Genomic DNA, 144,179 nt, shown 5'->3' on the forward strand with positions numbered 1-144,179 from the left:
GTACACAAGGAGACCATCTTTTAAAAAAAAAAAAAAAGGAGAAAAGAAAAAATATATGCTGGCAGGGGACTCTTAGACACTGTTGGTAGGAATGTCAACTACGTTAGTGTGGAGGTTCCTCAAAAACTTTAAAGTAGATATTCCATGTGACCCAGCTGCCTGAACCACTCTAAGGAAACATCACAGAGACAGTTGCTTATAGGTGTTTACTGCAGTACTGTTCACAGTAGCTGAGTCGTTTAAACCAATCTAGGTGTCCAACTACAGAGGAATGGATAAAGAAAATGTAGCACATACACATTTTGTCCCAGCCACAGACAGCGTCGTCATTTGCAAGAAAATGAATATAACTATTAAGAGAATTAAGTCAGCCTTAGATAAATATTAGATGTTTCTCCTCATTTATGGATCCTAGAGTTTATGTTGGTACATAAAACTGTATGTTTATATGACATCTGTCCAAGGTAATAAAGGGACGAATGGAAGAGGGAGGAAAAGATGGGAAGGCTGAGAGTATAGGGAGGTAATACACTTGACATACCTTCTAGACTTGCATTAAAATGTTCTTATGAAACTCACTATTATGTAAAATGAACATAGACCAATTAAAATATGATTTAAAATCCATATTCTAAATTGTAAAATCCACTTAAGAGTCATAAACATTTTCACCATGTAGTTTTTATTTTTGACGAACATTATTGTAAAAAAAAGTTCACCTGGATAAAATTCATTTTTAAAAAACAACATCAGTATCAGTACAGTTAATGAACTGACTTTAGACGAGCACATGGTAGGCCCATACTATCCACAGGAGCTTTCCACCGTAAGCCGCTGACGCAAAATAAAATATGTGTAAGTACACAAGGTGAAGTCTATGAAGAAACTCCACGGCCCCCATGGTGGGGCATGACATCAGACAATTCATGGCATTTTGCATTAGAGGGACTGCAGTGTCAGCTGCAGGCAGTCAAGACAACCCCATCTGTAAGGCCACAGGAATGAACCGCCACTACGTTCACTTTGGGAAAGGAAAAGAGTACAAAGATAAAACATTGAGTTCTGTTAGTTCTTGGCATATGGCACATACTTCAAGATACAAAGTAAAATCTGGAAAATCCTTAAAACAAATGCTTGCTGATCCCCATTTCTGTCCTCAGTCATTTTAGATTCTTTCTAATCTACACACATTCACAACTTTTATTAGTGTATCCTGACCTGCTATGTCCTTCTGAATCACGGGACTTCATTCTCAGACAGTCCTCTCTGCCACTGGATGTGATGAGAATGATAAAGGGGGGGTTTTGTTTAGCTGTCCTTAGGTCTACAAAATGGAATTGTAGAAAATTTGAAAATTTTAAAACCATAAAGATGAAATGTGATTTTAAAATTCTAGGCTTAGAATCTCATTTTTAAAGATTAAGAACTATATTTCTAAAAGAATCTAAGTCATAAGCTTGAAAAGAAAGTCTGCCTAATTTGTCCTTTTACTGCTAATAGGAAGACACTTTATAAGCCACAATACAGATTTCTCAGCATTGGAACTTGAAAAATGCAGTTATGATTTCTTACTTGTAAACTGCAGAACAACCCATGTATATTGCACAGTTAAATTCATTGATGGATGGACAGGAAAGTAATATTTTGGTATGCTACTGGGTATTGACATACATGCTTTATTCCAAAGTATTTCTCTTTCCCTCCAGTTAAAACAAGACAAAACAAACCAAAACATGCAGCCTAAATTTGTTTGATGCTTAGAGGCTGGCTCACTGCTGTCTACTGGTTATTAGAATATTAGCTAAATGAGGTATAATTAAAAAAAAATAGTCCTTCAAAGTAAAGAGCATAGTCTTCAGGAAATTTATAACAAAGACTGCATAAAATGTCCACATGAACAGTAGATGGCCTGTGGCAGCAACTGATGCACAGGTAGACCACTTTGTTGTCATCTGCCTGAAGCACAGAGGCAGATGTACAAGTTCCCAGTGGAACAGTTCACAATCAACTGATTCACATGCTACTTATATACAGTACATTTTACTGTCTGATACCCTCAGGCTCTAGTTGAAAAATTGAGTCCAATCATTAAAAATTAGCACAATAATAAAGTGCAGCCACTGAACCACTAATACTGCTGCAAGAATCTCTATGCACCCCATCCAGAAGACCACAGAAATGAGCACATTTCTCCCTCTCCCCCCCCCTCTCTCACACACACACACACACACACACACACACACACACCTAGATATCTTCAGTCTCAGCAGGGAACAGACAATTATCTGTCACTAAATTCATCTACAAATAGAAAAAATAATGCACCATATGTACATTATTAAGCAAAGTAGACTATTTGTTGGGTTGTTTCTACCATGCAGAAAGGGAATTTCCTATGGTCTGAGTTCAAATGATATACAATTTAGCAAAGTTAAATGTAAGAAAATAGCAAGAACAACGTATTTCTATATAACAAGGATATACTCCCGATTGCTGCTGCTTCAAAGAGCACTTTAGTCTCACCTACATTTATAGGCTCTTTCAAAGTTCATGGAGACGATTAGCCCACGGAAGACACGAAAAGAGTGAAGATATCAAAAGCAAAGCATTCTGTTTTTGTTTTGTTTGTTTGTTTGTTTGTTTTTAAAACAAGAAGAAAAGGCTGACCACAGCGCATGTCAGTTTTGGTTTGCAGACAACCCCTGAGATAGAAACCGAAGTGTTAAGACACCAAACAGTCAGAGGTAAATGCTAAGAGAATTACATTCGTATGTTGTGGTGTCACGACCTGTGCTTTTTGCAAAGTACTTTGTGACCAATGTAACTACTTGAACTTTTTTTCCAGAAAAGCAGTAATAAGACATTTATAAGAAAATACTGGTTCTTTTCAAAATGTATTTAATTTCATGATGTTAGACTTGCACTCAGTTCTCAGTGAGTGAACTGCTTGCACAAGGGCAGTAATGTGTGGTTTACGCCAATAGGTAACTAGGAAAAAAGAAGAAAAGGCTGAAGTTTGTCAACAGTAAAGTCAGCATATCCACCAAAAACAACTCTGGTCTACTTGCAGCCATTGGGATGCTTCTGAGCTTTTCAGCAGATGGAAGGCCTGACTGTCCAAGCACTGGCAGCACAGCCTTAATCTGAGACAGAACTGTCCATGTGATCAGACACCCATGTCCACAGCCGCCTGAAGTACAGCGCAAGAGAGGGAGTGACTGCTGCTGTCAGAACACTAAACACTAAATACCCTCCCCGTCCCAGTGTGCTCATTTCATCCACAAAACCATCAGAACCAGCTTTTGGTGAGAAAGGCAGTGAAGCCTTTGGTGGGTGAAGGCTTTGGCCTGGATGGTCACACCGCTTCTCTAACGACAAACCTAAACACACAGAGCTGGGTCTTAGACACCCAACAATGGCTCTTTGAAAGCTGACACCTGAACCTATGTGCTCTATTGAAAAGACAAGCTTTCTGGAGAATGTGCTAGGTCTAAATTACTGTTTTTAAAACCCCAGATAGAACAACAACAACAACAACAAATCATTACTTTCAGCATTACCAACAGCTAGCTGTATGTTAGTTATATCAACATGTTTGATCTCTCTCCATATATGTATGTTTTATGCAAATTAAAATCTAAACTTAACCTTTGTTAACTCTTACAGATAGGGATTATGGTTAGGAACTGGGTAATATAAGCTAATGGGTGAAACTCAGAAAGAATATCTCCATATTCTAATGTGACAAGACCACAGGTGGATGTGGAAAGGAAGCCATGATGGCCACGTCTCTACCTATGTGAGATGGCAGCTCGTGACGCTCACAGGCAGACAACAGTGTTGCATATGCTATGGGTTTTAGAGAAGCAAACAATGACAGCAAGTCACACCCTCCAGTAGTGAGGCTGCAATGCTTTCCAGAGGCTGTTTCCACAGACGAGGCAGGGCAGCCAACTTCAAAAGGGACAGAGCTACTCAGGGGTGAACCCAGCTGATCACCCCCTGAAAAGATGACAATACCATGGCCTCTGGATAGATGGGCACTTTTATAAGTTTTAAAGAGTTACCAAATTTAATGAGTTTTAGGAATACTACAAATCAAAGCCCTTCAATAAATGCTACCAACAGAAGAACTTCTGGCCATGTGACCCAGGCTAACCATCCTTTAATTTTAGCAGGTCAACCTCTATTTAATGCTCTGCCATCTTTAAACATCCCCAAATATAGAAGTCTAGAACTTCATGCCACTAAAGTGCTCAGTTAAGAGTCTAAGATTATGCTGTACCAGGGAAAGGCTGACACTCAAGTGCAAAGAAAGACAGCAGCTTCCAAGACAGGCAGTAAAACAAGGAAAAGCCAGTTAGGTTCTACGTGTGTCTCCACATCATTGCTTCCATTTTTAAGGAAAGGAGCCTGCTCTTTTGCTAGGCCACAGGGATGGAATCCACTTGGTGGTCTGTGTTGAGAGGTCAGAGTTCTGGGGTACTCTCCGCAGCAGCCGGGCAAGGTGACTCTGAGGCTGGATAGCCTGTGCTCTCAGAGAGGCAGGGAAGGGCCCTCTAGGCATTCTGCAGTCTCTCAGAAGGAAGGGGTTCATCAAAGCAGAGAACAGCGGAAGAAACTGGTCTTCTTAGACCGGTTTTCTGTTATCTTCACCGGCCCACCTGCTCCTGATGAACTGCTGTCATTCTGAAAAACAGAGTATGAAGTTGCTAAGGAAACAAGGATTTCATGGTTTGTACTTTGTGGGGAACACAAGCTGCAACTCTCATCTGTGCTCACTGTGTCCTCAGTGCAAAGTTCTACCAGAAGGGAAATTAGTTAAGTCTCAGCACAATCGTCTTCTTTGGGTGTAGCGAATTAAAAAGAGAAAGACATTCATAGACTCGTTAGCACTTCTGTTTTAATCAGGGGTTAGGTAGGATGTTCTATATCTAGTTCAAAGCAATTTCAGCCATGGCCTGAAGGGTATCAAAGATAAAGATAGGGATAACACAGTAGACAATCCACTTAGAAGAAGAAGAATTGTTAATAGAAGGAAGATAATTTTAATCAGGACCCATGTTAAAATGAATCTTAAAAAACAACACAAACAAAAAACTGTAAGTAGTACAAACCATTTTTCTGTTGAGTTTTGTCATTATATCCCGTGCAAGTGTAAAAAATGCCTAGAGGTAAAACAAAAAATATTATTAATAGTTATATTTAAAATAGAAATATAGAATTTTTATTATTTGACAATATGCCCCTCAGGATTTTTAGTTGGAATGAAGGTATAACTAAAATCTCAGCATTCCCAAGCTGTGTGCTTTTTCAGGTCCATCATTTATTTTCTGTTGTTACACTGTCATACATCCATCAGATATTTTATGCAAGTAGGTCTGCCACAACTTTCTAATATGAGTAGCTTCCTCAGTAAACCAAGAACAGGACAGGGGCTCTGTTCCCATAGGGAAAGGATTTGGCCTCTGGCCCAGATATTTGTCTTATTAAGGTTACTATTGCTGTAATGAAACACCATGACCAAAGAAACTTGGGGAGGAAAGAGTTCATGAAGCTTACACTCCCATGTCACAGTTCATCAGCAAAGGGAGTCAGGACAGGAACTCAAGCATGGCAGGAACCTGGAGGCAGGAGCTGATGCAGTGGCCATGGAGAAGTGCTGCTTACAGATTTGTTCCCCATGGCTTGCTCAGCCTATTTTCCTATAAAAAAACAAGACTACCAACCCAGGAATGGCACCATCCACAGTGGGCTGTGTTAGCATTCCTTCTAGGCTCCACCCAACAGTTACCTGGCAAAAGCTAGGTAGGCCTGGCCTGCTATAAAAGGGACTATTTGGCCTTTCTCTCTCTGACCCATTTCTCCCTCTCCCCTCCTTGCCTCTCTCCATGTGTTCCCGGGCAGCCTCTTTTCTCCCCCCCCCTTTTCTGCCTCTACTCCCTTTCCATACCCCCAAATAAACTCTATCCTATGATAGGTATGGCTGGTACCTAGGGATGGGGGTGTGTCTGAGCATGGACTCACGAGGTACCTGCTCCCATTGAATCATACCATGCTCTATAAAACATAACCTTGGTCTATAAAACACATCCCCATCAATCTCTAGTTAACAAAATGCTTTACAGGCTTGCCTATAATCTGATTTTATGGAGGCATTTATTAATTGAGGTCTCCTGTTCTCATGACTTTCAGCTTGTCAAGATGACATAAAAATAACATTCAGCAGCACATTGCTTGACTCTATTTAATAAGTGAATGAACAATTATGTAGTAAACTATAGCTCTACCATCTACTTCATGAAAACCTCTACCTTTTCTTTCTAACCCCTTCTGAGGAATAGCTAAGTATGCCTTAATACTTCAAAACTGCTGGTTCTTAGAACCCAGCTAAACCCTACCCCCAATGCCCCCACCCCTGTGGAAATCAGTTTAAAGGAAGCCAAGAAAACCCAAATCACTCTTTTTTTTAAAATCTGTCATTATTTTTACTTTGTTTCCACAGAGGTATGAATTTCATTTTGTGGCCATGACGGGTGTGAAGGGGCAGGCATAAAAAAACACCTGTCTTTTGGTGCAAGGAATGCTTCCATAGCAGAAGGAAACCTGCTTTTCTTTTCTTTTTTGTTTTCATTATATCTATGCCTATGGAAATAAATCAGTGGTAGTTATTCTGTTTCTCAACACTCAGGAGCCAATTTAGAACATGAGTGCTGGGTATTTTAAGGAAAGAAAATCTGTGGCAGTTTCCAGTGACTACTAAGGCCATTTAGTCTTGGTAAGGAGAAAAGAGTGAAGAGTCTAAGATCTAGAAGCTTAGCTTGAACACCGTCCGGATCATTAGCTTGGTTAGAACACCGTCCGGATCATCAGGTACAGTCCCAACTCCTACTACATGTTAAGAAAACAGATCATCTAGAGTTTTCTATGCCAGGTTTTCTTTACAAAGTAGAAATATCGATGATATTCTGTGTATTTTTTAAATTAATCATAAACTATAGTTTGTATCTTCTCTTTAAAAACCTTCAATGATCTTTAAAAATTATTACACCTTATTTCCTTATTATGTTTGTGTATATGGGTATTTTTTCCATAGCAAAAACATAGTAGTCAGAGGACTGGGATCCTAGAACTCAAGCTCAGGGTCCCTGGCAAGCTCTTTCACCCTCTGAGCCATCTTGCCAGCACCGCCCTCCCAATCTGACTTTAATAACTAATGTAATGAAAATCTATTATGACTAATCTATGAAAATCAGTGTTTTTTATATCTACTAAAAGCATTGCAGTATTTTGCACAATCTACTTCAAATGTGTACACACAGGGACAACATTCAAGACACAGCAATTTGCTTCAAGTGATTCAGCTTGTCTGCTACAGGGTGATGACAAATGACAGAGGACACTGGAGTCTGTGTTCCCAACCTCCCAAAGGGCTTCTCTGAACTTAAGATGAACTTGTATCTCTTCTCTCCCGAGAACCTTAATTGAGCAATTTTGACATAACCCATGTGGAGGCTGCCCACGTAAAAGCCCAAGGCACAAAAGGACACCGGAGGTTTCCTAGTACCCCCATTCCTTACCTCTTCTACATTTGTACTCGACTTAGCACTTGTCTCCAAAAATTTAATCCCATAGTCAATTGCTAACTGAAAGACAAACAAAAATCAAATTTAGCGAAAATGGCTTGGATGTACAAAGCACTTACTAGATTTTACATTTTTCAATCGTCTATGCCAGAACTCCTATGGTTTTCAATTTTTTGTTTTCTTGTACTATGTTTTACATTTTACAGTTTAACCTGGTCTAAAAATGACACAGCATCGACTTAAAATATTATGTTAGAAATTTGTGCTGTTGTACTTGTGGGTTTCTAAAACACACAAGAAAACCCACCAGATGGAGTTTCACCCTTAGCACCAGCTCAGGATTCCTGAGTCTCTGAGAGCAGAGCTCTCCATGTAACCATCCATTCTCCTCTCTGAATGAACCCCAGGACGAGACTGAGGTGCTTATTTTACATATCAAAGCAGATGTGGCCTCCAGGTTCTCCCAGCATCCCTTAGTTCCTACCTGGTACCCAGCTCCCTGACTGAATTCTCCAGCTCAGGGGCTGCCTGCCCTTCTCCCAGAGACTCTTCCCTACATAATCCAAACATCACTCTCTCCCCATCCCTCTCCCCCACCCTTCTCTCCTTCTCTTCTGTGTACACCCTTTCTCTCTTTCTCTTACCACTCCATCCCACCCCAACCCCTCAGCTGGTCTACTCCTGGCAACTCCCCTGGCCTCAAGCCTTGAGGCTAGTGAACTCACCTGAGAGCAGCTTCTCAATAAACCTGCCATTAATATAAGCTAATCTAGCTTGGATTGGCTGGTTTCACTGGTGGAGAAATAGCCTATCAGTAACAACAAATGTGAACTCTTTTTAATTTCCATCTCTTCTCAGAGTCCCCATCCATCTAACAATACTCAAATTAAATTAGATTTTTAAGAGAAAGTTGATAGTCAGACTGAAAAACAAAACATGTTTTGCACCTATCACTGGAGAAAAGTTCCAGACTTAAAACAGAAAACCTTCTCAAGAACTGAGAAAATACCACAGGAATATGTATGTATAATTGTTTGCTCTAAAGACTTAAGGCAGACAGGCCTGTAAATGTCACCCTTATGAGCAGCAGCTAACCTGTACTAAACTTTTAGAAAAACAATGCACTGGAAAGTGATTGTGGTTGAAATTTCACCTACCTTAGTATATTTTTTCAAAAACTGAATTATCTTAACTTCAAAGCTGAGCTTTTCACACAGATCTAAAAAAAAAGAGCCTGAACTCAAAGCTGCAGGGCTCTTAAGAAAGGCCAATGTGTATCCCTGCCGATTCTTTAGAGGTGAGTCATGACTGGTTGGTATAAACGGGGGGGGGGGGTGTGTGTGTGTGTGTGTGTGTGTGTGTGTGTGATACCAATTCCCACTGTTCAAGTACAGATGACTTCTCACTGCTGTTTGATAGTCAGGTATTTACTAAGAAAACAAATGGGAGTGGGCCTCATTCTTTACCCACCGGCTCAGCTCACCTTCTCCCCTCTTCCTTTCTTACCTTCTCCCCTCTTCCTTTCTTACCTTCTCCCCTCTTTCTTTCGACACTTGTCTTTTGTCGTTCATGTCACATTTGTTCCCCAGGATCATCCTTTCAACGTCCGAAGAGGCATGCTGCAGGGTAAGAACAGTGCCTATGAAAACTAGAAAAACAGCCTGAGAAAGTCCATAACAACTCAGTGGGAGAATCCCAGCCTGTCAGAAATGTGTGTTCAATGACAAGACCACCCTTCACTCAGCATATGGCCCAGTCAGAGAGAAGTTTAAAGATAGAAGGAAGAATGACTTTAGCTCAGAGCCTCCACAGCACCCATGCAAACATTTCCTCCAAAGGCTCGCACCATTCTCATAACTCATACAATAAATAGATCTTATGGCTAAGTAACAGTCAAACTTATCAAACAATAAGCCTAGTCAAAGACAAAAACAAAAAACAAAAACAAAACAAAACAAAAAACCATATAAGTACCGAGTCATCCAGCAGAGAAAGTGGTCTGGGTTCTGAACGATTTGGAAAGATCCACTATGGATGGGCTCACTCAAACGTGTTATCTCCTAGTCAGTGTTAGCAAATAGACATTTCTCCTAGGCTCTGCCCAACAGTTACCTAGCAACAACCAGGTAACAGCCTGGCTTGCTATAAAAGGACTGTTTGGCCTCTCAAGCTCTCTCTGACCTCTCTTTCTGGCCTTCCCTGCCAATCCCCCTGCCCCCCAGCTTGTTTTAGGCCAGCCTCTTCTTTCTCTCCTCTCTCTCTCTCTCTCTCTCTCTCTCTCTCTCTCTCTCTCTCTCTCTCTCTCTCTCTCTCTCTGTCTTCTCTGTCCCCTCTCTTTCTCTGTCTCTATTCCCTTCTCAACCCCCCTTCACATGCCTCCAAATAAACTTCATTTTATACTAGACCTGTTGGGGGGATGCCTCAGCGTGGGCCCTCTAAGGCAACCCTCCTACCACATCATATGTTTTACAAAGCATATCAGTTTTTTCTGAAATGCTGTGGAGGTTTTAAAGAAAACAATACCAACTATCCTAGAACTAACCCAATTTTCAAATATCTAAGGAGGATTAAATGTTAGAAAGGCAAGAAAGTTGCAGAAGTACCCTCACTGCTGCTGGTGAAGCGAGGACTCAGACATCTTAGCTGTGGCTCTGTCTCAAGTCACTTTTTCCTTGCCTGTTTCCTCGGTGCAGAACAGGGGCCTGAGTTATGTTGTATCTAAGCTCTGACCTGCGTTTAAATGTAGAAACGTTCCTCGGTCCACTGTCTATAGACAGCAGTCTCCCGGCACCACTGGGGATCTAGGTGCTCCCCTTTCCCTCAGTGGACAGGGTGGCCTCTCTTGCTCATTCTGTTCCTCAGTAGCTCCGTCACCTCTCAGAGAAAGCAACAGCCTGCCACATGTCCCCAGCAGGCTTCTGAAAGCATTGCCCCTTTCCTTCTATACACACCTCTTCAATGTTTCTTATCCAATTTTTAATATTGTCAAAGGATTTTTCATTGGTGATGTCATAGACCAGCATAATTCCCTGTGGGAGGAAAAAAGGCTTCATGTCATACTTCATATACTAACAGCTCTCAATGCAGGGCATGCCTACCTGTCTCTCTTTTGTCTGTTTTGGTCTTTAAAGAGGAATTCAGAATAAGTTTGAAAAACACAGAGGCACAACCAAATGACTTTCACTCTGGTGATACTGTGTGTCTAACTGTTAGCGTGTTCATGGTTGATTTAGTGGACTAGCAGCAGTGGGAATGTGAACCGCTCTTTCTGCCTGACCTCAGGGGATGATGGTCGGCACCACCTGGCTGAGACAGTCAGTCAGTTACTGCTCAGAGGAAGTGCATTTCCAGGACACACTTGCTCATTACAAATGGAAATTATTGTTCTTACTCCCCCTACGGACACAGAGACCATACTTTTTTTTAAAGATATTTTTTATTCCAGTACAGGCTAATCATAATGTTACCATTTGTTTAACACTAATAATCATGAAAATATAATGCATTTAGTACTTGCGTTAACTAAAGGCATTGCCATCATGTTTTTAAAGATTACCTCTATGTTAAGTATCCAAACAGTACCACGAGAACTGATTATGGATGCTCTTACAGAAAAAAGACTGAAGAGGTTAAGGATGAAAACAGGAAGACAGCTGAAGACCAGGGCAACGGTTCCAGGAAAGCAAATTGAGGAGAATCTAATAAGCTAGTGCATGAGAAGAGGTCAGGCTCTGAAAACACTGAGTCATGGCATCTCTAGGACATTCTTCACTACTAAGTATCAATCCATTCGGTAATGTGTGGTGGGCTGGTGGTCCAGGGGTACAGTGCTTGCCTAGCATGGGCAAGGACTCCAGGCTTGCTCTCCAGCATTGTAAGAGAGTAGATAGATACACAGAGATACTGACTCTAAGGCTGTGTACATGTTTGAAATAGTAATACTCAGGAAGCAGATTTCAGGCCAGCCTGGGCTACACAGTAAAACTTTATTTAAGATATCTACACATACACAGACCCCACTTTAAAAAACCTACAAACTCCCAAGAATTTGTTAAGTATCTACTATGTGCCAAACACTATACTTAAGTAGGTTATGTAGTGAACAGGAAAACCAAGATCCCTTCTTTTCTTTAACAACAACAACAACAACAACAAAGCAAAGAAAACAGACCAATATACAATTAACTATGCAATTGCTACAAAGAAGCATGGGGAACTTTGAACAAAAAACACCTGGGACATCATCTTATCTGGTGACATGATTCAAGCAGTGAGGGACAGTTTCTCTGGGAAAACAATTACAGCCAAGGCATGAGGACCTAATAGAGTTAATCTGACAAAGGGGATAGGGCTGGTGACAAAAGAGCCCATGGTACCTGTCACATAGCAAAATGAATGGATGGGGGCTGCAGGGGAGAGGATGAATAGCTTTCTGTCATTAAAGGTCCAGGATACACTCAACTGACTCAAGGAAAGCTTAGCAAGATACACAGATAGATCTACTGGGGAGAGAGACAAGATGGGTTCAAACAGGCAAACAGGGCCAGACAGTCTTTAGTGAACAGGGTCTAGATAGCAGCTGTTAGGGATCCCTATAGTCACCACAGATTCTCATAAGTGAAGTAGGGTGTACGTTCATCCCAGTCTTCTGCTTTTCCTGCACTGCCTTGTTGTAAAGGCCATAAAACCAGGCAGCCGCGCCAACTCCTGGGTGTTTCCTTCCTAGCCAGTCCCCAGGTCCTGGAGATGCCATGACTCTTTCCATGCACTAGCTTATTAGATTCGCCTTGGTTAGCTTTCCTGGAGCTGCTGAGCCAGCCTTCCTGCTTTCATTCCGAACCTCTAGCCTCTTCTCTGTGAACACAGTCATCAGTCAATGTTCAAACATTTGCAGTACCCTCACTGTCCTCAGAATTAAATTCCACAGCAAAGTCCTACACAAACTTCCTTCCAACTCTCCAAATATATACAAGTCACATAAAACACAGACAAAAAAGCCAGGAAGTAAAAAACATTAAGTTATCTCTCAGCTGGGCGGTGGTGGTGGACATTTTTAATCCCAACACTGGAAGGCAGAGGCAGCCAGATCTGAGTTTGAGGCCAGACTGGTCTACTGAATGAGTTCCAGAGCAGCCAGAGCTACACAGAGAAACCTTCTCTCAACAAAACAAAACAAAAACAATAATAACAAGACAAAAAATTATCTCATATTAGTAGGATTTAGGGTGATTTCTTGACATTTTTAAAGATGTGTGTGTGTGTGTGTGTGTGTATCACTTAAATTCACTTTTTAACATCCAGGGAGAAAATATTTATTTATTTGTTTGTTTGTTTGTTTGTTTGTTTGGACTGAGTCTCACTATGTAGCCTTGGCTGACCTGAGCTTCCTATATATAGAAGGCTGGCCTCCAACTCACAGAGACCTGCGTATGTATGCCTCATGAGTTCTGGAAGCAAAGGCGTACTGTTGTTAGAATGACAAGCAAGATTCTCCTTTGCCCCACCCCTCCTCGCCTCAAATGCACATTTTACTTTAGCTATGTACTGTAAAAAAAATAAAATGAAAAGGTTCACATTTTAAAATAAAAAAGTATTTAAGTTTTATGCTACCTATAATTTACCACAATAAAAGAATAATAATTATTGTGGTATTTATCTACAGTTAAAATTAATCAAGTAATCTCTGTAGTGTTATTATCCTTTGGGTTAACTAATCAAGCTCTATCATATGTCCTGTCTGCCTCAAATGTCCCTTTCCTTGGTAGCACAGGGTGGTGTGAGAGTCAGAGGCTCATAGCTCAGGTGCTACTGTGTAACTAGGGAGAGTCTGGAGGGCAGTGTTTTAGCCTTCTCCATCTCTAACATGAGCTGCTCTGGGGAGCTACTGAGACGCCATTTCTAAAGCGCTGATCCCAGAGCCTAGGACTCAACAAACAGCCTCTATTTATTACCAGCTCACCTCCTTGATTTCAATGGCAAAAGCCTTTTCTCTATTTCCTGTGTTTGGAAAATCAATATGGATCTGCTAGAAATAAAAATTAAGTACACCAGTTAAAGTTTATGGATCTAGAATACTCTACAGTGAGAACTGTTGCCTAAGAATTCAGAAAAGGCTGTTGGTCTATGAGAAAAAACAATGATGTAATAATATGGCCCTCTTTCCCTTGCAGCCTAATTGTTCAATCAAGGTTTGTTGTGAAGGCAGCAGGAACTTGAGAAAGCCTGTAAAGTTGCTGACATGTTTAAAACAAAACCAAGACATCTACATAGTGACAGACTCCAGAAGAACATCACACGTCTGATCCGACAGGGAACAGCATACTCAAGAGCAAACACAAGAGCCCTACAGCTCACTGACACATACAGCTTGAGAGACCCAAGACTTCAACAGAAGAGCATTTCCTCGAGAGGCTTCCACTGATCCACACTGTCAGCACCTATGTACTGAGTATCTACATGTCAGGAACTAACACTGTACACAGCAAAACAAAAAGGGAAAGTAAAACATGATCCCTCCTTTAGAATGGAAAAGCTGATACTGTCCCGCATAGCAGTGATCGTAACCGTATGAAGAGACAGGAAGGAAGATGAGGCCAAAGGAACATGAGGAAGCCAGATAATCCTTGAGTCTAAACTAAGTAACACATCCCACAGACCTATTTCTTCACACCATGAACTAGATAGAGCTAAACAGCCAAGGGAGACACCTGCTTCACAGGTAGTGTTCCTGCCTGCTCTCAAGGGAGAAGGAATGTGGGAACAGCATGACCAGCTAGCCCCCAAATAGAAAACACTGGTCAACAGAAACACTCCTGTGTCTAAGATACTTCTAATCCAAGTTACCTGTGTACTATACCAAACTTTACCTGTTAAAATGTTCTTTTTCATCTTCCCTGAGAGAAACAAACATCAACAAATATATCCCTGAACCCCACAGGAGTCCCTTCCCTCAGATTCCAATCTAAGCAAAATAAGAGAGCAGCAACCACTGTCGTTATAATGAAAACTCTACAATCTTAAAGTTATCTGTTCTGGCAAGTTTGTTTTAAGTTTGGTGTTTTGTTTTTGTTTTTGTTTTTTTTTTTTCCAAGTTGATATATGCTAGATTCATCTGAGAGGAGGGAATCTCAATTGAAGATTCTCTTGCTGGGAATTGAACTCAGAACCTCTAGAAGAGCAGTCAGTGCTCTTAACTGCTGACCCATCTCTCCAGCCTCCTAAGAATCTCTGTAAGATCAGCCTATACAGAAAGCCTGCTGAGCATTTTCTTAATGAGGGTTGATGTGGGAGGGTTCAGCCCACTGGGAGATGGGGAGGTGGTCCTGAGGTGCATAAGAAAGCAAATTGAGCATGTCATGAGGACCAAGCAAGTGAACATAACTTCTCCATCTCGATGGCCCTGAGTTCCAGCCCAGCCTCCCTGGATGATAGAACTACAAGTTATAAGGGAAAATAAATGCCTTCTTTCCCAAGTTGACTTTGGTCACCATGCTTTAACACAGCCATAGAAACCCTGAGATAGTACCACCAGGCCGAGTGGAAGAGCACATTAAATGGGCAGTGGTATGCTGTAGTGTTAAAAGGGATCTTCAATCTTACGTGGAAGGAATAAGTTACTGATACTCAGATAATGGTGGACAAGGGGAATTGAGGGGTGACAGTACGATGGTGGAAGGACCTGTGGACCTCGGTCACATCTTTCTGGACACAAAGGATAGCCACATACCCTTCAACTCTAATTCTCTTGACTACCAGAGTCACAATGGCTGTGCCCTACAACCTGCCAAGGGCCCCATGAGCTTAATGGTTTAGCTTTCAGAGTCTGTTGGGCCAGGTTTCATCAAAATTCAAGGCTCAAACTTGGGCTTGGCTTATGCCTACTTAACTTATTTGGTTTTTGGTGCTAGAGATCTAACACCAAGAATGTTAAACACAAATTCTACCACTGAGCTACATCCCCAGACTCGGACCTAAAAGCTAGCGCTGAAAGCTCTAATGTGGGCCTGACAGCCCAGCATAGCTCACACACCCGTGATTCTGAGTTGCTTTTCCACCACTGTGCTCCCAGCAGCAATAAGTCCTGCCAGGACCAACGGGCATTGTGTATGCATTTGAGAAGCATGTGAGGACAAAAGACAGTATGTAATGGAGCCATGACAAGAAGGGCATGGCCAGGAGTAGCCAAGAAGGGCCTTGGCAGCCAAGTCCTCTACAGTTATAAGTCACTCAGCCATTTCTAGTCAGTGGGTGAGACTCCAGAGACATGAGCGGCATGTAAGGCCGGGTGGCGGGGCTGGAGAGGATGCAGGGTGACTTGGCTACAGTGCTGAGGGACACAGGGAACAGGAAATGAACACCTAGTCTCAGGGGCTAGGGCCTTCTGAGACTGCTCTCAAGTGATCTTAATAGCAATGAGCAAGCCTTCCCCAGGTCAGGCCCAAGGACCTGGCAAAGCCTTTCTCCGGTCTGTGTGTGAACGCTGCGTGTCCAGGATGGAGACCACAGATTCCTCGTTCAGATGTTTACTGCTCACTGAACTGCTCCCATAATGAGACCTCCCACTGAGACAAGCTAGCCCCACTCCTCTGTCCATAATCAACGCTCTTGTAAGTGCTGCTCCAGCAAAGAGAGGAAGGGCCACAGCTCCCGGCTTCTCTGTACCCCTCGTTTGCCCCATCAGGCTTCTAGGACCACGCCAGCCATGGTGAATGCAGTGGTTCTAGGCTCTAGCTTCATAATCATAGTCAATGAATACCTGTGTTTTATTTTCCCCTGAAGGGTTAGAACCCCCAAAACACACTCACCATGGCTCCTCTATAGTATGCTGTTGTAATTGTTCGGAATCGTTCCTGGCCCGCTGTGTCCCTAAAATTTGAAACAAAGAAAGGCAAGGTTTTAAGTTACCAGCCACACACGTCCCAGCAGATAAAATTTTGATCTGCCTGCAGTGCAGTGTAGCAGGGAAAAGAAGAACACACACAAAGACGGCACATTGTGCTTGAGAGCTGGAGGCAGCAGTGGCCACAGAACTCACCAAGACCCAGATGGAAAACTCGGACTTGTTGGTAAAAGCAACAATGAGAAAATACAAAGGTTCCACTAGGAACTGGGATGTGGGAGGAGACGGAGAATAGCTCTAAATTCTTGGACTCCCAGAGACAGCAATAACCTGTCTGTAAGTGCTACATGATGGGGCATTTTGCTTTCTTGACGAATGTGTGATTTCTGCACAGAGCAAACAAGTGAAAGACGACATGCATTCTGCTCAGCAGAGAAGAACAAAACATGCCTTTTCCAGAACATTCTCAGAGCACAGCCTGCAGTTAATTACACAGGAACCTGGAGTCCAACATCATTCTCCAAGTCTCTAAAGATGAAACACAAACATCTCAACATGACACAAGCTCTCAGCTATTCCTCCTTTCGAGCTGACAGCATGCTGCTGAAACACGCGCTCTGGGAAGGGAGCATGGCTCGACAGGAGGGCACCTGCCTAGCAAAGGGCTGTGTGAGGGGAGCATGGGTGGGCTTCACACGGACACACTCAAGAAATATGGACATTTCTAATTAAATCCACAGCTTCCATCCCACAGAAGCCAAATTTCCTTGATAATTGGGGGAAAGTCACTAGCTTTAAATTTACCATTTATAGCCGGAACTAATTCACTTCCTGTGATACTAAGATAAACTAAATTGTCCAATTTAATTGCAAGGAACAGAGAGATTTGTGGAAATATATTAAAAATCTAATATATAGTAAGCCCCACCAAGAGATAAAGGTTCAAAGGAAATACAACCAATTAGCAGCAAATATCTTAATATTTATATCTACTTTATAAAATACTTCTGAGCATGATGCCCCCACAGCCCAGAGTGAAGTGGATGATACATCATCTTTATGCTGCTTAGGAGAACGATGGCCTCGTCTCTGCCACTAAACAGCTCTCAGCCTTGGATGAGACTTAAGCAGCTGTTGAGACTCATACCAAACCCATATCTTGTTATTCTCTTCCTTATCGGCATTAGAAATGTGAGGAACTTATTTTGCGCTCAGCAACAAAGAAGAACAGAGAAACAGAAGTACCTTTGAGTGGATTAATCATTTTTCCTTGACTCAAATACATTACTGATATAGAAACAGCATACACACTCGAACATACACACACACACACACACACACACACACACACACACACAATGAAAAAAAAAACTAAGACTGAGTGTGTTTCCCTGGGTCCCATGATGGAACAAGGGGCGTGAGTAACAGTCGGTAATAGGTGACATTGTACGTAAGTAACAGTCAGTAACAGGTGACATTGTACTGCTTGCCAGTAGCGTCTGCAGTACACAGCAGTCTGTGGGACTGTGCCCTCGGCCTGTGATAGCAAATGTCTCCAGGTGGACAGTGCCAGAGGTGAGTTAAGTTACAGAACACCCATGTAGTATCTTTGGAGAGCTGCTTGAGGTCAGCATGGAGAGGAACCCCATATATATTTGGTATCAAAATGTTTAAATGTTTTTTTTTTTAATTTATGGTACCTATTTTCCCTTATTCTCCATTAATAAGCCCTACTTGATAAATTGTAAAGTATCAGAGATATAGAGGACCTCCAGTCTCATCAATCCAACTGATTTATTAATGAAAACAAAAGAAGAGCCTGAGAAGGTGTGATGGTTTGGAGAAGTTTCTCTTGAAGGCCACATCTAAAAGGCTTGGTGAATCTCTGGGGTCTGGGCCTGAAGGGAAGTCCTTAGGTCACTGGGAGCATGTCCTTCAAGTGGATTGTAGGGCCCTGGGCCCTTCCCTGTGCTCTGCCAAGCATTCATTCCCTGCCACTGCCATCCAGCCCCTCGTCAGAGACCCAAACCAATGGTCCCACCTAATCTAGGTCCAAATGTGAGCCAAAACAAAGCATCTCTCTTTATAAATGCAGTGTCCCATGTGTTCTGGGTTAGTGATGGACAGAGAGCAAGCCATTTCCCCAGAGTGGGAATGCTGTGGCTAGAAGCCAGGCCTAACTCTCAGTCCAGGGTCTGAGTCACAGCTGCAACTACAATGAAGAAGTGTGTGCCTTTGAGAGTCCGTTCTTCTTGTCCAGAGCTTAGACGAGGCAGGCTCTGGACCTCCTCCCCTCTGGTTTTCTGAAGAAAAGCTCTGAGGGACTGAAGAAAATCTCTAACGTCTTTAGTCACATTTTAACCCACTTCCAATCACAGCAGAAATTCCATGTGCCTTCATTTTTCTAACTTACCATATCTGAAGTTTAATTTTCTTTCCATCGAGTTCTATCGTTCTGATTTTAAAATCAATTCCTGCCAGAAAACAAAAAAGGATATGCTAAGTTTCTTAAATTCAATCCAAGTCTTATTAGGAAGGGAACAAAGATTTCTATTGAAAAAAAAAAAAAGCTCTCCAACGCACTGGAAAATGTGAGCTCGCAGAGGGTGTGAATGGCATGTTTCCTCTGAATACGGGCTGGAGAAAGGAATGCTAATCACTCGGCAAAGCATTCCCACACATGTGAAGTGCGGGATTACAGGCCTCATTATTTGGGCACAAATGGACCACATCCTGCAGAGTTACATAATTCAGAAGCACCAAGAACATAACATATTTTCTCCTTCCTGAAACACATACACACAATATTTTCATTCCTCATGCCCCTCAGCCTTTCCTGCAGAAGACTGCAGAGACTCTTCCAAACAGTTTTCTTCCCCTCCCTCCACTTTGTCAGAACCTGCACACTTAAGGAAAGTAAAAGAGAGGGAAACTCTGCCCACTTGATGTCAGGGAGAGAAAGCCTACTCTGTTTTACACAGTTAGCAGGGACTTCATATACATCCTCATCAACGCTCTCTGAGAGCTATGCCTAGAACTGAAATAGCTAGAATAGTTTTTTAGCCCTGGTCACATTTTGGAATTCCAGGAAGAAGAAGAACAAAAAAAAAAAAAAAAAAAAAAAAAACCTCCCTTGACTAGGCCTGCCTCCTCCTCAATCCTGAGACTCACTTAGCTGAGCAGTCTGTTAGCTGGTGATTCTCAAAGTTCCCTGGGTAATTTGAACCTGAATCCAAAGCCCAGCAAACCCAAAGGGTGACAGGGAAGGGAAAACCCGTTGGGATTTTGGAGCTTCAAAAGTTGGACGTCTCTTCACCTATCTATTCACAGACCACGTAAGTTCAAAACTTACTTAGGACTCTACCACACAGGGGCACAGAGTCCTTGTCTCAACAGAATGTTTTATCTTTGAGAAGCAGGCTTTATTTTGGTTTTTACTTTTGAGACAGGGTCTCATTAGCTAAAGCTGGCTTTAGACCACTGTGTAGTTGATGACTCTGAATTGACCTTTCTGCCTCTCTATCTTCCCAGTGCTGGAACTGCTCACCACCCCAGTTTATGCAGTGCTGGGGGACTGAGGACTTTCTACAGGCTAGATCAGCAACCCCAGGAATAAGGAAGGGCTTCTGTAGGGATCCGAGATACATACAGCTGGGCAGAAATAAATCCCCTCTTCTGGCCACTCAACTGTAGTGAGTTTCCACCACTCTTTTACCTTTCACACTGAACTCAGTTTCCAATACTTTTCAAGAACATTTATAAACTGTGTCCTATAAATGGTCTTGAACAGTAACTGCGGCATTTGGAATGCGGAGGGTATCACGCAGCCATGTATAATACTCCTTCACAGGGAGGTGGAAAGCACCCAAAAAGACTCTCCCAGCTCCAGCTTGCAGTAATGCATATGCATAAACCAACTGGATTTCACCCTCTTCCCTGTGTGGTACTTTTCCATGAGGCAGCCTTCTTAGCTTTCTGCATTTGGAAACACACAAAAATCCCACCCATGCTGATCTAACAAACCAGCCTCTTAATCATTTCTTTTTCTCACTAATGGCCCTGGACTGTGAGCAAGTACAATCTGACACCAGTGTTCCCAGGTTACAGGACTCATGTTTCTTCTCTATGGTAGTCGGCTTTGCAGGAGCAGTTGGAACTATAAGCAAAACTTAGTTCGGAACACGGGGAGTACTACCAGATCCCACAGCACCATGTCTGCCCTCTCTGGTTTCAGGTATCAACACCAGTTTTTATTGTCATCTGATTTGTCAAAATACCCCAAGTCTAGTATAACAATGACTCCATACAAATCCTCTTTGACCAGGCAAGGTGAATCAACAGGTAAGAAAGCACTTGTCAACCTGAGTTCAATCTGGGATCCCACAATGGAAGAACTAACTCCTTAAAGCTGTCCTTTGACTTCCATACGTGTATGTGTATGTGTGTGTGTGTGTGTGTGTGTGTGTGTGTGTGTGTGTGTGAGAGAGAGAGAGAGAGAGAGAGAGAGAGAGAGAGAGAGAGAGAAAGAGAGAGAGAGAGAGAGGGAGGGAGGGAAGGAGGGAGGGAGAGAGAGAGAGAAAAAGACATAATAAATTAAAACAAAACAAAAAAAAAATCCTTCTTCTACCCTTTATCTCTTTCTGGCCCTCACATAAAGAACAATGCCTAACATTCAGTAGGCATTCAATAAGTGTTTCCTAAAACTAACATTAAAATTTTAAAATTATTTTTAATTATGTGCATATGTGTGTGGGGTGTATAGTGTACATAAGCCAGAGGTGTTGAATCCTCTGGAGCTGGAGTTACCGCATTTGGGAGGCTGAGGCAGGTGAACCTCTATGAGTTCAAGGCCTTCAGAATGAGTTCCAGGAGAGCAAGGGCTGTATGTAGAGAGACCCTGTCTCACAAAAAAGCAACAACAAGAAAAGAAAAAGAAAAAGAAAAAAGAAAGAAAGAAAGAGAGAAAGAAAACAAAAGAAAAGAAAGGAAAGAACCCGGTCCTCTGGAAGAATCTGTGCCCCTAACTGGTGAGTCAGCTCTTTCAGAGAGCCACATCAGACATAAAACCGACTTGCAGGAGTGGCAAGGGACACTTCGGGACGGTAAGAAGTAGGACTTCAGATCTGCAAGTTCTGCTGAGTACCTCACAAAATCAGGAAGACATTACCCACCATGGAGGTGTGTGCTTCAAACTGGAAAGACAGTGGGATGTGCTTTGCCATGTTAACTCCAACCAAATGTGGTTTGAGAAGCCTCCATTCTCAGATGCTCCAATAGATAGGAAATGCATCTTAACTCAGAACTACGCTCACTTGGTGGTGCTTTATAAGGAACAATGGCCTCAGTCAATCCCATTAGCCAAGCTCTAGTCAAACCAGGTGCAAAATAAGGCAAGTGCCAAGTTGTAGTTAAATGTGCTTCTCCCTGTCTCAGCCTGATTGGTAACTGTTGTCCAGCCACATGGCACCTCCGGAGCATCACTGAGCCTGCGCTGTTCTGGGGGCTGCCTGACTCATGAATCATTCTGGGCTCATAAACACCATTACATTTAATTTGTTTCAAGCCTGTTTTTCTTTCTTTTCTTACATATGTATGACAACAAGCTATCTCCATAGCAGAATGTAAAGGTCAGAGGACAACTTCCTGGTGAATGGTAGTATTTGGAATTGCTTTAACTGCAGAGTATAGTTGATTAGCTAACATGGAAACAATCAGGACCTTTCATTATAAATGAAGGGTATTAATATTACTGACAAATGCACATATGTGTGTGCATCCGAAACACGCAGACGAGCATGCATGTTCTCATACTAGTTAGTGATGCAAAAATCTCTCCTCCTAAAAAAAGAAGATATTTATAATTAGCTTGACAATAATATCAGCAGTAACGTAGTAGATCACTTTAACATTTACTTTTCTGAGACAAAAGAGTCATTACAAATAAAATTGTATTGGTTAGGATACTTTCAACTGCAAGTAACAGGCTTCAGTTCAAACTAGCTTAGTGTAATCTCTTAACTCAGTGGAGACAGGTTCAGCCCCACCCACCCCCAGTACAGTGATCCCTGCTCTTTTCTCTGTGCCTTACTCATCTCTGTCTTTTTGGGAGGATCAAGTTTATCCTCTGACTGGTGTCAGCTCCTGACAACAAAAGCAAGATGAGAAGGAAATGGTCCAGCTTCCTGTCCCCTCTTGGGATGCCCTTGTCCCCATGGCTCTTCCTCCTCTCTTTTACCCTTCTTCTTTCTCCTCTGCAGACATGTTGTTACACTGTGTAAAGACATCCTTGTGTTATTCAAACTCTGGCTTCTCTGCCCCGAGAGCTGGTTGCAATCCTTTTAAGAATCTCCTGTCTTGATGTTGTGTTTTGCTCCCTAATTATCCCGATTGGTCAATAAAGCTAGCTGATCACCCAATGACTGAGCAGGGGATAGACCAGGATAGGATTTCGTCTCAGCTAGGGGAGGGTACAGGAAACACCATGAGAAAACAGTTGGAGCAAAGAAAGGCATAAAATGTAAGTATCTCAGGGATTTTAACTGAGAGGTAGCCAAAGTAGCTTAGAGGATTAAAATGAACTAATACCGCTCAGTTATTGTGCCTATAAAGCTGTAAATAAATATAATAGTACAATCTCAATTATTTGGGAGCTAGCAGATAAGAGAAAAACTGTAACATTTATAAAAAATGCCAATAACACCTCTATTTTTATTTTATGTGTATTCATGTATGGAGTGTAGTGTAGTGTGTGTGTGTGTGTGTGTGTGTGTGTGTGTGTGAGAGAGAGAGAGAGAGAGAGAGAGAGAGAGAGAGAGCGCAAAGATCAGAGTTCAACCTAAATACAGATCCTCTGGCATGATTCACCTTTTAGAAAAATATATTTATTTGATGAAGGTAGGGTGTGCCGCAGTGGGGACCAGAGGACTACTGTGGGATCCTGGTGACTACTTCCACTGTGGGAGTCCCAGAGACTGAACTCAGGTTGACAAGTTTTACAGTAAACAGTAAACAGCTTTATTCATCAAATCATCTCACCAGCCTCTCTCCCTGGTTTTGAGAAAAAGTTTCTTACTGGCCTGGAATTCGAGATGAAAGCTAGGCTGGCTGGCCAGGGAGCCCCAAAGTTCACCTTCCAAGCATCAGGAGTTCAACACTCAGATTTTTTTTAACATAGGCTTAAACTCAGGCCCTTGTACTTGGAACTTTACAAGTAAGTTCTCTCTCCAGCCCCCCATGTCTCATCCCTCAAGGACTTGTCAATAAAACATCATATTCTGGTGGGCTAAATTCTATTTCCAACAGTAATCACTGCCTAGGGACTTAACAAGATTGAACTAGTCTAAACTCAGCCCAAGACTCAGTAAGGCCCACCCTTGAGTTACTGAAGCTGAGTTACTTCCCCAGTACACTGGGCTACTAAAAATAGCTCAGGAATGGAAAGCCTAATTGGCATGGATCATATCTTTTTATAATATTCAAATATGTTTCATTAATGCAATTTCACATTGACATCTATGTAAACTGGGCAAGCCGTAACCAGAGTCACCTCACTTCATGCCACTGACCAAGGGCCAGCTGTACTTCTCTGACATTCGCTTCACCTACTGCCTCATCAAGAACCAGAAGATACGAAGGCAAGATATGAGCAATCCAAGAATATGACACATCCTCCGCTAAACTATTATGGTTCTCCAGCTCCTGGCTAGTCCTAATTCCCCAAATGACTAGCTGCAGAGAGGAGGAGGAGCTGCCACAAACGCTAGCATCAACAACCATAGTACAGGTCTTCATGAGGTGCATAGACACGTGTGCAGGCAGAACACCTTTACACTCAGATAAAATAAACATTTTGGAATGGAATAAAAATGAAGAGGGTTATTGCATCTCTTCAGAGCAGCTTTCTGAAGGAGTGAGCTGTGTCTGAGGTCAAAGGGCTCATCCTATTTCAGTAGACTCTTAAAGAGCATCAGCTTTTGGCAATGAATAGTATAACTATTGTGTTCAGAATGATAGCTTTATGTCATCCTGACTCATGAGCACTTCATATTCACCCATAGCAATACAGGGCTCACCCAGCTGGCAACCCAAACCAATATCTGCCTTGGGAGACCAGTGCCACAGCAGAGGCTGCACTACTCAGATATACACAGTTCGATTTTTCCTTTCTGGTAGTTTTAAAACAGACTTAGCTTCCCCATCAGTATTTATCTATTCCAACAGCACAGGAAACACACTGTAAGAAAACATTCCCAAGGGACTCAAGGCCATTTTCATTTTGACATTTTTTTTTTCTGAATGATTCTTATGAAAATGGCAGCTCACAACTGATTCGTGTTATTCACTATAAAAAGTTAGGAGAAGAAAAAGAACCACAGAATCACAGACCTGGAAAGAACCCTGGGGATTACAGGCTTATTCTCATGGCTAAGGAAACGGACCCACATCATAAAGACCCACACATGATGAATTAAAAATTAAAAGTTTGCCTTTTAAGATCACAACTACAGCAGGCTGTGATGCTTGCATGCTTTTAATCCCAGCACTCAGGAGGGAGAGGCAAGCAGATCCCTGTGAGTTAGAGGCCAGCCTGGTCTACACCGTGAGTTCCTGGTCAGCCAGAACTTACACAGAAGAACCCTGTCTTGAGAAAACAAAAAAGAAACAGACAAACAAAACAAACAAACAAAAAGGACTGCCCTAAGAGGCATGAACAAGAAGCCCAGCACTGTGGTGCCACCTCTTTCAATGGAATGGGAAAATACTGCAACAGCTGACATGCCCACCACCAGGAAAGAACACCAAGAATACACTCTTGTTACCTGAAGAGTGACTGCACTGAGGCACTTAGCTATGCAACACCTGTCAACACATCTGTCAACACACCTGTCAACACACCTGTCAACACACCTGTCAACACACCGGTCAACAGGGCTGAATTTAACAAAACATAACACTAACTGGAAAAAAGTTCAGAAATACAGTCAAACAATTATTACTGGCATTCTTTTAAAAGTCTGCTTCACTAGCATGTACATCCATGTGTAAAGTAGCATCACTTATACTTACAGCAATAAATAATTAAGATGTAAAGCATGGAGAGACAGTTCAGCAGTTAAGAGCGATGGTTGCTTTTCAGAGGACCTGGGGGTTCAATTCCTACCACCCACATGTCAGCTCACAACTGTCTATAATTCTAGACTCCGGCGGTTGAATGCTCTCTTCTGGCCACCATGAGTACAGATATAGAAGATGCACAGAAACATGTACAGGCAAAACACCGTGCACATAAAATAAGTAAAATAAAATAAAGCATAAAACATGCATGAGAATGGTTGGTAACAAATTAAGGATAACTATTACTTCTAGAAAAAAATTAAAGGAGTGAGATGCACAAGGGGTTGATTTTATTTTAACTTACTAATTTTTTAAAGATTTATTTATTTCATGTATGTGGATACACTGTCACTGTCTTCAGACACACCAGAAGAGAGCATCAGATCCCATTACAGATGGTTGTGAGCCACCATGTGGTTACTGGGAATTGAACTCAGAACCTCTAGAAGAGCAGCCAGTGCTCTTAACTGCTGAGCTATCTCTCAGCCCAAGATTTATCATTAAATTTTGGTTTGTGTGCACATGTGTGTCTCTGTGTGTGTGTGTGTCTGTGTGTGTGTGTGTGTGTGTGTGTGTGTGTGTACACTTATAAGCACGTCAGTGCAGGTGCTTATGGAGACCAGAGATGTTAGATTCCCCTGGGACTGGAGTTTGGAAAGTGAACTACCTGATATGGGTGCTGAGAATTGAACTCAGATCCTCTATGTGTTCTTACCACTGAGCCATCTCTCCAGCTCTATAATTCATTATTTTTAAAATCAAGTAATGGGTACACAGATATAGGAGTGTTTTGTATTAGCAATACTTTCATGTACATGTAAAAATTTTTAATTTATTTTTATTTATGTGTACGTGTGTGCTACCTGTGAAGGTATGTGCACAATTGTGTGGTTATGTGCACTTGTGTGTGGGTATTTACAGAGGCTGGAAGAGGGTGTCAGATCCCCTGGAGCTACAGTTACCAGCAGTTGTTATCTGCCCTATTAGGATGCTGGGAACTGAACTAGGGTCCTTCATATACACTAAAAAGCTTTTTTGAAAGCTGGGTATAGTGGGGCACACCACCTTTTATCCCAGAACTTAGGAGGCAGAGTTGAGCAGATCTCTGTGAATTTGAGGTCACATAGTGAGTTCCAGGACAGTCTGCTACATACTGAGATCTTGTCTCAGAAAACAAAAATAAACAAAACATGGTTCTTTAAAAGCAAATCCTATGGCTGGGGCAATGACTCGGAGGATAAAATGCTTACTAGTCAAGCAGGAGGACCTCAAATCCATGGCAAAAAAATAAAAAGTAAAAACAAAACATTGTATGTGGCACTTTTTGTCCAAAGTCCCAGCACTGTGGGGTCAGGGATGCCCTGGGATGGGTGTGGCCAAAGCAACACGCTCCAGGTTTGCTGAGACATATGTTTCAAAACAATAAAGTCAAAAGTGAAAACGGAACACACCTGATACTGGCATCTGACCTCTGACCCCCACACTAGTACATGCAAAACAGAAGGTGAGTAATGACAGTTTAACCCAAATATTAGTGGTTTGGAGAACAAATATGAAGGGAAATAGATATTCATTCATAACACTTAGGAACCAAAGCCAAGTTTTAGTAATGAAAGGAACTTAAAAAGATTTAGCTGCAGACAAGCAGGCCTACCATCCTTGTTCAATACAGAGGGCCTGTGAGCCTATGGGTGCATTGCTTCCCAGCCTTCCCAAAGCTATGCCCTTCAGTTCAGTTCTTTGTATTGTGACCACAACCATAAAATTATTTCCATTGCTACTTCATAACTGTAAATTTGCCACTGTCATGAATCATAATGCAAATATCTGTGTTTTCCAATGGTCTTAGGTGACCCCCATGAAAGGGCCATTCAACCCCCAAAGGGCTCAAGACATATAGGTTAAGAACTTCTGCTATAGTGAGTTGCCATGTTGGGTAGGGAACTGGACAAGTTAAAGGAGTCCTGATTTTTCTTTCAGTGAGAGAAGGAAGATGGCCCCCATGCCTTCCCCCAGGGCTGTGCTTACATCTCTGAGGAGAAAGCATGTTCTGGGAATATCTACACAGCACTGGACTTCCAGACACCAGAGAGGTGTGACGTAGAGTGTGTGCTCATTCACACTACTTCACAGAACACAGTTCTCAGAAAGCAGTGAGGCAGCTGGGGCCGGCTGGAGACATGGGTTTTACCAGAAACGAGGAGGAAATACTGAGCCTAGCCCAACCCACAGTTGTCGAACCTCAGAGGATAAAAGAACTTGGATGAAAAGAATGTGCCGCTTTTCATCCTGCAAATTAGAAATAATTTAACATGGAGAAAAGACAGAGTGGTAACCTCTTCCACACTGAAGTCAAACTAGTTGACAACTATGAACAGCCTAAGTACCTCCGACAAGAGACGAGGGGCCTCCCTGGGTGAGTGAGGTTGAAAGCAGGCTGAGTGTGGGAAAAACTGCTTTTAGCCTGGCCCTGGGAATGCTCTCTGGAAGGCAGCAGGCCAGTTCTCCTGACCTTCAGCATGAGCTGTGACTTGATGCATTCTGTACTGGGACACGGGGAAGCTGCTGCCAGAGTCCTGGAAGTGAGGAGCGGAGAGAGCAACTTCCACTGGAATCTAGGAGTCTGCTGTTGTCGTTCACATCTTGTTCTGTTTTATGATCTGGCCTTTGGGCTGCAGGCACTAGAACTGTAGTTGGAAAGTCCACTTTCTGGATCACTCACCCTTTCAACAAATGACGGCAATGGAGAATTTCATACTAGGTTTACTCAAAGTGCTGAACCTACATGGACTGTCTAGGCCCTTTGATGCACTTTAAGAGGCAGACATTTTGCATTGTGCTTTTTCAGTTAGAAAAGGAAAGATGTTCTCCAGTCTAAAAGCACACTTGATGGGACTGGAGAGATGACTCAACAGTTAAGAGCACTGGCTGCTCTTCCAGAGGTACTGAGTTCAATTCCCAGCAAGCACATGGTGGCTCACAACTATCTGATTCCCTCTTCTGGTGTGTCTCAAGACATCTACATTGTACTCACATACATAAAATAAATAAATAAATCTTAAAACAAAACCAAACAATCATCTCCTGGAACCCCAGACTATCTGCATATGAATTATGTAGTTTGTCCATTTACATTCCTGAACTATCCAAGAAATGAGGGTGGGGGAAAGCTTCTTAAGTGTTGAAATCTGCTTTAAAGAAATCTATAATACTCTATTTAAAAGTTGGCTTTTATTTATTTTTTTATTTTACATATATGGGTACCATCAGAAGCCAGAAGAGGATGTCAGATCCCCCAAAATTGTAGTTAAGGATGGTTATAAGCCACCATACAGGTCCTGGGAATGAAACTAGATTTTCTAAAGTATCAGCAACAAATGCTCTTTGGAGATGATGAACTATCTCCAGCCTCCTTGGTTCTGGTTTATGAATCAGAGTCTTACTATTTAGCCCAGGCTGGCTCAAGCTCACAATCCTCCAGCCCAGCCTCCCAGTGTCGGGACTCAAAGGACTTTTGTTACTAACAATTCAGACACAGTTCTTGCCAGGTAAACTCTCTGCCAGCCACATTTTGCCTATGCTTATGTGCCGTTCCAAACATGGAGAATAATGAAATTTCAGAGCTAGCTTCAAGATTTCTAATTAGTTACATAGGAAAAATGAGTCACAGCTTTAAAGTATTTTTCCAAAGGATAGAAAGAAAAAAAAACATGGAGAAATGTATTAAAAATAGAATTAAGAATGTTACTTAGATATTAAAGGGGTTGGTTACCGCAATTTTTTCTAAGTAAACAGTCTGTACGTTTTAAATGTATTGCCACCATAAAGTCAGAACTACTTCCTTTAAATACCTGTAGTGAAATTTACTATTTGTCTTCCAGCTTGAAGAAATGTAAATCTAATATTGAAGAAGGAAGCACTAAGTGTAACTTTAGATGAGACCTTAGAAGGCCACTGACAGCCATGTAGATTCATATTAGCTCAGTCAAAAACTGGAAGAGTTTTTAAGGAGTTGCACTGGCTGTTTCCCATCTCTCAGTTTTATTCTACGAAGAGGAAGTGGTGAACTAAGCCCCACTGGTGGTAGGAATGAACAGTGACACAAAACACCATTTCCTGCTCAAGAAGCTGCATGGCTCTGCACTATTTCAGAATCTTCTACTCACATCTTAATTCAGTGTAACTTGGCATCTGTACCCATTAGATCTGACTGCTATCTAACAAGAGACAGCAAACTCAGGAGTTAACTCTAGAACCCTTACTGGCTTTTAGCAAGAAGCATACATGACAGAATAGAAAGCACTGTGCTCAGCACTGTTTACTTTGTTTGGCAGTGTTGGGGTGGATCCCGGGCTGTGTAAATACTAAGCAAGCCTTGTACCACTGAACTGTCCTGAGCCCATATGCATGCTGTATTTTAAGAACTTCCTTTTATGTGCATGTGTTGTGGAGGACAGTGAAAGACTAGAAAAGCAACTGAACATCTAAGCAGGGCTAACAGGCCATCCCTGTGGGAGCTCGGAAGACAGTGGTGCTGAGAGCCATGGAGAAGATGAAGACCTGGCTGCAGACAGCAGTGTTAGCAGCCAGTCTACAGACCATTCTTGGGAGATCTTGACAAAGAACGTGGCTGCTTTTTGTCCTTGTCCTGAGAATCTGCCGAGTTCGGGACTAATTTTGTTGGCAGAGATTTCAAGACAGCCTAATATTGACTCTGTCTTGTGGTTATTCGTGATTATTCTAGTGCAGATCTATAGTGAAAAAGAACAAGCCAAGCAAAAAGAAATAAAAATACAGTTTGAGGAGAAAATAAAATATCAAGCAACTTAGTGTTGGAGCCAAGTCTTATGCTCAAAGATATGAGAAGTTTAGAGAAAGGCCTCGTGTTAAATAGAATAACGGAAGTGCTGCACTCAGGGTGAGATGCCATTCCTAGTACCAACTCTGTCTTACTTTCCCTTGCTGTGCAGAAACTCCATGGCCAAGGCAAGTTAATAGAAGACAATGTATTAAGGGTTTAAAACTCAGAAAGTGAGTAGATCATCATCATGGAGGGGAGCACGGCAATAGGCAGGCACAACCCTGAAGCAGCAGCTCAGAGCTTACGCCCTGACCCATACGCACAAAGCACAGAAATGCCTCGAATGGCATGGGCTTGTATAACCTCAATGCCTCACCCCGGTGTCTCCCAATCCTTCCCAAACAGTTCTATCAACTGGGAACCATCCAAATATCTGTGCCTATTGAGAATGGAAGCCATTCTTATTTACATCATCAAAGCCTGCGTGAGTTTATATGTACCACATGTGTGCAGGTACCCATGGAGGACAGAGGGCATCAGAATTTTATGTGACTGTGAGGTGCCTGATACAAGTGCTAGGAACCAACCATGGGTCCTCTGCAAGGGCAGTGCTTGCTTTTAACAACTGAGCAATATCTCCAGTGCCCAAACTTTTAAATAATGCCTGTATTTTAGAATTTCAAAGGTCTTTAAACCATAACATTAAAACATAATGACCTAATTAACCCTTAAAATGTTTGGGGGAGATGAAGGGAAAGTAAACCAAATGGTAACTATCTTCGTCAAGACACAGAAACAGCAAATGAACCATGACAATAGCTACAGCACAGGTAACGTTTGCAGAAACATTCAGGTATCACTGAGTGTGCTAAATCCAATTAAGGAGGTAGCAGAGTGTACCCAGCATGCAGCTCACCACTTGAGGACGACTAAGCAATTGCAATCCTTGCAATTTCAAACTGAGATGAAGGAGATGCAAAGATGGTTCAGTCACTAATGTGCTTGTCCTGCAAACACAGGTCTGAGTTCAAGTCTTGGAACCCATGCAAAAAGCTGAGTGTGACAGTGCTTGCTTGTGATTCCAGTGATGGGGAAGCACAGACAGGAAGGTCCCTGCCTAGTCCTACCAGCCGGCTCCAGGCCTTATACGCTGTCTCAGGAAACAACATGGTAGCTTCTGAGCAAAGACAGCAGAGTTGGCCTTTGGCCTTCACACACACATAGCACTGGAGCAGTAACTCAGAGCTTAATCCTGATTCCCAAGCACAAGGCAGAGAGAGCTAACCAGGAATGACATGGGCTTTGGATCTTGTACCTGCACATACATACACATACACCTCACACACATATGAACATACACATATGTACATAAGCTCACAAGTACACACACACACACACACACACACACACACACACACGAAATGTGCCTAGAAGTGACAATGAGTTTGATATTATTAACAGAGGATTTTACAGATTTTCTGTTAATGGTCTTTAATCTCTGTTCACAAAGTGTCAAATATGAGAAAGACTCTTTCTGAAAAATTAAAGTTCAGAAGGCTCTCAGACTACCATTTTTCTCCCAGTCAGTGATAAATTCATGGCCATCTCAAGAATTAAACTTCTCCAAAATGAACCCAGCTGCATGTCCTCTGCTTCACCTACTGCTGCCAAAAAAGCTGCCTCTGCAGTAGGAAACCCCTGTGGTGTGAGTGAGTGAGTCACCAGTCCCTGTAAATCTGGAGTTGTCCAGTCTGTACTTGACAATTCCATCGGGTTTTTTCACTTAGGGGTGAAGGGAAAACTGTAGTCACCAAAAATTGATTTTAAAAACAAAGAGCAATTCCTCATTTTATACATTATTGTATGAGGGAAAAAAAAAAAAAAAAACTAGATTGCCAAATCACTGAAGTTAATTCAGGGAAAAATGAAAACTGTATTACACACACACACACACACACACACACACACAGACACACAGACATACATACAGACACACACACACACACACACACACACACACACATGCTCACGTACACACACAAGCTGTGAGACATGGAGTGGACCTCTTGGACACTGTACTACCCATTCACTTAGAAATGAGTAAAAGCTCAGAAGAAAGGCTAAAAAGTAACACAACTAAGTCACAATATGACACCGTGTAAGAACCAAAACCAAAAAATAGCTGAGTTCCCTCTCAGACTAAATTCTTTAAACAGGAACTACAAAAGACTTTAGCAATAATTTGATTATTTTCTAGGAAAATTCCCAGTCAGTTTGTTTGGAAGAATTTCAGGTTATATAGCACAATCTGTAAAACGTATAATTCACCTCATCCAGTTAATACAAATCAACAAGTTGGGGAGGAAGGCCTGTACAAATCATGGAGGCAGAAAGAGGAATCTAAAGACTCTCTCCTGTAAGCGCACACTGCTTCTTGCCAGCTACCTTCTCTGCAGAAACTAGAGGCTGTGGATCAAGCCAAGGCCAGGGCTACAGAAGCTTAGTCAGATCAAGCAGCCCCGCCCACCGTAGCCCCGCCCACCGCACCTCGGACAGCAGGTGGGTAACTGGAACACAGGATGGATAACAATGTTAAAGCAAAAAGATGGCATATGTGACAGTAAATAAGACAAAACTGAGAAGAGACTTTTGTTACAGAGGACATGCTTCCCAAGGCAATGGGGTGGAGAGGGGATCAGAAGGCAAATGAAGGGGGAGGGGGATAGGAGAGGGGCGGGGTAAAGGGATTAACATCTCAAATGTAAATACAGAGTATCTAACAAAAAAAGAAAATTAAAAAAAAAGACAAAACTAGCAGAAATGGCACAGACATAATATTATTGTTCTAGTAAGAAATGAATAGCCACTACTGATTACATCATTCTGACTTGTAAGCACAAATCCCTGTGACCCAATAATTTAAAACTCACAACAGTTTTATGTTTTGAGTCCGAACTGTCTCTTGCGGGCAAATCTCTTACCACACAGTCCCAGGCTTGTAGGCAGGTCCCGGAAGGCCACGGACCTGGCTAGTGGAAGTAGTTCACTAGGAAGGTCATACTCACTTGGGAGTCTCTGGTTGGCCACAATGCGAGGCATAAAAGGCTCGGGATAGCATTCATGCCTTTGCTGCCATGGTTGACTAAGACCCTCTGAAACCATGAACCAAAATACATCATTCCTCCTTTAAGCTGTCAAGGATCTGGTCACAACCATGTAAAAGTAATTAACACATTTTATACTCCATGTGCCCAATGATGGCTACTTACGTATGTAGTCAATCCCCGCATTAAGATGAATAACACATTTTCTAACCTTACAAGCACTAAAGGATTCTGTAAAAATTTCTTCCCTGGTTTATTCTTTAAAGAAAAAGAGGGAGGAGGAAGAGAGGGAAGAGAAAAAGGAGTAAGAGAAGGAGGAGAGGGAGGAAGAAGAAAAAAAGAGTTTATAATAAAGCAATTAGCTTGGTAAATCTAAAATCTTTAAGTTGCGGACCTAGGGTTGTGGGTCTGGTCCGCAGTGATGGGGTGATGGGGATGAATACACATCTTCTTCCCCTTCCTTGGTTCACCCAGCCTTTGCCTCCAGCTTTAAGAACACAGAGAAGGAGAAACAACTATATTTAAAGTATAGAATGTGGGCGTTGTCGACACATGCTACAGCAGATTTTGCATTTAATCCGTATTTCCGTATTTCTCTGCTGCAAGATTCCAGTATGCAAACAAGAGAAGAGTGGGAAAGGAGGAGAGATTGTGCAATGTTCTCACGAGAGGCCCTTTATAATGCATCCTAATACTAAAAGTTTTTAGGAATCAGTACCATACTTCATAAACTTTCTTAAAAGTGACCAAAGATAGCCAGACAGTGATGGTGTGCACCTTTAATTTTAGCACTTGAGAGAGAGGCAGGCAAATCTCTGTGAGTTCGAGGTCAAACATGGTCAACAGAATTCCAGGACATCCAGAGCTACACGGAGAAACTCTATCTCAAAAAAACAAACAAAGTGAAGAAAGATATATTTCAAATTATTTTTCAGCTTTTAAAAAATAAAACCAAATTTAAATTGAGATAAAGGCCCATCTGTCCCTCCAGTAGCTAAGAAGAGGCCATAAACAATACTATCCAGGCATCAACATTTACTGTGCGACTACTCACAACAGCCAACTACTGTAACTAACCTAAGTGTTTGTCAGTGGGGCAGAAGGCAAAGAAAGCGTGTAATGTTCACACGATGCAAGTTTTCTTCTGCCATAATGAAGAAGGAAGTTAGGCCATTGCAGGAAAATGGATACAGCTGGAAATAATCACATCAGGGAAATTAAGCCTTGGAAAGAGAGCTGTCCCAAGCTTTCTCTCATTTGTGGTTCTTAGACTTTATGTTCCATAAAATCATGTGAGTACATTCAACATGAAAGCACAAGTCAAACTATGACGCGACCGAAGGGTCTGACAGGCCAGGGTAGGGAAGGAGGACATAGTAATATGCTCATCCTATAATAGATTTTGTGCAAAATACTTTAAAATATTTAATAGAAATGGTTTTTAATACATAGGTAGTTCCTCTGACTCATTTCCGGTCTAAGGTGAGAGAATTATCCAATTTATGCGCCTTCTCCAATTCTGTCAAAACTGGCAGCTCTTTCTAGATCTTGGAGATGGATGTTAATCTCCCAGTATCTATCAGCACCTGCTGCTTTCCACCCGAACACATTTCAATTACAAAATATATGCTGTCTAGATGTGTCATCCCCAGGCAATTAGCTGCCCCAACTGACAGACCTGAAATACAGAAATACACGACTCGTTTAGAAATCTCTAACCTGAGATCCAAAGAGAGATGGCCTTGATTCTCACAATAGCTGGGGGTGAACAACTTCCTTGAAAATGGCTTTCGGTCTCATCTCCACCCCACCCCTTACTTCACCTTGCCACAGTAGCCATGAGACCTTGTGCCTTATCCAACATGGAGGAATGCTTTGAAGCGGTTAAAAGTGATCTCTGAACAGTATCAAGATTATACATTATAAAAGTAGCAAAACTTAAGGTTTACCATGTCTACAGCTATGTAAACAACAAGAGCTCAAAGGAAGTGACGGGTAACCATAGAGCAGCTCACATTAGGGTGGAATGTCTACATGGGAGAATTTTCAAAATCCGGAAGTTGAAATTGGTGCCCATCCTTACAATATTCTTGCCTTAAGTAGTCTTGAGGAAAATATTACATACACTGTAATTGAAACAGCACTCAATATGAATATTCTTCAAATTTGGGACTAGAGCAGCTCCGGGTGGCTGCCCTGCAAAGATTTCAGCGTCAAACATGTCTAGATAGCAAGCAACCAGCTCACTCACCCTGTGAAAGAGAAGACGCTATTTGGGGAGTCATTAGTCCGTTGTTAGTATCTCTGTTGTTATCAGGACTCCTCAGGGAAGTGAGCTGGCCAGAAGCATAGCTGCTAAGAGTGGAAATAGGAAAGAAATGGAGTGAATCAGAAGTAAGAGGATGGTGGCTATTTTCCAGGAACTGTGTCACTCTCTATCGATTGCCCAAACTTGTCCCCCACTCCCTAGGCCTAAGCATCCAGTTTACCTACTGCTGCCTACAGGAGAATGTATGGAGGCAAAGGGAAGGCTCAGCACCAACTCCCTTCACATCCTGTTTTCTGTGGCATCTGTACGAACAAACCCAGGCTCACAGGCGTCCTCTGTAGACACTATTCGTCCAGTCTGTCCCTATCTGTGATTAGCTCAGATAATTCCAAGCTTGTCATCCTATAATTTATCCAATTAACTTAATCAGCTATGAAACAGAAGAAGACAACAATCAAATCTTTGGTGAAGTAAATTCACTGGATTTTAGAAGCTGCTTGGCTCAGGACCATAGTTAACGTTCACATACAGAACAAAGGTTACTGTGGTGGATACTCTGCTTGCTTTGCTTTGTTTTGTTTTTTGAGATGGGGGCAAAGATTTGAGGTTGGACAGACTCAAACTCAAGTTCTTCATGCTTCAGCCTCCCGAGTGTTGGAATTTCAGTCATTTGCAACCACACCTGACCTGTTTTGTATATTTTTAGCTCATGTTTCTATTCCCAAGATCCCATATAACAATGGAATGTTAAACCTAAAACAAAACAAAACCAGGCACATATATTATTTTAAAGTAAATTTGTGGGTGCAGAGGATGGAGAATTCTGTTTTTGCTTGTCTGGGAAGACAGCCAGAATGGTTTCATATATAAACAGTCAAGAGTGTTTGTTTGTTTGTTCGTGTGAAAGCAAAAAGAATATCACTTGAAAAGGTTACCTCTGCACTTGAAATGTTGATTTCCAATGTTAAGCTCATTTCCTAGTCTGTGGCCTATCCGTACTACTTAGGCAGCATTGTAACTCTAAGTTAGTGACACAGAAAACAGACAGAACGATGTACTCGCAGGCACACTGTCATTTCAAGATGTCCTCAGCCACAGTTTTCATGCTCCCAGTGTGGCTCAGCAGTCATTAGGGTGGGAAGTGCACATGACCGTGATGCGAAGACGTAAAGAAACACAACAGTGACTGTGGTTAGAACTGTAAATGGTCTGCAAGCAGAAAGACCATGAAGGAAAATGGTGCTGGCCACGTGGGAAGTAGAGGACTGCACCAGCATAGGACCAGCAGGAATTCTGAGGGTGACAGAGAAAGGAGAAGACAAAAAAACAGCCAACCCAACCCCCATACATTCCGGAAAGCTGACATTTAACCTACTTTGGGTAAGCAATATGCATTTACTGACCTCCAGGCTAAAGGCTGAAGTAGACATTCAGAGACTGAGACTAAAATTAAGAAGCAGCTAGCTTAGTCCTGTTCAGAGTCTGCAGCCCCAGTGGGAAGTGGTCTAAGTCTAGTCTCACACGCCAGACAGGAACACACTAAGGTTGCAAATATAAAAGTCAAGCTTTTGTGACTAATGAAAGGGCAAATGTCCAGGTTTCGTTTTACAGAGACTGGGGCGTCTCCATGAACCCGATACTGAGCTAGGCACTGAGCACACTGCAAAGAACGTAGCTGGGTGCTGAGCAGCTCCAGGCCAGCACCACACTGTCATCTGTGCAACGCCTGCTCCACACTTGGATGTCTTCAGATGCAGGAACTAACAGAGATGATGAACCTAAGATGTCAAACTGCCTGCTCTAATGCTGTTTCCACAAGCTACTGCATGAGTGTTTGCCCAGAGGTGGGAATAAGTAAGTATCCCCTGCCTATCACAAATAGAAAACATAGCAAAGGACAACTTTTCCTCTTGTTTATAAAATTTGACTTATAATTTAGGACAACGTAATATTCGTTATTACTATCCCTTTCATGTTCCTCTTAGAAGCCCAGTAGATGAACTTATATTCTGGGTCAAGTTTGAAATTCTCACTAAACACTAAGGGTTTTGATGATTCACTGAAACTGAGCATTATCAAACATAATTCTACACAGTGATAATACTGGCTAGATATGGTGGGCACGCCTGTGATCCCTAGCATTTGAGAGGCTGAAGCAAGAGGACAATGAGTTTGAGGTTAGTCTGGATTACACAGTAATTCCCTGCTCTCAAAAAAATCAGAAGAAAAAGAAAGAATAATGTTTAAAAACAAACAGCAACAGAAACCTATTGGTTTTGATTTATAATAAGTTGGCCTACAAATAATATTGAGCTTCTGACTCCAAAATCCTTCCTCTGATAAGCAGAGTGACCAGTGACTGCATTTATCAATGGTCCTCTTCCCTGCTTCAGAAGGAACCTGCGGCCCCAACAGGTTAAGTTGTGTACGATGCTGTAGCGCCTTTGCCCATGAGGGATATATTCCCAGTCCAACGGCTGCCTGCAAACTCTGACAGTAGCAAACCCTATCTACAGACAGCCCCTGACCATCACAGTGTGAGACATATGTTCCCAGTAGAAGTCGCTGATGGCCTTAGATACAGACATGCAATAAACTACAGAAGACAGTCAACCTTTACTATGATGTAGACATGTATGTCACATTAAGGCCCACATTTTAAACAGGCCAGGCCAGGTAACTCTTATGCCCATGCTCACTCCTAATACGGATGTCCTTTTCCTAAGCAGCTCTTTCTCCCCTAATGTCTGTTGCTTGATCTGCTAAAATGTTTTCTTAATAAACCCTAACTCTGCTTCATTAAACAGCAACAAAATGATAGGCTAAGCTAAACCATGATGTTTGTTTGCTGGGTCAGCTGTTATTAAAAATCACTTTTAACATATAATAGGCTTATCATAATGGAATGCTACTATGAGTCTATAAGTATCTGATTTTTTTCTTTTTTTCTTTCTTTCTTTTTCTTTTTTTTTTTTGTTACTTTAACTCCATTTATTTTATGCTGAATTTATTCCCGTGCCATGAGCTTTTGCTTCTTCAGTTTCTTCTGGGATATCTTTTTCTTCTGTGCAACCTCCTCTTCTGGCTTTGGAACGATCTGTTCCTTCTCCGTGAGGATCATCTCAATGTGGCAGGGGAGCTCATGTATGGTTAATTCGGCCATGAGCTCTGTAGGTTCGCCGGTGCATCTTAGGTGCCTTGTTCACCTGGATGTGTTCAATGACCAGAGAATCTACATCTAAACCCTTAAGTTCGCATTACTCTCTGCATTCTTAAGCATGTGCAGCAAAAACTCAGCACTCTTTTTTTGGCCACTGTCCCTGTGTCCAGCCCCACTGTTTGGCCTGGGCGCACCTACCAACGCCACCATTGTAACGCCGGAATGGCACACATTGCTTCTTTATTTTGTCTTTTTTTTTTTTCAGAGCTGAGGACCGAACCCAGGGCCTCGAGCTTGCTAGGCAAGCGCTCTACCACTGAGCTAAATCCCCAACCCCACATTGCTTCTTTAAAGTGACATCCTTCAGATACTTGGTGGCTTTACGGACATGCATATCCTTGGTGCCTGGGCAGTTTCCCAGGTGTTCTTAAAATGAACACGAAGGTTTGAACCTCTGGATTTGCATGATTTTGTGGGGTTTTCTGGGTCAAGGGAGTAGCGAACCATCTTTACAGGTCACCTCTGGCCGCTTACAGGAAGAGCTCTGATTTTTTTTCTAATATCTAAACATGACAAAGTTTAACTTATGAATTGAGCATAGCAGAATAGTAATAAAAGAGAATGACTATACTATAATAAAAGTAATTTAAAACTCATAAACTGTTTATTTCTATAGTTTTTTTACTTAACAGTTTTGGAAATGGTTAGTGGCAGTGCCAAAGACTGAAAACAGGTGTTATCAGGGTGAGGAGAGCCATGGGGACTGGGGACTGGGGACTTTGAGGGTGAAGCGGAAATTCCAACTCACACCTGCCAAGCTCCACACCTGAGCTCCCTTCCTTGCACCAAGGATGAGAATTCTGCCTCAAGTCATCTACCAGAATTTCTTTTTAGACTCCATCTTGGAAGGACTAACTCAAATTATAAAGACTTTGGAAAGAAACAGTTGACCTAGGTCACTTCTGAATCACAAAAGCAAAATGGGTCAACTCATGGTTGGCATGAATACTACATATTTCTTCTTTGAAGAGTTTAGTATGATCAACTTTTACAAACTTTATTTCTAGGCGTGGTGACTAGGGATGGTGAGATGGCTCTGGGGGTTAAGGTGCCTGCTGCCAACCCCAACAACCTGAGTTCAGTTCTCTGACCCTTTCAGTGAAGAAGCCAACTTCCCCCTAGTTGTCTGCTAGTTTCTACTTACATGCTGTGGCAACTGCTTGTGGGACACGTATATCTACATAAACACATAGACACTCACAACTAATTGATGGATGTATTGTGAAACATAGTTCCAGATAAACCAAAATGACCTGATCATCCTGACTTTTTGTTTTTATCAGTGACAATATTGGGGCTCTAGCTTAAGACCTACTTGTCACAGAGCCACATCCCCAGCCTGAACATGGCCTCCTTGAATAGAATAGAGTCTATCATAAAGATATACTTTAGTTAGAGTGAATCTCTCCCTTATAGCAAGAGTCAAATGAAAGGTTGGGATGGGCAAAGGAATTTTCTGTTCTTATGACTGAAATATCTCATGCAAGCCTACTGGGACATGCTCTTTTCAGGAAAGTGCCTGGTACCACTGTGAAGCTAAGAAGAACCAGAAGCTAGGGTAGTTGAATTGTTCTTAGCATTTAGAGCTATCTCTTAGGAAAAAAATAATATCCATATAAAATATCTTCTAGAATGAGATGGATGCTTGGTATAATTTTGTCTAACTGTTGTGTCGTCTGATTCTGAGTTTATAATGAGAAAGACACTATGCTGAAAATGTCCATAGCAGTTTTAAAATAAGCAGCCTGATTCTGTGACACCACCGAAGTCCCCTGTGCCACTGATACTCATAGTTATACACTGCGGGATAAGATGAACATTTATAATGCATTCCTCTGCTTTGATCATCACAGACTATCTGCAGATGAAGGTCATTTATTTACCCACAGAGACACAGAGGCCGAAGCCACCATGGAATAAGTGATCAGGGGGACCCTAACCTGAATCTCAGGACTTAAACCAAGTACTCGCCCCATTATATCATACTGCTTCCTTAGGATATATTTGTGTGGGATAATAAAAACTGTTTTTATACATGTTTCTGAGGCTGTGCTTTAGGAAAAACAGATGATGGGTAAAGGAAAATTTCTTCTTTAAATAAATGTCTCTCAGTCAGAGTCTAACAAATTATTTCATAAATTTAAAATAGAAGAAATTTATTGTATACTAAAAAGGTATGAGTATGTGGACTTTATTTTAAAATAGAGCTGTTTATTTTGTGGTGCTAGCAATGGAACCCAGATCTTTGCAAATGTTAGGCAAGCCCTTTCCCACTGTGCTATCTTCAGCCCACAGCAGAAAGAATTTAAGAGATGGAATTGGTTATACAAGCCACAAAGTTGCTGAGAGACAAACTGGGAGATGGTTTAGCATTAACAGGGAGCATACAGTCCCTGAGCTAGAGACCAGAGGAAGTGATGGTGTTGCTGATGTTGAAGGCCTGGGGTTTCTTAGAGGAAACATTAATATGTGTGGTGGATTTGTCCAGTGGGAAACAAGGCCACGCAGAAACTCTCTTTGCAGAAGCAGCCACCAGGTAGGAGGGTGGAGGACTAGGACCAGGACCCTTGGGCTTCTCTTGCATAACCTCTCACCCAGTCTCTGAGCAGCTCAGCCCAGTCTGAGGCCAGCCACCAGTCAACACTCAGCTGTCAGGTTCTGTGTAAGCCCCTGAGGTTTTGGGTTATCGAGTGCCAGCAGAAGTTGATGGACAGATCTCCACAATACCGAGTAAGTAAAATAAACAATCAGGGAGAAAAATGAAATAGAGTCAAAGGTGAAGAAAGGCAACAACTACCTCCTACACTTCCACTATTCACTTGTGAGCCAATGGCTAGGAAGATGGACACAGATCACGCCTCACCCGTGCCCTGGTACCAAAGGACAGATACAGCTGGTACGTGACTCACAAATGGTGAGAGCCCAGCTAGAAGGAAGAAGCATCCCTGATCCGGACTATAGAAGTTTCACAATCAACTGGGCAGTTTGGGATAGGCTAACCCAGTGACCTGAGTGTCATGTGCTGTCCAGTCAGGAACCACACCCTCTAAAAAGGAAGTCTGTCACTGAGTCAGCAGTGTGGCCCAACAGCACCACTATAGCTCATGGTGGGGGCAGTGCCTCAAGCTTTTTGGTTCTACTGATTCCATCTAAATGCAGCACAGCCTTGTCAGTAATTTACATTCTCTCCTCCCAACGTGGAAAGAAGCACTGCTGGATGTGAGTGGCCTTTTCAGCCTTAGTAATTACCCACCTTAAAGTATAAAGCCCCCCCCAACATATCCAACCCTATTCTTCACAGTTCCTTAGGACAGCATCTCAGGAAATGCCCCCTTTATCCTCTGGTATGTGGTATCCCTGTCTCTAAGGGAAAAGATTCTCAAATGCTTGAAGTAGTTAGTATTCATCCTGCCTGCAAGCTGACAGTGGTGCTGCAATTCTCAACAACTCCTCCCTCTGGTCCCAGGTGCCCCACTTGCTGCTTTCTAATAGAAACCCCAGAAAATCTAGGATGGGTATCACTGGATCCACTTGGTTACTTTTGTTGTTATGTGTGGTAAGTTTCACCTTCCCAATTTGACTTATGCAAGAGGCCAGACACTGTAAGCAGCTCCGTGAGAAGGTCCTGGTGGCCCTGAATGAATGGGTGAAATGGGAGCCTTTAAAAGAGTCTAGTCTTTTACTTACAGCTCTTCATTTGCAATCTCAGTTCTGTTTGCCAACTGAGTATGGGCACTCAGTAAATACTTCCCGACATTGATTAATTACTTTGGAATACAGTCAGGTTCACGAAGCTCTAAATTGATCCTACTGGGATGCATCTTAATGATGCTCTAAACTGAAGTTACATATTTGAACAGCTTTAGTGTATAAACACACAAAAGTGAAACAGGCAAAAAAGCCATTTGAGTCATTTAAATTATTAGAAAAAGTCCAAATCAAAGCACAGTAATTAGTACACATAAAATAGATGTCTTCATTCAAGAGTAGAGAGAGACAGTAATACAGTCATGAGCAAAATGGAAGAAAGTGAAGAGCTCTGCTACCGCAGTCCCATTCTTACCTGAAACCACAATTTAAACAGGTTTTGGAATTTGAGTCATTTTTTTTTTTTAATCCACATACAGTAAAACACACCCACAATGAGATAAACCCCAACTATGTGATTATATCCAACTAGTGCATTGCACTACCACCAGCAAAGTAAAGAGAGCTGACAGTTTCCTGATAGCTAAGAAAGTCTTGTTTTCCTCAGAAGCCACCTTTCTGGAAACTTGGGGGAAAGTCTCAGCTGTAAGCTGCTGGAGTCTGTGTGCTGTGTGGGAAGTCTGCCATCACTCCAACCAGCAGAAGGGCTTCCAGCGGCCAGAGAAAGCCCAAAAAGCAGGAAGCTCACAACCAAGAAAGACAATGAGCTCATTGCCCAAGAGACCCTAACAAAACACAGTCAGCCAGGCCTGAGGCCGAAGCTCCTTCAACAGAGCCTTGAGGGTAAAGGGCACTTTCTTTCAAGGAAAAGCATCTGCCCAGTCAAACGCAGCCTCTATTGAAAGGGCTTGTTTTAAAACAGCCGGATCTTTCCTGGCAAGATGAAGGGACAGTAATGGCTGTGGAGCTTTTCCTACCCACAGGGTAGAAAAAGAATTGAGTAGTAATCTCTCTCTCTCTCTCTCTCTCTCTCTCTCTCTCTCTCTCTCTCTCTCTCTCTCTCTCTCTCTCTCTCTCTCTCTCTCTCTCACACACACACACACATACACACACACAGACCAAAGTTTGATAAACTTGTACTTGACTTATACTTTTGCCCCAACACTGTCTTGCTAATTTAGCTTTGGTTGGCTTAAATTTTCTTATATAGAACAAACAGGCTTCAAACTTAAGCGTATACCTGTCTCCTAAGTGTTGGACTCAAGGGTGACCTTGAACATGAAGTAGATTCCATACTACTCTTATATTTTGAACTATTTTCTTCCCTTCCATTAAAAGCAAAAAGTTGTTATGGACACACTAAATTGACTTCATGACCCAATAATAATGAACTGCAATTCACACCAAAAAACAAAAAACAAAAAAAAAAACAAAAAAACAAAACAACAACAAAAAAAAAAACTCACCCTTTTTTTGTTGTTCTTTAAAATCTATTGCTGGTAAGAAAAGCCCACTTTGTGATGAGGAGGGAGGGTGAAATAAAACTTTCGGACCTCAAATGTAGTGGAAACTAAAGCATGTATTAAATTTAGGAGGACAGTCATTTAGCACATTCTCTGTATTTTGTAGGGAGAGGAATACAGAAAAGACTGGGAAGATCAGACTTAAGGAGAACTCCAGCAGTAAAGATACTGCCACAGCAAAGTGCCTGCCCAAGTCCTCCTCCCCCTGAGATGCTCTCATCCACCAGCTTCACCAGAGAAAACAGGACCATCACAAAAAATGCAGGCAAGTTTGACAGAATTGGTAACTGACCTTTCTGTAAATGAATGAAATGGACCACATCCTTTAAGTGAGGGAGCAATTGCCTGCAAAAGCACAAGCGCCAGCTGAAATCAGTTCAGGATGGCTAGGGCACATATTGTACCAATAAGATGAGCTTCAGATTAGATAACCCTGCATAATGGAATCAAATAATATCTCTCAAGACTGTCTCCTGAGACCTCCCAACTCATCAGATAAAGATGTTGCCAGCTATAATGGAATAGTAGTGCTTGTTGGGAGAAAAGTCATCAACCATCTTGCCCAGCCATAAACACGGTAAGCTACAATAGTAACTGTTCTGGCAAGATATGCCCATTGGTGCAATAGTGGCATGCATGTTATGGGGTAACCACAGACTACTTCTGATTGTAGTTAATGCACTCCACAAGAGGGGACTTAGCCTGGTCTTGTAAACCTGGTAAAAAACAAAAAAGCCCTCATGGGTATTTATAGTTTATAGGCCCTGAAAGAGAAACTTCTATTACTTTCCTAATAATGTAGTTTAATGTCCAACTGCTTTGTAGGTACTTATCTTTATACCCATAACTCTTAGTTAAGAATTTCTATTGTGATGAAACACCATGACCAATACTCCTACACTGTAGTCATTTATCAAAAAAGCCAGGACAGGAATTTGAACAGTCCTAATACAGAGGCTATGGGGGGGGGGGGGGTTGCTTCTAACTAATTTGGTCTTTTTTTGTCTTTGTTTTTGTTTTTTGAGTTAAGAGTTCTTCTGTATAGCCTTGGCTGCCCTGGAACTCACTCTGTAGACCAACTGGACTAAAGGCATGCACCACCTGGCCAGACTGCTTTCTTATAAAACCCAGTACCTCCAGAGCAAGGTTGTTACCGCCCACAATGGGCGGGGCCCTTCCCCACCAAGTACTAATTAAGAAAATGCCCTAAAGCAGGACCTTAGGAGACAAATTCTCAATTGAAGTTCTCTCTTCTCCAGGGACTACAGCTTGTGTCAGGCTGACACAAAACTATACCATATGTATACTAGTGCTACTCTCAGCCCTAATCAGAAGAGTACCCCCACACACACTCCCAGTGAACAGTGGTTAATACAATTCAATTTTTAAATATAAAGAAACTATATTGTCACATCTTTTGCATAACAGGAAAATAATCATACAGAAGTATCCCTCTCTCTCTCTCATGGTAAGACCTCCAAACAAGTAGCCTCAGTCCTACCTACCATCTCTCTGCGAGTCTTCTGGTAGTACATCTGTTTTCCTTTTACCTGACCAATTATATGCACCCTCTCTGAAGAGCTGCTTGAATGCTCCTTCTTTACCTGAAAGGAGCTACCATGAGCACAAATAACAAAGGGAAGTGAGAATCCGAAGCTCCAAGAGAAGCACAGGTGTAGCCAACACCTCTGTGACCAGGAGAACCCCACCTTTCCCGGAGGAAAATGCTCCACTGAGGCAGCAGCCAGGCCAACTTTTCTGACACCATCTTTTGGCTAAAGAAAGACACATATTTGAGAAGCTGAAGCATTCAGGTGGACACGATACTTAAAAACTGCGTTGAAACATTTATACGGTCTCCATTCAAGAAGGGAGAAGCCAGGCAGATAACATATAAGAAAAGCACAGAGAAGGAAAACACATCTCATGGTGCTGCCTTTTGCATGGACTCGTGGGTAACACAAATCTGTGAGAGTACAATATGGGTCGTCTGCCAATTCTCACTTCAGTTTTCAGTATAAATGCAGGGTTGTGAAAACAACCATTGTTAGCCAGACACAGTTCTTAATATCTCTGAAACTCAAGCAGTTTGGTGAGGAACTCCAAGACAAATTCTAGCACACCTTAATCAACAGAAATGAAAATACAAAAATGTATTTTAAAATAAAATCTGTACATCGGTATATTAGAATTCCCATAAAGCACATCTCACAGTGACCTACAGTCAGAGCCAGAAGGCAGAAGCTTAACTGTGAGAGTGGGAGAGGGGTGGGCACAGCAGTACCAAGGAGTCACCACAAGTCATGCCCTCAACATCTACTTTGCCAGGGTCACAGTTGGTGAGCTGGCAGAAACTGGTATCCCTTTGGCTGGAATGGGGAGGTCACAAGAATCATCGTGGACTTCTAAGCCTACTGATAATGTTCTATGTACCCTGTTCAATTTTGAAGACTTAATAAACAAGAAAAATAAAATGAAATTCCAAATGCACAATCCATAGAAAACACCTTCCCTTGTTTCTCTGAGGTCAGAGGAAGATGACATGCAGTTTTTCAGTTAGAAGGAAAACATAAGAAACATGAACTCTCAAATGCAGAAACTCACATCTCAGGGTGACATAAGAAAAGAGAAATAAAACACTTTTGAAACTGGAGGCAGGAGAACCACCCTGACTACGCCCATCACCAGAAGCATAGCCTTTGCTGGCCAGACACTGAGCACAACCTAGTATGCTACCAGATTCTTTTCACAATTGAAACTGAACTCTCAGAAGACTGCACGAGACTCTGCCTCCCACACCACCAGATCTGGGAAGGAATGACCAGGCTCAAGTTTAATAGCAGGAATCTCTGCAGTTTATAAGGTGGCCTAAGAACAAGGCCATTTGTGTTTTGAGAACAGACATGAGAACTGGGAATAAATGAAAAATATAGAAAACTACTTGAGAGACAGAATTTACTGACTTTAAGTCCCAACACAATCTAAATACACAGTTGGGGGGACTTATGTAAGAGTTCTGCATTGCCTAAATAAAGACTATAGGGTTCCCTGTCTCTGTCTGTCTGTCTGTCTCTGCATGTGTGAATATAGTGAGTGAGTGAGGTAGTGTGTGTGTGTGTGTGTGTGTGTGTGTGTTTTGTGGTGTGTATGTTTATGTGTTTGTTTGTGTCCACATACCACAAGTTAAATTTACAACTTACCTTTTATTACTATTTTTGCAAACAAAAGCTATCTCATCTATAGCCCAAAACTAGTCTACTGCACTTAAAAGAGGTGCACATTCCAGTTTAGAGATATTGACTAGATTTAAACAAGACATTCTTTAGGCAGCACAGTGGCTTGTGTAGAGGACCATAATTTACTAAGCGGCAGTCACTGACCTAGAGTGCGCTGCTGCAGGTCCTTCCCCAGAGCTGTCATCTACACAGCCCCTATCTGTCTGGGGTAATGAAATGGTGACAGAAGACATTTTCACTTACAAGAACTTATTTGTAGGACAAAATTTAAAAAAAAAAGAATTATGGAGTACAATTTCAAGTACTACCTAAGAAGTTTATAAGTGAAAATGAATCTATGAATAGGCTAAAAATATCCAGTTTTAAAAAAAGAACAAGGTTGGGGGTAGAGAACACGTGTGAGTGTGAGGACTGGAGTTTGGACCCAGGACCACAGACAAGCAGCGTGTACTCAGTCTGTATCTCAGCGCAGCTCCACAAAATGGAAGGGGCTCAGAAGAGTCCCCAGAAGCCTGTGGGCCAGCCAGCCTGGCACACCGCATGAACACAAGATCCTGCTTCAACAAAACAGAAGGACCCCATGCATGTGCCTATGTTCTCATACACAAACATTCATGCACACATGAATATGCAAACATATACATCATATCATATACACACTTTAAAAAGAAAAAAAACTGTTGGGACCTAGAGTTTCCTTTTCATTCCAAAGAGGAAGAAGGAAAGAAAAAAGCGAAGGAAAAGACAAAAGAAAGAGGGAAAGAGAAAAGGAGGAGGAGGGGGAGGACCTAAAACATTAGAATGTGGTTTTGGTTTCTGTCAAAGTCTTGTACAAACCCAACAGAAACCTCAGTGTTTACTGATAATCACATGTGCTTTTAATTATATTCTGGAACTGTGCAAGCAAGCCAGGCAGAATCGCACCACGGCTCTTTGACATGTTATCAGCCTCACCATGAGTTCGTATGAGCACAGGCATCGGTGGGTGGTTACATGTGAGGAAGTCAGGGTTAGATGTTCCAGGGTCTTTCTACTCGGGCATTAATCATGAGCCAGTTCACTGGGGCTGTTTTGTGAAAAGGGAGACATTTGGGGGAGTCCAAAAGCTGCCTGCTGCCCCCCCCCCACATATGAAAACTCTTACAGAGATTCTCTTCCTCCCCTTCGTGTTTTCCTACAGTAAGTTTCAGAGGTGGAGTTTACTTTCCTGTCTACTTATAAAAAAACACCTTGAATCCTCCAATACTCTAAGAGGATTCTGTTATTTCCCCTTGAGTCATAAGTAGCATCAGATCATCACTATTATCTTTTCTGATGCTCAACCAGAATTTTTTCTACACTAGATAAAAGTGACGTTTTTCTAATACGAAAGTAAATAATTTATTTTAAATCTACTCAAAACTGGATTGAACTAGAAAAAATATGAGTCACAGCTGAATGTGAACTGGAACAGAAAATGTACTGTTAAAAGCCCTACCTTGACAACTGTCTCACAGCCAAGTTTCAAGCTTAAACACGTAACAGGGACAGCCTGGGAGCCCACCACTGCCCCCTAGCCATTTGTTGTCTGCTGTGGGTGGTTTAGTGTACAACGTGAGACACACTGCTACACTAACCCACTGAGGTGAGTGCCAACACACTGGGCAGGAAGGTCACTTCTGAAGAGGCAGACTGACCAACCAGGAGCTTTCAGATGGTCAGTCAGTATGGTACTACCAAGGCAAGAAAGATTCACTGAAATTACCTCTGGGCTTACCTGGAGGTTCACTTTGAACTGTAGACACACACTTATACTTTGAGCAATTGTACATTTAAAAGGAAGTATTTGTTAATACAGTACCAAAAAGCTTTGTAAGGGAAGTTTCAAACTCAGGTTCTCACTAAAGTCTTGCTTACGCATTCTTTCTGTCCAAGTGTTCAGGTTAAATACGCTCACCATTCAGAGGTCTTGTGAGTGAACCTCACTACTGCTGGGGTGGCAAGAGAAGAATGCACTCAAGCTGCCTGTGGCCTCAGGGGCCTCTGAAAGGATGTCCCATCTCAGTCACTTCTGATCTACAGGGGATGGTCTATTAATTGTTCTCCTGCCACAAGAAGTTAGGTAGGCCAGAGAAGCTAAAAGAAGGCCTTAACATAAAACGCCCACTTGAGCTGACAGAAAGTGGGGTTGAGCTGTTTGAGGTGGGCTTTTGCAGTAAAGACGTATATCTCAAACTAAACGTGGAACCCGCTCCTCACCTCTTTTTCTGCTCTTATCTTCTGATATCAAAGGGCTCTTGTGGAGCACATGTATGGTGCCTGAAGGCAGAAGAGGTCACCTCAGATGCAGCTGAGCACTGGCTATTCAGAGATATTAGAACCCCACACACATAAGGGCAAGTGTGCTGTTCAAAAGCGCTGGAGACGTGAGGCTAAGCCTTCATTCTCTTCAAGTCCCTCGCCTTTTATTTGCCTACCTGTCACTCAACACAAAACCAGCCTGAATTCAAAGAACCTAAAAATAAAACAAATTTCTGCCCCAAAACATTTCCTATGAAAATGGGGAGAGTGGAGAGGAAGGCAGGTCTCCCTATAACACAGAAAGAACATGGCATGTGCCAGGCAAAAGCACTGAAAAAGGAGAAAGCATCCTTAGGTTGACAGGGGAGGGCAGAGAGCTTAAAGAAGACTCTGAAACTGTCACAATGGACATGGCAGATAAGAAGAATCAAAATGATTGGATCTTAACCGGCAGAAATGAAGTGTAGTCAGAATGCTCAGCATGGAAAACTGATGAGATTATGCAAACATTAAAAATGGGGAGGCCTTGTCTAGCATGTTTGGCCTTGGATTCAATGAGAAAAATTTCATGGAACTACCCCCTTTTGAGTATAACAGTGGTCTCCAGACTTTTAAATTATTAATTAACAAGGCCCCCTCCCCTCAAGAAATATGGTTTCGGAAAGAATGAAAGAAGTTGAAAGCAGGCCAGCTTGGTCTACCTCGTGAGTTCCAAATTGCACATGACTAGGTGCACAGACCCTGCCTCCAAAACAAGGAATAAGAAAAAAAAAAAGAAGAAGAAGAAGAAGATAGGAAGGGACAAAAGAGAGAGATTTAAAGCCAGCAAGCTCTCTGCTCCACAAAATTTTCATGAAGGAAAATAAGTGAAATGGAACTGGTCTCCTCTCTCTTAAAGAAACCAAATAGCAAGAATCCCATTGCACCATTTTTGCTTGCTCGGTTAGTTTTCAGATATCAGGCAGACAAATAATGACCATGTATCATCATCATCATTTTATAAGTAGAGGAATGTTTTTAATTATAAAACCTTAAAGCTGGCTTTCTTCTCAGCTAACACCACACTGTGGGGCGTTCACAATGACAGACCAAGAATGATGTAGAAAATGTGATTTTTAAGGAGAATAAGGGCTTATAAACCAAAGAGAGCTACGGTCTAAAGTTAACTTAGTATTGGACAGAACTAGGGACATAAGGTGTTGTCCAAGTGAGACTGGAAGTGCTCAGGCCACTTAAGAGGAAACTATGGTGTCTAGGTGAGCACTGTTGAAGGCCTAAAGGAGGGCAGGTAGAAGATGGGAAAGAGACAAAGACGGCATCCAGGTTTTGAGTCTGTATACATGAAAGAATAAATGGCAGTGTTAGTAAATAGGTGACAGTTCATGAAAGGGTAATGAATTCTTTAGGTCAAAGGATAAACAAGGACGAACTTGGGAGAGGACAGGAATATAAGATAGAAAGTTGGAGAGTCACATGTAATAAGGCAAAGTTGCCTCAATCCCAAGGGCTTTTTAAATTTGTTATATTTTATTAATTTATAAATCATAAAGTATATTTATTATAATTTACATATATATACACACAAACATGTACATGTTCATACATATGTGTGTATGTGTATGTGAGAGACAGAGAGAGGGTGGGGGGAATAATTGTACCTTTGGCAGAACACAGATAAACAGAGACGAGATTAAGTCACATAATAAGGAAAGCCCAAAAAGGACAAATGCTGCTTACTCTCACTCATCCCTGGAAGCTAAAGAAAGACAGGTGCATGAGTATTACACAGACACACACACACAGAGACACACAGACACACACACACACACACAGACACTCACACACACACACACACACACAGAGACACACACAGACACACACACACACTCACACACACACACACTCACACACACACACACACACACATTCACTCACACACTCACACACACACACACACACACACACACTCACACACAGAGGCCATGGCACATGGAAAGTGGTTGTTTTCTTCCACTATGGGGGTCCTAGAGATCCAACTCAGATTGGGAGGCTTGGCAATAAGTACTTTCACCTGCCAAACTTCTTGCCACGCCCTAAAAAAGATTTCTGAACATTTCCAACATGACAAGCACTGAACTGACTGCTGGAGATCCAACAAAGAACAGCAACACATCTGCTTCCTGTACTCATGGGGTTGGCAAGCTGGCAGGGGAGACAAACATTAATGCAAGAATCATACACAGGAGCATGATTACAAATTGTATTAAAGTGTATCTAATTTCCAAAAGAAAAAAATCATTTGGAAAACAGCTTTAATTACAAGGCAAAATGAAACTACCAGTGGCAACAGAAGGTGCAGTTAGGTGGGGGAAGTCTGGGGAACAGACAATTCTGGAGCTGATGCACGGGTGATAAAGGGTGCCAACCACTGATGAGAGGCTTTAGGACACAGATACTGAGCAAGCCACTGGCTACCACAGGCCACAGTGACCTGTGTTCTGAAGAGAACAGAGCAGGACTTTGAGGCTTAGTAAATGGAGGGAAATGACAAGAAGTCTTTCAAGAAGATAACCAACTAAAGAACGGAGAGGATTTTGATGTGGTTGAAATCAGAGCAAAAAGAATCAGCTAACCCAGAGGAAGTTGGTATAGCAGGAAAATCAACTAAGATGGCAATGGCTCCTGAGAGCAAAAGGTGAAGGAGACAGAGAGGGGGCCACGGTGGTAAGGTTGCTGAAGATGCACTTGGTGTCAACTGACCAGTCACTCAACATTTCCTGGAGGTTTTCTATACACTAAACTGTGTGTGTCTGCAGGGGTATTGGTGTAGTCAGCAGACATTGACTAAATCAACACTGAGTGAAAAAACAAAATCAGGCTGATTTTTATCTTATATCTAGAGAATGGTTCTAAACAACAACATGATAATTATGCAGTCTTTGAAGTATATGCATGTGCCAACCAAGGGGAAATACTACTGATGAACTCAGAGCCTTTCTTGGGAGGAACTGATGTATACATTGCTAGTGCATTTGGTCCTCAAAGAGACCTGTGTGCCAGAGCATCAGGAAAAGATTCTGAAGATGCAGGTCATGGTTCCTGCCCTTCTCCTGGGAGCCACTGTTCTCACCCTTTGAGGCACATGTCATTGTTCAGTACTGAGCAGTAACTGAACCATCATCGCAAACCTTCACACTTTGTTCAAAAGCAAACCTCTGACCACCTGAACACTGCTTCTGCTCATGAATCTGGATGGTGTATGTGCTGAGGCCAGAGACAGACTCTGTTGTCTTTCTCAATTGCTCTCCACTTTACTTAAAGAGGCAGTCTCTCACTGAACCCAGCCTATCCAGCTTGTCCTAAAGATCCCTGCCCCTGCCTCCAGAACACAGGGGTTATGGACAAGTATCCACATCCTTCAGCTTTTATGTGGGTGCTGGGAATCTGAAACCTGGTCCCACAGCAAGCAATGAGCCATCTCTTCAGCCCAAATATCTTAAAAATCTGAACAAAACACTTTTCTAGATGAATCACAATTTTGGGAAAGAGACCAAAACAAGACAAAACATGGCATGCTTGTCTTGTTTGGTGCTTTTGAACCCCCCCCAAAAAAATGAACTCTTAAAATCAATAAAGTCTTTAAAATTATAAGTATGAACATAATCCTTTCAACCACAGTCAGAATAAAGCCTATCATCTTATACTCCCCTTAAGCCCAGATGATGCATCCCTGGCACTCACTGTGATTACCTATCTATCCATCCATCCATCCGTCCGTCCATCCATCCATACACCTGTCTGTCCGTCCATCCGTCCATCCATCAGTCCACCCCTCCTCATCATCATCCAGCCCAGGCTGGCCTGGAACTCACTACATAATCCAAGCTGGCCTCCAACTTAAGATCCTCTGCCTAGTACCTGAGTACTAGGACTATAGGCCACTGGACTAAAGGTGAGTGTGCTACTCCAAACTATCTATCTTTTTTTAAATGTCCTTATTAATTCTTTGAGAATTCCAAATAATGTATCCTTAACATATCCCAACTTCTCCCAGATCCTCCCCTCCCAGCTAGCTATGTTTAAAAACTCTCCTCAGCTCTAACCCTAACTTCCTGGCCAAAACAAAAGTATATAAGAATGAGAAGACTAAGCCCAGTCAGGGCTTCCTGCCTGCCCTGTGCATACAACCATGGTCTACTGAGTACCCTAGGAGGGGAAATGCAGAGGAAACTGTGCTTTATGCTTACGCTGACACATTCACTGCCCAAATTCTCCTAATAAGACAGCTTAATGATTACAAAGAAATTAATAGCATGTATTGACACTATAAAAGTATAATTAGCAACTTTTCTAAGATTAAAGTATCATCACCTTGATTATTAAATAAAGAAAAACCTATTAACTAGCTTTCAAGTTGAGTAATTTACTCCATTAAAATCAGCTACACTATTTCAAGATTTAATGTATTGTTCAAATTCATATATGCAAACAAATTCATTAAAATTCAGTAGACTTCAATCCAAAACTCACTGCACTTAAAATCCAGAGCCTTAACAGAAGATATGGAGCTAAAATATTTAAACTGAAATATTTGTCCCTTCTGGACAAGTCGGTCAATATGAATTTTTGTTTATGTTTTGAGCCAAATTCACACTCCCCTAAGAGTGTACAGTAGCTGGAAGACCAAGAAATTGCTGCTTATACTGTCATTACAGAGGTCAGGGGCTGCTCTTGGGTCCCTCTTTATTCCAGGTAAGGTTGGGATCGACCACCTTCATTTTAGAGATGCATCTAGACAGTATTTCTAATAACAGCTTTGTTAAAAATATAAACAGTCCTAAAGTTTCTAGACTAATTTTCTAGATCACTAACACACCTAATTAAATAAGCACATACAATTCCTGCCCGTATTTTATAGAATCCATCCTAATAAGGGCCTCTTAAGTTCCTTGGTAAATCAAAAGGACCTCAGCATTTACTGACCTACTGAGTGTCAGGCCATGTTAAATGTTGTACTAGATTATATCACGATGGGGCCTCTGCTGAGAAGAGGGAACGGAGACTGAGGTTGAAGACCTTGGGGAAGACACCCAGGAGAAAAGAACAGTCATCCAGCTTATCTTATGCCGTGCTGTCTCCTTTAAAGAGAGCCAATTTAAAAAAACGTGCTTGGCAGAAAGACTTGTCAAAAATAAAAAACCAACTATGCCTCAACTAACGTGCCCCAATTGTCATTTAGAAAGTGGGAGTGACAACAAAACAGAGAAGATACCTTAATGATTCAATAGACCAACCCATAAAAATGTTAATGTAAGCACCCTATATGTGTTACTTCTTATAAAAAGCAAATGCTAGTCAACTAAGTCCCCAAAGAGTTCCAGGGCTCATTTAGCTGTCTAGGCTTATCCACGGTGAACTTGAACTGACTTGATTTATACAGTTCTTATCTACAATTCTGTGTGTGTGTGTGTCTAGTTTCAAAGCTATGCTATACAAGATAATGCATCTTTTTGTTAAAACAAAAGTCCTAATGAAGAGTTTTTTCTTTTATCAATTAAGCAAATGTTAAAATAATTTGCCATAGGATCTCAAACAGGAAGAGTTAAAATGAGGAGCTGAACATGAAGGTTTCCAGGTCAAAGCCTGAGTTCTTCTACATAAACTGCTTGGGTTTTTCTGTCTACTCTCCCACTTTGTCCGATGATCTAAACTAGTCTTTTTTAGAGCAAGATTCCCTTCTGCACTGTTCCTAGCCTCACAGGAGCTGATGTATACAGGCAGAGTGGACTTGTCACATCGAGTTCAGCTGCTCACTTTCCTTCATTCCAGCTTACGATGGCATGCTGGAGACCCACACTTACCGAACAAACCAGGTGTAGGTCTGCTCTACAATACCAAACAGGCAAGGTTTCCTAAACAAAGCCAGAGTTAGGCAGAATTTCACTCCCTAAAAAGGACAGGCCAACAGGAAGATTAACCCTGACTTTTGGAAGGAAGGAAGCTTACTACAATTAAGGTAGCTGTTCCTAGCAAATTATAATCTATATAAGGCCAAGAACACATAAATAAAACAAACCAATGGTACCATGTGGAGAGACAATGCAGAGATTTCTGATATAATTAGCTCCCTTTGCACCAGGGTTCAGAATTAAATGCTGCCCCCTCCTGCCCTCCTCTGCCATGCACATATTTGATTGCTTCCTAAGGGACTATGTTGGTGGCCAAGAAACAACTCAAAACCCCAAGTCCTCTGACCTCCCAAGACAACAGGCAACGTATGCACATCCACATTAGCTGCTGCCAGGGCCTGCTAAAGGGGGCTTGTTTATGTTCCCAGTCAGAACACTTTTTAAGGTTTGTAGGTTCATTTACACATTTACTCCAGACCACTGAAAGGGACTATATCTAGGTCTAAATGCTCAATACACTGAAATTCATAGAAAATTCCAGCAGCCATTCTGAAAGATTCAAGTTGCTATGGACAAAGAGCCCAGAACTCAAGTGTGAGCCTCAGATTTAGGCTCCATTATCTGTGTGCAGGACACTCCCCAGCCAGGTTACGGCAATCCCGTCTTCAAATCTCCTGTGGAAATGCAGGTCTAAGTACAGGGATAGGAGGAGAAACACTTAGGCCACAGTAAACTCCAGGTGGAGGAACAGGCCGCTGGAATTGCTAACCCTAAGTGGCTCTGCAGCCCAGACTCCCCTACACATCCTCCCAGGACTCCCTGCTGCCCTCAGGCCAAGGCCCAGACAAACAAGCCTAAAAGGCTTCTCCCAATCTGCCCTCTAACACCTCCAACTTTACCTTGGGTCACATCCTCTACCGTTGGCTCAGGTGCCAGAGTTCCTCCAGGGAGAGAAACGCTGGCCATGCAAGTGCCGGAAGTTTGGCCTCCAGAGTCCAACATAAAACCTAGGCATGGTGGTGCGTACTTATAATCCAGAACTGGGCAGGCAGAGACTGGAGGATCCCTGTCTCAAAGTCAAGGTTAATAGCAACTAACCAACAAGAACTGAGATTGACCTCTGGCCTCTAAATATGTGTGTGTGCGTGCACACACATGTGCACAAGCACCCACACAAATATGGTTGACACAACAAATTTGGAGAAAATGCTGTGCTTGACTTGAGTAGTTGACTATTAGATTCCCCGTGCAACTTCAGAAGCAATGAGTTCTAGCTCAACTCTTACCCAGTTCCAGCTGCTGCTTTTTAAAACCCAAAAGTAAATAGAAAGTCAATGCATTCTTGGAGTCCAGATCTCTAAGTTTAATCCCTTTTTTCCTTCCACAAATGTTAACCCCATCTAGACCATATTCTAAACTATTGGTTTCTTTTTGAAGCAAGAGCACCGAAGGCAAATGAAATGTGAAAAAAAGGAGATGTAAAGTCAGAAAGCCAATGCTCAGGACAGAATTCAAAAGCACTAATCTCTTCAGTGCCTCTAACATTAGCCTCAGGAGTGACAGGCTTGCCTGGATTGCTAAGGTACTGCTTCTTCAGTCTGCCTTCATGTCAGTCAAATACTACTGCCCACTGCTGAGAGGAAGGCATGTCATTATCTGAGAATGATAAGGGAACTCATTTTCTTTACAGACACTGATTGAAGAGGCTGACAAAAATAGGGCTGCATGGGGACTTTGAAGACAAAGACCCCCTTTTTTTTTTTTTTTTTTTTTGCTGCTGAGGAAGTGACCAGCGTAAGGTCCTTGAGAGGAGCTTATGCAATAATGATGGAGGACTGAATTTACAAGTAGTCAACAAATAACTGTCCAGCCAGTCATCACTCTTCCCTAGTGGAGTTCACCTGAGTGTGCTTAAGGAGACGAGATTGTTGATATCTCTTCCACGTAAACATAACAACTAAAGTAACACTTCAGAGTTTAAGCAGTTGAAGAGATGAAAGAGATGGCCCTGCGGTTAAGAGATCCTGCTCTTGCAGGGGACCTGGTTTCAGTTCCCAGCACCCACACCAGGCCGCACACAACTGCTGGCGATTCCAGTTCCAGGGGATCCAAGCTCCTCAGGCACTGGCATAGAAAGCTCACACAGACACACATAAACAAACAAAACCAATCTTTAAGAACGCCACCCTATATTGCATAGTAAAACTGGATCACTAGTTTGGGGGATTGCCCCCTCCCGTTTTATACTTCAGGAAAATGTCTTTAACTGGAAGGAAGCTGGAAGCCATTGTTTCTGCACAATACTGTAGGCTGTAGTTACAGTAACTAAGAGACCATTTAAACAAAAAAAACCATGGTAAATTAGGAGAGCACAATCTAAATTTATAATGTAATGAGATTTATCAAGGTTGAAGGCTGAGGGACCAATACATGAAAACATCTTTGATGGTAACACATATGCAAGTTTTATATTTTAATTTACAGTGGAGTTTTATACACAAGAAATTAGCTATTTCAATTTTTCCATACAATTTTTATACTGTGGGACTAGAAAATTTTAAAACAATGAAAGTAAACAAAGAGGAAATGTACCCACTCATATTCTCTGTGGGCAACACCCTATTCATGTGGCATTGTTCACTGCTGCTGGGACTGAGACAAACATGAATTTTTACCATCCATCTCTGAATAATACAAAAGATTAACAGCAAGCAAAAGTCACTATTAATTCTCAGACTGTTTGACAGGACCACTCAGTGATTTACTTTAGCTGCCACATGAAGCAAGACACTGAAGAAGGAACCAAAGAAAGAGGTAGACGGGACAGACCAAGCCTTCTCCCCAAGTCCAGTAGGAATGAGTTGCTAACAGTGGTCAGTGAAATGAGAAAGTGAGCTAAGGCAGTTCAAAAATGGAATAGAGAACTCTCAATAAAGAGTTGTTTTCAGAGCTGTATAAAAGATTTTATCAGAGTTTTTAAGAGGAGAAAAAGGCAAAGACTTCTTTGTTGAAAACCATACACAACAACCCACCCCATCCAGACTTATAAACAACAAACAGGGTGCTGCTGGTAATGGTGTCTCACAACACAAGCTTTTCGCCTTCTTACTGAACATCAAGAATCTGTGTGTGCTTAAGGAGATAATGAATGTTTCATACCACTTATTCCAGATGAGCATTGCATCATGTCTTAAAAAGCAAACTTCTAAGTCAGGTTTGAATTAGTTTACCCTATATTTCAAACCAGAATTTTATCAATCTCTAAGACTGTCCTTCTACTTTATACATCAGGAAAAATATCTGGTTATTAAAACAATTACTGCCTAGTTCTTCAACAAAACAACAAAATTAAATATGATATGAGAAGCCCTGCCAGTTCAAACTGTTAGTCAAGAGATTTGGAAGTCTGCCCACAGCCTCCCTCTCTCTGTGGTGGTTCACCATGATGAGGTGGGCTCCACATCCAGCTCTGCCACAGCGGCCATGCCACTGTAGTCTGTCAGTAACCACGCACCTAACTTTGATGAACATGATGCCAAAAGGAAGTTTTTAGCTTTCATTCTGGGAACCAAGAAATAGAATTCTGGGCTGAGGAGGACAAGAGCTCCTTGAGAAATGCCCAAAGGCTCAGCAACAGGTAAATACCAAAGTGCCCAATTAGCTGTGCTAACCCCTGCAGGTAAAGCAACAAAAGAAAGCAGCACACAGAGCTTCATGGGGCTTCCTAAAGGAAGCCCTAAGCAACTAAGCATCAAAAGCATATTAGCTTCTTTCTCAAAGAAGCCAATTCCTTTCAGATTCTTATTCGTTCAGTTCAAAATAAGAAAAATCCCCTAGTTTAAAATGTGAGCACAGAAGGAGGGATCAGGTGGGGTGGTGGGGTGGAGGAAGAGTCCTGGGAGAGACCATTGGAATTGGGAGGCATTTAGGGGACAATCTGGAAACTTGGTGCAGTGGAAACTCCCTGGAATCTATTGAGGATGACCTTAGAGAAGACGCCTAGTAATGGGGGACATGGAGCTGGAAGCAGCCATCTTCTGTAGCCAGGCAAGGGTTCCAGTGGTGGGACTGAGGCATCAACCCAGCCACAAAACCTTCAACCTTCAATTCGTCCTGCATGTGCAGTGTGCTGTGGTAATGGTGGTGCAGAACTTATGGGAGTGGCCAACGAATAACTAGTCCAACTTGAGGCCCACACCATGAAAGGGAGCCCATGCCTGACACTGCTTAGATGGCCTGGAACCAGGAGAGAACCAGACATGACTGTCAGAGAGAGAGAAAACGAGAGAGAGAGAGAGAGAGAGAGAGAGAGAGGAGTCAATGAAGTGATTCCAAATGATACTCTGCTATACTCATAGATCTATACCTAGCCCAACCATCATCAAAGAAGCTTTATCCAGCAACTGATGAGAGCAGATACAGAGACCCACAACCAAATGTTATACAGAGCTCAGGGAATCCTGACAGGGAGGAAGGACTGTAGGAGCCAGAGGGGTTAAGGACACTGTGAGAACACGGCTCACAGAATCAACTAAACAGGGGCTCACAAAGCCTGAAGTGACAGTGAGAGGTCATGTATGGGTCTGAGCTAAGTCTTCTACATAAATGTTATGTATGTTATGGTTGTGCAGGCTGGTATTCTTGTGGACCTACTAACAGTGGGAGTGCTGGTGCTCTTGGGACCCTTTTCTTCCTAGTGGTTTGGCTCATTCAACATTGATACTGAGTGTCTGTGCCAATCTTATTGTACCTTGTTATGGCCTATATTCAGTTGGTATCCCTGGGGCCTGCTCTTTTCTGAAGGGAATGGGAGGCGGAGTAGATCTGGGGAAGAGGGAGGTGAACTGGGAGGAGTAGAGGGAGAGGAAACTTCAGTCAGGATGTAATGTATAAGAAAAGAATTTAAAAAGGGGGTGCGCAGAGATGGCTTGGTGGTTTAGAGCACTTACAACCCCCTGTAGCCCCAATTCCAAAGATGTGATGCTCTCTACAGGAACCTGCACTCACATGTGTACAAACTCAGAGAGACACACAAATAAAGGAAAAATAAACCTTTTTTTAAAGAAAAAGGAAACATCATTATATACAATAAATCTAATAGTCATCGTCTAACGTTTGTCAATACTAATGTCTAATGTTTAGTCATAGCATGTTGCACAACCAACAGCTACCTGCTTATGTTAGAAAATAGCCTATGTGTAGGAAGGTGCTACCCCCACTTCCCCATGACAGATGTTAGGAATCCATCAGCATTCTCCATCTTCCTGAGCTTGATCTCCACCAAACGCAGCATTCCAGCAGGCCACACCAACCCAAGTGCCTGCACCCCCTTCCCACAGCGTGCAATAGTCCTCTCTCAGTTCTCTAGTCACTTTAGCCTAGCTGGGCATCTCTTAAGATGCTATGGTGAAGGACTGAGCTGACTCCTTAAAGAAATTTACCTCATGATAATTTTAACTCAAGAAATGCCACAAAGTGGCAATTTCACTAAAACCATAAAATAGTAATTGCTTCCCCTCATAATGATAGAAAACATGGCTGCACATATTAGTTTCCCTTTGATATAGACTCTCCCAGTGCTACGGAATCAAAATAGAATAAGCATATAGATAATAAGTATTTCAAAATAGAATTTGGTTGTATTCAGCCCAAAAGCCAGCCCATTCCTAATCTACTCACTACCCTGTGACTCAAACAAGTGCTGTGCAGAACACAGACACAAACACAGCTCCATCTGCTAATTAAAAATGGGCATGAAACTGTTAATAGGCATCTGTTGCATTGTTTGAAGCTAATGGGCAGAGACAAAGCTGAAATGCTCTTCTAATGAAAACCCAGTGATTTCACTCATTTTCTGTTTGGTTTTTATAAAAGTGGGGGGTTGGAAGCAGGGTGTTAAAATGGCTTGTTATGCACAGTAAGAGACTAGCGGACTCTCTTTCATATCCTAAAACCAACCACAGGAAGGTAAACAGCATTTCACACAAGAGGAGACAGAATTTCTATATTAACCAGCCAAACTAAACATTTTCTCTCAATTCAGATGTAATCTAGTCATGGCTAACACCATGAAAGAACAAGTTCACACAGTGCTTTCTTTGCAGCCCAGAGCTGCTTCCCAATCTGTCCATCTGCCCATCATCCACTGTATCACCCTAGAAGGTAGGTCTTGGAGATTTACTAAATGTCTCTGACTTGCTTTTTGCCTTGGGAAACTCCTAGGCCCTGAAAAACACACACAAATGATCACACTCCATCAGAGATTAATCAACTAAAGGCTCTGGAACAACCTACTCACCCATGGCCACAAATCTAGGAAGAGGATACAAACCCAGACCTGACTCTGGACCTGCCACACCCCTTAATTCATCATGCCATATCCCCAACACCACAGATGAACCAGCTTCACATACCTAGGAACTGAAAATGGCCAAGGGTTTATTCATGACAGAGTCCTGACGAAGAATTTATTTTCAAATACTGTAACTACCACACATCCTTGACTGCCATGCCTGGTTTGTAAGCAGCCCCGTCTAGCTACAAACCTCATCTAGCTACAGATAAGTCTGTTTTACATGCACCACCACAACACCGTTTAGTTATCTTTTAACTGACAATAAATTTGTGTTTTTCTAAGAAAAGTTCAGCCTATCTTGAGGGTGTGGCAATGAGAACAACGCAGCTGACCCACGAGTATTCTGGCCCAGCTGGCCAAGGTCCACCCCCTCTATCACCTCCTACTCAGGGCCCTTTTTAGAGGCTCCTGATCCATTTGAGCTTGCACTCTGACCCAGGCAGGAGCAGTTGATAATCTGCACTGTTCGATTCATCTTTCCACAGCTACACACATCTCAGACTCCACAGTCCGACTCACTTCCTAGTCCCTCATCTGGAGTCCTCTTCTCATGCTGCTGAGTACCCTTGTCTGCAAACTGTCCTACAGCCAGTTACAACCCAGAGACGTACTGCTCCATAGCCGAGCTGCAGGTGGGCGGGCAGAAGCGACCCTGAAGCAGCTCAGACCAAGCCCGCAGCCCTACTATCCTCCTTCCTGTTCCATCTTTCCTTTCAGACTGTGTTCTAATAGTGACAAAGACAACTGTTACACTTTTCTTGATCTTTCAAGACAAAATTTACTTTCCTCTAAAACAATGTTCAAGCTGATTGCCCTCCGTTTTTTTCAGTGGATACAATGTTGTGGTTGTTGCCAAGTAAACCTACCCCCTCACCCCAATTTGCTGCCTGTGGAAGGGTGGCAGAAGCTCTTCACTCAAGAACACTTGAGACAGACCCATAGTGGCACCCAACACTCAGTCTGGCCATGCCTGCATTTCTAGAAAGCTGTTTTCATGGCCTGGAGCACTCATCAGAAAGGAGGGGTCTCTCTGTCACCCACTACAAAGGTTACTCCTGCCTAACGCTGCTATCAGCACTAGCACTGAAACAGGAAGTCTACCTGGAGCCGTGGAAGAACATGATGACATTAAAACAGGGTTTATGCACAACATGTTCCATTGGAACATGCAAGCTCTTTGGTATTTTAGTTTGAGAAGCTGAAGCCAAGGAAAACAAGTATGAAAATGAAAACCAAATTCCTCCATGATTCTGGCTTATGCTCAGCCAGATGTTGACATCATTTCAGATAAAAATGTAAATATGACAGTTGGTTATTAAGCCAGTAAGTCTTGATAAAAGTTTGGAAATGAGACCAACTAAAAGCAGCTCTACATGTTAAGCAAGGGTTCAGAAATTTGCTCTACAGAGGACCAGTTAGAGAGTGCTTTCCAGCTCCGGGGTCAGACAGTCTTCACTGCACAGTCCTCACTGTTATTTTGATAATAACTTCTTTTAAAATGTTAAAGACAAAGACAAAACAAGAAAACATCCCTAGCATAACACAGGCTGCAGGCCCAGTCTGGCCCACAGGCTACACTGGAGAAACTGACTCAAAGGCAGAGGAAACCAAAAGGGTGCCGTGGTACAGACACGTGCCTACGAGTGCTCTTCTGGCATCTGCATCAACCACTGCCAGTGTGGGGCTACGGAAGGATTTTGTGAGCTATTCACATATGGAAGGAATGTTGGCGGCAGGGTGCACTATGACCTCTTGACCTGAAACTCCGGGCCTGGAAGAAAGAGCAAAGGCTGTACACAGTTATCCCCATACAGAGTCTCAAAAGGCCATTTCCCTAAACAGCATGCTAATCAAGGTTGGAAACGCCTTAACTTCCCACATTCGCAGATACATGTACAACTCTAACTACTCCCAAGGAAAAGTGACTTTAGAGAGGCTCACACTCATCCAGTGAGGAACGAGTCAAAGAAAGATCTGGAGCTTCAGCCAGATGAAGATGAGAAATTTGCACTAGTAAAGCTTGAGACAGGGCATAAAGTAGATAATTTCTACAACTCTCTCCACCTCAAACAATGACTACACTAAATAATGAAACCACTCAGGAAGTACCTAACAGGAAGAAGGGGGCAGGGCAGAGAAGGGACGGGGAAGGGAGTTAGCTTAAAAGGTCCCATTGCAAGGCAGAGTTGGGTCCTCTCGGTTCTACCCGCACTTTGTTCAGTACAGGCCGTTTCAAGATGTCAGGGTGCCCTCACCGCCATATTCAAATGCACCCACAACCTTCAGGAAACAACATATAGTGAAATAGTCTCACCATTTCTATCTTAATATTTTATAAAAGTATTCACCTAAATGTTAATCATGATTGTGCAAGAAAAACAGCTGGACCAATCTAAAGCTTTTTGGTTTTGTTTTTAATTTTAAAACATTTGAATTAAAAAGATAGTTAGTTGGCCTGAGGCATTAGGCCTGCAATTTCAAGTGACTAACTCATCTTTCTTTGTTCCATGTTTGGCAAGTATTATCTGACTGACTCAAAGATTTCCAGGAAGCAACATGAAGGAAAATCTACCTTTTACCACACCAAAGAATAGAAAGGACTCCAAGTGGCAAACCAAGAAATGAAGAGAGCATCAGAGACAATTGAATCTGGATTCAAAATGGCTATCTCCTCCTTCATTTTGATGGGGCCCCATCCACAGTCTAAAGACAAAAGAACTGTTTTTAAACACCTAAATACCAGCAATGCACAAAAAAACAAAAGCATCTCTTCATAGTAAAAAGCAGACATGGGATGTATCTGCCAAATACATACAAACACAGGCCCTCAGAAGGGACCTTTCCTGGGGCGTGGTGCTTATCAAGTCTGTCAGCAGTACTTCAGGAAGACTGTCAACCACATCACAGCAAAGCCCAGGACCTTATACAAATGGACACTTAAATTATGATAGGAAAAGAGGGGTCACCAACTGTCACTGAAACAACTTCATATTGGAGGTGTAGTGTGGGGCTTGGCAGGAGTGACATTGCTGCAAGAAATATGAACTCTTCAAGTCACGCTTGTAGTCTGTGGAACTTTACACCAGAGTGGTGTGAACTTCACCTGACTGTCCAAGCATAACTGAACTGCCACGCATTTTACTTTCAGGTATATAAGTTCTCTGGCTGGCTCATACCACTTCCTGTTGGAGTTCTGAGGCCAACAGGTAAAAGACACAGCTTGACACTATTTTCACCACACATGCATGCGTTCCCATGAGATTCACCATGTAATATATACCTCCTAATCTGAGCTGTCAAAGGATTCTGGCTTTAATGTCTTAAATGTAACATTTAAAATGTGAAATGTAATACACTACACACACATGCACACATACATATGTTGGGGTTGGGGAGGCTAGGGATTAAGTTCAAGGCCTCATCCATGTTAAGCATATATTATATAACTCATTTAAACCCCTGGCTAAAAAAAGTAATTTTTAAAAGATAGTGTTAAAAGGTCCTTACGAGAAATGTGGGACAAGGGGGAGGGGGATAGGGAGCCAGTAAATCTAGAGGAATCCAAGGGACGTAAAATACTGTATTAGTGAGATTTATTCACTTTCTTCTCATTTTCTTCCTTTTAAAAAAGTTTACGTGTCCGTGTGTGCATCTGTGTAGGAGATGTGCACATTCGAGTGAGCACAGCTGCTCAAAGAGGCCAGAAGAGGTGTCAGGAGCCCTGGAACTACAGGCCTACAGGAATTGGGGACCCACCCGCTATGGGTATGGGTCCTCTAGAAGAACACAGGTACTTTTAGCTGCTGAGCCATCTCTCTTGCCCTAGATTTACTCAGTTTCAAGGCAGGGGGAACATTCTGAGAAGGTCACACATGGAACAGACAATATCCCCCACCCTTAACTTCTTGGAAATTGTCCTTTAGATTCTGAACTGCAGTATGCACTCAACACTGAAAAAGAGTTATTTGGGGTTTTGAAATTGATACCAAAAATGAATGTCCTTTAGTAGCTGAACCAGCTTCCACCAAGCCTCTTACAAAGACACTTGGGAGATGGCAGATGACATTTAAAATCTGCTTCCTCAGAAAAGTCCCACTCAAGACTAACTGCCAAGAACTTGCAACTCAAACTTCCTTAAGGCCAGACATCACAACACCCAGATTTCCATTCTGTCTGCAGAAGAAAAGTCAGAATAAACTAAGAGAGTCTTTACCAATACTTATACTGCGAAGTGCGCTATAACTACTTTTAAAATGTCACCAATATTTAAACATAAGATTTTGTTTTGTTTTTAATTCAAGTATTTAAGGTTTTTTTCCTGCACAAATGTATGTGCACCATGTAATTGTCTAGTCCCCATTGGAGGCTAGAAGAGGGTTTGGATTCAACTAGAATTACAGGCAGTACGAAGTGCCAGGTGAGTGCTATGAACCAAACCTGGGTCCTCAGAAAGAGCAGCAAATTCTCTTAACCACCGAGGCAACTTTCAAGTCCCTTAAACATACTTAGTGTCAACACACTAGTTCCCCATTACTTGTGGATCACCTGGAAAGCCACTTGAAAAATGCTTTAAATAAGCTAGTATTAGAGGCCGGAAGATTACCCAGACAACCAAAACGCTAATGAGTGGGGCACTTGACTGCAGCTGTTTAACAAAGGAAATAATGTTAAGGTCATTCTACTGAAGGTTTAAAATCAGCTTTGACATGCTCTTTAGTTTACAAGTTAAAAGATCCTGTTTACCTGCATAGTACGTCTAACACAGCTCCCAGTGAGGAGTGGAAATTTTTTTCCTTGAATTATTAGAAGTAATTGGGAAATATACAGTATGTTATGATTCACCTATAAAGTAATTAGAATCAAAGGAAACTACACACAGGGAGGCAGGCAGAATTTACAGTCAATCACTTGACTCGGACGTTACTAACTACTCAAGCTCAAGAATTTAGAAAGTTGAGAAACTTACTGGCTGCTTCCCAAAACACGGAGTAAAACGATGAACAATAAATTTCTAACCACATCACCCCCCAAAGTCCCCATCCCCTTTAATTCCTCTTAATATTCAAAAGATATTAAAACCTCGTAGACATTAGTCACTTTTTAAATCTTCCTGATTCAAAGACGTCAAGAGAAAATGGAAACCAAGATTCCCAGTTTCTAGGGAAAGTCCTGAGCCCCGCGTTTTCCATTTCCTCTCTGATCTCTCAACCCCTGCACTACATCTGCTGCTTCCCCTTCTCCTTTCTAGTTAAAGCTCAGCTCCCCACTTTCTCCATCAAGTACTCTCCTGTTGTCCTCCGGTCCTCCTGAGTCCTTCTCCCACCTACAATTTTCTTCTGCATTTTCTCTCAGCATCTCTGTTCATACCTTTATAGACAATACCGCTTCATCTCTTGTCTCCTGACCTTTCATTCATTCATTCCCCCTCAATTCCCTGCTGACCGCCTCCTAGTCTCACTTCTCTTGTCTCTGGTGTCTTCTGTCCCCTTACTTCATCTGAAGCCCCTCTTAAGTCCCCAACCCTTCATTTCCCTCTTCACATTTCCTTCCTCTTTCCTGTCTTTCTAATCCATGTTCGTATCCACTCTCCCTTCTTTCTCTCTTTCTGTACTATTTCCTGTGTTCCCCCGACTCTGTCCTTCTGGGACGCCCCCGCCGCCGCCCCGGAGCCCCCTTGTGTCCCCAACACCCCTGGTTTCCAATAGCTCCGGTTCCCTTTCGTCCGTCCGCAGTTCCGCATCCCCACCCGTTCCTCTCAGCCTTGCGGGCTCGCACTGCCCTCTCGACCGCCTCTCGGGGTCCCTTTCTGGGGGCGCCAAGCCCTCGCGTGTCCTCTCCCAGGCCCCCAGGCACCCGCCCCCCGCGTCTCTGCTCCCGTCCCGGGCCGCGACCGCTCCCTCACCGATGGTGGAGATAAAGGTGGTGTTGAAGGCGTCCTCTGAGAAGCGGAACAGGAGGCAGGTCTTGCCAACGCCGGAGTCGCCAATGAGCAGCAGTTTGAACAGATAATCGTACGTCTTCGCCATCTTCTCGCTCCGGCCCTCTCTGACCGCCCAGAGCAAGGAGGCGGTGGAAAGCGGCGCAGAGGGGGGGCCTCTGCCAAGGGGGAGCCTCTGCCGAGGGGGGGCGTGTCCGCCGAGCCACCCGCGCCCCGCCCCGCCTCTCGCCCCGCCCCCTTGAGGCGACAGGCTCGCCCTTCCTTGCCCCAGCCAATCTGCCCGCGCTTTGTCATCACCCTCCGCGCCGCGCGGCTTTATGGGATTTGTAGTAAGCTGGGAGAACCACGGATGTGCCTGGACCAAACTGTCCGAACTGTCTCCCCGCCCTCCACTCCCTCCGTAACAAATCTGAGTGATGTGGGGTGGTGCGATAGGAGTTTTCACCCTTACAGGGAAAAGAAGCTCCGTTTCAAACTCTTCTTGTCTTGCCACGGGAACTTGACTTTGATGTTTCTTTGTTTGTGAGCATCTTTCAAATCCAAGACCTCGGAATCTAAGTCCCACAGTTTGCTCATCTACTCGCCTGAACCCAGAGCAAGCAAGCTTTCTTTGGAGATGCAATGGCTCGCTAAATCTGCGGATTATCTGCAGGGTATTACCCGGCTTCTCCAGTTCCTGCTCATTTCCTAGGCCCCCTCCCACAGCCCTTCAATCATAGAGCTCAAGGAGTAATTTCATTCCCACTCGTGTCTTCTGAAGTACAGGCCACAGCCAAATGCGATGATGATTTTAGAGGCTCTGCTTCATAGCGCCTCTCTTTCCGCAGGAGGATGGATTCTTTTTTTAAAAAAAGAACGGGAAAGAGAATGTGGGAAGGCTTGTGCTAACATACAGCTTATAAAATAGAGTCTCCTGAGACGGGAACTTTGGCCATAGAAACGTAGATTTAGTATTTGGATTTAGTCTTGGCTAAACCACTTCACAGCTGTGTGAAGTCTCACAGGCTTAACACGTCTCAGTTTTCTTAAGACGAATTGTAAAACAAACTACTTCATAGGTTGTAGTAAAAATTAAACACTGAGTGTGAAAGCACTTTGAAACTCGGTAAGGTGTTGTAAGGTGTTGTGAAGTGTAGGTGTTAGTCGTGTTTAAATTTATCACTCCTCAGGAGGCTTTCAATTAATTGGTGGCAAAAAGGGAGGGAGGAAATCGCACTTTGATGTATTCAATTCAAGCCTCCGTTATGTATTACCCTAGACTAATTCTTTATTGTTCAGTGCTCTTTTATCTGAAGTGGCAGAAACACAGCCAGATCAAGCTCCTGTGTGAGAAGGGTTTACCGTTCAGATCATGTCGAAGGAATGGCTACGGGACCAGGAGCTTCGTCTTGTCAGAAGTCTCTGTCTCATCTCTGCTTCATTTTCAGTTTTGACTTAAAATATGTTAAGTATTAACAGCCACAACACACACACACACAACAAAAGTTCTTTGGACTCCTCAGTTTTTAAGAGGATTACAGGGGCTCTGCCTGACACCAAACTATCTAAAAATCTCTAAGACTGAACTTACCCTAGAGACAAGGAAATACCTTCTAGAAGAAATTATTACAGGAAACAGTGGAGTTAACCATTCGAATAAGAAGAAAACACTGGACAGTTAATTGAACACATTGACAGACTCTTTTAAGATGTATGTTGGATGCCCATAACTTCAAGTACAATATCAGTGATGTTGCTCATCTAATTCTATTGTAGCAGAAAATGCAGTTGGTCCTAATATTGACATCACTTTCAGTGTGGAGAGGATGAAAGGCATCATTAGCTCACACTTACTGATCACACAATACCCAGAGGGCAGCAGCTGCTTCTGCTAACTTAATAGCTAATGTCTAGAGTGAGCCTTAGGTCGAAGCTGAGGCGGGACTTAGCTCCCTTTGGAGAAGGAACCCCTGCTTTCTGACATACATCAAGCTTTTTTGCCCGAGCCAAGTTCTGAAGCATGCCTCTGAGCAGGGCTTCACCGAGGGTCTGAACAATTGTCGGTGGTTCAGCTCCACTCCTCGGTCCTCATTCATGGACTAGAAGGAAGTCTTCCAAGTCCACTGGAGTCTTCCTAACTTCTCTATTTTTTACATTTAAATTATGTTTTATTTTTATTACATGTATGTATGTGATGGGGGTGGGATTTGTGTCATGGCATGTGTGTAGAGATCAGAGGAAAATATTATATAGTTAGGTTCTTTCATGTTTAATAGATTTGGGGGATCAAACTCTGGTCATCAGACTTGCATGTTAAATCACCTCATTGGCCCTCATCTTGAAATACTTTGGAGGGAGGAATGCTGGAGAGATGGCTCAGTGGTTAAAGTTACGTTTCGCTAGCTGCTCTAAGAGGACCTTGGTTGGGTTCCCAGCAACCATGTGATGGCTCACAACCACCCATATAACTCCAGTCCCAAGAGACCTGATGCCCTCTTCTGGCCCCTTCGGGCATTGCTCACATGTGGGGTAGTATAGAGACAGGTAACACATATGGTATACATGTAGCCAAAACACCCATACATAAAGTTTTTTTTTTTTTAAGAAAATAACTTTTGGTTCTACTATTCCAACTATTACCTTTTAGTATATGTAAAAATGGACATACTTATACCGTAAATAACTAAGTTCAGAAAAGAAATGCAAGTTGGGAAATTTAAAGTCCCTAAATTTCCTTAGGGAAATTTTGTTAATTAATGGAATTTTAAAAAATTCTGTCATATTTTCAGTTCCTCAGTTTTTTTCTGCTACCACCTATGTGCACTGGGACTTTTTAATCCTACATTTGTATACCAATGGTGAACTATTGGGGAATTTTGATATATTGACATTTTTAAAAATCAGATTTTCCTTTCATTATACATTATAAAGCCTCAGATTTTATACACTGGTATATTAAAGACAAAATTTATAGTGATAGTAAGTGGGTAACAGTGCTTCAAGCCATTTGCTCAAAGGTTTTATTGAGAATGTATTTGCAGATGAGGGGGCAGCAGGCAACAGATTCCTCGTTGATGTCAGTTTTCAATTGGATGAGACTCTTCTTAAATGTCACATTACAACGGCCCAAGGAAGACAGTCAAACCCATGCTTTTTGCCGTCTGCTCAAACACATCGCTGTAAAGGGTATGGACCAGCTCGGTCAACTTATTAAGAAAATGTTGGTTAAAGATTTTTGTACTGTAAATATTGTAGATGAGAACTGAATGAAGACATCCTAGGAGTTTGCCCTGTGTAGATTTCAGGACCTGAACAATCTCTCTTCCTATCTCTAAGAAGCTCTTCTTCCCCTACTGGTGACTGAGTCATGCTATAATCATAATACTGAAAGGGATCGTGTTTGAGGATGGTTTTGATGAGAGTTTGTTTTCTGGACTCTCTTGTTCCTGGCTGGATGGCTGTGCTCATGAAAGAAGCAAGGTTGACATGTTTTACACATTTGAGGATATTACTATCTCCTGTACTAGTTATTCTTGGGATAGCAAGGCTTCCCCACCAAAAACAACCATGATATTCTTGACAGACACTGTATCCTCTATGCAAAATTTCAGCCTCAGTCAAGAATTTGTTTTGCAATGTGTTCATTGTGTATGTATGCGCACATGTTTGTGTGTATGTTGGGGGCACTGCATGCTACAGTAGGCATGTGGAGATCAGATGACAACCTCAGGTATCAGTCCTTGTCTTCTATCTTGTTTGTGGCAGGGTCTCTTATGTTCACCTCTGCATAGGCCAGATGAGCTGACATGAGCTTCTAGGGATCCTTGTGTCTCTACTTTGTCATAGGTGCACACTGGGATTACAGGCGAATCAATACTGCCTCCCACTTCATGTGGGTTCTGGAAATGCAGACTCTAGCCTTCACACTTGCCTGCCTTGTGTCTTATCCACTCAGCCATCTCCTCAGCCCAAGAATTTTGATGTGTTGATCCATTACACTTGACTTTGAGAAATGTTTTCTTAAGAGAAACTACATGTGGGGTGAGACCTGTAATTGACAAAGTAGAAATTGGCCACTATGGGATTTTCTTTCTCCCCTTCTACAAGAACACAGTTGCTTATAGGAACCTGGATATTCAGGGCAAGAAGCCTCTGAGCCATGAGATGGCATCCTCCATGTTGATGCTTCCAGACAGCTACTCTTGGGTACTGGCCTTCTGCCTTTGTTTGAGCACAGCTGTCCTGGTGGCCTACAAAGATGTCCTTCATAGTCACTGTCCTCTTTGGTGACTCAGCAGTGATGTAAGTCCTCTCTGCTTAATGGAATAATTTGTATACTTCTTTGTCTTCTCCCTTCAATCTTGGAGCTCTTCGAGGAAAGAGACTTCTTGTATCCCCAGGATACCCTGCTGGACTCTGTACATAGTAGGAACCTGGATAAGCTGTTGAATGAATGAATCAACCAGGATAGCTAACTTTAAACAAAAGGATGTTGGGGAGAATTGGGGTTTTATTGGCTCAAGTCCTCCATCCTTTGGGCCTCATCAGTATCTCTCCATTTATACTCTCCTATATTTGTTACTCGTTCTGTAATTACACTACTCATTGTTGTGTTTAAGAAACCAGTCCAATTATATGTTCTTTTTCTACTCCGTCAGGATCCTTACAAATACCAATTCCTTTATCACCGGTGTATCATCTAAAAACACTCCATTTGTTTAGTGATGTACTGCTGGTGTAATTCTATAATTATCCTCATCAGAGAGGGACAAGCTGTACTCTTCCACCCACTGATATTTCCTGAGCAATCACCAGGTTAATAATGTCTACTCAAACAAATATTCATTAGGCTTACATTATAAAGCTGGCAAGCTGGCTCAGCAAGGCCACCGGAGGTCACAGAAAAATCTGTCTTGTGGGAGCTGGCCTCAGTTTGCTCTCAGCTAGTTGAGGGGTAAGCGAACAATGAAAAGCTGAGCAACAAGTGTGAGCAGACATTTTGCTGGCACACCCTAGGTAAGCCAAGGGACTATTTTGATTGATTGGTTGGTTTTAATTTCCATCAAATGCTTCTGTTCTCATTGGCTGGGTGTCTATTTCTTAATATCTGAGCATTCATGCTGATTGTTCAGTCTTCTGTCTTGATTGTCCAAATATTAACGCCAAATCACAGTGCGATTTAAATAATGTCACTTGATGCAATATTAATAAAGTCAGATACAAGAACTGACAAATGAACCTACTGATTCTGTTTGCTAATAAGTCTACAAAACCAGCCTCCTGTAACAAAGCCAGTGTAGAAGGGTTGGGTGGATACCATGCATCTCTCAGTGCCAGGCTGGTGGTCATAACTGAGGGATGCTTGCTGTGAAAGGGGCCCCTAGAACACTGGCAAAGGCCAATGACCAGCTAAAGGCAAAACTTTTCTTGGAGGCTAATGGCAGAGCCTTAGACACCTACAACAGAGAAATCATCCAGGTTGCAATAATCTAGGTGGCTCTTTCTGGATAGAATCTAGCTCTCAGAAAGGGGAGGCATGGCTTATCATGCCAAAAGCTTGGGCCTCAGCTCTCTACTCCAAGAGAGACTTGAAGAAATCCATTCTAATTCCTATTAAGTTATTCCTTTTTTGATAAAAAGGTTTCTAACAATAAAATGTTAGGAAGTTTCATTCCTTTAATTAACTAAGTATTGCTACATTATAGGATTTTGTGTCAAAAAAGTACAACTTGCAGGAGCCCTGTTCTCTACTTCCACGATTCGGTGCAAGGTTCTAACTCAGACTGTTCCACTCCTGTGACAGGCACTTTTACCTGCTGGGCCATCCTGCTGGCCCCTTGTTATTTTTTTCTCCTTGCAGTGATAGGGATTAAATCCAAGGCTTCTTGCTTACTGCACAAGTGTTCTACCACTGGTCTGTTCTACCCCAGCCTGAGAAAGTCATTTGAGCCAACTTTGAATGGACTTTGATCCAATAGCAAAGCAGAGCTGTGTACACAAACAGGTAGTGAGATACTACAGTGGCGAATAAAAGAGCATTTTAGGCTTGAGTCAGATATAGATCTGGCAACAGGAGATGCTTAATCCAGCAGCTCAGATCACATGCCTGGGTCCTGGCCCCTCCCTCTCAGTTTCATAATGCTTCTTCAAAGTAGTACTTATTTCAAACAGCCACATCGCATGTGGTTACAACATGTCTGCCTGAAACTTCTGGTCTCTCAGCTTCCATATTAAAACAGATAAGAAAATAAAGAACCCTCTTCCCAAAGAGTTGAATTCATGCTCTGAAATTGAGTTCTTCAAGGATCGATTACCCTTCCCTAAAACAATCAAGGACCCAAGAGAAGAGCCTAAGTCGACTGGCTGAAGCTACTTGAACTGAGAGTGGGGTCAGTCTTAACCCTACACACATAATTCTGTGAGACAGAAATAAGCCCAGAGAGGACACATGTGAACATTGGCACATGTACTTTTGCTGGACATGCTGGGACATTTGTGTCTAGTTCTGCCAAGCAGTGGGAGCACAAGGCTGAACTCAGGAACATTCCTGCATGTCATTCTCTTAAGCAGAAGGACTGATTTTAAACTGTAAAAAAACAAAGCAAAACATGGCCTATCTGAGGAGAGGGGTATGGCCCAAAGCCAGGGTAACCCAAACCATTGGACAGCCAAGCCCTATGGTACCCTGCTTCAGCAGACAACTAAGGTTAAGATTAGGTTAAGTACTGCCAGGCTCTGACCATGTCTGTCTTGAGGGTCTGTCGTTGGGTGGCCTAGCTTCTGTCCACAACAACCACAACAGCTTTTACCTCCATTGCCTCATCTATCAGAGGACGTGGGGCGGAGGGGTGTTATCCCTTCCCATCGGCTCAATGATTTCTGCTCTGAAACTAAGGTTCTTATAACAGGTAACCTTAGGGCTGAAGGCCTGGTCCTAAAGACACTGTTCCCCTGGGCCACTCAAACACCCTGATTGAATCAATTTAGCTCAGAGGTCTTCTGGGTCCACAGCAGGCCATAGTGCCAGGAAAGTGGCTCATCATACCTAGTTCCTGCTTGTAAGTAATGTTATTTACTTATGACTCAGTTATCAGAACACTTCTCTCTTTCCACACAGTTCCAGTGCTTTCTGAGATGACAGTAGCTTGTTAGCCTATTAAAGATCTATTGACTGCTAAACTATAGGGTTAAAGAGAACAATTAAATTCTGGTGCTGGAAAGATGGCTCAGCCATTAAAAGAGCACTTGCTACTCCTTCAGGGGACCTAAATTCAGTTTCCAACCCATGCCGGATGACTCACACTGCCTAAAACTTCAGCTCCAAGGGGTCCTTTTCATCTGGCTACTGTGGTAAACTTTACACATGTGGCAGGCACGAAGACATGGTCTGTCTGTTTCTCACTTAAATTTTGCTTGTATTTTGAGTCAAATATAATCAAATTTCTGCCTCCAGTTTAACTCAGTATGGATAATGGTTTCCTGAAAAGAAAAAAGAAAAAGCTTTTCTCCCACTAATTAAATAATAGCAAGGACTTATAATAAGAGAACATATTGGATTATTCCAGAATCTATGATAAAATGTCCTCTCTTTTTCTGAAATTCTTTGCCCTCCCTGTCTGGAGACAGCTGAAAAGTTAATGTAAAAATCGAGCCAAATTCTTTTACAATTAGAAAAAGAATGAACGTGACTGAATAGACTGTATGAGAAATAAAGGGAAACAGGTATTTCTTTGGCACCATCAGGAACACTCAGGTGTAAAAACACTCACTGCTAATAAAACCCCAATCACATCGTGATTTCCACCTATTATGTTCTGTAAACCCAGTAGCTATATGACCTAATTAGGCCTGTTTAGGGGATTATCACATCTTATTCCACAGCGACTAGCTTAATATTCATTGAGGCTTTTACGAAACAGAGAGGTTTCCATATGTCTCCAGAGCAAAACATTTGTGTGTGCCATCTGCTACTCAAGAGTGGTTTTGGAGAAAAAGCATGCAAATTTCCTGGTTCTTTAATTACTTTGGGAGTAGGCTACACTATAGTTGTGAGTGCAGAGAGATCACCGTTATCTCCTTAGTCAACCCCAAGAAAATAACATGAGAAGAAACAGAAGCCTAAAACTGTGTGTGTGTGTGTGTGTGTGTGTGTGTATACATGTTCATGCATGGACTGTGTTTGTGTGTGTATAGTGAGTGTGTCATGTATGGGCCGTGTGTGTGTGTGCATGCACACACACACATGAATGTGGAAACCAGAGGTAGGTGTCAGGTGTTTCTCTTAGTTACCTTCCATCTTATTTTTTTGAGACAGGGTCTCTCAACATGGCTGGAACTCATCTATTAGACTAAGCTAGCTGGCAGGAAGGCCCAAGGATCTCACTTCCATTGTGCCTAGTGTTTTACGTGGGTCCTGGGCATCAAACTCTTATCCTCATATTTGAATGGCAAGAACTTTATCGGCTGAGCCTTCTTCCCAGGTCCTGTGTCCTTTTAACTTGAGGCAAAGATCACGTGAAATGATGTGCAAGGTTTTTTCAAGCTGTAGTAAAGAAGATGCTATCTGAGGCTTGGAGAGACGCCTCAGAGGCTGAGGTACCTCCTGCACAAGCATGAAGAAATGGACCTGAGTTTGGAACACCAACACTCATGTAAAAGCTAGGCATAAAATCCATGTGCAGGCAGCATGTGTTTATAGTGTAGCATCGGGGATGAGGGCCTAGTTGGGGTGGAGGCCTGGAGAGCTCTCTGGAGCTCACTGGCCAGCCTGTTTAGACCAATCAGAGAATCCCAGGTTCACTGAGGTGGAAAACAATAAAGGAGGACATCCAATATTAACCTATGGCTCCCATACATGTGTGCATGCACATGTATACACACGGATGACGAACAAAATCCAAACACACACACATACATATACACCTACACACATACTATCTTTGGTACTGGATCCGTCCTAGTTTGATTTTTTTGTAGTAAAACACTAACTAAAAGCAGCTTGGGGAAAAAAAGGGTTTATTTAGCTCACACTTCCGCATCACAGTCGGTTAATGGGAAGCCCCGGCAATAACTCAAGGCGGAAACCTAGAGGCAGGATCAGAAAGCAGAGCCCCTGGTGGAACCTGCTTCCTGCCTCTCAGCCTGTTTGCTTTACCACTGTGGACCACCTGTCCTCCCACATCAATCACTAAGCAAGAAAACACCCCACAGACATCCCAGAGGCAGCTGGGATATCTGAGGCATTCTGTCCTCTCATTAGCTTCGTGGACTGTGGATAGCTGTTCAATAATACTCCCATTAGTTAAAAACGAGATACCTCTGAGCGCATCTTTAAGGGAGTTATTGACTGGATACGTTGTGGTGGGAGAGTACATCCTTACTATGGGTAAAACCATTTCATAAACCCGGATTCCAGATCTGTGGGGGGAGGGGGAGGGCGGAGGATGGGGCAAAGTGTTTCCTCACTATGGATACAATGTGACCAGCTGCCCCCCCCCGACCCCCGCCAAGCCTTCCTAACCTGACAGACTGTTCCTTGAGGATGGGAACCAAAGCAAACCCTTCTTTGGGTAGCAATTGCCAGGCAAGAACGACAAAATCTGAAATCCCAGTGGCTGAGCTGTCTTCAGGTCTCAGTTCCTGCTGCCCTTGCCGGTTCCTGATGAGCATTTTCCCTAGATGCAGCTGTCAGGATACGGAAGGTGAGACGCTAACAAGTGGCCAGGTGTGGTCGCTGACTGAGACTCCTGGGGGCCACTTGTCCTCAGGGGACCACTCATCTCTCAGCCTTCTGCTTCCGATATAATCATACCCTTTTATTGCAATGTTTCTCGAAGTGTGACTCAGCAGATGTTAGCCTGTGATAAGAGAAAGGGTTTTGTGGCGAGCGCCTTTGAGAGATGGAGCTGTGCAGACACTGCTCAGTCAGACCAGACTCCCAGAGCCTTTACTACACTGAGGTTCCTGGAGACTGTCCACGGCAGGGTGTGGCACACTGTGCCTTTTAGATCACTTGGGATCTGTGTTCTACAGAATGTAGGTTGGGAAACTGGTTTCATCTAAACCCTTCATTTGAGATGCCAAGATACCAGACTGTGAAGTCCTAATGTCAAAAATAAAAATCACGATGTTTACAGGAAACTATCCAGAAGGTGGGCAGAAACCCTGACTGAAGACTCAGAACATGGGCTCCCAACTCTTGGGTTCTGCTTAGTCCCAAGGTGGTACCGCCTGCTGTCATCTCTACCACCAGCACATCCACAGAGACGTCAGCCGAGGGCCTGAGGTCCCCAGCTACTAAACTAATGAAAATCAGCATATAAAGAAGCATGTTTACCCAAAATTCCAACAGTGAAAGGAAAAAAAAAAACCCTCAACTCTCTTTTAGAGGCTGACGTTGTCTGCCTTCCTGAGTCACTCTTTACCTTACATTCTGGTGAAGGGTCTCCCCCTGGACCACGGGGCTCACCTATGGGCTTGACTAGCTATCAGCTTTCCCTGAAGATGGAGTTTCCACTTCCTGGTCACTGTTTTAGGCGAGCCACTGCACCCATATGACACTTACATGTGTGTTGGGAGCTGAGTTCCAGGCCTCGGGATTGGGGGAGCCATCTCTAAGCTCCTAACCTCGACTCCCAGTGAGCACTGTATGCAGTTTTAGAAACAAGACTAAATGTCGTGTAGTTAAGGTCTTTCTGCTTTTTTTCCTCCCTTCCTGTTATTCTGTCTTTTGGTTGAGTTATAAGTTATGTCCCATCATACCCAGGCTAATTTCCTATATTGGCATTTAAAGTGCCATAAAATGGTCTGCCTGATGAAATATTATTAGAGATGAATTATTTAAATCTCTTGAGCGGGTGAATTAGATTCAAATTGCATCTTAAATTAAGATTGGATATAGCATATATTAAGCAAACAAAGGTAAAAATGTTAGTATTAATTAGAAATCATAGTCTTTTGATTGGGTTTTATTAACAGCTCTAAATTATGGTAGTAATACACAGCAATACAAATAGTATACTATTATATGCTATTCTGGTGGAAGACCATGGATTCTAACTATGCCTAAAAACCCACACTTTTAAACATTTCATTTCAGACACTTGCCCTATAAATATATAGTTTCTATATGTACTAGTTCAGAGGATTTCTATATTTGACGTTAAAGCTCACAGATTCAGAGTAGTGAGTCTGTAGATAGGGCCTAAATGCCAGCCACTTCTGTTGTATTCTTTACATATATGTAAGTGGATGCACCTGTGCATGTGGTGCTTGGAAGATGAGCCCCAGGGTCAGTCTGCAGGTGCCCTCCACACTCCATTTGAGACAGGGTTTCTCACTGGCCTGGAACTTTGCCACAAGAAATCTGCCGGCCTCTGCCTCCCACCACTCCATCTCTGGGACCCTAAGTGTGCACCACAGCGCCCTGTGTGACTTCTACAGATCAGACTTGGTCCCACACCTGCGAGGCAAGTGCTTTGCCCACTGGTCCATCACCCCAGCCTGTAGTTCTGTCTGCCCATTATTAACACTTGTCTTAAAAGTTCGTTTATGAAATAGGGCCTCAGTTAGTCCAGGCTGACCTCAAACTCCCTAGGTAGCTGAGGATGGCCTTGAGCTCCCAACTGTCCTGTCTCCACCTCCCAAGTGCTAGGATTACAAACATAGTCCCAGTTCGTGTAGTGCTGGAGACGGAAGGAGCACGTGGCTTTGTGCATATCAGCCAAGCACTCCACCAATTGAGCTATGTTCTCAACAGAGCCTGAGGTTTAGTGTATAGCCATCTCTTGGCATCTATGGGGAAATCAGTTCCTTGAACCCTTTCATATTTCCAAAACTATGGATGTTCAAGTCTCTCATATAAAATGGCACAGAATTTTTATCTCACTGCCTCTTGGACACATTCAGTCATCTCTAGATTACTTATAAGTGTCCTTATATTCTATTGTTAAGGAACAGGGCAAGAAGGAAGTCTGTGCATGTTCAGTATAGGCCCTACTTTTTCCAAGTGTCTTTAAATGTGGCAGTTGGATCTGCAGATGTGAAACCTACCGGCCCAGCAAGACAACAAAAGGAGCTAGTAATGATATTAAAGTGTGGGTAGGTGGCAGATTTATCACTTTATCATCAGGTCCTAACACCCTGTTCCTGTTCCAGCAGGAGAAACTCAGAGGATTATGTATTTATAACTCACTGAGAACCACAAAAATACGACATGGCTGTTGTCAGGCAGCTTAAGGTCCACACCGGTGCTCTGGGCTACCCAAGCTCCTCTTCCCAGCTGAGTTCCTTAAGCTGTTTGCAGTTAAGCATTGAGTACCTCGGGAGGCCTCTTCCAGGCAAGTCAGAATGAATGAGAGGAGGAATGGGGCCAGGTTTCCTGGACTGAACCCCACTTCACTTCAACAAATCCCTAAGCCTTTCTATCTGCTTCGTCAGCTGTGAAATGAGCAGACTAATTCAGCCCTGCTTCAGAGGGTGACGAGTGGCAGGTTTAATTAATGGTGATGGGGATGGGCTTTGTAATGTAAAGTTGCTCATAAATGAGAAGGAGCATTAGTGTTATTTCCCTCCAAGTTCGCTACATTTGGAGTGCATCCTGCTTATAGCTGCCACGGCTAAGCCTTCAAATCCTGTTCATAGGGGTGCGTTTCCCAGATAGAAAGCTGGCTTGGAAATAGAGAGGCACAAGCAGGAAACCAGCGCACGTCTCACATGTCTGGTTGGCAGGCAGCACCAAGGTCCACTGCGTCCAGCGAGTGGCAGGTGATAGCTGTTTTCAACAACCCAAAAGAACAGTGTGCATCCATTTAGACTCCAGGCTATTCCGGAACACTCCCAGAGGTCTAAAGCATCACTGTTAGATGGAGTGATCGCCAAAGATCTCCCTGGCTTGTTGTTCTGGCTGACAGCTCTTGTTGATAGCATTTTTGTCAGGGTCAGTGTACTGCACACATGCAACAAGGATCAGGGCCCTCTGGGATGTAGTCCTGCGTCTTACAGGGATCTCATTTAGTGGAACACATAAGCACAGAGCTATCTGGTTTACCAGAAGTCATGCTGGTCCATTTAAGTCACACTGGGAACTGTTCATTCCTTTGCACATAATGGGAATGTTACTGCTCACACACAATTCATCTAACAATATGCATCTGCAGTACTATGATGGTTTGATGTGTTTGGCTCAAGGAATGGCACTATTAGGAGGTATAGCCTTGTTGGAGTAGGTGTGTCACTGTGGGTGTGGGCTTAAGACCCTCACCCCAGTAGCCTAGAAGTCAGTCTTCCACTAGCAGCCTTTAGATGAAGATGAAGAACTCTCAGCTCCTCCTGTACCATGCCTGGATGCTGCCACGTTCCCTCCTTGATGATGATGAACTGAACCTCTGAACTGTAAGTCAGCCCCAATCATATGTTGTCCTTATAAGACTTGCCTTGGTCTTGATATCTGTTCATAGCAACAAAACCTGAACTAAGACAAGTATGTTGTAACTTCTACACATTTATTGGATTTTGTGGGTAGGATACTAAATATCTTCAGATACTCACACGCTGTGCGTTGGGCCCCCATTAGGGATGCAACTGAGAGGTAACTGGAACAGGAGAACACAGACTTCACAATGGAACCGTCCATGAGTATATAGCTGAATAAGCTGATAGCTGGTGGGGCCGTGTTGGAGTAAGTAGGTCACTGAGTATGGTGGTTTAAATGACAAATGTCCCATACAGGTTCCAGCACTTGAGCATCATCTGGAGGGGAGCTTTGCTTTGTATTTGTATGAAGATGTGAGTACTCAGCTTCCCGATCCCACTGCCACACCTGATGGTCGTGACGGACTCTTACTCCTCTGAAAACATCAGCAAAAGAAATTCTTTCTTTCATAAGTTTGATTTGGGCTCATAGTGTTTTATCACAGCAAGAGAAAAGCAAACAATACGCTGTGCATGCTCTCAAAGGTTGTATCTGCTCCCCAGCATAAAAGCAAGGAGCCAATTGGCCAACTGGCTGTGGACTGACACCTCTGAGGTCAGGAGCTAAAATAAAACTTTTCTCTTCCAAGGACATTTTTCGTGAGTATTTTGCCAGTGGTAAAAATCTGCCTTGGGCTTCATAAGGCCTTGTCTCAAAATATAATGTATAATGAAACAGTCCATGTGACATATTTAGTATAGTGTCTAACACAAAACAATTGCATAGGAAATATTTTTTCCTGTTTCTCTCCCTCTACCTTCTCTTCCTCCTTATCCCTCCTCCTCATCATCATTAATTACAGATTATAGGAAAAGGAATTCTCAGTTGCCTTCTGAACCTAGAAACAGATTTTAAAACCTGGCCCATAGCCCCTTTAATGATGTCTTATAAACCTAGGGCAGGAATCCATTTAGATCAGGACCTCCAGGTTTTCTGCTTCTCACCCCTAATTTCAAGTTTTATCATTTGGTTCCTCGAAGTATGATTACACCAATTCTCACTTGTACATAATATCCCTGTGTTAAAAGGTTCACTGTGAATGAATTCCTTCTGTGTTGTGCATATTCATTTGTTGGTTTAAAGCATGCAGCTGGGCGTGTGTAGATTTTGTCAACCGAGTTCTTCGTATGCCTGTCATTTAAAGCATCCATGCTTCATCTCCAGATTTGATTATCCCACATGAATACAGTCTTTTTTGTAGACATTTGTAAAACATAACATTTGAGTTGGTTATTTGGGAATTTCACATAATGCTCCCTGACCACCCTTGCTTTCCAATTTTCAGGTCTTCCCTCTACCCCTTGTAGCCTTCTGCCCACCCCCAAAACCCAAGATTAAAAGAAAAAGGCCAACTTGTGTTGTCCATATAGTAGTCACTGGAGCATGGTCAGACTCCCTATGGCCAGCCCATTAAAGAAAAGCGAGTCCTTTCCCCACTGAACCCCATACCAGCAGCCGATTGTCAGGAGCTGTACTTCTGCAACCTTATCACAATTTTTATGAGTTCTCTTCAATGACTTCCTGTGTAAGTTGTTCCTTTTTTTTTTTTTAAGGGTAAGGGTTGTCCCAGAAGCCTGTAGTGTCCCTTCCTCGGCTGTGAGTCTGGAGTCATCAATACCACTTCAGAAAAAGCTCCCTTGTCCTTTACAGTCAGCAGGAGTATGGATCAGGGACTTCCACATCTGGGGACAGCAGGAACCGCAAACATCTACCTGGCCTCCGGTGCCAGCACATGCCACAGACCTCAGCATGGTCTCTGGTGGCAGCACAGACCATGAACATCTGCAAGGCATTCAATGATAACACAGGCTACAGATATCAACACCCCACCCCCAACCCCCACTGCAGCAGAACCACAGACCCAGACATGCTTCCCAGTGGCAGCATGGACCACGGATATCAATATGGCCTCAAGTTGTAGACATTGTTTCCTGATATCATGGAGAAAATGTTTTTTATAAGAAACTATAACCAGTGGGAGTAGTACCACAGGCCTTTAACTCCAGCTCTTAAGAGACAGAGCTGATGGGTCTCTATGAGTGCGAGGCTAGCTATGTCTACACAGCAAGTTTCAAACCAGCCAAATCTTCACAGTGAGACAACGCCTATAAATAAATGAATGAATGAATGAATGAATGAATGAATGAATAAATAAATAAATAAATAAATAAATAAATGAATGAATAAATAAATACACTACATTCCATTAACATCCCATGTTTCATGGAGAAGACAGAGTAGCAATGGAAGGTCTGGAGAGGACTTCTGCGCCACAGGAAGCAGTGACAATGCTTGAGAAGGAGTAGGGCCTTGTGGGGTTTCATTCAGCCTATGCCTTCTTTCTCCGGGCCCCTTGAAAGAGCCACTATCACCTCAAATATCCCTGCTGCCCTGGCCACAGATGGTTGTGTTGGAGCAGATACTCTAGAGCCACCGAGACAATGATTCTCTCCTTCCACATTTGGAATTGGGACAGAGCATGCTGGTCAGTCACAGCTGGCCTCAGAAGTGGGACAGCGTATAAAAGGGAGGTGAGGTCCTTATTCAGCATGTACACAGGGAAGTGACGACAAGTGGGCTACAGAAAGAAGAGACCAAAGAAGTCTCAGAGAGAGGATGAGAAACTAGGTTGCCCTGACAGGGAAAAGGAGGCAGCCAGAGGATAGCTCCATCCCCAGGCCTCTCGGGATTCTGTTTCTCCTCCCATGGGGCTTGGCCCTGGCACATGACCACTTCTCCGCTCACTTTCAGCTCAGACAAGTGTGAGAGGTCTTTTTTTCACTGGAAACTCAAAGCCAAAGCTAAGCCCGCAGCAGGGCAAGGAGAGGGGCCAAGCCAGGGATCCATTGCTTGATGCCTACCCTGGTGTTTTCATCAGGCTGGCCTGTTAGTGACAGGAACCCAGGCACTTTGTGCCAGTAAGATCAGAGGTAAAAACTTTCCACTTATCCTGGACCGATGCTCTCTCCATCTGACCATTTCCCAGTATATTCCTTGTGAAGTGGGGAAGTGGGTGGGCTACACTCAAGGCTTCATCTAGCCTGGAGTCTTCTACAGAGTTATTTGTACCTCATGTATGTTTCAGAAACAAACAAACAAACAAATGCCAGCCAATGAGACCATCCAAGTTCTATCTACCTTCTCCAGCAATTGACCAGGCCCAAGTTCAGGGACTTACTCTTGAAAAAAAAAAAAAAAAGAGATGGCTGTTCTCAAGGAAATCTAACTGCCTCACACAGGGCACCAATGAAAGAAAAGAGATGTCCAGGGTTTTGGAAGCAATGTTAGGAAAAAGGGGGGGGGATGCTTCACTGGAGGTGCAGCGAGGCATGGGGGCAAGGGAGATGCCTCTGGGGGACCCATGTTGAGAATCCCTTTCCCCTGAGGGACCAGCCACACAATGGTATAGTACAGAATAGAGTTTATTCAGGGCATGGGGAGGGGAATTAAGAGGGTGGTAGAGGGAGAGAGAGGGAAGAGAGGAGTATAGAGGGCCCATGAACATGTGGGGGGGATGGGAAGAGGAGAGGGAAAAGGGGAGAGCAAGGGTGAGAGAGCAAAGAGCAGGAACACAAGAGACCAAGAGAGAGAGGAGGGAAAAGCAGCCCCTTTTATAGTGTCAGGTAACTGGGACGGAGCATACCTGGCTGTTGCCAGGTAACTGTGAGGTGGGGTTTACAGAATCCTAACAACTCTGACATGTAGGTATGGCTTCTGCCTAGATTCAAAGATAAGTCCTGTGTCTAGCTAAAGGCTCTGAGGAACCCTATTAGAGTCCTATTAGGACACAGGCTCTCCTGTGAATTGACCTGCTCTAATTAAAAAAAAAAAAAAAAAAAAGTGTGTTTGACTTCTTGGCTTCTGCTTTCACGATGAGAGAGTCCTGGTTCCCTGTCACAGAGCCTGGTTCATTAAGAGTTAGGCCTTCACCCCGTCTATTCAGCCTAACTGGGCTCCTGTACTCTTTAAAACCAGCGCCCTAGGGCTGGAGGGATGGCCTTATCGGGTAAGGAACACTTGCTCTTGCAAAGATCCAGTTTGGTTCCCAGCACCCACGTCAGGCGGCTCACGGTTACCTGTAACTCCTGCTTCAGGGGATCTGGTACCCTCTTCTGGCCTTTAGTAATTCAACATCGGCATAATGGGATTATTTACACAATAGAAATGAGCGAACTATGGACCAGCACACATATATCTAGTGTGCCACAAACTCATTTACCAAATGCCATTGCTTGAGATTGTACGTTATACAAAGTCTGCTCAGCTGGTTTCATTCATAACAACAGGCCTCTGCTGGATGCTTGAACAAGGCATCTTCATACCTGGACACGTTTGGACCTCGTGCTTCATGGAGAGACATTTTTGTGTAAGAGGAATTTGAATTTAAGTAATTTTAATACAGTTAACTAGTTTCAGATGAATGCAATATTTAGGAGAACATATTGAGGGTAAATTAAATTCACGATCAATTGTCTAATACACTGTATACTTTCTTTAGGAAAACTGACGGTGCCCATTGATTGTGTCTGAAGGAAACTGTTTACACAGCTATGTATAGAGAGTCCTTATCACAGACCAGGCAGACCTGGGAAGGCTGTCTTGGCCAGCACACGTAGGACAAGTAGCTCCTTGCACCACCTACTGGAACTCGAAAGAACTGTCTTTTTTCTTTTGATGAAATGAACTCTACTGAACAGAAGAGAATTATTTACAGGGTTACTTAAGGTGGAGCTAATGTAAAGTCCTCATGAGAGATCTTATCAACAATATAAGATGTAGAGGCCTAAGTCACGTCTTCCTTCTTTGGTGCTGGGATTGCGCCTCGGCTTCATGCACACCAGACAAGCACTGTGCCCCAAGTCCTGAAGAAGAACAAAAATGTAGCTGTGAGATAGGGTCTTTGGTCACCCAGGCTGGCCTTGAATCCACTCTGCAACCTTGAGCTTACAACTTTTATGCCCTAGTCTCCCAAGTAGCAGAGAGTAGAGGCCTAAACTACCAGAAGGCCCAGTTCAAACTGATACCTTAATTTTAAACCTATCACTTTTTTATTATTGTTGTTGTGTGTGTGCACGCATGTGTGCATGCATGACCAGGTGGAGGTCAGAGGACAACCTTGTGGACTTGTTCCTTCCCTTCTACCTTCTGGGCTAACTAGATCCAGGCTGCCAGGTTTCTGTCGTGAGTGTTTACACACTGAGCCAAAACTACAGTTCCCCAACTGGTTTTTTCAACTGTTGACAAACATTTGGGGTGGTGGCACACACCTTTGATCCCACTACTCAGAAGGCAGAAGCAGATGGATCTCTGTGAAGCCAGCCTGGTCTACAAAGTGAATTTTAGGATTGCCAGGGCAATGTAGAGACTCTGCCTCAAAAAAAAAAAAAAAAAAAAAAAAGCCGACAAGCACATCGAATTGTACTTCGAATTTGTTAAGCACTTATACTAGCACTGTTTTATTTGATGAAAACACTTTATGAAATTATTTTCATTTTAGGGGACTAAAATGATAGTAGGTAAAGTTCATGTCTCTTAAGCATGAGGACCTATGATCCCCAGCACCCACATAAAAAGCCAGGCATGGTGTATAGGCTTGTAACCCCAGAACTGGGGAGACAGCAGGGTTCCCAGGGCTCTGTAGCCAGGCAGCCCAACTGACCCAGTAAAAAGACACTGTCTCAGCAAACTAGATGACAACTCTTGAGGAACTAGTATAGTTTGACCTCTGGCTTATACACACATTCACATGTATGTGCATGTACATTGTACACACATGCACACATATGTGCATATACATTGTACACACATGCACGCATGTGCATATACACATGTGCATCCACACATATATGCATACCTGTACACACACACATACGCACACACACACACACACACACACAGAGTTCATTTTATAGTCAAGAAAACAGCTTGAGAGTTAAGTAGCTTTCCGCTAAGCGTCCATGCCCCCAGGAGAGAGGTTTACATTGTCTGCCCTCTGTATGTTACAGATGTTCCATTAATGATAGAGATTTCTGCTGTAAATAATGAAAGCACCTTTCATTCCACTAACACTTCCAGCCCTTTAACTACAGTTTTTTTTTTTTTTTTTTTTTTTTTTTTTATCAGATTTTAGCTAAGGGAAAACCAGAAAGAATCCCATTTATTTTGCCTCTGCACACTTCCCAAGAGAAGAAGCCACGTTAATTGTAATGTCATTAATCCCCAAATGAGTACAGATTAATTCTCCTGATTCTAGAAGTGAATGAACGAAAGACTACCCAGAATTCAGAGGTCTTTGGGATTTTTTTCCCTTCACACAAAAAATTAATGGAGGAATGATAAATGGCATTTATCAGGAAAGGTCCAGAAAGTTGAAACTAGATGGGTTCTAGCTGAGTCACATGGCTTGTCCACAGCCAAGTCAGCTGTGCTGAGCGGCAGGCTTGCACACTTCACTGCTAGCATCAGAGAGAACAAACCCTGGCCTTCGAGTGGCATGTGGGATTTTAAGAGTACAGACAACGAGCATGGGGCAGCGGTGGTTATTAAGAAGTGATTAATGTAGCAACAAGAGTCCAAAAAGGGGAAAGGCTCCATCCACATTCATTTATGCTGACCTTAAAACAACTTTACTATGGGCTGCAGGATCACCACAAGCTTTGAGAGAGCACCTTTGTATGGCTCAAAATAAGAAGCTCGATTTCTTTCATGGTGGCTTGGGCAGACAGCGAGAAGGTTTGTGGGCAGCAGTGGCAGGGGAGATGAGGAGAAGGCCAAAGACCTGACCCTGGAAGGCTGGCAGGCTAGATTCTGGGAGATCTCACCTGGCTACTAAAGTTAGATTTGTTTGTTTTCTACAACTGGGTCTCACTTTGTAGCCCAGGCTGGCCTGGGACCCTCTCAGTAATACAGCCATTGATTCCCAAATGCTGGAATTACAACTGCACCTATCACATCTGACTGGATTTATTTATATATAACATTTTAAAAGGGGCCATTCGACTTCTGCTATTATAAATAAGGTTGCTATGAACACAGTGGAGCATGTGTCCTTGTCCGTCTTTTGGTTCTGTGGAGGCTTGATGCCCCGGAGTCGGGGAATGCTAGGGTGGTGAGGGGGGAGTGGATAGGGGAGTTCCCTCATAGATGCAGGAGGGAGGGTGGGGGATGGGGTGGGGGTTTTCAGAGGGAAAACTGCAAAGGGGAATAACATTGGAAATGCAAATAAAATAATGAATTATATATATATACTATATACTATAATAATAAAGGAGAGCAATAGATGAAGATACTTAAAAAAAAAAAAAAAAAAAAAAAAAAAAAGGACCACTCACTGTTCTCCAGGTTGACAAGTCCAACATCAAGAGCCACTTGTTTCTGATGAGGACCTGTTTGTTATGTTCTCCTACAGTCTGTCTCTGTCTCTCTGTGTCTCTGTCTCTGTCTCTGTCTCTGTCTCTCTCTCTCTCTCTCTCTCTCTCTCTCTGTGTGTGTGTGTGTGTATGTGTGTGTGTGTGTGTATTACCTCGAGTGCACGGGGTAGCCTGTAGTTCTTTCTGGACTTTGCTTTATGGAACTCCTAAGCTGTCCTGCAAACTCACAGTGGCTCTCAACCCTCGCTGCACATAGAAATCACCTGGAGAGGTGTTCAAAGGCAGTCAGGTGGGTCTCTCGTGTAACTGTCCTGTGCTGCTGCTTTGATGCTCAGTGACTGCACAGTGTCCCACGGTAGAGGGACAGGACTCGCTGGCATGAGAAGCAGATGCCCCTTGCAGGAAAAGATGGATGATTTCTTGCTCCAGTCAAGAGAAATACTCTTGTGTCCCGGAGTAGCAAGATTCTGACATTCCCACTGAAAAGGTAAAAAAGACTCCAGAAAATGGCAGTGTGTGGCTGGCACTGTAGCAGAGAGCATGGACGCATCACGTGCCTGCCAAGACACATCCCCCGCACCATACTTAGAACAAAGACCACAGCAAGTCTAGGTTAAGGCTTCTTATATGGGGATGTTTGTCAATGGGAAGTGATGAAATTCAGATTCTGGCTCTGAAGATCTTGGAACTTGCCCTAGAGTGTGTTTCTAAAAGGTCAGTAAGTGGTGAGCTGCTGCTGTCTGCATGGCTAAGCCCTACCACTCTATCACATCTTCTTGTACATCTCAAGCATAGAGCAGGAAAAACCTCAGGCCTGTCACACTCTGGGGTTCCAGGGGCAGGGTTGACGTTGTTGCTAACTAACTAGATTAGGACAGGGCAACAACTGAGGAAATGTGCTGTGTGCGTGAGTGTGTGTGTGTGTGTGTGTGTGCATGAGTGTGTGGGGGTGTGCTGGAGGACTGCCCATGGAGGGCTGCTCTGTGTGATACTGACTGGGTTGGGTTCGGTTGTACCTTTCAGCAGGCTTCAGCCTGGGTGAAGAGAGAATGGAGCACGGCTGTGGTAAGTCACTTTCCTCCCAAGTGAGGATGGTCTGTCGTTGCTGACAGACTCTGAACTCCTCGGCCTTTTACGTTAGATTCTGGGACTCTCCAGGGAACTTCCAGACTTTCATTTTCCAGACTGTGACTGTTCAGGCAGTGAGCTTCCTGACCTGGGAAGCCACTGGGTTCTCAGCTTCTCTAGCATGAAGACAGCCATTGTCCTTCTTCTCTCCCTTCCTCCATCCCCCACCCATTTTCCTCCTCTTCCCTCCCCTTCCCTCTTTGTCTCCTCTTCTCCTTCTTTCCCCACCTCTCTCTCTAACCTCTTTTTTCAGAGAATCATAATGGTTTTTTTTGTTTGTTTGTTTGTTTGTTTTTGAGGTGGTTTTTAAGACAGGCTTTCTTTGTGTAGCTCTGGCTATCCTGGAACTTACTCTGTAGACCAGGCTAGCCTCAAACTCAAGATCCGCCTGCCTCTGCCTTCTGAATGCTGGGATTAAAGAAAGGTGCCACCACTGTTGAGATTTAGACGAACAACTGAGGTGTATATTTAGCATACCAAAATGGACCTAGCCTCCGGGTTCTCCCAGCATCCCTCAGTCCCTACCTGACTACCCCACTCTCTACATAAACTTTCCAGGCCAGGGCTGGACTTCCCCTCCCTCAGAGGCTTTGTCCTATATAATCCAGACATTTTGGTCTCTTCTTTCTCTTCTCTCCCTTCCAATGCTCTCCCCACCCCCACCACATTTCCCATGGCAACTTCCCTGGCCTAATTCCTTGGGACCAGCGAGCTGCTTCCCAATAAACCTGCCTTTATATATTCTAATCTGCCTTGAACTGACTCATTTTACTGGTGGGGAAACAACTCATCAGCCACCACCTGGCAGAGAACCCTAATTCTTTTTCTCACCTCACAATCTGAAATTAAGCACATTTTAAAATCTTTATTTGGCATGTGTGCCAACACTGCATCCATGTGTCTTATGGTCAGAGCACAGCTCCAGGGAGTTGGGTCTCTTCAGCCAACACGAGTTCCCTGGATCAAACTCAGGTTACCAGCTTGCTGTCCTGAGCACCTTTACCCTCTGCTCCGTCCCCCAGGACCCATGACATAGCCAAAACCTTATCTATAAGCAGGTTCTTTGTATCAGCAGATGCCAAGGAGTGCAGGCTGACAGGAGCCTGATGTAGCTCTGCCAGACCATGACAAATACAGAGGCAGATACTCACTGCCAAGCACTGGCCTGAGAATGGGGTCCCCAATGGAGGAGTTAGAGAAAGGACTGAAGGAGCTGAAGGGGTTTGCAACCCCATAAGAACAATACCAACCAACCAGAGCTCGCAGGGACTAAACCACCAACCATAGAGTACACATGGACGGACCCGTGGCTCCAGCTGCACATGTAGCAGACCATGGCCTTGTTGGGCATCAGTGGGAAGAGAAGCCCTTGGTCCTGCCAAGGCTGGATGCCCCGGTTTAGGGGAATATCTGGGTGGGGACACATAGGAGGGTGGTGGGAGGGAGGCACCCTCATAGAAGCAGGGGGAGGGGGCATGTGATGTGGGGGGTTATGGGGGAGAATCTGGGAAAGGGGATAACATTTGAAATGTAAATAAAATATATCCTGCTTGGATTCTGTAAACCCCACCCCTCAGCTACCCGACACTATAAAAGGGGCTGCTTGCCCCCTCCTCTCTCTCTTGCCCTCCTTCCCTCACCCCTCCTCTTCCCCCATGCCTCCTCGCTCATGGCTGGCCTCTACTCCTTCCTCTACTCCCTTACTCCTCTCTCTCTCTGCCTCTACTACCCTCTTAACTCCCCCATGACCTAAATAAACTCTATCCTACACTATACCTGGCTGGTCCCTCAGGGGGAAGGGATTCCCAACATGGATCCCCCAGAGGCATCCCCCTTACCCCCAGGCTTCGCCACACCTCCATGGGCCATATCCACCCCCCACTCTCTTCCTCCTTTTCCTAACATTGGTGCTGAAACCTGGGATGTCATCTTTTAACAACATCCAATAAAAGTAAAATGAAAATAAATAAATAAATAAAAATATACAATTTTTAAAAAAGGTTCTCCATAACATAAAAAAAGTTCTTTGTGTGCTGTTTGGTTGTGAAAAGTAGGGTAGGAAGGAAACTATCAAAGTTCAGATCAGTTCCCAGTTCTTCCTTCGGCTATCACTGTAAACACAGTGACTTATAATAGAAATGTACAATGGTAAAGGTCTTGTTTTGAGAGTTTGACCCAGATCTCACGGAGCTAAAGCTGAGGTATTTGGAGAACAGTTTCCTTCTGGAGGTGCACTCCCTTAGCTTGCTGCACGGAGTGACCCCTACATTTGACTCACTGTCTCCGTCCTCCATCTTCAAAGACAGTATCTGGTGTGGTGTTGGCGCACACCTGCATCCCGGCATGCTGGAGGCCAAGGGAGTAGGATCAGGAGTTTGAGGCTAGCTGGAAATATATAGCAAGACTCTATCTCCAAAAGTCAAGGAAAGGTTTATTTAAGTTTTCCATCACCATCATAATGTGGATGTGGGGTAGCGGGCAGGCATGGCGAGCGGAGAGCCACATCTTAAGTGGCCAGCACCAGGGAGAGCACGCTGGGAATGCAACACCTCCAAGCTGGCTTCCAGTGAGACATTTTCTGCAATGAGGCCACACATCCTAAACTTACCCAAACAGCACCAACTGGGTATCAAGTGTTCAAATGCCAGAGACTAGGCAGGGAGTCTCATCCAGACTGCAGCCCTAACTATACTTGTCAGATAATCAGAGACCATGGGCATTAGGACATTGGAACTTTTAGGGCCAATATTTTGCCCATGCACCCATATTAATTTACATAATTCTATATGACCATACTTAGAATTGATTTTTAGTTTATTCATTTGCCATTATTTTGGTGTTCCAGAGATGGTATCATGTGGCTGAGGATTATCATGACCTTTTTTTCCTTTTATTTATGGGGGTCAAATGTGGACACTCACAGGCTTGATAGGGACAAAGACAGGAGATAGGGGATGAGAGAGAAGGGGAACAGGGCAAAGGGCAGCTTCTGGATAGAGGAGACAGACAGATGTGGGACACAGGAAAATGGCAGTTAATAAAGGCACAAAGGGACCCCTGTGTTAAGATGAGGTTTTTAATTTTAACTGGGTTAATAGGTTTTCTTTGCAAATGAAATAAGATAATTTAAGCCAAATTAAAGTATAATAGCAGGTTCACTGGTCCCAAGGAAGGAAGCCAGGGAAGTAGCTGGGCAGAGGGAGGCAGAGGGCTCAGGGAAGAGAAAGAGATCACATGGAGGAGGCAGAGGAAGCCAGAGAGGGGATTGGGAGAGGGAGCCGATCTCGAACTTCTGATCCTCCAGCCTACACCCCAAATGCTGGATTATAAGTGTGTCCCATCTCCCCTAGTTTTATTCAGTGCTTGAAATCAACCCCGGGGTTTCTTACTTACTAGACAAGCACTCCTCCAAGAGGGCATGCTGTATTTTAATTTTCTTCTGTTTTATACAAATTGAGTATTATACATTTTTTTTTCCCAAAGAGTAACAAAAAGTGATTAGAGGTGTTGGTAGAACAATCTTAGGGTGAAGCTTATAAATGGTGTGTGTGTGTGTGTGTGTGTGTGTGTGTGTGTGTGTGTGTGTGTGTAAGCCAGGAGTCAGCATCAGGTTTCTTTCTTAGGTGCCACCTACCATGTTTTATGAGACAGAGCCGCTTGGCATATCAAACACAGCAGCAAATGGTGTTTGCTTAAAAACTATTTCAGAGTCAGAGCAAAGCAAACCGGAGGTAAAGCCTATCTTGTGTAGAACTTCAAGTCTCACTCCTTAGAAGTCATAGGCATAAGACTAGGGGCCTGTTTCACAATCCTTCAGTGGGATCTTTCTAGTTAAAAATAATTTATTTAGTGGTGTTAGGGATTTAACCTAAGGCTTCATGAATGCAAGGTAAGCATGCTACTAACTGATCTACACCACAAACCCCAGTATCAGATTTTTAAACTTAATTATGAGTGTATTTTCTCTGTGTATGCACGCGCACATGTAAGTAAAGTACCATAGAGATCAGAATAGACCTGCAGATCTCCCTGGAGTTGAGTTTGAGGCAGTTCCAAACGCAAGTCTTCTGCGGGAGCAGTACACACCCTTAATACACACTCAAGCGCTGAGCCAGCACCCAACCAGGCCCGCCTTCGTGTCTTTAATACAATGAAGAACAAAGATTATTGTTCCGTGTGTCCCCTTCTCCCCTGCCCCTTATAAAGACAGGGGGAGGCCAGGCTGGGTGCAGCCTCGGGTCTGGCTTCCCTCTAATGCCTAACGCCCAGCCCGGGTCCAGGGCGGAGCCGAAACCGATTAGACGTCCCTCCGTGGACTTGGACCAGCGTTCCGGGCGGGAGCCGTACCACCGAGACGGGAGCCTAGAGCGGTCACCCGCACCCCCATTCCCCTCCACTCCTCCCCGCCGCCTCTATCCCGGAAGTTGCTGCCGGGAGCTCGAAAGCGAGTGCTTCGTCTCAGAGATCTGGCGCGGCCGCGCTTGCGGAGCCGTCACCATGCCTGTGAGTTTTTGACTTGGGGCTCGGGCTTGCTTTTCTTCAGGGTTTCTGTTAGTCTGGCACCTCGGCAGGCGGCTAAACTCTGGCGTCTTTTGCTCCTCACCGCAGCTCTTGGCCCGGGCCGGGGCGTGGCGGGCTTGTTGAGACTTGCCCGGGCGGCGTGGCGTGGCAGGCCCTGCCCGGGCTTGCGTGAGCGGCCGGCCCGTGGGCTGCAGCTCCCGGCCCGCTGGGGGCTCCAGGTTTCTGTTCGCTAACGGTCCTCGCAGCTGCTGACACGTTCATTCCACCCCGGGCGAGCATGCGGCAGCCCTGTGCTGGCCTTTCGGTGTAGCTGAGGTCATCCCGGCCTCGGTCTGATCTGCTGCGGTGCTTCTTCGGGGAGGCCTGAGCCAGACTCTAGTTCTTACTTAGCTCTGATGGCTGTCCAGCCGAACGAAAAAGGGCTGCTTTCCCATATGTTGCCCGAGCGCCGTAAAGTCCCAGAACAAGGACTGGCAAAGTTTGGGTGAAAGTGGTCCTGTTTTGAAAAGTTAAAATCTTAAGTTCAAATTTCCCTACTGCCGAGTATGCCTGTTTCTCTCGCTTTGCGTGCATCTGCGGTTCAATCCGCCATCCCTGTACTTTGACTCCAGCAGTAACAATATGTTTCCTCACTCAGCTGGCTAGAGACCTATTACACCCTTCCTTGGAAGAGGAAAAGAAAAAGCATAAGAAGAAGCGGCTGGTTCAGAGCCCAAATTCTTACTTCATGGATGTGAAATGTCCAGGTAAATTTTCAAATTTTCTTGTCCTAAAGGACGTTTCTGAAAAGACCCAAACTTTAATCAGTCAGGATCCACTGTTGAATAGAAGTGACATCACAGAATTGTCACAAGGGTCATTTCAAAGAGACATACTCAAACCTTAGTGAAACATATGGGAGCCAGGTAAAAATACGTTGACTTATATGCTGATCATTGAGATGATGAATTTTCTTTTTCACAATGCAGTAAAAGTATGTTGATTCTTAAGTCTCAAACCGCTGTCTGGTGTGTTTGCTATTAACCATATGTGGCTGTGTAGTACTTAAAATGTGTGAGTGGAAACAGAATTAAGAGTAAAACACTAAGCTCTGAAGATATAACATCAAAAAAATGACACATCTGTTACATGCTGAAATGTTAGTGTTTCAGGAATGCTAAATTTAATGTTTCACCTTAAAAAAATTTAGGTGGCTTCTAGAATAATTGTTTACAGATTTACAGGAAATGTGTTAAAACATCACTTATTATATAAACAACATGTACTTTACATATTAACAAAAAAATGTTGAGCTGGTATTGTGTTTTCATCTGCTTTTTAAGTTTTTAATGTATGGTTTCCCCTCCCCTTTTTAGGTTGCTACAAGATTACTACAGTTTTCAGCCATGCCCAGACAGTGGTTCTTTGTGTGGGTTGTTCAACTGTGTTGTGCCAGCCCACAGGAGGAAAAGCCAGGCTCACAGAAGGTAAATGTTTTATTGTGGGCTCTTTAAGAGTCCCCAGTTTGGGCTAGGGAAATGGCTCTAAGGTTAAGAGCACTGACTCCTCTTTGAAAGGACTTTGGTTCAATTCCCTGTACCCACATGGCAGCTGACAACTCTCTGTTCCAGGGATTCCACACCCTCACATAGACATACATGCTTACACAATAAATTTTTAAAAATAAATAAATATTAATAATAAAAAGAATGTGTAATTTAAATGACTAAGTTTATACTGTGATACTGCCATTATTTTTATAGCTTTAGAATACTTAAAGTCATATAAATTTATCTGTGTGCTTAACTTGGAATAAAGTAAAAATAAGTAAGCAAGTATGACTGCCCATACAATAACACGTTTTTTTTAACCATGAGGTTTTTTTTTTAATATTTTGTTTGATTTACATGTGATATTTGGTGATAAAAGGTTTGTTAAATCGTTGCCACTTGAGGAACAAATAACTCAGTTGTATCAATTAAAATGCCCCACATTTTATGAATAACTATTTAATTTAAAAATACCTAATTAATGCTTCATTTAAAAATCAGATTAACATTCTAACTCCACTTTAATACAATAAAATAATTGTGTATATAGTTTTTCGTAGTATGTTCGTAGTACTGGAAATGTGCTTATGTTTTGGAGACCTGCGAATTCCATGTTTTCACTGAAAGAATTACAAGTGAATTAGTAGTAAATCCAAGGTCAGTGTAGTATGACTAGGTAAAATCAGAGTCCCAAGTCAACATGAGATGTGGGAGAGTTAAGGGTGTGGTGGCACGAGCCTTTAACCCCATTGTTCAAGGCTGAGGCAGGATCTCTGAGTTCAGAGTCAGTGTAAGGACTGAAGAGGGAAGGGACCAAGGAATTGGGGACTAAGAATCTTCAAAACAGTTTGAACTATTGAGTTTGCTTTATGGTCTTAAGTAGATTCCATGGTGTAGTATGGAAAACAAGTGACCACTGTGTTTATGTCAGGATAAACCCATATGACAGTTATTACAGCAAATGTTTATTAATCATAGTACTCAGAAACTTGCTTTCTATTTAAGATCTAGCATTCCTACATCTAATCTACTATTTCTAAAACTTTTTATTTAAAAGGTACTTTTTGCCACTAAAATCACACCAAAGATAGAGTAAGATATTTAATATACTCTTCTGATTCCTTTGCAGGCTGTTCATTTAGAAGAAAGCAACACTAATCATCTATAAAAGTTCCTGAATTTGTGTTTTTCACGGAAAGCCTTATCAACTTCAGTTACTCTACCAAGACAATGTAATTATTGTTTGGTTTTATAAAGTCTACAACAATGATCTCCTATTTTGGTGTCAGTTTTTCAATAAAGTTTTAATTATGGACAAATTTGCCCCTTTGCTTTTCTCTTAGAATTATTTATTTAATGATTGTGAGTACACTGTAGCTGTCTTCAGACACACCAGAAGAGGGCATCAGATCCCATCACAGATGGTTGTGAGCCACCATGTGGTTGCTGGGAATTGAACTCAGAACCTCTGAAAAAGCAGTCAGTGCTATTAACCTCTGAGCCATCTCTCCAGCCCCATTTTTTCTTTTTTAAACCACATGTGAGTATGTTATACATTTAGCTGTACTGTGTGTATGATTTAAGTTAGAACATTTAAAAGTGTATTTTGACTAGTTTGTGCCCCATTTCAAGAGGGCATACACCCTAAATATTTGACTTTCAGACCATTCTAAATTGCATTGAATGTGCTTAGGATAATACCTTAGGATATTATAGCTCCATTTTCATATATACACAGAATTCTGTCAAACCATGATGTTACTATTTTGATCTATGCTGAAATGTGCTTTGACTTTAGTTTCAGAATGGCAGATACTCTCAATTTATGTTATATCCTGTTCTCTTATATACCAAAACTATTTTGAAAAGAAGTAGGGCTGAGGCTGTTTCTTAGTGATCGAGTACTTGCCCAGTACATATGAGGCCCTAGTTCAATCCTTAGTACTTCCAGAAAGGGGAAAAAAGCCTTGAAGATTTGGTTTGAAGGCCTACTTTCAAATATTTCTTTCTTTTTTTTTTTTAATCTGTCTTTTTTCCCCTACAATTTATGTATGGGAATACACTGTCACTGTCTTCATACAAACCAGAAGAGGGCATCAGATCCCATTACAGATGGTTGTGAGCTACCATGTGGTTGCTTAGGAACTGAACTCTCGACCTCTGGAAGAGCAGTCAGTGCTCTAAATTGCTGAGCCATCTCTTAGGGAAAAAAAGGACAGCTACAGTGTACTCACATACTTAGGGGTGGATTTCTGGTCCTGATTAGTCTGTAGCACAGAAAGGAGCTGCCACTGCTGTGCAGACCCAGGGCTCAGAAGACTTCAGTCCTGTCTGGGTTCTGTTCTTATGAACGTAGTGAGAGAATACAGGAGAGTGGCTGTACCGTGCCTTCTTTGGTTTTTTTTGTGTTTTAAGTAATGTACTGTTGGTTTGTAGTCAAATTTGGGGTTTGAGACAGTTTCTCTGTAACATCCTTTTTTGTCCTAGAACTCACTTTATAGACCAGACTGGCCTAAAACTCAACAGAGATCCATCTGCCTCCTCTGCCTTCCTAGTGCTACCCCACCAGACATAGCCAAATTTTCTAATGAAACTGATGATTTTTGTAGCTGTATTAGGCCAGGCCCTTGCACATTTTAGACATGTTAACTCTATCACTGAGCTGTACTTGCAGACCATTTGTTTTTGTTTTCGAGACGGTTTCTCTGTGTAGCCATGGCTATCCTGGAACTTACTCTGTAGACTAGACAAGGCCTTCAACTCAGAGCGATCTGCCTGCCTCTGCTTCTCAGTGCTGGAATTAAAAGCATGTGCCACCACCACTTGGCCCAGGCCCATTTTATATTTTCATGTGACTTATTTTACTAAGCTGATGTGATAAAGTTGTACCTCACAAAGTATGAATTTTTGGGGGACTGGCAAAGTTTTAGAAATATATATATACGCACACACATACTGTGAGAATATATATGTATATATAGTATAAGAAGATAGGATAATGGTCAGAATAGCTAGGATTGAATCAAGCTCTTGTAATTTTGGTTTGTGACATAAGGAAAGAAGTTGAAAATTGTACTTTATAGAGTTTTGGAGATAAAATACAAAGTGCTTAGCATGTCTTTACAAAAAACACTGCTTTCCTAATAGTTGTGGGCCCTTTGTTTTTAACTAAAAAAGGAATTGTTTCTATTCAGAATAAAAGTATTTTAAATTTTATTTTCCTCTGACTGTCTTTATTGGCAAAGGCACAGTTGTGCTGACTGCTTGCTGAAGATAGTGATGACTTCTTTTCCTCATGATTGTGTAAGCTGGCTGGTCACTGCTGGGCTCAAGTTTCCCTTACACAGCTTCAACTGAAGGTGAAGCTCAGTTGGTGCAGTGTGGTTTAAGTCATGCCTCACAACTGGTTCTGGCTGGTTCTAGGACATCTTGGTTCTTCGGTAAGCTTGCAGTGTCCTCAGTGAGTGAAAGCAAGCAGAAAGGTCCCTCAAAAGCTTAAGAGCAGACCTCATACAGTACTAATGCCACATTTCCCAGGTCAGGAACAGGTCTGAGTCAGCCCAGCTTGCTCTCCTTGATGGAGATGGGATCAAAACCACACAAGTTACTGTATGACAGAACAGGAGGAAATCACACCTATTAATGTGCTAGAAGACTCCGAGAATCCACCGATTACTTATACAGTGAGCAAGTCCAAAAGATCAAAGGACACATGAAAATATGTCTAAGTATTAGGTCAAAGCAAATAATCATATCACTTTCCATCTATTGTGTAGTCAAAAAAAATCATACTAAAAAAAATAAAGTTACCAAATATAAGGCTTATGTAAAACTGTTTATATTCAAGTGGCACATGAATATAAACCAATGTCATATGGTTCAACCCAAGGAATATTGAGGTGGTAGCATACACCTTTAATCCCAGCGGAGGCAAAGGCAGGAGGATCTCTGAGTTTGAGGACAGCCTGATCTACATCGAGAAACCCTGACTCAAACAAACAAACCAAAGAACAAAATGAAACAGATAGTGGATAGTGCAAAATAGTGTGTAATATAATTTTATAGTTGACAGCAGCAGTTACAATAAACTGGATTTGTAGAAACTTGACCAGATTACAATAACTTGTACAACTGAGTTCTGAGGAAAGTAGAAAACTTATCTGTATAAATGCGATAGGAAGCAATGGTATGTATTACATATGTCAAAGTCGCACAGGAAAATGAGAGGCTACACCTGATCCTGACAGTCACTGAAAGGCGAACGCAGTTGGGCTTTGGTGTTAATCAAGGGGTCTTCAATTTTTTCTGCTTTATCATGCTTAGGTGAAGAAAATTTGACATGTTAACATTTAAAATTTTCAGCATTGGAAATAGGGGGATTTGTTGTAAATCTTTTGTACCTTTTTTTTTTTTTTACATTCACAAAAGATTAATTTAATACAAAGCCATTTAAATAAATCATTGTAACCAGTGATCTCCCTTGACAAGTTTCCATATAAAAACAAAAATAAGACCATCTTTTCCTGAATAAAGGTCAGTCTCGGGAGACAGGCTCCTTAAGATATGAAAGTCTGTCAACACCATCTCTAGGTGAACCGGGTAAGAGTGAGTGCGTTCATTCTCACCGCATCATTGAGACAAGATCACCCACTGACCCCAGTACTTCCTGGGTGGTGAGATTAGCAGTCCAGTCTCCAGGGACCCGCCTGCCTCCTTCTCCTCAGCATGGGGGTTACAGCATAGGACTAGACCTACCTTTTATGTGCCAGAAGAAGAGATGGACATGTTTAAAAAAACTTTGCTGTCTATGATTCACACAACCCAGACACTGGTTGAGAACACAGAAAAGTTCTTTCATGAAGTACATAAAAACTTTGACATCTGTTTTCCTGTCTCCATTGGCACACAGGTAATCTCCAGCACATAACATTAGTGATTGTTGAAGCATCCCAAAATCAACACTACAGTAAGCCATCTGTGATGGCTACCTCCACTATGGCCCTAAAGAGTCTCAGTATTCACACTGTGTGCTTCATTCCTACAGTGGATCAGGGGTGGCCTGTGATTATTAGACCAATAGAATTCACCGCAGGTGATGGTACAGGACCACTTCTGTATTTTCTGTTCCAGTCACCATACCTTCTTTGTCAATGGACAGAAACTCTGAGACTGCAAACTTCATTTTCCCATTGTTCCTGATAGGCATCTTGTCACAGTGGTGTAAACTCACACGGACAGTGGATTCTGGCTTGTAACATGCGATGCATTGTGCCTGCCACGCTGTACTCCCACTCTCTCTTCCTCTCTCTCTAACTTGCTCTTAAGCCCATAAAATCATGACATAAGTAGTCAGGCAGCCCTATGTGGAGGCCCCTGGGTGGCAGGACTTGCTGCAGGCTAGCCCGCCCGGAAGCTTTCCCTCCAGTCCAGACACTACAATAGTACACCACACAGTTTCTTAAGTGCCATACGTTACAGACTGCCCAGACCCACCCCACTATTACTCTTCAATTCCAGAGCCTTCTTTAAAGCTGCAATATGCATATTTATTTTCATACATATGTGATTATCATGAGAGTGTTTTCACTGTTTAAATTTTAAAAGGTCAGTATTTACAGCCTTCTGTTGCATGAGGCATCCTCCATTACATAGTTAAAAAGTATATGTCTTAGCCAAGTTTGGTGGCTCATGCCTATTATCCAGGGATTTGGAACGTAAAGCAGGAAGATTTAAGTTCAAAGCCAGCCTATGCTACACAGCAAGACTGTAAAGAAAGCAAAAATAAAAACCTAGAAACTAAAAAGTACCTTCTTTTATCAGAGTATTTTATTTCAAGAGTTAACACTTTTTTTTTTAAAAAGTAGAAACAACTGTTATTTCCCTGAGTGTAAAGAACTAATTGTCCAATAAAAAGGCAGTTACAAAATTAAGCAATTAGAGGTACATAATTCTCCACATTTAACTGTACTCCGTTCCAAATGTATTCATAAAGTGTTATGTATTTTGGAACGTCAACATTTCAGAGAACGGAAGGCTCACTGTGGGCTGCTGTGGTTAGCATTAGTCGACTCTGTCTTTATCAAACTCCAGGGCGATCTTCAGAGCAGTGCTGTTGAGACCCACAGACTGCATGTTGCATATGATAGAGACAATTATCCCTCGTGGGGGAACCTTGTTATTCACAGCCTCTGGGTCCAGTTCTTCAGGGAGGACCAGCAGGACACTACTGGCACCCACGGCGCCCCCAGTATGTGAGGCGTAGTGCCGCTGCTTCCTGCAGGACCCATACGTTTGCTTCTTCTCTACAACGCCCCAGGCCATTGCATATTTGCCTTCTTTATCCCAGGACATCTCTGTGTTAGGGACTGGGGTCCACATCATCACCATCGTTTCTGGCTTGAGATATCCGGGCAGGAGATTTTCATTTGAGTTTTTAAATAGCCCAACTTGGTAACCATACAGCATTGCGTTCCCAAACTTCAGGAGGTCACCCACCGTGGACAGAAATCCACCACCGGCCCATTTGTAGGAGTTATCCACATAAGGTGTGTTGACAAGACGTTTCTTTTTATTGTACACATAAAATCTAAAGTGAAGTAAGAATAGTGGTTAAAAATTTAATAGTCTATTGTCATTGACTTTCCATGTGACAATGATCGGGAATGAATACAGATGAGGTGAGGTGTAGGGACCATATACAACTACAAACTGTACACCTTCAGTATAATCCAGGTCACAGTGGTAAGTGGGCAGGTGATCTACTTAATGAATGGAAGCACAGAGAGAACCTTTTTTACTGGTCTGGCTTTCCCATACTAAGCATATCTAACTCTTTTTTTTTTTTTTTTTGTGTATCTAACTTTTAATACTTGCAACAATGCACTGATTACTATTACATATTTGCCCCATGCATGAGGTTAATATTTATTTTGGGTAGATATTCCTGGTCCTTGGACTTAGTGTTGAATCAGGTGCCACAAATGAACTTTGTAACAAAAAGGATACATATGAGGATCTTTAGAAATAAGGTTGATACTCAGAAGACTAGATTCCTTGAACAAAAACAGCATACACATACCATGTCTGACGACACAACATGGTACCTACTAGGAATTGTGGGAAAGGCTCAGATCAGTAAAGTTCAGTTTGAACCCCAAGTCTCACCTTTACTGCTGTGATCACTTTGGTAAACGAATATTTACATAGTTATTTCTATATGTCAGGTCGTTTTAATAAGCACTAATATGCAAACTCATTTGTTCTGGCAGAATCATCGGAGGTCAGTGCTATTATAAATGCTTACTTGGCTTAGGGATGGCAGAGCTGGATTTAAAACAAGACAGTCTACCATCGTCTCTCCACCTTAGAATCTTACTTTGTGATGTAGGGGAACATTCCTTCCATGCAGAGGCCAGGTTCTGTATAGGGAACACTGTTGTATGTGTGATAGGTGCTTAATTTGAGAAAGAGATGTTATCTAGAGTGGACTTTCGTGGGTAACATCTACTGATGGGTCTCTTACAACCAGGCAGTGTGTGGATACGCTGACACCGGGCAGTGTGAAGAGCCCTAGCCCTATACTCTGGCTACAGGATACTGCTTGGTTCAGAGCTGGGATTAGCCCCCAGAGCCTCCCACTTACTAGGTAGTGCTCCACCACTGAGCCACATCCCCAGAGCTTAGCTGTGTTCCACCGTCCTCTCTTGCTCATTCCCTGGCACATCTGTAACAATTATCCTCAGGTTCTTCCACTTTCAACATTCTACTGCAGCTGTCTCCAAGAAGAATATCACCACACAATTTGCTTTACTGAGATCAAGTCCATGTAAAGGAGCCAGAATTGATCTAAAAACAATATTCCCACCACCATTATCATCAGCATTCACTTTTCTATAGTTACATAAAACATTCCTTCCAGTTCTTAAAAAGATTAATTCTACTGTTAACATCTTTTTGTGTTTGGGGGTTTCTGCTATTTGTTTGTTTAAGAGGCGAAGTCCTACTATGTAACTCAGGTTGGTCTTCAACTCAGAATTCTCCTGCCTCAGCCTGAACTGCCTGGACTCCCCCTGCTGTTAAGAAGGCAACAGCCACAGAAGGAGTGTTGTCCCTGAGTCTGTGCCACATTCTGGGTCACAGCCTGGGATGGTTTCCAGGCGGAAGACAAGTTTCCTGAGACGATCCGACCTAGCTCTCCCCTGCTTCTCCTCTGTTCCTACCGTTATATCTGAGTCATAATGTGACTACTAGTAAAAACTCACTGAATTGAAAGACAAAAATAAAACTAGGGGCTAGAGAGATGGCTCAGCAGTTAAGAGCACTGAGTGCTTGTCCAGAAGACCCGAGTTCAATTCCCAGCAACAACATGGTAGCTCACAACCATTTGTAATCTTTTGGTGTCTGAAGACAGCAACAGTGTACTCACATAAATAAATCTTTAAAAATAAATAAATGAAACCAAAACCTACATTTAAACTGAGCCAACTAGCCTGTCAGCTAAAGGCACGAAAGAGCTTAAAACAAAAACAATGCTAAAAGGCACCAGGAAACAGAAGGTAGAGCCATACCTATGATACCAAATTTAACAGCTCAGAAGACACCTTTCATTTGTTTGGGAACAATCAGCTTAGGAATCCAGAGGGTTTTCTTTTGTTTCACATGGTTCTGTACTCTGACCCAGCCCCTAAACTAAAGTACTGAGCCAACAGAAAACACTAACAAGACCTAATAAACCAATGCATTGACTATGACTCCACACCAACAAACTGAGTTCCTTTCAGAGTAAAACCATTCACTCTGCTCCTGGGTGTTAGCTTAGACTACTCTATTTACTGTACAGGTGGAGTGCAGTTTGCTCTACAGGATCAACACTGTATATCACCCACACAGGATCTCTGCAGGACCAACACTGTATATCACCCACACAGGATCTCTACAGGACCAACACTGTATATCACCCACACGGGATCTCTACAGGACCAACACTATATATCACCCACATGGGATCTCTACAGGATCAACACTGTATATCACCCACACAGGATCTCTAGAGTCAACACTGTATATTACCCACACGGGATATCTGAAGGATCAACACTGTATATCACCCACACAGGATCTCTACAGAGACAACACTGTATATCACCCACACAGGATCTCTACAGAGTCACCCACACGGGATTTCTGCTTCTCTTCAGACATCAAGGAAAGCCTCAGTTTTACTCAAGACAATAATGAAGTCAGCTAAGCATGAATTCCACCTCTCCCTTCCTTACGGAAAACTTTGGCCTTGGGCTATAGTTCTGACCAAAACATTTAGAATTTTGAAGTGTAAGATACTGAGAGAAACAGTTTTAAACAGGTGATGGGTCTCAGGTGTCACTATTTTTTTTTCAGTTTGATGGGGTCTTATTATGTAGCCCAGGCTGACCTACAATTTGATCTACATCCGAGGCTGGTCTCTATCTCCTCATCCTCTGGTTCAGCCTTACCAGGTGCAGCTATGTCTCATCACGTTCCACCTCACGGTGATAAACACACACATCATACACGGGGAAAGGGCAAAAGAGATACATTCATTCAATAACCCTAAAAAGCATTGGTCAGGGTTTTATAACAGATATTATAGCAAGTGTGATTATGCCAACAGATCAGTATACTAACAAGCTGTGAGCATCTCGTTTTGTACAAAACAGTACGGAAAACTAACAGAAAGAAAACATGGTTACTAAATTTTACTCCAAGTTTCTCTGGGTACATATTTGGGGAGGGGGAGATTGTTGTTAGTGTCTTTGTTTTGGAAACAGGGTCTCACTACACAGCTCTGGCTGTCCTGAAACTCACTATGTGGTCCAGGCTAGCCTCAATGTCACAGAGATCCACCTGCCTCTGCCACCCTAGTATTTGGGTTAAAGGCATACATAAGCCACTACTCCTGGCCTGGGTGCATATTTTTAAAAGATTATCTCTTCTCCCAGAATAACCCTAAAAATGGACCAGGCTGTACTGAGACATCAAGGACTACATAGAAAGACTCTGTCTTAAAGCAAACAAACAATTGCAAACCCCAGCAAAATACAAAAAAATTAAAAAAAAAAATCACAGCTGAGTTTAGAGGCCCACATAAATATTCTGTCAAGTCAAATAAAATCAAAGTCTCTGGTACTGCAGGCTTGCTATGTAGCCAAGGTTTGCTGGGTTTAAAGGCAATGCTGCCACCCACATCTGGCTTGTGATGAGCGGAGGCAGAGATACCCAGAGCTCCGAGCACGCTAGGCAAGCACTCTGGTAACTGAACCACATCCTACCCCTGCCTTGTTTTACATCAGTGGTACTTTTAACTAAAATGAACCAACTACCATTTTTATGTGGAATCACCGAAATCCAAGCAAATCAGGGCTGGAGAGACGGCTCAGTAGCTAAGCCCATGAGCTGCTCTTGGAGAGGACCAGAGGTCACTAGTGGTCATGTCTAACTCTTGACCTCCCGTGCCTCCAGCTGGACGGATCTGCTGCCCCTGGTGCCTCATTGGCACCTGACTTGTGAACACAACTATACCCAGACAATCAGATACACATGAAAATTTTATATAAATAAATCTTTCTTAAAAATCCAAATAAGCAAACAAACAAAACCCTTTTACCTGTGAACTGATAGGACCCTTCCAGTAAAATGAAAATTCATTGTAGCTATTTGAAGGATGGGAGTAACATGAAACTAACTCAGCATCACACACAGTATTTTGATTTTTTTCAAGTTATGACATAGCAAATAATAGCTCATCTTTGTACAATCATAGAGCTTTAATGTTCAGATTAGAAACAGGCTTGGGCCAGGGAGATAAGTCAGTGGGTACAAGTCGGGGGACAGGCAAGCTGTGTAAACATGAGACCCCGAGTTACAATCAGTATACATGGAAACACTGAGTCTGCCCACACATGCCTGTAACTACTGTGTAGTTACAGATAGATCCCAGGATCTTCTAGCAGTCTAGCCAAGGTTCAGTAAGACATCCAGTCTTAAGGGAGTAAGGATGAGAGAGAGGAAGATACCTGACTCCCTGGCTTGTGCATACACTCGTGGGCTTGCATGCACACGCACCCAGGCACACACACACAATCTGCTGTTGGCACTAGATAATCTTTCTTTAGATTCAACTGACAAACACTGGCATTTACATTTGTCCTTACTCTTGTTTTTCAGAAGAGTATGATGCTAGACCCACAGATAACACTGAGGTGATGTTATCTCAACTGCTCAAGAACCACAGGCCTTTTTAAAAAATAAAATTCATTGCTTTCTGCTAACCTAATTTCTTCTGTCTTCTTGTCCACAGACTGATCCACATGTTTAGTCCTTTAAAATAAAATGTCAATTTAAAATGATAATTTAGCCAAAACATCATAAGATTGAACAAAACTACTGTGGAGATAGGAAAATAAAGCTTAACTCCCCCCCCAATACCATTCCATCTTCTTCCTTTGAAAGAACCAACAAATGCCCTTCTAAGCATGCAGTACTGGAGAGGTGAGGGGAAAACGAGCAGTTGACATGTTCAATGCACTACCTCTATTACATCACATACTAATTAACAAAACAGAAACAAGAACTGAAAAATGCTTGCTGGCCTCAAAATTCTCTGCCAAAATCCCCTTTATAAGTTTCCTAGCAAAAATTGTGATTGAAAAATTTTAGGTGGTCAGACGTCACCAAGTGTCTTTCACTTTCTAAAGAAAGAACCCATAGGAAGGAACACATTTCTCATGCTAAGCCAATGAACACACAACATGAATATTTTAATGCTCACTATTAACGTACAGAATATCAACTCTGAACCCTGACTAAAAGCACCGGGCAGAGTATTGCAAGCTTCTGATCCCAGCTCTCAGGAGGTTGAGGTAGGGGGATTTTGAGTTCATGGCCAGTCTGAACTACATAATGAAAGTTATCTCAAAAATTCAAAAATAAAAATATACCCATATTGGGGGCTAGACAGATGGCTTAGCAGTTAGGAGCCCTTACTGCTCTAACAGAAGACTTGAGTTCAGTTCCCAGCACCCAAATTAGGAGGCTCACAACTGCCATGTATAGGAGGGGATCTGATGCCCTCCTACAGCCTCATGAGCACACACACACACACACACACACACTACATAACCAATAATCCTTAATACACATTTAATATATATACAACCTAATAACCATTTGCCAATATAATGGCAGATTATGGCTCATCGATCAATGTAACCTATAGATGCATACTTGTATGAGTAAACATATAGATAATAAGAGAGGAAATAGCTTTCTTCTAATAGAATTCCAACCAACAAATGTAAAGGCACAGAAGGTCTGGAAAGACAGCTTGGCAGTTAGAGCCCTGGTTGCCCTTCCAGAGAAATGGGTTCAGTTGCAAACACCCATTTGCAGCTCACAACTCTAGGGATGCAGTGCAGGGATTCGGTATCCTACGTCAACTGCACACTCACCACAAACCCTCACACAGACACACATAAATAAAAATGAACCTTAAAAAAAGAAAGAAAGAGAAACCTGGTACCACTTTAACAAAGCACGAAAATACTATTACCGATAATTGGACAAGTTTATAGCATAGCACTTCTGCGAGCAGAACAAGCAAATGAAATGTGGGCTACTGGGTCAGCCCCAGGATAGACACCATGTGCATGTGCGTGTGTGAGTGTGTGCTACAAAGGGTGTTATCGCAACTGGCAAAACCGGAATAAAGTCTGCAGATCTGGCTAAAACTCTGCACGAATGCCCTCACTTTTAGACGTTTAAGCATTTAAGCATGTATGAGCAATAAGGATCATGTCTGCAGTTTGTTTCCAAATGGTCCAAGAAACACCAACATACAAACAGATAATATAAATACGGCATAACACTTGGGGAACCTGGGTAATGGGTCAGTGTGAATTTCTCACACTACTGCAATGTCTTCTAAGTATGACTTACTTCAAAATAAACTTTAAGCACTGAAAAATAAGAGATAACTACAACATTAAAAACAAGATAGGATGTTTAAAAACCAAATTGTCTATGCACACGATAGGCAGTATTGTGGCTTAATTACTCAGGAGCTGGAACCATGACTGTTTCTTTCTTTGTTCTTCTAGTGCTCTCCTCCTGTGGTGGTGTCATTCTCGCTTGGCACTCACTGTGTAGCCTAGGTTAGTCTTGAACTCAGTAATCCCTGCGCCTCATCTTCCTGGTGCTGGGGTTACAGTATGGGACACCACAGACATATTCTGTTTTTCATTTTACTCAGACAAAACAGACATGTAGGAAAGCTCCAAGGCATGTGTCGAGCTGATGTTGGAACAGAAACAAGAACAATCTGACTTTTAAACCGACAGCACAAATGTTAAGATGTAACACAGCCGGACACAGCGGATGTCTGTTTACCTTGCTCTGTTGTAAATCACCGGCTCGTTTTCTTCCTGGACAGTTGTCAGCATGTCCAAATCATGGAAAATTTTCTGCATATAGTCCAAATATTTATATCCTGAGGCTCTTTCTACTATGGCTGCCAGCAGAGTGTAGCCAAACGTTGAGTACAGGAACTGACTACCTTGAGGCATCATCGCATGGGAAGGGGAGAAAATGCCCAATTATTATTCAAACATATGCAAAATATATTTCCACTGAAATCAGTGATACTTTTAAAGCCGTAATATTTTACTTTAATGTCTAAACACAGGTTTCGGGCGATGTGCAACACCTTGGTTAGCTGTGTAACGCCCATGCTCAGTCTGGCTCCAGGACATGAGAACAGAGTGACCAACACAGGCGCAAGTGTGTGGAGCCTTGTCTGACTCTGCTCTTATATGAACATGAGACAAGCAAATATGCCACCTCAAAACACAGCAAAACCCTTCAAACTGGCAATAAAATAGAAAGGTAAGAAGAAAGGCAAATTTGACTTCTCCAGAAATTGTCTTTTGGGGGGGTTAGCGAGATAGGGGGTGAGAAGTGCTGGAGGGGGAGTAAACCCCAGACAGGCTGTGGTGAGCACAGAAAAGCTAAAACTTGGAAGAGAAGAACAACATGTGCAGGAGAGACAGACTCTGGGTTTCTTTCTGTGGATGAAGACAGAATGACACTTTCCACAGTTAGGGTCACTGGAAGGACAGAGCAGAGCTGCTGGGACACTGGGGTGCCAGGCCTTACTGAGAGGTCATGTGGGCTCAAAGCTGCTCTTCCCCATCGTGCACCCAAAGGCGTTTTCCTTCTGGCTACGGACTGTGCAGGGAGGACGGACCGAGGAACTCGGGTTTGCCCTATGAAAGCTGTAATCACTACACATCGACACACAGCTAGCCCATGACCCAATGTTCTGTCCTCCTCAGTACACCCCACTGTGTATGATATCACTAGTCACATGGGTCCTGTCTGTCTGTCTGTCTGTCTGTCTGTCTGTCTATCTATCTATCTATCTATCTATCTATCTATCTATCTATCTATCTATCTATCCATCTCTTAGTTTCTCTGTGTAGCCCTGGCTAGGCTGGCACCCACTCTGTAGACCAGGCTGGCCTTGACTCAGTGATCTGCCTTCCTCTGCCTCCTAAGTGCTGGGTGTACACCATCACTACCCAGATATGCTGCTGGCTACTAGTTAATGAATATATTTTAATGTATGCAGGCATAAAACTTTGTTCAAATATGTGCATATATATATGTATATGGCTCACTTAGTGGTTTGAATTCTTAAGATTTTATGATCTATACTAAAAATGGGTAGAAACTTTATTTTTAAATACGAAATCCATAATTTCATTGTTTTTTTAGTTATACCTATATCATAACATTGATTCATAGTAAAATCTTTTATTTATATATTTTTTAAATTTATGTGTATGGGGGAAGGGAGTGCATATTGAGGTTAGTTGACCTCCCATGTCTGAAGAGAGCATGCGATTCACAGGAGGAGCTGGAGTTTTGGATAGGATGAGCCACCAGAAATGGGTGCTGGGGACTGAGCTGCATGCTTGCTCTTAACCACTGAGCCATCTCTCCAGTCTGTAGATGGCTTTCAAAATAAAAATAGTACACCAATTTAAGGTAAGTGTAAGAAAGAAGCACACAAGAATGAACACAAGTCTAAAGCTGAGCTCAGTGCTACATACTTGTAATCCCAGCACTTGGGAGACTGAGGCAGGAGGATCACAGCTGAGGCCAGCCCAGACTACACAGTGAGCAGCCGTCTTAAAGAGAAAGCAGTATTTATAGATCAGCGTTTGGAGGAAGGTAAGTTGACTAACACTAGCTTCTCAAGGGTGCAAAGCAGGCTGCTGAGTCCTTGACATGCTAACCACACACAAATGCAACAGCAGCACCTTCACCTCAACACTTGCACCCAAGTTTTGTTGGAGAACTATTATTCCAACTCTCCCCAGTTCCCATGCATATCTTGATGCTGAGAAGCTCTAAGATGGGGTAGCCTTCCATGACACTAAAGCTCGGCAGGGGACAATAGCTCAGTTGGGAAAGTGCTTGCAGAGCAAGCAGAAGGACCAGGGTTCAATGCCCAGAGTCACATAAAAAGGTCAGGGTGATGACACTTGTAATCCTAGCTCTAAGGATCCAAGATGGCTCAACAGATAAAGGTGACGACCCCTGAAATCAGTCCCTGGAACCCACATAGTGGAAGGAGAACTGACCGTGAAAACTGACCTCTGCACACATCACCACTAATAAATAAAACACAAAAAACAAAACCAATGAGAACTCTTCCTGGGGAATGATATCTAAGGTTGTCCTCTGGCCCCCACAGGCATATGCATATACAAATGTGTGATATACATGCACACACGTATGCACACATATGCACACACATGCACACACAGACACTTGTGCACACATGCAGGCACTATCCTGGCCCATAAGAATCATTAACCTTACTGAAAGCCATTAGGATGGCAGGCAACATCTTGACCTTTCTGAAAAGAGAAACTTCAACAATAACAACTTTGTTAGGAGAGAGAGTCAGAACTCACCAGGCTTAAAGAATAAAGGGTCATTTTTAAATAATCTTAGTGATTCAATTGAATTTTCAAACTTTTCTTTCAAATATAATTCTCCTTGTTCAAAATCATTCTTTTTCTTGCCCGGCTTTGCACTTCGGCACCTGGTGTCACCGTCCTGCTCGGCTTTGGCCTTCGGCGAGTCAGTCTTTTCGTTATTTTTGCTTCCCTTTTCTTTCAGTTCTTTCTCTTGGTCAGGGGGCAGTGTCCCTTTCGTCATCTTCAGGGCTTTATAAGCTTTCTCTTCTTTCACTTTCTTCATGTCCTTTTCATAGTGACGAATGCCGCTTAAGTGAGAAATTAATAATCTTGTTGTGACAGAAACCTAACAACAACAAAAAAAAAACAAGAACCACAAAACTTTATTGTCAGTGGTAAACTGTAGCAAACAAGCCTACAGCAGCCTTGAAACAGAAGGAAGGCTCACAGAAAAGCAGCCAACAGATCGTCATCTAGATTAAACATGAAATTTAAGAAACAAAAACAAGCCAAAGAATTCTATTAAATATTTCAAACAGGATTCCGGTATAGACGGTGTAACATACCAGTGGGAAAACAGGCTGTGAGTGTCACTACCTTTTCACCCTCGTATTCTTTTTCTGGGAACTCAGGAACATAGTGCTGCACAGGGAGGTCCAGATCCAGCTTCCCTGCTTCCCACAGTTTAGCCAGAGCCACCATGGTCAGGCTTTTGCTGATGCTTGCGATTCTCATGACGGTTTCTGGTTTGCAGGGTACTCGGTTCTCCACGTCTGCGTAGCCTAATCCTTCAAAGGAAGTAAAATCTATTAACTTCCTCTCTCTCTCTCTCTCTCTCTCTCTCTCTCTCTCTCTGTGTGTGTGTGTGTGTGTGTGTGTGTGTGTGTGTATTACATGCACCTGTAGAAGTCCAAGGACAACTTGCAAAAGTCAATTTTCTCCTTCCATCTTATTGGTCCCTGGGATTGAAGTCAGGTTATGAAGTTTGGCCTTTGTTTGCACCAAGTATGCACATGGTACACAGGCATCATGCACAAAACACTCATACATATAATGTGCATGTCTGTAGAGGCTGGAAGTGAGTATCAGATCCTGTGGAACTGGAATTACAGTTAGTTGTGAACCACCATATAGGAACCAAACCCAGATACTCTGCAAGAACAGCAAATGTTCTTAACCAGTCATCTCCCTAGCCCTGCCCCTGTTATACTTTTTGGATCTGGATCCTCCTATATGTACCCCAGGTTGGCCTCTTCCTGCCTCAGCTTTTCAGTGCTAGGATTGTAGGCATGTACTACCATGTCCAACTTATTACATTTTCTCATAAACAAACTAAATTAAAATACACATATACTCAAGTATGATTTTCCAAAACCCTGCCACTTCCAGCAACACCTTCTGAAACTACTGCTTTCCTTAAATAATGCCTGAAATATCATTTACTAAAAACCTAGGTGGTGAGTTGAATGGGGTGGCTAAGTCTTGAATCCCAGCACTCAGGAGGCAGAGGCGGGCAGATCTCTTATGAGTCTGAAGCCAGCCTAGTCTACAAAGTAAGTTCCAGGACACCTAGGTCTGTTATACAGAGAAACCCAGTCTTTTTTTTTTTAAGATTTATTTATTTATTGTGTATAGAGTTTTGCCTGCATAAACACTTGCACACCAGAAGAGGGCATTAGATCCTATTACAGATAGTTATGAGCCACCATGTGGTTGCTGGGAATTGAACTCAGGACCTTTAGAAGAGGTCCTCTGAGCCATCTCGCCAGCCCAAGAAACTCAGTCTTGAAAAACAAAATAAATAAATAAATAAACAAATAAGCAAACAAACAAATAAAATTTAAAAACCACAGGTTATAAAGTGGAGCAATTTGTTCACAATGGAGATGTTTTATTATGAAACAGTGCTTTGATAAACTTACCATAAAAGGAACAGAAATGGCTCTCTCAAAGCTTCTAGCTTTGTGGGAGGGATGGATACCAGGGTCTCTACATGCTCAGGCTGGCCTCAAACACATTATGTGACCTTGAACTTCTGATCCTCCAGCTTCTACCTCCTGAGGAAGGGGATCATAGGTCCATACCGCTTTGGTTTATGTAGTGCAAGGGATCACATCCAGAACTTGTACCCAAGAGCAAGTACCAACTGAGCTACATCCCAAACCACTTCAAGCTTTTTGTCATCAAAACAGTTAACACTTCTGCCTAGTAAAGATAATAAAAGATTGTAACTCATTAAGGACCAGGGATATCTAATACTTGGTATAGTGCCTTTTACAGAAGTGGGGAATAAAAAAAAATACTGAATTAAAGAATAAAATATGCAGAAACTGATGTTTTAGTTACTAATAAGGGTTATCTAATATGTGATAGTGGTAATTAACTGGATTGTTCTACATTCCATTTTCAGACCAACTCTTTGGAGTAAACTGGAAGAAACAAACATTTTGAACACATCCATGTACTTGAGTCATACAATTTAATTATTTACTTTTTTTTGCCCTCACACATGGAGGTTAAGCAAGCAAGTTTCTGCTAAACTATACTACCCCCCCCCCAGTTAGTTACATTTTAAACTTTTCAGTGATAAATAAAACAGTCTGATTATTCTAGTGATACATTGTCTCTACAAATGTGCCACTCTTTGCAACTCCAACATGTAAAATATCAGCATTTTATTTCACCAGGAAAAAAAAATGAGCCACTGACTGAACTCACCTTCTGACCAGACTTCTTTTCCATCTACAGAAACTCCAACCACTATGCCGGGGGCACCAACCTCATCCTAAGAGAAAAGAAAGACCAAGGTGGTTCAAAAGTGGAACTGCCCCCGCCCACTCTGCGGCCCCGCCCACTCTGCGGCCCCGCCCACCAGAGGGCAGGATTCCGTCCCGATTGCCGTGGCCCCTGAGGTGCGCAGGACTCGCTCTCTTAAGGGGAAGGGGCGGGCCCCTCTGTGGCCGGTGACCTCAGCTGCTACTTGAGCAACCCTGAGAACGTCGGCCTGCGGCCAGGCAGTGGGAAAACGGAAAGACTTTCTCGGAAGCCGCCGCCCTGACGCCCACTGGGCCCGCACCTTGATCCGGTGCAGCAGATCGCGGCTGCTCTCGATGGCTCTGGAGAAGCCCCTGGCGGCGGGCGGCGCAGGCGAGTGCGGGCTCCCCGGGCTCGGGGCCTGCTCGTGCGGCAGCTCGGTAGCGCCGGATGCCTCGGGGTCTGCGGGGGACTGGACGGGGGCGGCGCCCCGCAGCCCGATCGCCAGCTTCGCCCCGAGCGCCAGCCCCAGCCCGAGCCCCAGGCCGCCGGCCCAGCCGAGGCCCCGCACAGGCAGGTCGGGTCGCCTGTGCGCCCCGCGCCGCCCTCCGCCCCAGGCTGGGCCTACAGTGGCCGTAGCCCGAGCTGTCACGCTTGACAGGAGCCGGTACATGTCGCCTCCGCAGGGCCAGCTGCTTCCTAGCTTGCGCTCGCTTGGCAGGCGACCGGCGGGACGAGGGGCGGGGCTAGGGCGGGGCCTTACAGTCCGGCTCAGTCGAGGCCCGACGGGTGAGCGACGAACGCATCGAGCGCCTGGTCCTCGCCTCCTTTCTAGCCTTCTGGCAACTCACCCTCATTGGTTCCTCCCCTCCTTTTCTTGCTTTCTTTTCCGTCCCCCTCTTCCATATGTTCTGTCTTTTATCTCCTCCCTTTCTTCTCTCATTTCTTACCACCTTCTGTGCATCTTAACAACACTCACACCCTCGTGTGACTGGTACGCACAGTGGCTAAAACCCTTGCCATGCAAACACAGGACTGCAATTCAAATCCCCAGTACCTGGGTGAAGATACCCGTAATGGGCAAGGTCTGGGTTTGATTGAGAAACCCAGCCTCAACCCGAAGTTAGAAGCGCAATTAAAGGTGATTTCCAACATGGTCTGGGGCATTCACAGGCAAATGCAAGAATGCATGTACATGCACACACATGAAAACGGGAAAAAGAAAAAAGGATGTGGGGTTTTGTCATTCTTTTAGGAGAATTTTATGTCCTTTTTAAAAGATTTATTTATCTATTTTATGTATGTGAGGACACTGTCGCTCTCTGTAGACACAGCAGAAGAGGGCATTACAGATGGTTGTGAGCCACTGTGTGGTTGCTGAGAATTGAACTCAGGACCTCTGGAAGAGCAGTCGGTGCTCTAACCACTGAGCCATCTCTCCAGCCCAGAATGTTTTGTCTTGACTGGCCTTCCTGCCCAGTGACAATCAATGCTAGCAAACACACCATCCCAGTAAGTATCCTATCCTCTGGGTATCGATTGTGTTGTCTGCCATCAGATACACGAGGGACCTGGAGTAAAGGGAGGCTGAAGGAGTTGTCTGAATCTAGAAGCTGAGATTTACGTTCTCAGCCTTCCTCTCTCGTCAGAGGCCCGGGCCTGCGGCTTCCCAGTGGCACTAGTGGAGGCAGCTGCGGCACGTGTAACACGGCCAGGGTCCACGGGGAGGTCCCTGCCCTTCCATGCCAGCCCTGCTCTCTGGAGCATCTGCCAGCTGCTGGGACACCTAAATAGTAAACGTCCTAGCGCATGCCTGCTTTACATCTGTGTAGTTTAAAAGGCTCCTCTTTCCCTCTTGAGTCGGGGGCTAAAACAAGCAGCCTCCACCTGTCCCGTTGCAATGTTTCACGCTGTTATAACCTTGCACAGCCCACTAGAGTCTGTGGTCTTACCCGAGTTCTCTGGACATAAAAGATGCTTGCAGGCCTAGCTGAGGTACAGGCTTTCCATCTTTCTGGAATGTTCTATTTTCTCAATGTTGCTTTTCTCCAGCTATCTTACCCCAGCGCAGCCCTTCTTAGCTCTAGGTTACAGTTTGACTTAACTTTCTGGGTTTGTTATGAGACCTTTCTGCCAGTGATTTGTGAGTTCTTTCCCAGCTGAGGCTTAGTTTCAGTGACTGGCACATGGGAAGCTTCAACATTATTGAAAAGTTATGTGAGGGTTGTGGGGGATTGCTTGGTACAACTGTGAAGACCTAAGTTCAGTTCCCAGCACCCAGCTAGGCTAGTGTGTGCTTGAGTGAGAAACGACTTTCTCATCTATTTTGTTTTGTTTTATTAAAGGTAATTAGCTCGGCAAAGATTCACATTTCCTGAACAGCCCCTCGTACATAACCCTTTGTATGAGTTAGATGCTGCCAACCACCTATGTCAGAGGTAGACATGTTGGCCCTGACATGGTGCTAGCCAGGTTTAGGTTCAGGACATCATTTTGCAAAATGAATTGCCTACCGAGATACTTTTGCTTTGTTTGTGTGTCTTGTGTGACACCAAGATTATTATGTTCTAAGATGTTTTATTTTATGTATACAAATCTGTTCACCACCTGTGTGCAGTACCTTCAAAGGCCAGAAGAGGGCACCAGGTCTCTGGAAGTTAGCCTTACAGACAGTTGTGAGCCACCATGTGGGTACTGGGGCTTGAATCCAGGTCCCCCGGAAGAGCATCCAGTCCTCTTAGCACTGAGTTCTCTCCAGCCCTTTTTTGTTTTTAACAATTGTATTCTAGTGCTGGGAAGGTAGGAACAGGAGGGTCCTAGGAACTCATTGAACAGCATGTCTGTGCTAGCTTCATGCCAGTGAGAGGCACTGTCTCAAAGGAGGTGGATGATATCTAACATATATCTAAGAACAATCTTGAATTTCCTAAAGACGACACCTGATGTTGTCATCCAGTCTCCCAATGTGTGCATATATGTATATGCATGTGTACACATATATACATACATACACACACAAACACACACATACATGCAAAAAGAAAAATCCATCTGAGTGTGTTTAGAACGCACGCGTAGCTCTGGTGGTAGCAGGCTTGCCTAGCATGCATGGAGACCTGACTTTGATCTCTAGCACCACATAAACAGGCTGTGGCAGCACAGGCCTGCAATATTAGCACTTGGAGAGGGATCAGAAATTCAAGGTTATTCTTAGATATATAGTGAATTTAAGAGCAGCCTGGAATATATGAGACCCTGATGTTGGCTTTGTCTCACCCTCCCCACATACCAAATTATATTTTTTATAGAAAAATAGCTGTACTAATTTCTTTTGGTTACTTAAATTGGGTATGCCCCCCCATTCTCTATTGTTTAATTCTCTAAAGATTTTCATTTTCCAATCTTGACTTTTAACTTGAAAGAATCCCTTTAGAGGTCTGGATGACGGAATTCAAGCCAGGAAGGGATCTTGAATGGCACTAGACTATTCATGCTGTATTAGACTGACACTGTGCACAGGTGACTCCTTTAAATTTAACATTTGACGTAAATGGAAGAATCTGGATTTGAGTCAGGTCCGCAGTCTTCTCCAGCTCCTCCGAGAACCTGCAAAATGATCAAGCAAGTGAGTCTGTGTGGTGTGTCAAGATTTACTTTGCTGAAATGGCTCAGAGGATGGAGATCCCTGCCACCAAGCCTAAAAATTTGGTAACCTCTGGACCGATGTGGTCAAAGGAGAGAGCTTACTCCTACAAGTTGCCCTTTGACCTCTCTCTGCTGCAGGAATAATTCCCAGAGTCCAATTGTCAGCGGGTCGCTTGGGTTTCTTACTGAGCAAACTCTAGCCAGGCTGCCTTCAGTCCTCTTTTGCCTAGGCTTCAGCCAAAGCTCCAGACTTGGCCACGAGCACTTGAACAAACATTTCTCACAGCCCAAGGCTGCATTGCTAGAGTGACCCTATCTTTCTTCAAAATACCTGGCTGAGAAAGCTCAGAGTTTCCAAAAGAAGTTAGTTTGTTCCAGCCACCACCTGAAGACAGAACCCCTGTCCCCCAGGCTCTGGCAGAGGGTAGGAATTGTCACTTCATAAGCATAAATGCCAAATAGCAAATTGGATGGGATTGGCATGGACCAACCCTCCCTGCTTCTTATGACCATCCATGCCCCCAAGCAGTTCAAGTAGCTGCCTCTTACTCTCTCCTCCCACCCCTTCACCTCTGCCCACATCAGCTATGAAATACAGTCTGGATTCCAGCTGTGTCTGCCTTTGTCACACACACTGATCGGTCCTGTTAAAAATGGCCCCGAAGAAACGGATTCTTGTTGTCCAAGGAAACTCTTCATGCATGGGTTTACTGTGTGGTTCGTGGAGCTGTGCGGTTATGGTCTGTGTGATCCTGGACAATCCCGATGTAGAATAAGTTAGGGGTTCCAGGCAGAAAGGGTTGCACACTCTGATTTGCAGGGGCAAGCACACAAACATGCCTGGAGACCAGGAATACAGAATTTTGGTGTGACTACAGGTGCTTATTTTAAGAGAGTTTTCTTTTCAAACGACTTCTGTGTGGGCTGGGGAGATAGATCGGTTCATAGACTGCTCGCCTGGCAAGCTGGGTTCCATTCCAATAACCACAAAAACTGGGTGTGGTGCCACATGCCTGGAATTCCAGAGCCTGGATGTGGAGGCAGGAGGATCAGAAGTTTCTAGAATTTTTACCCATGAAGACGTTTTTTACAGCCTTCCTCTTCCACCCCGTGGAATGATTCAGCACACGCACTGCAGCCCACTCCTCTGTTATTGTTAGTTATGTGTTTTCATATGCAAGAAGAGAGAATGAAATTGTTCAAGAGTTTTCCTTCTGTTTTGTCTTGGGGATGTAACTGCTCCTCCACAAAAGGGGGACATGCTAAAATCACCACAGGAAAAGAGCAAACATCCACTGGGAATGAATGAACTATGATACAATCAATGTTCTTTCCAAAATGTTCCCATTTTGCAACTGTAGTTACAAGAGCATCTGCTTCAGGCCATTGTGTGTGTGTGTGTGTGTGTGTGTGTGTGAATGTGTGTGTGAGTGTTTGTGTGTGTGAGTGTTTGTGTGTGTGAGTATGTATGTATGTGAGTGTGTGTGAGTGTGTGAGTGTTTGTATGTATGTGAGTGTGTGTGTGAGTATGTGTGTGTGAGTGTTTGTGTGTGTGAATGTATGTGTGAGTGTTTGTGTGTGTGAGTATGTGTGTATGTGAGTGTTTGAGTGTGTGAGTGTTTGTATGTGTGTGTGTGTGAGTGTGTGTGAGTATATTTCTGAGTATGTGTGTGTGAATGTGTGTGAGTGTTTGTATGTGTGTGTATGTGTATGAGTGTGTGAGGTGTGTATGAGTGTGTGTGTGTGTGTGTGAATGTGTGTATGAGTGTGTGTGTGTATGAGTGTTTGTGTGTGTGAGTGTGTATGTGTGAATGTGTGTGTGAGTGTTTGTATGTGTGAGTGTGTATGTGTGTGAGGGTGTGTGTGTGTGTGATGTTCCAGCAGTATTGCATGTTTGGCTATAACAATTTATTTATAACTGGGCCATTTCCAGTTTCAACTATTGCACTCAAAGCCGCTACAAACACCCACAATGTCTTGTTGTAAATGCGGGTTTTCATTTCTCTTAGAAATCGTAGTTGGAAGTGGAGTTGCAGAGCTGTTTCATAACTGCATCTAACTGTTTCCCGCCCACCGGTACTGCACGAGTTTCCTCCACGCAGCTGCCGACACTGGCCTTCTCTGCCTCTTCAGTGCTGGGATTAAAGCACTGGCTTTCTGTTGACAGCCACCCTGGCAATTAGGAAGTGGATTTCACTGAGGTTTTGCTCTGAATTTCCTATGTATGCCTAAGTACATGTAAGTGACTGCATGGAGTGCCCACAGGAGGCAAAGAGAGGATTAAATGCCCTGGAACTGGAGTAACAGTTCCTGATGTGGGTGCTGGGAACCAAACCTTGGCTACTCTGCAAGAACAGCCATCAGTTTCAACCACTGAGCCATCTCTCCACCCCACTGTTTTTATTCGTTTGTTTGTTTATTGAGATAGGATCAGGGTGACCTGGAATTCACTAAGCATCCCAGCTGTCCTCAGACTCTGTCCTCTGCTGAGGTGACAGGTGTGACTTCACTGCTGGGTCTCCTGCCCGTTTACCTTATATTTTAAATATTACTTTCTATGTGTGCATGTTTTACTTGTGTGTGTGTGTGTGTGTGCATGTGCACTGTGTGTGTGCCCAATCAGAAGAGAGGGTTAAATTCCCTGGAACTGGAGTTATGGCTATTGTGAGCTATGATGGATGTTCTGGGAATTGAACCTGGGCCCTCTGCAAGAACAATTGTTCTGAACCACTGAGCCATCTCTCCAGCCCCCCCCCCCAATAACTTTTCCAAAAGACAAATTCCTGCATTGGTAACATTTTAGAAAGCTACAGTAAAATACCACATCTAAGACAGTAACATAAATACAATCTATACATGTAATTCAGGTTGCTCTGGTTTCTCTCCTACTCTTTGTGTGTGTGTTTCTATGACAATTAATGACCTGTAAGGCCTCTTACCACCGTGATCCTTCAGGTCAATCTTTGAAACTGTACTTAGCACCCTTCTCTCCTTCCCCACCCAACTCCCTGACTTCTTTGTAACCCACTAGTTGCTTCTTCATTTTGTCATTCAAGACTGTTATAGAAATGGGAAGATGGGGCTGGAGAGATGGCTCAGTGGTTAAGAGCACTGACTGCTCTTCCAGAGGTCCTGAGTTCAAATCCCAGCAACCACATGGTGGCTCACAACCATCTGTAATGGGATCTGATGCCCTCTTCTGGTGTGTCTGAAGACAGTGACGGTGAACTTATATATAATAAATAAATAAATCTTTAAAAAAAAAGAAAAAGAAACGGGAAGGTGAGGGTGAAGAGATGGCTCAGTGGTTCAGAACAATTGTTCTTTCAGAGGGCCCAGGTTCAATTCCCAGGACATACATGATGGCTCACAATAGCTATAACTCCAGTTCTAGTGATTTGGCGCCCTCCCCTGGTATCTGAGGGTATTGCATGCACACAGAAATCCGCACTCAGAGACACACATACACATAATAAAAAATTATAGACGCATAGAAAATAAAATAAGATGCCATGTCAGGAGTGGTGGCACAGTTGTGTGATCACAGCACTCAGCTTGATACTTGTTTCTAAAGTTGCCACAAAAGCAGAACTAAGATCTACTGCAAATCAATGTCTGATGTTCTAGTATTCAAATGTTTATATTTTACAATTGCAGTAACATGAATATCTAGTCCTGGACATCTTAGGTGTTTGTGTGTGTGTAATATATATTCATATATATAAAAAGTAGGATAGATTATATACATATATATGTAAATTATATGTATATGTGTATATAAATCTGCACACTTTAAGAGTATTTGACACCATGAATATCATCCTTGAGTGTGACCTTGCACAGGGGCCATGCTGATCTCTGTGTTGCTCCAGCTTGAGTAGATGCGCTGCCAAGGCAGTTATAACCCACAACAGAGCAGGAAGACAACTCTGGAACACTCTCAAGTTTTAACTTCCCTAGGAGGCTGAGGCAGGGGATTTCAGATTCAAGGCCAACATAAGTTATTGTCCTAATTTGCTTTCTGTAGACGTGTGATAAAAACACTGACCAAAACCAGTTTGGGGAGGAAATGGCTTGACTTCAGGCCACACCCCATCACTGAGGGAAGCCAAGGCAGGGACTGAAGCACAGGTCACAGAGGAACACTCTTTTCTGGCTTCTCCCTGTGGCTTGTTTATCTTGCTTTCTTAAACCACCGAGGACCAGCTGCCCAGGGTGGCACCATCCATAGTTGGCTGTGTGATCCCACATCAATCAAGAAAATGCCCCACAGACTTGCTTATAGGAAAATCTGATGAGGTAACAATCCCTTAATCGAGATTCCCACTTCCCAGATGTGTCTAGGCTTATACTAGTTGGAAATAAAACAAATAAACAAAACCAAATGCCCAGCACTGATGCAAAGCAAGATTCTGTCTGAAGACAAAAGAAAAGACAAAAGAAAAGGTTTTGCCAAGGACTGATAACCTTTAGTAGCTTTGCAGCCGCACAGTAGGCTGCCCTTCAGTTAAGCAAACTTACACGGTTACCCTACAGCATTTCTTTCTAGCTCTCGGTCTAAATTATTTGGTCGACGTTCAGTGATGAAAGACCAAGTAAGGATTTGGTTTCAGTCACCAGGGTGCCCAGTCTGTTCTGGCCCTGGATGGAAAGTTAGTGACTGGTCTTTGTTGAAGCGCCATGACAGCCTTGCGAAAGAGATTAATCAAAGACTTGGACGCAGTGTCTCTGCCGTTGTGGGAATTTTGAAACTTCAGAATTGAGCCGAACCCTGAGGACCTCACTGGACTCCAGGCTCTGTCCACTCAGACCGGCAGATTCTGTAGCATCTCTACAGCGGACAGCGTGCTCTGCCTGTGCCACAGGCCTTGCGGGCGCCATGATCTCACTGGCGGCCCAGCAAGGTAAAGTGTGCTCTTTCACCTAGGCCGTGGCTCCTAGAGCCTCAGACACGCTGGGAAAACAGAAAGGATTTTTTGGGGGGATTGGGGAGATCATTCAGTCAATAAAGTGTTTCCCACGCATGAGGACCTGAGTTCGGATCCCCACCACCCTATGAAAAGCTGGACACAGCCCGTGCATGCAGCACGGGGGTGGAGACGGAAGAATCTTTGGTGCTCACTGCTCAGCCTGCTTACACACACACACACACACACACACACACAGCATGAAGTGGCATGTATTTTATCCTCACAATTTTAAGAAAATGTCTAAGTGTAGATGTTGAAAAGCCAGGGTTGGTGGAGAGTGAAGAGCCTCCCTCTGTCTGTACTGCTCTGGGACCTTCTTTATGACAGCATTTGAAATGCTACAGTTGGGCGGAGACACTGCCTGCCACTCACTTACAAGGCCAGCAGGTCATCAAGGGGCTCACAGTCCACCGGGCAGACGGGTTGAGCAAATTGGCACAGCACAAGGGGCTGCAATCTTGCCCAGGCTCCTATCTGCCAAGGCTAGCTCTAGGGAAAGGGCACCTTTTCCCAGCATACATCGAGCAATGTGTGCTTCTAGGAGGCCAGGACTTATTTAATACACTCAGCACACAATGGAGGGCTGTATGCTGAGTGTATCGTGTCAGTGAATTGTGGAGGAACTGGCAGGTGAGCCTGTCTTCCAGGAAGGACTTAGAAGGGTGACAGAGAGAAGGGACATTTCAGAAAAGCATAGGAAGGTACAGACTTTCCCACAATGAAATTAGTCCAAGGAAGACAAACGAGGGAGAGACTGGGGATCTGAAAATGCAGAGGCCCAGTCACCAAGGTTTTTCTGGGACAGGGAGTGGTTTTGGAGGTGCAGCGGGAAGGTGCTGGCTGTGTCTGTTGCAGGCCTTACAACCCCCTTGGGGAATTTTGTGCGTTAGCCTGTAGCTGCTGATTCCCAGACTTTAGTGTGAGCTGAAAGATGTGGATGTTTAAAAGCTAGAGTCCACGAAGAGCAAGTGGGTGTGCCCACTGCTCCGCACTTCATACGTCAGTCCCGGGAGGAGACACTGCTCACCTTTCCTTCACAGGCCACTGGGTCATCCAGAGGCTCACAAAGGGCTTGTTCTTGATGCAGTTTCCTTAGCTCAAGCCCCAGGGATGGGTTCTGAGTCCCACGGAATAAGCATCTTCAAGGATTCCCCACAGAGATTTGATACAGTGGTCCATAGAGCATCTGAGGGATTGGTGGGGCAAAGGTCACCAGCTGCGAGGAAGAGGGTGAGAGGCAGCTGGTGGCATCTGCACGGGCCCAGTGCCTGGCAAGGAGCTTTGGGACCTTCTCCATCATTAATCCACTCTAAGTATTTCTAATAACAACGTAAAGTATACAGAGAGCAGATGTAGGAGCCACAGGCAAGGGATTCAGGCTCAGCCCTCAACACCAAGATGGCTCCAGGGTAGCCGTTTCCCTCTGAACTGCAGTCTGTCTGTAAGCCTCGTGCTCTCCAAGGACTCGTTCAGTCATAAAAATGCAAACATTCTAAATGTCTCAGCAAGGGTGAAGGTCAAGATAATACTTGAGAATGGTTCCCACCCCCTCCCTCCACCTCTGTCCCCTGCAATAATAAAAACATTACTTTTAAAAGTTGGGATAGTATGAAGTGTTGTTTGGGAGAAGGGAAGTTCTTTTCTAGAAGTTTCTTTGGGTTTCTCCCTCTGTACTTCATTCGACTTAGCATAGTGGCTCTTCACCCAATAGACACCCAACTCCTTCCCCTCTCCTTCCATCCCTTCCCCTCTCTCCATGCCTCCCCTTCCTTTCCCTCCCTCTCTTGCAGCCTGTCTGACTTGTTTATGTGGTCTTGTATACCCCAGGCTCCCCTCAAACTCACTCAGTAGCCAAGGATGTGCCTTGAACTCCCTGATCCTTCTACCCTCCCAGTGCTGGGACCACAGGTGTGTGCAGCCCTCCTGGTTCTATGCAGTCCCCACCATGCCACCAGCTGGGGAGTGAGCCACACCTCCAGCCCAGCATGTTCCTGGCTAAGGAACAGCATCCAGGGTTTCCTCAGGGACAGAGACATCTCTCAAACTCCTCTGTCGGCGCTCGACCCAGCCTGTAATCGAGCACTGAATATTGATACCATCTTGCTTTCTAGCCTTTCTAATTAGCGAGCTCAGTGATGAGTGTTTTCCAGTATGCCTGGGCAGTGATAACCAGGCCTTGGGGATGACTCTGAGGTGGTTGGTGACATGTGACTGGGGAAAGAATTAGGGATCCTGAATCTGATGAGAAGTTTTTTTTTTTTTTTTTTTTTTTCTTCTGGTCCTTAACAGCTTTTGGCATATGCCTAGCCTTTATTATATATACTGATTGATTGATCGGTGGTTGATTAAATGTGTGGGGGTGGGGCATGCATGCCGTGACATGGTGTGACAATAAGGGGACAGTCTTCAGCAGTTGGTCATCTCCTTTCATACTTTGGGTCCCAGGAATCAAACTCAGGTTGTCATCCTGGGTGGCAAGTGAGTTTATTGGCAAAGTCCTCTCCCCAGATCAATGCATTGGCTTTGAAAATGTTTCAAGGGAAGGCATGATGGTATCATGGATCAAATATCAAGGATATTTGATGGTAGAATAGAAACCTCAGGCTTGGGAAGCAGCCTTCGGTTGGCTGGGGAAATTGCCTTCCCAAACCTATCCGTATATGTACCAAAACGTCACGACTATCTTACATATGCACACATAATATCTAAAGCAATTTCATTCATCAATTTCATGTATCAATTAGAGCCTTCTTGTGATTGAGACAGTTAAACGTCCCTCCAAAAGGTTCATGTGTCGAAGGCTTGCCCAGTTGGTGGCACTGTTGAGAGGTGATTGGATCATGAGGGCACTAACCTCTAGCCTCATCTACAGACAGAACGGGACGTTAGGGGTCTGGCTGGAAGACCACTGGTCTTGTCTTTGAAGAGACACTCTGGCTCTGACCCCTTCCTGTATATCGTTTCTTTGTTTGCCGGAGGTGAGAAGCTTTCCTCCACCGCGCCCTCCACCTGGGCTTCACAGGCCGTGAACAAGAAGATGGGTTGCTGGCGTGGGCTGGGTTAGTGACTCTTGTTGCTATGGCAATATACCCTGACAAAAACAGCGTCGGGAAGGAAGGAGTTGTTCTGGCTCACAGCTCAGGTGTACAGCCCGTTGCTGGGGGGAAGTCACTGTGGGAGTCACTGCGCTGGATGCCTCTGGTCAGGAAGCTTGAGGAGCGCGCAGGCGCTCAGTGGGGAACGCCAGCGGCAGGCAGGGAGCAGCTTCTGAGATCCAGAAATGGAAAGGACACACATTCCATGCCCCAGAGCTTTCAGGGGGAAGGCAGCCCCGGTTTTGGACTGCTCCTCTTGATTTTGCATCAGAAAGGCTAGTTTCAGACTGCTGGTTTCCGGAGCTCTAGGGAGTAAACGTGTTACTTTTACAGGCCATCGGCCACTGTGACAAGAAGAAGCTAATAGGTCAATCCGTGTTGGGTTAACATCAGTCTCTAGAGCAGGGGTTCTCAAGCCTCCTAATGCTGCAACCCTTTAATACAGTTCCTCATGTTGTGGTGACCCCCAACAGCAAAATTATTTCATTGCTACTTCATAACTGTAATTTTCTACTGTTATGACTAGTAATGTAAATGTATAATGTACAGGAAATTTGATATGTGACCCCAAGGGAGTTACGATCCACAGGTTGAGACTCACTACTTGGTTAGTGGATGGCATTTAGTGCTTTGGGTTTGTTTGCTACCACAGGGAATGAGAAATGAAGTTTCCTGGTGCTCTAGACTCAGACTGGTCAGCCTCAGCTTCCCTGCTGTCTCCTAGTCAGGACCCCTCACCAGGCACACTTCAGGTAGTGGTGAGAGCTTGGCTTCCTCAGGGACTCTACTGTGTAGCCCAGGCTGTCCTGGAACTCACTCTGTAGACCAGGCTGGCCTCAAACTCAGAGATCTGCCTTCCTCTGCCTCCTGAGTGCTGGGATCAAAGGTGTGCACTTGCTTTGAAGCATTCCAACCCTGCGATATCAGTCCTCTGACCTCTCAACCTCTTTTGATCTTAATTACCTCCTTAGAGATCTCTTTCTATATACAGTCCCGCTGGAGATTAAGCTTCACAGGAATGTGGGGGAAACTCTGAGCCCAAAGAGTATTTGCAGAGAATTCTTTAATCTTCATAGAATCAATCACCCCTTCACCCCACCCCTTGCTTATTGGATCACCTGGGGTGATCTAGTATAATCTCTTCAAGATTATAATCCTGGACACACCTGGGAAATTCTTTAGCTGTCTCACAAAGTAACATAGTCACAAATCCCAGGTGGACTGCAAAGTAACATAGTCACAAATCCCAGGTGGACTGCGGTAATCCATGTTTGATTCTCCCCCTCCCCCTCCTCTCCCCTCCCCCTCCCCCTCCCTTCCCCCTCCCCCTCTAACCCTCTCTCCTTTTTCTCTCTCCCTCCCCAACGCTTAAAAGGCTCCAACTAAATTCTTTTTTTTAATTCTTTACAAAACCTTTATTTGTGATCTATTTCCTTATAAAAAAGTACATCATGACTAGAACTGTCTGGGGATACAGAACCTAAAGCCTAGGGATGCAGATGTTTGTGATCACGGAGGATGTAGTCATCCTCCAACTGTCAAAAAGCTGAGTACCAACCTGCCTCCAAACAATAGAGGCTAGAAGCCCCTAAGGTTCGGGCTCTCTGTTCTTCTTTGATGGTACCACACGCTTGTCAGACAGACTGGTTCGTCTGCTCCCAACTCTCCCTCACGTACAAGCAACCTGTTCTGATTGCTCCATGGAAAAGGCCCCATCCTGGGTCTCCTTTAACTATGTGCGTTTGCTCCTCTGACAGGCCAAGCTACAAAGCTGTCCTTGGGGCAGCATGTGGCCCAGGTTTGTAAAGGCCATGACTGCTCTGTCCCTCTGTCCTAGTTGTATGTCTGTTGCTGCGCTAAAATATCCAGACAAAACGCAGTGGTCTCTTTGAGCTACAGTTCCAGACTGCTGTCCGTCATTTAGGGAAGTCAGGGTGGGAGCTTGAATACTGGCTCACAATACACCCGGAGCTGAGAGAAGACAGATGCAGACCTCGAGACAAGCCCCAGACAACCTGGTGTAGACCATCCCTCGGCAGACAATTGCTTCTCAGGTAGGTGTAGGCTGCGGGTTCTAAACCTGCTTGCCCTTTCTCTGTGATGTTGACAACCTGTCAGGACCGGCCCTCTGGATTCTCTCCCCCCGCCCCATTATCTGGATTTTTGCAAACATCATGTCATGTATTATTTGATAAGATCGTTTTTTTGTTACTTCGTTTGTTTGTTTGACTTGAGTTACTTTTAAAGATGGGATCTTCCAGTGTAAGCTCAGGCTGACCTCAAACTCAAAGTCTTCCTTAAATTTTATGGACCCCTGACCTTCGTTTTTTCAGTTATGCTGACAGTAGAAAACTAAAGCTTGGATTCTCAGTGTCTGCTTTCATTCAGTCTGTACTGCTCAGAAAACCACTCAGTGAGTGCTCGGCGAGAAGCTGGTTTTGAGCCAGGCACCTGGTGAATTCAGTGGTTAGCCCCGGGAGCGTAGGGGCTGATAAGAAGGGTGGGTCTTTATCACAGAATCACATTCATGCGTGCTTAATTATAAGGGGAGATAAAGGCTCCTTAGAAGGGTGGTGTGGGGACACCATTAGTGACAGTTTAAAGCAGAGACCTGCCCTGGGTTGGGGGTCCTGAAGAGAACTTTCTCAAGGAAACTGGGAAACTGTGACCATGGGACGCAGCAGGGAAGGGGTCGGGGAGCTGGGAGGTAACTGGGACCGTCAGAGGGCCACAGTTGAAGAGGGGTCAAGGTGAGACTCACTGGAAGGCAGGCTTGTGCTTTAGCCTTAGAGTAGAAAATATCCCTGCAAGAAAGTGCTGACACATGCATATTGTACATTGAGACAGTCTTTCTGGTGACCATGTGGAGAACAGACTTCCAGGAGAGACCAGGGGAGCACAGCTGTCAGGAGAACAGTTAGGAAGCTCCTGTGGGCACAGGGACACTGCTGGGGGATGCTTGGATAGGGCACTGGCCGGGCAAAGAGGGAGTGGTGCTGAGTTTCTTGAAAACCAAATGGTGCAAAGTTTCAAAGATTAAGCTTCAAGGCAAATATGAATTAGGAAGTGAGGTTTATATTAAGTGGGAACAGCACATTTTTAAAGGAGGAAACGCCAGCTCTGGCCAGGACTAAGTGCACAAGTCTCTGCGGCAGGAATGAGCCTCAGATATGACCAAGATGGCATCTTGGGGGAAGTTTACATATTCATTTTATGTCTGTGGGTGGCCGACATTGTTGAAGCTTCTACCATATAAATATCCCTAACATTCTTGTGTGTGTGTGTGTGTATGTGTGTGTGTGTGTGTGTGTGTGCGCGTGAGGCACTGTTTCTAAAACCACAGTGGAGAGGGGCTGACCTTAGGGGTGAGAAGTTTACAATAATTGGGAATTCTGGGAATCTCAACCCAGGAACGCTGGCATCTTTCCACACTTATGACTGTCTTGTGAACTTTAGGATTTGGCAGTCAGTCCAACCAAATAGCTCCAGGCACAAAAAACAACAGAGTCCAGAAAAATCTCTGCTTGTGTCTCTAAGGATCATGTCTTAGTCCTTCCCTCTATCAGTTAAAGCAGACTCTCCTGTCCAAGGATCTATCTGGACTATTTTTCCCTTATACTTTCTTCTGTGTGTGTGCATGCACGTGCATGTAATATGTATGTGTAAGTGCATGCGTGTGGGCATATGCATAGACGTGGGCCTGAGGACGGTGTTGGCTGCCTTCCTCTATCACTCTTTACTTGGATTTTGAGATGGGATCACTGACTGGCCAGACTGGCTGGCTAACAAGCCGGAGGCATCCTTGGTTCCCTGCCTCTCCTGTCCTGACGTTACAGGCACACCGCCACACCCAGATTTCTATGTGGGTGCTGGAGATCTGAACGTAGGTTTTTATGTTTGAATAGCAAGCATTTTGCTCACTAAGCCACCTCTACCCCTACAGCGTCCCTAACATCTAGCTGCGTTTCCGGGGAGAGAATCCCACGTGTTCAGACTCAGATCTCTGGTCTGGAAGGACCCTGATGAGATACCCAGGTGGTCTCATCAAACTTATGGCTAATGTCTGTGGGGCCTATAGACTGTCCAATCAGATTTTGTTATCCAATGGTCCTCCATCCTTCCCTCCCATCCCCATCTCAGCAGATGGATAATAATTTGGAGACAAATGTGTGTGCTCTGGGCGTCAGGCTGAAGGCTTCTAGATCGGGAGCTTGGCCAGTGCACTCTGAACTCGACCCTCATTCTCCTTCAGTGACTCATCATGGAAAGGGTGAAAAATGAAGGAATCGAGACAGTTCGTGATGACTGTCAGACATAACACACATCCAAGGGACTTCCCAGAACTTTGTAGCTGAGCTCTGTGCTCTCTCTCGTGAACTTTACCACTCCAATTTCATCATTAAAAACCATGATTCTCAGCCCTGACTACACTTTGATTCCCTGAGTAGGTGGAGGTGGGTGGCATCTTTACAAAAACCAAAGGCACTGAATGCCTATGGTAATAATTCATCCATTGCCTGGGCTGGGTGTGAGTCGCCCCAACTCTCCTCTGTCCACAGCTACAAAGCTACTGTGGGAATTTTAGTTCCGTTCTGACATCTGTTTGCCTTGCCCAGAACACACTTTCTTCCTCTCCCTAAGTCACCTGTGGGAGACTAGGGTCTATGTGCAGACTTAGCCTCAGAAACTCGGCTTTCACTCCTTTCACCATCTGAGGACCGGGTCTGGGTTCTACCATGCTTGGGAGTTGTGTGCAGATTTCAGATTCTTAAAAACAGTCTGGGAAGTAGGACTGCGCTATCCTTGTTTGATGACCCGGAGAGTAGAAAGGTCAGGAGGCTCTTAGAACCACCCAGTTCTGGAATTTATTACTCTGACCCTTTGCAATCCAAAGAATGGCTTGTCTGAAGGTTCTTTAAAAATGGCAAAAATGGTTACCACCCACTTACTTGGACGGTGAAGCGTAAAGAGACCCAGACGTGAAGTAAGCGAGTTCAGAACAGACTGTGCCGCGTCACTGGGCACTAGATGTTGCCATGAGTTTTACATTCACAGTCTTGGGCTGCTCTAACAAGGGCCACAGACTGGCTTGCTTCTCCAGTACTTATTTTTCCACAGCTGTGGCCACTACAGATCCAAGGTCAAGGGCCAGCACAGTCAAGCTCTGGGAACAGCCTCTTTCTGACTTGTAGGATAGCACCAACTTGCTATATATTTGCAGGGTAGGACACAATGTGTGCCTCAAGCACTTCGACCCTGACTTTCAGGAAAGGGAGAGTATGGGAGGGACATGCTGACTTAGGAGCTCATTTAACCCTCATTCCTTTCTTATAGGTTTATCAAGTGTCTAGAGCATTTCTAGAAAATTCTGATGGCTCATTTCTCTGCTGAGCCTCCCTTCCTGAAGGGGGCTGGCATGGGGTTGGTGGCAGAGGCACTCTCCTCTCTCACTCTATGCCTGATCTCCAGGAAGGCTACCCCGAGTGACAAGTGTCAACTGTTCCCTTTCAGTCATGAGTTGGTTATTCCCAGGGATTTCCAAGGAAGATACCACTACTGTCCCCAATTCTGTTGTTTTGTTTTGTGTGGGACAGGGCTTCTCTGTGTATCCCTGGCTGACCTCGAACTTGCTCTGTAGACCAGGCTAGCCTCTGCCTCCCTGGTAGGATGAAAGGTATCACTACTCCCCACCCCCCATCTCTGTCCCCAGTTCTTAGGGTGAGGTTTGTCTCCGGTTATACTAGACTGAACACACCAACCTCACCTAAGGGATTCACTTCCACACTGAAGCCCAAGCCCAAGTCCTGCTCATCCCCAGATCTTTCCAGTATGAAAAGGGGAAATGCTCATCCCTAGAGTTACTTCAAACGCATAATAAAGAGGATGCTGGGAAGCAATGCCAAACGCAAGCCTACTGCAGTCATTCTGGTGATAGACTTCCAGACAGCATTCTCCCAGTGTGCGGGCACAGCCTTAGCTCCTCCCACTTCATCCTGTAAGGTCTTCTTTTATCATGTTGTTGGAAGCAGATATCAGACACCCTTATGGCAAGGATTTCGGGAAGCTTAAGGTGCGGCTTTGCCAGCAGACCCTCCTGAAAGGGGGAAGGGAGGGAGAGCTGCACAATTAGCTTTCTATTCTAGGCTTTTCCCTGTTCATCCTAGTCCATCCTGAGGGCTATCTCCCTTGCAGAGATGTGTAAAGGTTAAACTACTAAATGTATGGAAAGTGTTCATTATGTGCTATCCACCCAATAAACGTTAACTTTTCTTTTTCTTCTCCTGGGTCAGTCAGTTTCCCGTTACTATAACAAATACCCAAATGATCCACGTGAATAGGGAAAGGTTCATTTCCCATGATTTCAGAGGCTCTGTTCCAAGGCTTCTTGGACCATTGCCTTTGGGTACACCATGGTGTATGTGGTTGAGCTAAGCTGCTTACTTCATAGAGACCTGGAAGCAGAAGGGGAGGGGGAGAGGGGAGGAGGAAATGCCAAAGTAGCAATACCCCTTCAAGGGCACATATCAAGTAACTTCCCCAAATTACAGTGACTCCTAAGAGTGCTAGGAACAGGGGGCTGCACTAATCTCTTCTCTATTTCAGTGATAAAACATATGGTAACCAAGGCAACCGACAGAAGGAAGGGTTTATTCAGGCTTATGGCTCCAGAGGGATCTGAGTCCATCATGGCAGAGAATCACAGCAGCAGGCAGCAGGCAAGACGACCTCACACCTTGAACTATGAGCAGGAAGCAGAGACAGCCAACTCAAAACCGCACGAGTCTCTACACCCTCAAAGGCCATTTCCAGTGACGTATTTCCCCCAACAAGGCCACACCTCCAAAGTTTCCCTAGACAGCACCACCAACTGGGGAAAAGTATAATGCCAGACCTATGGGGGAAATTCCACCCAAACGATGGCAGGAACTGTACCTTCAGCACATGGGCCTTGGGAGGACACTGAAGATCACACTCTAGCACTCTCTAACTATGATTTCAAGAGAAACTGTATTCTCAGTTATCACTTAAAATCACAGTAAGGGTCGGAGAGATGGTTTAGGTGGTGAAGTACTTGCTGTGTAAGCATGAGAAACGGAGTTTTGACCCTAACACTCTCATTTTTAAAAAATTCTGGAGGGCTAGAGAGATGGCTGAGCAGTTGAAAGAGTACATTACTCTTCCAGAGGGTCAGAGTTCAATTCCTAGCACCCACATAATGCAGTTCACAACCACCTATAATACCAACTCCAGGGGGCCCAGACACGCACTTTCTGGGCTGTGAAGGTACCATATGCATTCATGTAGATACTGTCACCCCCACACATATACTCATAATTTACAAATAATAAAATCAGTCCTTTAAAAAGTAAAATAAGACTCTTCCTGTAAGTGGCCAGAGGTGACCTGTGAAGATGGTTAGCTACTCTTGACCCAGAAAACCCCACAAAATCATGCAAATCCAGAGAATCAAACTCCTGGGAGACTACCCAGGCCATCAAGGGTATGCATATCTGCAAAGCCACCAAGTATCTGAAGGATGTCACTTTAAAGAAGCAAGGTGTGCCATTCTGGCATTGTAATGGTGGAGTCGGTATATGTCCCAGGCCAAACAGTGGGGCTGGACACAGGGACGGTGGCCAAAAAAGAGTGCTGAGTTTTTGCTGCACATGCTTAAGAATGCAGAGAGTGATGCTGAACTTAAGGGTTTAGATGTAGATTCTCCAGTCATTGACCACATCCAGGTGAACACCTAAGATGCACTGAACACATCTGGCAAATCTACAGAGCTCATGGCCAGATTAACCCAAACATCAGCTCCCCCTGCCTCATTGACATGATCCTCACTGAGAAGGAACAGATTGTTCCAAAGATATCCCAGAAGAAACTGAAGAAGCAAAAACTCACAGCATGGGAATAAGTTCAGCATGAAATAAATACAGATAAAGTAAAGGTCTTCTGGTGGTCTTTATAAGCAGAGTGTCTTAGATTGTCTATTCATAAGCCCTGTTGGGAGAGATGTGCTTTAGCATGCAGAAGAACTTTTTATTAATTAAACCATGAAATAGACTGTTGACAACCACATGACTATAAATATGATTGTCTAGCTTTATTAAATTAGCATTTACTGAGAAACTTATGCAGAAGACTACAGGTATAAAATCTGTTTCATCCACAAATTTGGGTATATATAAGCTTGCCTTTGGAAAGGAGTTCATTACAATTGATTTCTAATGAAGCTATAATATAGCTTAAAATATTTTTGTTTTTTTAGAAAGGCAGTATGTCTGTGTTTCATTTGTTTTGTGTAGTCCTGGCTGTCTTCCAACTTGGTCTGTAGACAGTCTGGTCTTAAATTATATTCACTTACCTCTACCTTCCAATTGCTGGGATTAAAGGAAGGCTTGCATCACCACTAAAAAAAGTAAAATAAATAAAATAATAATATTTTAAAAGCTGGGTGCAGCAACATGCAGAATTTCAACACTGGGGAGGTAGAGACAAAAGACTCTCTGGGTTTACTGGCTGGGCAGTCTTGCCTAACCCATGACTTCTATGTCAGCCCAAGGCTTTGCCTCAAACCAATATGGTGGTGTATACCTTTAATCCTAGCATTCAGGGGACAGGCAGGGCAGGCAAGTCTCTGAGTTCCAGGCCAGCCTTATCTACAAAGCAAGTTCCAGGACAGCCAGGGCAAGCAGAGAAAACTTCTCTCAAAAACCAACCAACCAACAAACAAACAAAAAAAGACCTTGCCTCAAAGCATAAAGTGGCCAGAGTCATACAGATACAGAGGAGGATGCTTGCAACTAACCATTGGACTGAACGTGGGGACCCCCAAAGAAGGTGCTAGAGAAAGGACTGAAGGAGCTGAAAGGGTTTGCAACCCCATGAGAAGAACAACTTTATCAACCAACCAAATCCTACTCAGCTCCCAGGGACTAAAACACCAACTAATGAGCACACATGGAGAGACCCATGGCTCCAGGTGCATAAGTAGCAGAGGATGGCATTACCTGGCATTAATAGGAGAGACCTTTGGTCCAGTGAAGACTTGTTTTCCCAGTTAGGGGAATGCCAAGGTGCTGAGGTGGGAGAGGGTGGTTGGGAGAGGGAGCATCTTCATGGAAGCAAGGAGAGGGGGAGGAGGGATGGCCTTGGGGAGAAAGGGGATAACATTTGAAATGTAAATACAGAGAATATCCAATTTTAAAAAAAGAAAAAAAAGATATCACTTAAAATACTTATGCTCATAAATGAAACATTTTCATTTAAATTAAATGGGATCAAATCGTTTGTAAAAAAAAAAAAAATCAAAACCCATTAAGTGGATAAATGATCAAGGAAGACACCCAATGTTGACTTCTGACCTCCAAATGCACACACACACATTTGAATACACACACTCACATACAGGCAATAAGCTGGTCAGAATACTGCTAACTGGGATTTATTTAGCACTTAGCTGCTGAGCGTTACCTTATGACAACGCTTTGCTGTGGGCTTCCTAGTTGTTGTGAACTTTGAACACACTGTTATCAACAACCTGCTCAACAGTTTTTATGAGGTAGACATTATTATTATCCTAATTGAAGGCAATAGACTCAGAGTGTGAGCAAATAGTTTAAGATTAATGATTAATTTAAGACAAGGAGGAAGAGTAGGCGTTTGACTCCAGCGTCAGCCCAGAGAAGATTGGAGAGATAAGACAGGTCCTCAAAGGGGAAAGAGTGGAGACACAGCTTCACTGTGCGAGTCCGTTTGCCCAGAGAACCTTTTCAGGTAGCTAGATGTTTTCTTCCCTGTTGAAGGGGCTCAAAGAAGTGGCATTTCTTGTCTAGGCTCACTAAGACTTTCTCAGCAGGGAGCTTTTCTCTCAGTGTGAGCTTTTCACTGACGATAAAGTCACTCTGGGAGTCCGAGGCCTTGTGAGCATTTCTCTCCTGCCAACTATTAGTCAAAAGCTGGTTTCCTGCTCACACTTGTCTGCTTGGGTCAGGAATTCTTCCTGATTCCAGAGACTGGGGAATGTATTATTGTTGTCTTGTGGCTCTGTGTGTGTTGTTAAATACATTTAGTTTTTAGAGCTAGATCTTTCATCTCTCCTTCTCCCTCCCTTCCCCTCTCTCTCCTCTTCTTCTTTTTCTTTTCCTCCTATTTATTTACTTATTTTCTTTTTTATTTATTTTCTCCTGAGACAGGGTTTCTCTGTATGGCCTTGGCTGTCCTCAAATTCACTCTGTAGACCAGGCTGGTCTCGAACTTAGATGGACCACTTGTCTTTGCCTTCCAAGTGCTGGGTTAAAGAATGGGTTGCCATTGCCTGGCTGTTCTTTTTCTTTTTGGTATGCATACATATGCAGGGGTGTGTGTGTGTGTGTGGTGTGAAGGTGTACATATGTATGCATGCAGGTGTACATGTGTGTGTACATGTATGGGTATATAGACATACGTGTGTGGCCAGAGATCAATCTGGTATAATGACTTTGGTCCTTTTGGTGTTTGTGACTAGGAAAATTTTCTACACACAGGCTTTGTGATGTCCTTTGGCCTCTATTTGTTTACACATAAGGTCACCTCCATTCTTTTCTCCTTCAGCCTGTGACAATTCAAATAGAACTAAACACAATGGCACTGCAGATACTGAACCTGTGATGTGATATTTGGTGGTTTCCCGATGACCCAGAATATACAAACATCATTTTTTTTTCTGTTTTGGTAGGGATTCTATCCTAGGCATTGAACTCAGGAAAACTCCACCATTGAGAAACATACATGCATGGCAGTGACTCTCAAGAGCTCCCTCTGAGCTCAAGCTAAGTGCTTCAAGCACAGGGCCCAGGTTCATGCAATGAATCAGAGAGGCTGGGAAATCCACTGACACCAGCCCTGTGTGCTCAGTGTCGTAAGTACGACACCTAGAAATCATTTAAGGACTTGCCCCTTCGTTTCCACGTCCTGGTTTGTCTATGTGAGAAATCGTCCCTCTCAGCTGTCCGCCTTTCTAAGGGACCGCAGATGTTTTGAGCCCTTTCATGCCTTTGCCACACTGAGCCATCACTATGCTCTGGGGATTTAGACTATATTTTCTGCTTCTCCCTAGCCATGTCTACCATTGAAGCCTCACAAAACATTCTCCCTTTAAACAGTGGATCAGGGGTTGGGGAGATGCTCAGCTGATAAGATGTTTGTCATGTAAGCACCAGGACCTGGGTTAGATCTGAAGCACACATGTAAGGAGCTAGGGGCAATGTGAATCCCATGTATAACCCCAGCTCTGGGAAGGCAGAGACATGGGATGCCTAGGGTGTACTTGCTGGCCAATTTAGTCTACTCAATGAGCTTCACATCGACAAGAGACCCTGTGTCAAAATAGAAGATGAATGGCTCCTGAGGAAGGATGCTAGAGGTGGTCTTCTGCCTTTCACATGCACACACATGGATCTCCACACACAGATTAGCACCCATGTGCATGTACACAAAGTCAGTATTTTCTCCCATAATCCCCAGACCTTTGAGTGACATGTCAGTCCTGGGAGCAGATCCTGTCCACTTTCTGCAGACTCAAATGCTTAGTTCTAGCTTTGCCACATACTAGCCCTGTGAGCCTAAGAGCCTCAGTTTCCCTGTCTATAACATGGTCACTGTCACCCCCAACTCCCTGCCTGCCCCAAGCATTGACTGCTGTGGAGGTCAAATGGAATCAAGTACCCCAGAGGCACAGAGGGCCAAATGCAAGTGGACAGTAGAGCAGACCAGGCCACGAATAATATTCATTCATGATTCTTCCATCAAGATAGAAAGAGTGACATCTTAGGAGCCTGAGTCTTTTGCAGGGGGTATTCCCCTCCCCCACACCCCTGCTTTGCTTCTAATTGCTATACATTACATCCTAATATTGTGGTGCTGAATGATTTTCTACTTGTGATGGAAAAGGGACACTCTTGCCTTCCTGTTCCCAGAAGAGGCACAAATAACTTGGCTGATCTAAAAATGGAACTCTCTAGAAATGGAGCTCTCTAGAAATGCTAGAAATTCTTACATGGCTATCTTTCTTCTTATTCTGTAACCACACTGCAGAAAGGTTCAAACAAACAAATGAGAGATTACCCATTGGGTCTGGAGAGATGATGGCTCAGCGGTTAAGAGCACTGGCTGCTCTTCCAGAGGTCCTGTGTTCAATTCCCAGCAACCACATGGTGGCTCACAACCATCTGTAATGGGATCTGATGCCCTCTTCTGGTGTGTTTGAAGACAGCTATGGTGTACTCACATACATGGAATAAATATAAATCATTCCCCTTCCCCCCAAAAAAACCCATCCAGAATCTCAGTCTTTGAACATAACTGTTCATGCATTTGCCTGTTTGTCTAGTTCTGATCTGTGAGCACTGACAGAACCTGGACAGAAGTGGACATACAATGTCTTCTGTCTTTTCTTAGTGTTACAGCACTTCCATGTCTGTCACTGTGCATTCGTGTGAGCACATTTGCACGTGAACGTTACACATGTGCATTTGGAGGCCACAAGTCAACGATGGATGTCTTCCTCAGTCAATCACCTCATCTTCTGCTGACCCTGTCTCAATGAATGTGTTAGACTTGATGGCAGCAAGACCCAGAGATCCTCCTGTCTCTGCCTCGTCCAGTGCCGGGGTCACATGTGCACATAGCCACACCCAGCTTTCCTGTGAGTGCTGGGGACCAAAACTCAGCTCCGCATGCTCTCCGAGCACCTTACCATCTGGATCACCTTCCCCACCCCCATGATTATCGTTTTAATAATGATACAGTACAGTAGTCCACAGATATACTTTAGTCATGATCCCTTTAGGTCAGGATTACATTGTCTATTATTTTTTGCCTTGGTGATATGGATATTATTACTTCAAGGGATAGCTGCAGTTGCTGCTGCTGTTGTTTTTGAGACAGGGTCTTTTCACATACCCCTGATGACTTGGAATTCCCTATGTAGACCAGGCTGGCCTTGAATTCACAAAGACCCACCTGCCTCTGCCTCCTGAGTGCCAGAATTAAAGTCATGCACCACAATGGCTCACCTGGGCAATCTTTCACATGCAACACTTTGTCTTTTAAGATAAGGCCTCAAAAATAGTTTTATTAGTTCAAAGGTATGGAAAATGTTCAGCTTTCTTGTGAGCATATGTCTGTTGCTTTCCAAAAGGATTTCACAAATTATGCCACTGGGTAGGTGTGAGGTCACTAAAACCACCCCAGCAACGTGTGGTTTTTAATAAGGTTTTATTAACTTAGTGAAGTTAAATGCTGTCTTTTTAAAGATTTGCTTTTATTTATGTGAATGTCTGTGTATCTTTTTGAGTGTGTGCCCACTTGGGGGTGGGTGCCAGCAGAGGCCAGAAACGAGAGTTACAGGCAGCTGTGAGCTACCTTATATGGGTGCTGGGAACTGAATTCCAGTTGTCTGCAAGAGCAACAAGCGCCCTTAACTGCTGAGCCAGCTCTACTGTCCCAGATGCTATCTTTTTCAAACGCTATTTTTATTTCCACAAATGAGAGAACAATTTCAGAAGCTACATTTTAGAGGGAAAAACATTTGGCACTGAGAAGTCCTGGTGGCGGGTTATATTTTCACCAAAGAGGTGGGAAGCATGTTGGTACCTAATCTAATCCCTTCTGAGGGGGAGAGAGCAGCTTCCCTTTCCCCATCACCGCGGGGTTGAAGTACACTTATCACATCCACTGTTGGAATCGTCGGTAAACAGATTTCACACTGTTGAATTTCTAAAGCAGTAACATGAACTAAAGATCCAGATGAGACTGGCAGTGTTCAGGCCACCATCTGATGAGCCATCCACAGTCAGAAGGATCTCCAGGCAAACGGGATCTGCTGTGGTGCTTACAGTTCTTGGAGGGAGCCACGCCTCTGCTTCGCTCCGTGCTTGGGCTCCCAGCCAAACTGGGCTAGGAAAATACCACTCCGGTTTTCTTGGTTTTAAATTGCTCATTTGCCCAAAAGAAATGATGTAGAAACTGTGAATCAGAATCTTGGAGACACTCAGATGGTTGCAGATGGTAGAAAAATTATAATTAGGAAGTCTTCCTTTCATAAAAAAAAAAAAAATAAATGAAATCAGGGGCTGGTGAGATGGCTCAGTGGGTTAAAAGCCAAGAATGAACTTTCCCATGCTGTAGCTGCCGTTTTGTTGAAGTGATGGTGTTCGTTGCCTTACAGAAGCTTTTTAGCTTCAGGAGGTCCCATTGTTGTTCTTGGTGCCTATGTTATCAATGTTCAGTTGAAAGCCTGTCCCTTCCTTTCCTTTACTCAGGACAGGGTGGAGACAGGAGGATCAGACGTTCCAGGTCATCCTCAGTCACAAAGCAGATCTGAGGCAAGTCCAGGCTACGTGAGACCCTGTCTCAAAATAAAATAAAATAATGAAAAGTAAAAAACTGAAAACTCATTTCATCTAAATGTTAGGATGAAACAATATTCTTGTGGTTTTTATTTTACACACAGAAACTGACTCTAAGAAGCTAAAAGCCAGGCCGGGCAGCTGTGGTTCAAGCCTTTAATCCAAGTACTTGGGAGGCAGAGGCAGGCAGATCTCTGGGAGTTTGAGTCCAGCCTGGTTACAGAACGAGTTCCAGGACAGCCAGGGCTATATAGTGTCACCCTGTCTCAAAGAAGGAGGAAGAGGAGGGGGAGGAGGAAGAGACAATAAAGCTAAAGGCCTTGCCCAGTAATGATTATAAGTTACTTAAGTGTTTTTACTTCTACCAAGGAACCGCCCTTCCCAATCTTGAGGAAAAAGGCTTAACTCATTGAGGATCCAGGCACAAGAGCCAGGTGGGTGCAGACTTCGAACAGCAGGTGGCGCAGTGCCCTTGGTGTCCCAGTGTCTCAGTCTCAGAAAGCAAGGTTATCAGCAGCCACAGGAGGCTTGAGTAACTTGTAACCCACCTCTCATCCATCCTCTCCTAAAATGGGTGGGCCATTCCATGTGTGCCCTTACTGTCTGCTGCAGCAGATCCCCATGGAACGGGAGTCTGTAAGATGCTCTTTCTGGTTTTCATCCTCATAATAAGTGTACATGGTAACTTATAACATCGCCATTTTCCAGTCTGTGTGAGGCATTAAGTCCTTTGCACAGATACTTCAGCTGAAGGATGGCATGGTGGTTAAAAGCTTGGCTCTCGTAGACTTTGGTTCCTTGCACCCAAGTTAGGAGGTTCATAACTGTCTGTAACTCCAGCTCCAGGGCCTCCAAGGGCATGCATAGGCCACCCACACACATACACAGGATTCAACGTGAATCTTTTCTAAAAGATTCAACTTCCACATTTACTGTGGAAAAGCCTTGGAGGCTGGGTCCTTGTGGATGGCTTATTCCTACCATTCACTCACCTCACCCACTACACTTTAAGGTGCAAATGTCCTGCCCAGTAACAGATCCTAGAGAAGGACACTTGGGTTGTGGTTGAGGAAGAAAGGTTTGCATGAGCTTTGGAGCTGGACAGACCGGAAGTCAGACTCGGCTGAAGTATCTGTGCAAAGGACTTAATGCCTCACTCAGACTGGAAAATGGTGTTGTTATAAGTTACCATGTAGACTTATTATGAGGGTTAAAACCAGAAAGACCCTCTTACAATTGTTTGGAAGATACCTCAAGACCTTTAAAATGAAGAAGAAATGGTTCAGCAGTTACGAACATTTGCTGTCTTTGCAGAGGACGGGGGTTAGATTTCTGACCCTCCGCACTTCTGCTGTAGCATGGTCTCCAAATAAACAGATAAGTAAATAAAGTAATAAATTAAATAATGAAGTAATTAAAAAAACTTTGCAAAGAAAGATTTCAAAATCAGTCAAAAACAATTTTAAATAAGGGCTAGAAATGACCAAAAATGTAGTGTTTCACATAGAAAAGAATGCTTAAATATTTTTGTTTAGCCAATCTTCTAGCTGTTAAACTATTACTGTTTAAGTTGTTATAACTGAAAGAGATAAAGTTGTTTTAAAAACGTCCTCAGTAAATCAATTGTCTAACAATTGACTAAGTTGATAATTTGGTGAATTTTGGTGTTTGTTTACACTGATATTTTAAACTTAATTTTAAAAATGTATGTGTGTACCTGGGTGAGTTTTGAGTACACCATGTACACACAGACCTTCACAGAGGTCAAAAGGTGTCAGATCCCCTGGAACTGGATAAGCCATCTTATGTGGGTGCTAGGAGCTAAATCAGTCTCCCAGAAAGTGCAGTAAGTTCATTACTGTTTGAACCATCTCTCCAGCCCAGGTTTGCACTGATTTTGGCAAACGGACTTGTATTGATTGAGCACGGAGTGGTACTCAATGCACTTATATACTCGCTGAACTAATTAATGCATGAATAAATGAACTAGAAGGCTCTTGACATCAGTAAAATGGTCCTTCTCTATTCAATGACTTCATGTGATGTCAGCATTTTAAATCCCTGAGCTTTCTGAGTCATGAAAACTGCCTCCCACACATCCCTACCCACAATGCACCCACTGCCTACTCTGAGGCTACTGGAAGAGAGTCAGTGATTCACCGAAGCCACCCCAGGTGTAACAGCTTCAGAGGAGCCAAGCCTGGCTCAACCACTCCCCGGTCGCAGAGTGCTGATCTTGGCAGTTGACCTCAAGCTGATTCTTCTTCATCATGCAGGGATGTCAGGTCTGACCTACTTCTCCTTAGCATGCTAAGTGCATTAAACGGTGTCGTTTCCTGGATCAGGAAAGTGCCAGACGGGGAACAGCCCATCTCTGTGAAAATCAATTGGTTAGTAGAGGCCAGGGAGATCCAGCAAGAGGAGGGTCAAACCTGCTCTTCAGCCCAGAGTGAGGCCAGAAGAGGGAGCCTAGCTCCAGTTGTAATGAGGCTGGCTTCCCTTTTCACCCTTCACGGATATAGTCAGCCTGCTGTGTGGCGGTAATGGGAGATTCATGGCCATAGTGAAGGCATCTAGGCGGGGAGGGTGGGGAGAGGAGACCACAGCTGGGGTAACAGGGACAGCAATAGTCCAAGCCTGAGAATAGCATCAAAGACAAAACATGAAGGGCTGGGGACAGAGATGCCTTGGGGAAGGCTGTTTACTCGCTGCCCTTCCTGTTCTCAAGCCTAAGGGTGACATCATTACAAGGAGAAGAAGACATCTTTCAAAGGACAAAGGGCCAGCCGGCCAGCCATGATGGCGGCAGACATTCCAGCTAGAATCAGTAGACCCATCACTGCTAGGTCTCACCCAGGCCACTTGAGACCAGCAAGCAGGTCATTGCCACCAGACCATCTGTGTCCGTTCATTGTTTTGTGTGTTTGTCTTTTCTCCCTCCTTCGTATTCCTCCCCCCCCCCCCCGCAGTGTGTGTGTGTGTGTGTGTGTGTGTGTGTGTGTGTGTGTGCGCATGCACGCACACATATGTGCCCCCAACTCTGTCAACCCCAGGGGAGCCTTACCATAACAGTTCATCACACTGGCAAAGTGCATTGTTTCTCCCAAGGAACTTTTATCCCGCAGTGTTAACCCCCTGAGTAACATTTCTACATTTCTGAGTTAGAAGTACTTTAGCTATCAACAGACCCTGGAAGGTTCTGACACTCAGTTAACCCAATTACCACGCAGCAATGGTGCCCATCATCTCCTCAGAGAGCCCGAACACCAAGACTGTTATATGCCCAAAGGTCCCTTAATGGGAATCTGCTTTCTTTCTCTTTCTTTCTTTTTTTCTTTCTTTCTTTCTTTCTTGCTTTCTTTCTTTCTTTCTTTCTTTCCTTCTTTCTTTCTTTCTTTCTTTTTCTCTTTTCTCTCTCTCTCTCTGTCTCTCCTCTCTCTCTTCCTTCCTTTCTTTTATAAGATGTATTTATTTATTTAT

General features: G+C 43.5%; 3 protein-coding genes and 1 pseudogene across 5 annotated transcripts; 1 reads left to right on the top strand and 3 right to left on the bottom strand.

The window, feature by feature from the left end:
* Positions 1-723: 723 nt before the first annotated feature.
* Positions 724-67,916, bottom strand: RAB8B (RAB8B, member RAS oncogene family). Its single transcript, XM_080934141.1, has 8 exons — positions 67,787-67,916; positions 18,839-18,899; positions 16,391-16,451; positions 10,538-10,615; positions 9,116-9,205; positions 7,581-7,646; positions 5,118-5,168; positions 724-4,689 (listed from the first exon to the last, which is right to left on the bottom strand). The coding sequence occupies exons 1-8, from the start codon at positions 67,908-67,910 to the stop codon at positions 4,597-4,599; spliced, it is 624 nt and encodes a 207-aa protein (XP_080790267.1). The 5' UTR covers positions 67,911-67,916; the 3' UTR covers positions 724-4,596.
* Positions 38,721-39,380, bottom strand: LOC308433941 (large ribosomal subunit protein uL22-like; annotated as a pseudogene). The gene is made up of 2 exons: positions 39,217-39,380; positions 38,721-39,108 (listed from the first exon to the last, which is right to left on the bottom strand). The product of its transcript is annotated as a large ribosomal subunit protein uL22-like (transcript).
* Positions 67,917-94,150: 26,234 nt separating the features above from the next.
* On the top strand, positions 94,151-97,229 carry RPS27L (ribosomal protein S27 like). The gene is made up of 4 exons (XM_080934220.1): positions 94,151-94,273; positions 94,929-95,037; positions 95,647-95,757; positions 96,950-97,229. The coding sequence occupies exons 1-4, from the start codon at positions 94,268-94,270 to the stop codon at positions 96,976-96,978; spliced, it is 255 nt and encodes an 84-aa protein (XP_080790346.1). The 5' UTR covers positions 94,151-94,267; the 3' UTR covers positions 96,979-97,229.
* A 2,678-nt stretch (positions 97,230-99,907) lies between these two features.
* Positions 99,908-115,306, bottom strand: LACTB (lactamase beta). Of its 2 annotated transcripts, none has more exons than XM_080934303.1 (6): positions 114,919-115,306; positions 114,561-114,627; positions 112,440-112,630; positions 111,837-112,188; positions 109,243-109,408; positions 99,908-102,406 (listed from the first exon to the last, which is right to left on the bottom strand). In XM_080934303.1, the coding sequence occupies exons 1-6, from the start codon at positions 115,267-115,269 to the stop codon at positions 101,881-101,883; spliced, it is 1,653 nt and encodes a 550-aa protein (XP_080790429.1). In that variant the 5' UTR covers positions 115,270-115,306; the 3' UTR covers positions 99,908-101,880. The 2 variants fall into 2 exon arrangements, 1 of the variants encoding a protein (XP_080790429.1); XR_013975463.1 differs by having other exon boundaries at positions 102,268-102,406; positions 109,243-109,404.
* Positions 115,307-144,179: the final 28,873 nt, after the last annotated feature.

This window comes from Micromys minutus (genome assembly GCF_963924665.1).
Source record: "Micromys minutus genome assembly, chromosome: 21".
NCBI classification, from domain to species: Eukaryota; Metazoa; Chordata; class Mammalia; order Rodentia; family Muridae; genus Micromys; species Micromys minutus.

What these genes read in the sequence shown, in the direction of transcription:
- RAB8B (XM_080934141.1), bottom strand. Translation starts at nt 67,910, where the DNA reads ATGGCGAAGACGTACGATTATCTGTTCAAACTGCTGCTCATTGGCGAC. An exon ending in AAAATTAAACTTCAGATATG is followed by an intron (nt 16,452 to 18,838) that starts GTAAGTTAGAAA and finishes TTCAAATTTTAG; the next exon opens with GGACACAGCGGGCCAGGAAC. An exon ending in GGATAAGAAACATTGAAGAG is followed by an intron (nt 9,206 to 10,537) that starts GTGTGTATAGAA and finishes CTTACCCTGCAG; the next exon opens with CATGCCTCTTCGGACGTTGA.
- RPS27L (XM_080934220.1), top strand. An exon ending in CATGGATGTGAAATGTCCAG is followed by an intron (nt 95,038 to 95,646) that starts GTAAATTTTCAA and finishes TCCCCTTTTTAG; the next exon opens with GTTGCTACAAGATTACTACA. An exon ending in AAAAGCCAGGCTCACAGAAG is followed by an intron (nt 95,758 to 96,949) that starts GTAAATGTTTTA and finishes ATTCCTTTGCAG; the next exon opens with GCTGTTCATTTAGAAGAAAG.
- LACTB (XM_080934303.1), bottom strand. Translation starts at nt 115,269, where the DNA reads ATGTACCGGCTCCTGTCAAGCGTGACAGCTCGGGCTACGGCCACTGTA. An exon ending in ATCTGCTGCACCGGATCAAG is followed by an intron (nt 114,628 to 114,918) that starts GTGCGGGCCCAG and finishes CTTTTCTCTTAG; the next exon opens with GATGAGGTTGGTGCCCCCGG. An exon ending in AAAAGAAGTCTGGTCAGAAG is followed by an intron (nt 112,631 to 114,560) that starts GTGAGTTCAGTC and finishes CTTCCTTTGAAG; the next exon opens with GATTAGGCTACGCAGACGTG.